The sequence below is a fragment of the Microcebus murinus genome, chromosome 11, assembly GCF_040939455.1.
Source record: "Microcebus murinus isolate Inina chromosome 11, M.murinus_Inina_mat1.0, whole genome shotgun sequence".
Lineage (NCBI taxonomy): Eukaryota > Metazoa > Chordata > Mammalia > Primates > Cheirogaleidae > Microcebus > Microcebus murinus.
The window spans coordinates 33000580-33112328 of record NC_134114.1 but is presented as its reverse complement, the minus strand read 5'-3'; the positions used below and the strand labels follow the sequence as shown (position 1 = coordinate 33112328).

Sequence of the window (111749 nt, the reverse complement as noted above, 5' to 3'; positions counted from 1 at the left end):
CAGGGAGACTACTATTATGACTATCAGGAGGATAATAGCAAGAGTTCAAAGTATATTTCTTAGTCTGGGTCCCCATGAACTAAACTAACTAAAATCAAATAGATCAAATAATGAGCCTATAAAAAGAGTCTACTCATTTTAACCAAGTAGCATGTTTGTTAATATCCTATAACTGAATCTCTATAATAGCTAATGTATTTATCTATGTATAACAAGAAGTGTCAGTAACTATATAGATTCTTCTCTGTTTAGCCAGTAAATAATATAGAACAATTCTATTATCTAGCACAACTTTAGCAAGAGAATTTAAAAAAGTCTATTGTGAAACCATAGCCTTTGTAGTAGAATCTGTTACAGAGCCTATTATGAGGGACAAATTTTTAATCATTGTCTTGTTTATGCTAAGTTATGGAAAAGGAGACCTAAAAAGGATGTTTATTTAGAAAGGTGAAGGCCCCTTGGCAGTGTTTCCTTTACCTTATGATATGGTGTAGAGAAGTGGACTATTCTGTTTCTGACTGATTATACAGCAACAAAGGGACCATTAAAATTTTTCACCAACATTCGCTCTTCATTTTTTGTCTATCAAGACATAAGGTTGTCCATATATAAAGATGGCTGTGAAATATTTTACAAATAAAAGTATTCCATGGGTGTACACAAGTCCCCCTTTTCTGATTCTATTGTTTATAGAGGCATAAGTAAGGAAAAAACTAAGGGAGGTAAGAGTTTCATGATAGAAGAGAACCCATGATCTGTGATCTTAGGAGAGCTGTCTACGATTAGGATGCCATCTGTTTCTGGGAAGAAACTTCTCTGGTTAGCTTTACCTAAGTTCTCTAATAGGTGTACAGTTTAAGAGTCTGCAGAGGCCCAATTGAATTGTAAGATTGCGGACTTAGGGTTCAAGGTCTAAAAATTTTGTTGTAGTGTGTGGCAAGAGCAGTCTTTTTTTTGATATTGGTTTAGAAGACTCAATTTCTAGGTTTTAGGTTGAAGGGTTTGATTTTTAGTCAGTGGATCATAAAAAGTTTCTTCTACTTGGTCAAAATACACTTTGGCATGTGTTAAAGCCTTGCAGCATTTAGTCATATCAGAATTTATGAATGGAATATGTATGCAATTCTATTATTAGGGCACAGGCCGTTAGTGATCGTTTTTATTTTTTTTGAGTCAGAGTCTCACTCTTTTGCCTGGGCTACAGTGCCGGGGCATCAACCTAGCTCACAGCAACCTCAAACTCCTGGGCTCAAGTGATCCTCCTGCCTCAACCTCCCAAGTAGCTGGGACTACAGGCATGTGCCACCATGCCTGGCTAATTTTCTCTATATAGTTTTAGTTGGCCAATTAATTTCTTTGTATTTTTTAGTAGAGACAGGGTCTCGCTCTTGCTCAGGCTGGTTTTGAACTCCTGACCTTGAGTGATCCTCCTGCCTTGGCCTCCCAGAGTGCTAGGATTACAGGCATGAGCCACCGCGCTTGGCCTTGTCTAGCGTCATTGTACTTACAATAACTCATTCGTTTGTAACTTGTGTAGTGAAATGAGTACCTCTGTCACTGGAGATTTCTCTAGGCATGCCCCATGAAGGAAATATATTTTTAAATAACCTTTTAGCTACTGTTATAGCATCAGCCTTCTTGTATGGGAAAATGTTTATATAACCAGAAAATAAGTATTGAAAATGGCAAGTGAAATTTCTCTATAAATGTTTAAATAGCCCAGCAGGTAGCAGAAATGTACCTGAAGTTTTGATTGTCTTTTCAGGATTATAGGTTTGACAAGCCAAATATTGGTCCTAAACCATTTTAGTAATTTAGAATAGTCACCACACTAACATACAGATAAATAGATTTTTTTTTGATCATTCTATCCCTTTTATGATGAGTCATGGAGTATAAAGGTTTTAATAATGTAGGCTATAAGGACTCAGGAATGACCAGGCAGCCATCTGTGCTCTTTATGGGTTTATGTTTAACATTGGATTTACAAGGTTGGTCCAGAAAATATCCAGCCATTTAATATGAAAAAAAGAGACATTTATTGAAGATACAAGGTACAAGCAACACTGTACATAGGACAATGAAGCCTTAGTCCCCTGAAAAGAATTTTGAAAATATGACACAGGTAGCTTCCCCTAATGTCTTTCTCAGTTGTCTTGGGTCCCTAATACCCACATGGCATCCGAGGATGGCCATGAAGATCAGGGCCCACTTGGGTGTAGAATTTATATAACAAGTGTAAAGTTCAGGACAGAGGACAGAGCTATGAAGAGATGTCTGGAGGATCTAACCCCTCCCAGCATGGCCAGAAGGCAAAGCTGGGCCAGGGAGGGAAGGACCATATTGGGCTGGAGGCGCATATGCCCCCAGGCCTCACCATGGCCACCTGTCTAGACCCCAGAATCTAGAGCAGGCATCCTCAAACTAACGGTGTTTTTGCCACCGCTGCCTGTCCTGCATAGCAGCGGTCTCGTCCTGGGCCCACAGTGCGCATGTGTGGAATGTGCGCCGCCCTCTCCAATGGCCCTCCAACAGTCTGAGGGACAGTGAACTGGCCACCTGTTTAATCAGTTTGACAGCCGAGCACGGTGGCTCACGCCTGTAATCCTAGCACTCTGGAAGGCCGAGGCGGGTGGATCGCTCAAGGTCAGGAGTTTGAAACCAGCCTGAGCGAGAGCAAGACCCCCGTCTCTACTAAAAATAGAAAGAAACTAATTAACCAACTAAAAAAAATACATACACAAAAAATTAGCCGGGCATGGTGGTGCATGCCTGTAGTCCCAGCTACTCAGGAGGCTGAGGCAGCAGGATTGCTTGAGCCCAGGAGTTTGAGGTTGCTGTGAGTGAGGCTCTGTCTCAAAAAAAAAAAAAAAGAAGAAGTTTGAGGACCCCTGATCTAGAGGATCAAAACCAAAGACATAAGCTCACAGTAAGATGTTTAAAAGGCTTCAGGGGAGTCCAGCAGTCAGTCCTTACAGCTTTAGCTCACAAACAAATCATGTAAGTATTAAAAATATTACAGAAGCAGCAATTTTATAACCTTAAAAAATTAGCAGAGAAAACCAGTAGACCCAGGATAAAGTGTCTGAATGATACCTAATTTATAATATTGAAATCATTTTTATTTTACCAGGTATTATCAGATATACACAACACATACAGACATATAGACGCATAGATAGAAACAGATCTTACAGTTTTCCAAAAGAATTTTCATTTGTCAGCTTCTAAATAGGTTTTTCTTTTCATTTAGACTATCAGCCTTATAATTATTTTTTCATTGCCCTAAGCAATTGTTAACTATGCAACCCTAAACTTGCACTTTTTAAAGGGATGACTCTTAAGTGAAACAGGTAGAAAAATGTATCTCAAAAGCACAGAGTTGGCAAGGCGGGTGTGGTGGCTCACGCCTGTAATCCTAGCACTCTAGGAGGCCAAGGCGGGAGGATCACTCAAGGTCAGGAGTTCCAAACCAGCCTGACCAAGAGCGAGACCCATCTCTACTATAAATAGAAAGAAATTAATTGGCCAACTAATATATATCGAAAAAATTAGCCAGGCATGGTGGCACATGCCTGTAGTCCCAGCTACTCAGGAGGCTGAGGCAGCAAGATTGCTTGAGCCCAAGAGTTTGAGGTTGCTGTGAACTAGGCTGACGCCATGGAACTCACTCTAGCCTGGGTAACAAAGCGAGACTCTGTCTCAAAAAACAAAAAAAAAAGCACAGAGTTGATACTTCAGGCTCAAATAAATATTGTACCATTAAAACTGCCCTTTATAAAGTAATAAAGGGCCTCAAGGTGGGAACTGTGGTAGGCTCTTCAACTCTGCAAAGGTTTGGCATAGTTCAAAAATATATATACCCCGCCACTGTTCCCTAGCTTGCTTTCCTATGATTGCTTACTACTTAGGATTCATATCACTGATGGTCATAAAGATTCTTAGCTTTCTTCATTGCTTCCATAGATAATATCCACTTGTGAAACCAAAGGATAGTTTTTGAGATATCTTCCAGCCCTGCATTCTAGTGGACCAGCTGACCCACCCAGACCAGTGGCCCATACCAAGGAACCAACTCAACTGACTTTGCAACCTGGGAACTGACTAAGCACAAAAAGATAATTTCTGTTTCCTGACCCTATGAGTTATCCCAAGCCAATCAGCAGACTCAATTCTCTAGCCCTTTTCCCCACCAAACTATCTTTCGTGAACTAAAATAAAATTTAAAGCTCACCCGGCCCACCGGCTGACTGAATGGACCCCCTTCATGGCCAAAGGAATATCCTAAAAAATTGTCTGCCAGAAGGAGGGAGCTCAGACATGCCTTATGCCCTCTTCCCTTCTGGGAAACACTCTTTGTAACCCATTAACAGACCTAAGGCTATGCAAGACAAACTTGCAGGTCCTCAATTTACACAATAAATCTAGGTCCTGTGGCTTGTCTCTGGTAAACAACTCCTTGTGTTAAAACATTCCAAGCCTTTAGACAAAGCTTCATGTCTTTAACCAATTACAAGCCAAAGAATCTTTAAACCCAGCTATAACCTGTAAGCTCTCCCCTCACCCACTCCTGCTTCGAGATGTCCCACCTTTTTGGGCCAAACCAATGTATGCCTCCCATGTATTGATTGATGACTTTACCTGTAACCCCTGTCTCCCTGAAATGTATAAAACCAAAAACCAAACTGTAACCCAGCCACATCGAATCCACTTGCTCAAGGCCTCTTGGGAGTGACTCCGGGTCATGGTCCTCAAATTTGGATCAGAATAAATCTCTTTAAAGTTATTTTACAGAGTTTGGCTTTTTTCCATTGACACTTTAAAAACTCTTTTTCCTGCCAGGTTGCAGTGGCTCATGCCACTTCTCATGCCTATAATCCTAGCATTTTGGAAGGCCAAAGCTGTAGGACTGCTTGAGGCCAGGAGTTCAGGACCAGCCTGAGCAAGAGCAAGACTCCATCTCTACCAAAATAATAATAATAATAATAGAAAAATTACCCAGACGTGATAGCACCACATCTGTAGTTCCAGTTACTTGGCAGCGGCTGAAGCAGGAGATTTGCTTGAGCCCAGGAGAGTATGAGGTGGCAGTCAGCTATGATGATGACACTGCACTCTATCCTGGGTAACAGAGCAAGACTATGTCTCAAAAAAAACCCAAAAACCTTTTCTCCCAAATTCTCAGAGAGATGGATTTGAGAACTTCCTTGCCCTATACCTGGGATATTAAACTCTTTCTCTGCTATAACCCCTGCTGTCTCAGTGTATTGGCTTCCTCTTGAGCAGAGGGCAATGAGCCTGGCAAGGCTGTAAAACCATCATTTCCTCAAACTAAGGAAAAAGGGTATATATGGGTAAAGGCCCAGGTAAGACAAGATGGTCAGAAAAAGCTACCTTAAATAAAAGTAAAACATGTGAGGTAAGTTTAAAATAATAGTAAGAGTTTACAGCAGAAACCCTTAATGTAGATTTCCTTTATATATGTAAATTTTTTACAAGAGTTTCAAAATAGCTGGCAAAGTGCCAGAAAGGGGTATTTTGGAATCCAATTTAGTTCAATAAGTGATCTTTTTAACTTAGCTACTGTTTCTTAGTTAAAATTACTGAGTTTACATTGGAGCCCATTAAGGCAAAAAAAAAAAAAAAAAAAAGCATTCTGTATGTCTGCACTCAGCATGGATAGCTCTGAAAAAGAAACAAGCCTACTTTATCTGAGACCGACCTTTCATAAACACTTTATTTGGATAGCTTTCTTTTAGCCTTTAGAGCTGTATAGTAACCAAGCCAAAAGGTTACCAGATTTTATTTTTTATCAGTTACTCACCTAAGATTTGATTTGCTTTTTGTAAAAGGTCTTTTAAAGGAGGCAACAAAAATATTGAAATCTTTTTAGAAGCTTCTGCACATCAATAGACATCTCTGGATAAGCCTAATATGGGAGCCCTCATTTTTAAATGCACTTCTGAAAGTGCAATATTGTTCATTTGGAACATTCTACTGTAATTTATTTATCTTTAGCAAGATTTTGTCATTTTTGTAAGTGTTTGCTGCTTCTGGGGCCTAATACTTATACATGTAAATGTAGGAGTAGCCAGAAGGTGGAGTACTCAGTCCTTCAGAAAGTAACAATTTCATTTTTACCTTGAATCGTGGCTGTGGCTCTTTGATCCCCTTGATCAACTTAGCCAATGATTTTTTCCGTACCTAAGCACACAAGAAAAAGAAACTAAGGAGATAGAGTACAAAAAATACCTGCAGATTTCTAGAAGCTGGGGTTCACACCCCCTCCAGTATTGCCATTTACTGCCTACTTCTCTCTGACCCAGTCAGATATCCAACTATTCTAAAAGAATCTAATCCAGTTAATTATCGGAGCGAATCTGATCTTGGACCCAATTCAGTTTCTGTTGCAACTTTCAAACCCCAACTCGGCTCAAAACACAAATATGTGGAGCTTCAGAATCCAAGAGAAAACTTGTCCAGGATCCCCAATTGCTGCAAGAGAGCAATGGATACAATGGGCCTGGTGGGTACTTTGCTTGGTCACTTGATGCTCCTGGGGGTTGCTGGAAGCTCAACTTTGAATCCGACTTTTGGTACCATCCATTAGAAGAAAAACTTTTGACAAATTAAACAGAGTTTGAGCAAAGAACAATTCTCCGATCAGGCAACAGCAGTACCCCCTCCCCTTGCACCTTCCCTGCACCCCCCCAAACAGAATACGTTCAGAGCAACTTTGATGCTGCTGCTCAGAGATTTATAAACAGTAAAAAGAAAAGTGACTGTACACAAAATGGAAATGAAGTACAAAAACAGCTAGATTGGTTATAGGTTGGTATTTGTCATATTTGAACACATTTTAAACACTTGGTCACCTTTGATAAGCCAAAGCTCTGTGATTAGCACAAATGTACACATCTAGTTAAGTTGTAGTTTACTATGCATAGAGAAACCGTTAGGCCTAATTTAAAATATATAAAGAGGCAGCTTTAGGCTTAACTTAATTTTTTTTTTTTTTTTTTAGACAGTCTCACTTTGTTGCCCAGGCTAGAGTGAGTGCCATGGCGTCAGCCTAGCTCACAGCAACCTCAAACTCCTGGGCTCAAGCAATCCTCCTGCCTCAGCCTCCCAAGTAGCTGGGACTACAGGCATGTGCCACCATGCCCGGCTAATTTTTTCTATATATGTATTAGTTGGCCAATTAATTTCTTCCTATTTATAGTAGAGACGGGGTCTCACTCTTGCTCAGGCTGGTTTCGAACTCCTGACCTCGAGCAATCTGCCCGCCTCGGCCTCCCAGAGTGCTAGGATTACAGGCGTGAGCCACCGCACCCGGCCAGGCTTAACTTAATTTAACAGTAGTGAAAAATATAACTCAAGGAGAATGGAATGTTTGCATCAGTGTGATCCATTTATTCTGGAGACAAAATGAAGCATATTGTTTAAGCTTGTGGACTCGAGACTTAGAACATGATTGCTCACTAATTATGCAATCTTTGGAACGTTAATTAACCTCTCTGAACCTCAATATTTTACATATATATATAAAATGGTATAAGTAATAGTACCTACCTCACAGAGTTGTTTTGAAGATTAAATGAGATAAATAAATGAGACAGTCCACAAAAAGTATTTGGAACATAATAAGTGCTAAATATTAGCTATTATTATTGTTCCTTTCAATATGCAAAACTGGACAGATTCTAAAATTATAATGATAAGATTGCTTAGTGAATGTACACTAGATTCCCAGAGTGGTTGTTCTTTAGTTATTTAATGAACTCAGGCAGAACATACTCACTATGATGACTAGAGTGCTCAATTTCAGGTAAGGGTGCACTTTCATGGATTCTTTAGAATCCTATTATTATTTGACATTCCTCAACTGCAGATTTTCAAAAAACAATACTCCAAAATGAAGACCTCAGAAGCAGCTCTCTCTGGTCTTCTACCCTCTTGTCTATGGCCCTTCATTCTTTCCTGAAGCTAGTCACAGAAAGTAGAATCCCTATTCCCCACAGTGGGTCACAGAAAACAGAACTCCTTTTCCCCAAAACCAACCACAAAAACTTAAAAATATTACTTTAACTACCCTTACCCTTTTTATGTAAGAATTGGCCATAAAGAAATTGCTTGACCTATGTTGTTTGATTACAAGTCATAATAATTCCATTCTAGAGATGTTCCTGCCCCATACCCAGAAGGAAGGAATGCACACTTAGAGAAGCAAGAACAGACAGGCCTTGCTGGGTTTCCCTACTAATCCTAATCTAATCCATTAGCATTAGATCATACCCTTTTTGTCCAATCATATTTGTACACAGCTGTGCATACTTTGTTGAACCTAAGCGTAAAAACAGTTTTCCCTATATTTTTGAGTCTTCATTATGAAGCCTCCTTCCTGTATCATGTAAAACTATGACGTTTTTCCCCTATTAATCTGCCTTTTGTCAGTGATTTTCTTTTCCTTTCTTTTCTTTTTTGAGACAGAGTCTCGCTCTGTTGCCCAGGCTAGAGTGCCATGGCATCAGCGCAGCTCACAGCAACCTCAAACTCCTGGGCTCAAGCAGTCCTTCTGCCTCAGCCTTCCGAGTAGCTGGGACTATAGTCATGCACCACCATGCCTGGCTAATTTTTTCTATACATATTTTTAGTTGTCCAGATACTTTCTTTCCATTTTTAGTAGAGACGGGGTCTCGTTCTTGCTCAGGCTGGTCTTGAACTCCTGACCTTGAGCGGTCCTTCCCCTTCGGCCGCCCAGAGTGCTAGGATACATGTCAGTGATTTTCAATGAACCTTCAGAGGGCAAAGGAGAAGTTTGCCCACAATATTTGACACTCTTGGGCTCTTCTTTAAACTTCTATTTTCCACTGGCTTCTCTTCATTTTAGTCCTATGTAAAATAGAAAGCAGATTTCCCTTCTTCAACCCACCCATTATATTTGATGTTTCTTTCTCTTCTTCTGCCTCACTTTTCCTAAGTAATCTAATTTCTTCTTGTGGCTTCAACTATCAAATTTCTAACTCAAGCAACGTTCCTCTGAACTCCAACACCATAAACTTTATCCACTGACCAATTGTACTTGGATGTTCCAGGTACCAAATGTCCAAAAAGAATTAGAATCCTCCTTTTATTTCCCAAACCTGCTCCCTTCTGGTATTCCCAGTCTTACAGGATGAGGCACCAAAGCCAGAATCCTGAAAGTCATCCTTATCTCTGGCCTCTCATTAATGCCTTATACACAGTCTGTCAACTTCTTTTTCCTAAACATCTCTTGAATTTGGCTCTTCTCTCCAATCTCATTACCACTACCTTAGTAGCCTTCATCATTTCTCATCAGAATTCCTGTAACAGCCACTGCACAGTCTTCCTTCAAGTCTCATATGCCTCATATCTACTAATCTCACACTCATGCATATCTTCAGCACCTGGAACAGTGTCTGGCACAAAGTAGACAAAATCAACATTTGTTGAATGAATGAACAAGTGAATGAATGAATCCCTATCGTAGGGACCAAGGGAAAACTTCCCCTTTGCCCCTGAAATTTTGCTGAAAAATCAACAGACAGAAGGTGGCTTGAAAGGAGAAGTGACATACAAACTTATTAATGTACACAGGAGAGAATTACAAAGTGATTACCCCAACCCCCTAACGGGGTAAAGAAGCTAATATACTATCTTGAGGTTACAGAAAGAAAGGGAGCTCTGAGCATGGCCAAAAACAGATTATGGGGGTAAATCAGGTTATAGTAGCAAGACAGGTTATGGGATAGAGAGAAGAGGAGGCATGAGTAGCAAAGGTGGGCTTATTATGTAGATGAAACCTCACAGGTAGCAGCCCTCACAGAGAATAGATGATGAATGTTTCTTTCAGATCTCTAAAGGTGTTAGACTCTGGCCTGGCACGCATGCCTGTAATCTTAGCACTCTGGGAGGCTGAAGCAGGTGGAATACTCAAGGTCAGGAGTTTGAAACCAGCCTGAGCAAGAGCAAGACCCCATCTCTACTAAAAATAGAAAGAAATTAATTAGCCAAATAAAAATATATAGAAAAAATTAGCTGGGCATGGTGGTACATGCCTGTAGTCCCAGCTACTGGGGAGACTGAGGCAGAAGGATTGCTTGAGCCCAGGAGTTTGAGGTTGCTGTGAGCTAAGCTGATGCCATGGCACTCTAGTCTGGGCAACAAAGTGAGACTCTGTCTCAAATAAATAAATAAAAATAAAGATGTCAGACTCTCAGTTAATTTTCCTAAATCAAACAAGGGAGAGCAGCAGAGAAAGCCTGGCTGCATCAATACAGATTTTCTCTACAGATACAAATCTCCACCACAAAAGACAGCTTTTTATAAAAGCTATGCTTATACTTCTAGCCCTTCTGAATAGCCATCTTGAATTATGTCAAGGAATATAGTTTAGGTTGAAATATTTGGGTTTCCTTCACTATTCTTAGGGAGTTTACAGTACAGCTAAGAGATCAACATTAAACGAGTATCACTAGCTAGTGGGGAGATCCCAAGCGGTATCCTTGGCTATCTCAGACTCTAAGATGACTTGGAGCCCTAACCCAGATGGGACTCTCAAAGGCTGACTGGCTGGGGTGACATTTCATAGTGGGCCCAAGAGACTAGAAGAGGAAGGTAATTTATATAGATGAGACTCATGAGAACAAACATAGCAGCTAATTTTTCTCTCTCTTAATGATGCCACTACTCATTTATAATGGCATGTAAATTGCCACAATGATTAGGATGGGGAGTTGTGAACTGAACTACCTAGGAAAGAATTACGAGTGATGGAATACAATGGAATAAATTCATTTATATGTGTTAGGTTTCAAAAACTTTTTATTTAGAGATAATTGTAGGTTCACATGCAGTTGTAAGAAATAATACAGAGAGATTTTGTTTACCCTTTATCTAGTTTCCTCCAATGGTGACATCTTGCATAACTATAATACAATATAAATCCAGGAAGTTGACAATGATGTAATCCACCTAATCTTAGTTTTTACATGCACTTGTGTGTTTTCAGTTCTATGCAATTTTATCACATGTGTAGATTCATGTGATCACCACTACAGACAATAACAAAATAGTTCCATCAGAAGATGTTCTCATACTACTTACTATTTTAATAATCACACCTACTTCCCTTCAAACCTCACTTCCTCCTTAATACCTGGCAATCTGTTCTCTATCCTCATAATTTTGTCATTTCAAGGTTACATAGATGAAAGCATTAAATAATCTTTTGTAATTGGCTTTTCTTCACTTAGTGTAATTCCTTTGAGATCTATTAAAGTTGTTGTATCAGTAGGTATTCCTTTTTCTTGCTGAGTAGTATTGTGTGATATGAGTGTTCCACACAGTTTAACTATTTATTCATTAAAGAACATTGGGTTGTTTCCAGTTCCAGATAGTATTAATGCTACGGCTGTAAACATTGGGATGGATTTTTGTGTAAACATAAATCTTCATTTCTCTGTGAGAAATACCCACGGATGCAATTTCTGGGTTGTATAGTAGTTACACGTACAATTTTTTTAAGAAACTGCCAATTGGCCGGGTACAGTGAATCATGCCTGTAATCCTAGCACTCTGGGAGGCCGAGGTGGGAGGATCACCTGGGCTCAAGAGTTCAAGGCCAGCCTGAGCAAGAGCAAAACCCTGTCTCTACTAAAAATAGAAAAAATTAGCTGGACGTGGTGGTGCATGTCTGTAGTCCCAGCTACTTGTACAAGTTCTGAGCATGGCCAAAAGCAGATTATGGGGATAAATCAGGCAATAGTAGCAAGGCAGGTTATGGGAGACAGAGAAGGCATGACTAGAAAAGGTGGGTTTGTTATGTAGATGAAACCTCACAGGTAGCAGCCCTACCTGTGATGAATATTAGAGTCAGATGATGAATATTAGAGTCTGAGATAGCTACACCTCCTGGGAAGCTGGGGCTAGCTCGCACAGCCTTCCCAGCTCAAGAGTTCTTTACATAGTCTAGATACAAGTCTTTTGTTGAACATGTGCTGTCTTAATTCATTTATGTTGCTATAAAGGAATGCCTGATGCTGAGTAATTTATAAATAAAGAGGTTAATTGGCTCACAGTTTTGCAGGCTATACATGAAGCATGGTACCTGCTTCTAGTGAGGGCTACAGGCTGCTTCCTCCCATGGTGGACAGAGAGAGTGAGTCTGAGTGCAGAGATCACAAGGCAAGAGAGGAAACCAGAGAAAGCGGGAAGATGCCAAGCTCTTTTTAACAACCAGCTATGGGGGTACTCTCTTAGGAACTAATGGAATAAAACTCATTCATTACCTAGGACAGCACCAAGACATTAATGAGAGATTCAAACCCATGACACAAACACCTCTCATTAGGCCCCACCTCCAACACTGGGGGTCAAATATTCAAACTATAGCATGTGGTATGCAAATATTTCTTCCCCCATATTTATGAAACTTTTCTCTTGTTAGCTGGACTTGAAAGGCTGCACTGTCTACTCCTATAAGGTCTAATAATGATCTCAAAGTCAGTAAGTTCTGAAAATCAGCCTTCTTTACCGCAAGTATACTGGTGAGCCACAGAAAGGCAGGATGTTGCAGGTGAGTCCTATTACTGTTAAGAGCTTATTATGGACTAAGTACTTGGCTAGAATCTACAGCAGGTGTCCTCAAACTATGGCCCGCTGGCCACATGCAGCCTGCTGGGTGTTTTTGCCGCTACCTGTCCTGCTAAGCAGCCAACTTGTCAGGGGCCCACAGTGCGCGTGTGTGGAATGTGCGCCGCACTCTCTAACGGCCCTCCCAATGGTCTGAGGGACAGTGAACTGGCCCCCTGTTTAAAAAGTTTGAGGACCCCTGATCTAGAGGATTAAAAGGCATCCTCTGCCTTCAGTAGGCTAGTTTAGTGTAGGAGACAGTTAAATAAACTAAGTACTAACAATCTGGCATGCTAAGTACCAAGACAGAGTTCTCCCAGGATGCAGCCAATGAAAGGGAGGAAATCTAAGATTTGGCAGTTTGGGGATGTCTTCCTGGAGAAGGCCTTTCAAGTACAGTTTAAGGAAATATATCTCCTCCACAGTTCACAGGAGGTCCTTTTCTCATATTATAACATATTTTCAAACATCTCCAAATTTAGTCCTCCTACTCTCCGTTCACCATAAATTATTAAGAAGTGCATAAATGTGGAGGAAGAGTTTTTTTGATGATTTTCTTTAGGGAGTCCCATATGGTGCTCATATTTGTGTGTGTGTGTGTGTGTGTGTGTGTTGCCTCTTGCCATTTTGTAATACCTAGCACCTGCTAGGTTAGCTCTCCAACAGTCTCCAGATAGATCTGAGCCCTCGTGACATCTTGGCACCTTTTCTGTAAAAATGGGGTTTTTAGAATGTCTATCTCACAGGGAGTGAGGATTAAATAAAATGATAAAGGCTCTTGGAATCCTAGCTGGCACATAACAAAACACTCAATAAATATTAGCTGTTGTTATTATGATGATGCTAAATCTATTCATGCTATCCCCAAGTCCACCTTTCACATATTCTAAGAATATGGCTACAGTTACACAATAGCAAATGGAAGGCAAAGGATATCTCAATTATTTAACTTATCTAACAAAATGAGGGTGTGTAGATACCATGACATCACTGTGTATGCCTTATCTTCACATAAGTGCCAGGTGTTAGAAAAGGTGCTATCATAAAAATTTTAAGGGGAAAGGAAAGGATGGTGAATGCAAAAATAAAACACCCAGGACAGAATTTGGGCATCTACTTCCGTGAAACATCCAGGATAACTTATTCACAGTTTTTGAGCATAGTTTATGGGTCTTTCCTCTATAACAAAGAAGGCCAGGCAAGAGGTGACTAGGAGACCACATACAATAATGCATTTTAGTGTTATCAGCATCACTTCATCTAATTTTTAAATTGTAATCTTTGTAATATATGCTTCATGCTGCAACACAGTGATTATGATCAAACTGAGGCTCAGAAAAGCTAAACTCATTACTTACCCAAGATTATAGACAATATTGGTCAATGCTGGAATCCCAACTAAACTCTGGCAGACTTTGAATCCTATGTTCTTTCCCTACACCAAAGAACCACACTTGCTGCCGGCTTACTTCTCTGACTCCATTATTTTTGCCTAATATCGACAGCATGAATTATTTATTCACGATTGCCCTCATTAAAGCCATTTTCCCCATTCATTTAGGTGAAGATGTTATGTTTTCTTTATTATTGAGAAGAGAACATAGTCAATAGTTTTTGTCTCTAATTGAAATGATTCTTAATATGAAAATATTGAAAAACATTAAAACTTGCCTAAAACACAGGGCTAAAATAAGAATATGTGGAGAAGGACCAATCCAACAGTAAAGAAATCCATTTTTTTTCCTCATCATTATTTATGTTCACCCTTCATTTGGCATTACAACACTTTCCGTATAATGTTTAGAACTGCACTGTACAATGCGGTAGCCACTACCACATGTGGCTCTCCTGTGGCTCTGGAGCACTTGAAAAGTGCCTAATCCCAATTCAGCTGTGCCATAGTGTAAAATATGCACTGGCTTTCAACTAGTATAAAAAAGAAAATATTTCCTTACTATTTTTACATTACATATTAAAATGATATCACTTTGAACATACTGGGTTAAATAAAATGTTAAAATTAATTCCACCTTTTACTCAATGTGGCCTTCTATCAAATTTATAATTACGTAAGTGACTTGCATTTGCAACCCCGCATTATATTTTTATTGGACAGCACTGGTAGAAGATGAAAAAGTGGGGAGAGCTGTATTGAAAGTGCGTTTTCTTAAAATTTCTGGAAGGGAAGAGATTGAAACTTGGGAAACGTAGGCGTGATCTACTGTGATAAATACATGGTGTGAATTGAAAGGTGGGGGAGCGAAGTATTTTGATTCTGTTTCTAGTCCCTTCCCCTGCCGCTAACGGAGCAGGTGGCAGAGCTTCTTCCAGGGTCCCCTTCCGCACCATTCCGCGCGCCGGCGCCGGGTCATTGAACGCACCTGGGCGCCCACGGAGGTGTGCGTCCGCGATCCGCCGCGCAGGGTCCACGCCCCCTCCCCCCGTATTTTTATTTTCCTGGCATCAACCGTCAGTCTCGCACTTCTCTCCTGAGAACCATCGAGTAGGTCGGGCTCACCTGGGGTAAGCATCTCCGTCATCCCCCCAGCCTGGCCCCGGGAGCCCAGAAGCCCCTGCCCAAACCCCGCTGAGGGCAGGGCCGCCCTGTGGCCGAGACGCCGTTCGTCGGCGGCCTGTGAGGCTGCAGAGGCCCGCCAGCCACAAACCGGCCGAACCGCGGCGGGCGCGCCCGGGGCCTCCGGGCCGCGGGGGGCCGCTGTGACCCGCCTTCGCCCTGCCGCACCGAAGGCGGGGAGCCGGGTTTTAAGGGAGAATCGGAAAGCGGAGGGTAGCCGTGGGAGGCGGGCGCTCGGCAGCGGCGGGTGCTCAGGCTGCCGTCCGCTCCGCCTGAAGCACCGAGCAGCCGAGCCGGGGCCCGCCACCCTCCTCCTCCATGAGGCCCGAGTGAGGCGCAGCGGTTAGAGCCGGCCCGCGGCGCCTTACCTCCGCGTCCTATCCCGAGCGCAGCTGCAGCGGCCCCTGGAGGAGGAGGAGGCGGAGGAGGAGCATGTCGGACGGTTTCGATCGGGCCCCAGGTGCTGGTCGGGGCCGGAGCCGGGGCCTGGGCCGCGGAGGGGGCGGGCCTGAGGGCGGCGGTTTCCCGAACGGAGCGGGGCCTGCTGAGCGGGCGCGGCACCAGCCGCCGCCACAGCCCAAAGCCCCGGGCTTCCTGCAGCCGCCGCCGCTGCGCCAGCCCAGGACGGCCCCGCCGCCAGGGGCCCAGTGCGAGCTCCCCGCCAGCCCCCAGCGGCCTTCCCGGCCCGGGGCGCTCCCAGGTACGGAGCAGCTCTAGGGGACCCTGTCCTCCTGGGCCAACGCTTTCCCACGGCCCTCCGCGCGTGCCGCGGCCCGGCGCGCTGTCTCCTCACCCCCGGTTCCCCGAAAGCGGTCCCCGAGGGACCCGCGTGTTACAGGGTAGGGACGGGCCTGGAACCGGGTTTGGAAGGTGGCTGCTGGAATCCTTTGTGCGCCCCGGCTGGGGGAGGGGCCGGGTGCGTGGTCTCGGAGTTCTGCTGTCCGGGGAGGAAGTAAAATCGCCTTCCCCTCCGCAGCCCTCTAAAGCGAGACTTCTTTAGGTGAGCAACCACCTCTTTTTCACCGACTCCTTAAATAGAGAGAGGGACAAAAGCTCTCAAGCGCTCATTTGAGAGGCAGGTATGTTCATAAATGAGCTAAAGCAAGTCTATTGTTCCTTTTTACAGGTTCTCTTTATGTTTCCTGGCGACACTTTAATTTCGCGATGGTTCCTATTTAACTCTTAAAAACCAGCGTTTCTCAGATGGTTTTTCAGCATATAGCAAGTTGCTATACAAAAAAATGAATGCAACTGACACCGCTTTTTTTTTCTTTTGCAGAGCAAACGAGGCCCCTGAGAGCTCCATCTAGTTCACAGGATAAAATCCCACAGCAGAACTCGGAGTCAGCAATGGCTAAACCCCAGGTGGTTGTAGCTCCTGTATTGATGTCTAAGCTGTCTGTGAATGCCCCCGAATTTTACCCATCAGGATATTCTTCTAATTATACAGTAAGTACATCTTTTTCCTACAACTCTGGGTTTAAGACTATTGGCCTAACGTGGTTATTGCTTCATTAATCAGTTTTGTTGGTGCTTTCTTTAATACACGTAAAACATTATGGATTCACTGAACTCATTAGGAAACAAAGCTGATTCAGAAACATATTTTGTAGTTATATTCACAGTATCAGAATGTAGGCTTGAAAGTAGAAATTCTTGTCTATTTTGTTCAGTGCTGTTATTCCCACCATCTATAGAGTATCTATAGGCTGATAAACCTGATGTAGTCGAGGATATCTTCAATTTATAAAACTAAAATCTGTTCCCAGACTATGGACAACCTATAGAATAGTGGCCAGGCAAAGTTGATTTTTAATTTGATTTTTAGTAAGATAACAATAAAACAGTGATTTTGCTGTAAACTAATTATGAGGTAGCTGTTTGAATGCCGAGAAGTGCACATCCGGGCTCTTGTTTCTAGTGACTGTTATTCCATTATGTTAAAGTAGAAATATTTTTCATGCTAATTATCTATTATATGCAGAAACATTGTGAGAGATTTTGATAAAGTGTTTTATGTAAGTGTAAAGAACTTCTGAACTTTCAGATTCATCTTTGTCAATTATATAACTAAAAATTGGTCACATTTTTCTTAAATAGCAGAAAGCACAGTTGGAATATGTAGAAAAGAATTTGTTGTGCTGGCTAAACTCAGATGAGTAAATGCATAAGGATTAATTGCAGATAAGTGGGAAGTAACCATTCTAGGTTGAAGAAATGATAATACTTTAGCATAAGTCCCATCTTTTCTATCTTTAATTGAACTATAGCATGGATTGGTGTACATGAGGGTTAGCTGAAAGGTTCACAAAGAGAACACTCAGGTAACTAGCATTCCAGTCAAGAAATGGAACATCATCAGTATCCCTAAAGCCCCCTTTGCTCCCTTCTAATCATTACTTATGTCCACAGGGAACCACTGTTTTGACTTAACAATAGTTTTGGCTATGTTCTTAGTTTATTCTCAAACAGAATATATCCTTTCTCACTTTCACTCGACCACAAAATTAATCGGTGTTGTAGCATGTAATTAAAGGTGATTTATTCTCATAGCATCCCATTGCATATATCACAGTCCCATTTGAACATTGGGTAGCTTCTACTTTAAGGCTATTTTGAATAAAACTGCTGTTCCTGTCTATGACTTCGTGGATATGTGCTTTTATTTCTGTTTGGTATATAACAAGGAGTAGAATTTCTGGGACATAGAGTAGCCAACTTTAGTAGAGGTTTGCCAAGTAGTTTTCCAAAGAGATTATTCCACTATACACTCTGAGCACTCTGAGCAATTCTGCTTCCTGGCCAGGAGTTGGTATTTTTTTGCTTAAGGTTATCCTTTCTGGTGGGTATATGATATCTGGTTGTGGTTTTAGTTTGTATTTCCCTTATAACGGATCATGGCACACCTTTGGTTACCTTTTTTTGGCTCACCTTCCATATTGGATAGTAAAAGTATGGAAAAGCTATATTCCATGTTTTAGATACTCCCCACATCTTAGACTATAGAATATAAAGCTTTTGGATTGGAAAAGGACAGGTATAAGCATAGCAGGAAGAGCAGTTAATTTGGATTGAAAAGGGCCATCTATTGTAAAATAGAAATGAAAGCATCTTGGGTTCTTGCCAGAAGATTGTGTTGAGCTCAGAGAGGAAAAGAACCAATGGAAAGCTTTTAGTAGTTGAATAAACTGTTGAGGATGCTTGCCTTCTAGCAGCCACAGTTTTCCATTTGTTTTCCTCCCTATTGGGCTATTTTTGATGGATACGATAGTTCTTTTTGCAATCCTGTATCAGCTATTTTTGTGTAATTCAAGTGACTCCTGGGATATAGAGCAGTGTGTTAAGTCATGTTAGTCACCTTATTTTGAGCCACTGTCATCTTTCAGGCATTCTTTACTATCATCTGGTAGATCAGTTCCTCCTACGCTCAATTCACCAGACCAGATTATGGCTAGGAAGCTTGTGAGGCCTGCAGGTGTGTCATCTTTGGCCCTGTGTGGGTTTTTTAAAGTTGTTTTAATTAATTACCAATACTGAAATCTTGTTAGGTCTTTTCTGGTTTCTTTAAGTCATAAGATCTGGTCATAGTGGACTGGTATTTTAATAGAGCAAAAATTGGCTGAAGCTGAGAAGAGGCAGTCCCTTTAGATGGAGTGTGTGAGTTCTAAGTTGCTCCTTGGCTTATTACTTCATTCATTTGTAACCCACCTGGATTCTATAGGCATTCAGGCTTGCTACCCCTGCTCTGGAATGATCTCAAGCCTTACTTGTTTAGTATTTACCCTCTGTCAAGGCTAAGGTTTTTCTCAACCTACTTGGAGAACAGCATCCTTAATTTTCCCCCTACTCTTAAGATCTTGTTGTGAGGCAGACTTTTCATTATAGTAACCGTAATCCAAAGTTAGCTACATTCACTAATTCAACAAATACTTGAACACTTATGAATCAAGCACTGGGGATACAGCCAGCAGCAAACAAAATGGACAAAAATTTGTTTTCATGGAGTCTCTATTCTGGCAGTGTCCTGGCTCAGCTTCCACAAGTTTCTTGAGTCTGCTTTTGTTCAACACATGAAAATCTATTGCCTGGGATCCATGAGCTAGGTCTGCTCTTAAGAATGCATTCTTTCTCCCAGCCTTTATGGTAGTCTTTTTCTGTGGTTACTTATTCAAAGCCCCAAGACCTTTTATCTCTGGTCCTTCTAATCCTACTAACAAAATTTCCTACTTTTCATGCCTTCTTACCAGTGAGTTGCTATATCCATCTATTCCTGGTTGTTGCTACTTCTCAGACAAACCATTACACCTTGTATGTTTAATCACAGTCCACTTACCAGAACTAAAAAAAATTCACATAGGAATTCATAAAACATTGATTAAGAGAAAGTCCCCCCGACCCCATTTTTAAAAACTTTTTTTCTAAGAACCTACCCTTTCAAGTTACTGCTCAGTTTTTCTTCCATTTAGTACTAACATTCTCCATTACTTTACTTCTCACTTATTATTCATACCTCCACAATCTGATCCCCCAACTATATTAATATTATTTTTACAACAGTTACTGGTGTTTTTCCAATTTTTAAATCTATCATCCTCTTAACCTTCATCCTAATACTGTAAAAACAGTATGATCTATTCAGTTTAGAAGTCCTGATGTGCCAGGTCCTATGCTGAGTGCCAGGGATACCTTGTTAGTCTGTCAAAACCTCTTCTTGTTTTATAAGAACTAAGCATTTAAGATTCTAATATTCCAAAAAAAAAAAAAAAAAAAAATTCTAATATTCTAATTCTTTTCTCTGCGTAATCTCTTTCCCTCCCAAGACTCCGCGACCGTCATTCTCTTCCAGATTTCAATATACATATTTATTCTGTAGCATTTGATATTATGAGCACCTCTCACCTCTTCATTTGGCTTCTATGGTAGTACTCCAGCACATCATTCCTTCTCCCTTCACAGCTCTCCTTGAGACTCTCTTTTTTTTCCATTTTATTACCTCCTTTGCTAATTCTGCCTATTGCCTGGAAACTGACCATCACTTTCCTATATGCTGGTAACCCTGACATTTATTTTTTCCTCTGAACTCCAAACTTGTGTTTCCATTTGTTTGACACTTCTTGAGGATCTTTTGTTCAAGTGCTAGTATAAAATGTATGCACGTACAAGAATTTATCTTTCGTAAATCTCTTCTTAGCTTAAGTAGCTAATTAGAAAGAACTTGATGTATTATTGACTTACCTCTCTTCTTCACACCCTTACCCTAAGTTGAGTCCAACTAACTAGTCTTGACTATTCCACCATCTAAGTGATCAGTCTCCTTTTATTCCCACTGTTTTGGATTAGATTATCATCTCTTGACAGTGTATACAAAGTATCTACCCTGAAAAGTGCATTTTCTAATTGATGTTCCTACTAATCTCATACAGAATTCAAAGAAAAATAAAGCTTAAATATTCCTCGGTTTGGGAACCATTTGACCCCACATTGAAGACTGAAGAAATCTGTACCAGATTTTTTTTTCCCAATCTGTATGCATTTTATTTTATTGTATTATTTTTTTTTATTTTAGCATATTATGGGGGTATAAGTGTTTATGTAACATATATTGCCCATGCCCTCCTCCTCCATCAGGTCAGAGCTTCAAGCGTGACCATTCCCCAAAGATTGCACATCTCACTCATTGTGTTAGTATATACCCATCCCCTCCTCCCCCCTCCCACCTGCCCGACATCTGATAAATGTTATTCCTATATGTCCACTGAGGTGTTGATCCGTTAATACCAATTTGCTGGTAAGTACATGTGGTGCTGGTTTTTCCATTCTTGAGATACTTCACTTAGTAGAATGGGTTCCAGCTCTAGCCAGGAAAATACAAGAGGTGCTATATCACCATTGTTTCTTAAAGCTGAATAGTACTCCATGGTATACATCTACCACATTTTATTAATCCACTCATGAATTGATGGGCACTTGGGTTGTTTCCACAACTTTGCAATTGTGAATTGTGCTGCTATAAACATTCGAGTGTAGGTGTCTTTTTCATACAGTAACTTTTGATCTTTTGGATAGATGCCCAGTAGTGGAATTGCTATATCAAATGGTAGATCTACTTGTGTCACTTTAAGGTATCTCCATATTGCCTTCCACAGAGGTTGCACTAGTTTGCAGTTCCACCAGCAGTATAGGAGTGTTCGTATCTCTCCGCATCCATGCCAACATTTATTGTTTGGGAACTTTTTGATAGAGGCCATTCTCACCAGAGTTAAATGATATCTCATTTTGGTTTTGATTTGCATTTCCCTGATGATTAGAGGTGTTGAGCATTTTTTCATATGTTTGTTGGCCATTCTGTCATCTTTTGAGAAGTTTCTGTTCATGTCCTTTGCCCATTTTTTGATAGGGTTGTTTGATTTTTTTTCTTGCAGATTTTCCTGAGTTCTGAATAGATTCTAGTTATCAGCCCTTTATCGAATGTGTAGCTTGCGAAAATTTTCTCCCATTCTGTGGGTTGTCTGTTTGCCCTCTTGACAGTTCTTTGGCTGTGCAGAAGCTTTTAAATTTGATCAGGTCCCATTTATTTATTTTTGTTGCTGCTGTGATTGCCTTTGGGGTCTTCTTCATAAATTCTTTGCTTAGGCCAATGTCTAGAAGAATATTTCCAACATTTTCCTCTAGAATTCTAATAGCTTCACCCTTAATGTTCAAGTCTTTTACCCAGTGTGAGTTGATTTTTGTGAGAGGTGAAAGGTGTGGGTCTTGTTTCAGTCTTGTACATGTGGGTGTCCAGTTTTCCCAGCACCATTTATTGAATAAGGATTCTTTTCCCCAGTGTATGTTTTTGTCTGCTTTGTTGAAGATTAGTTGGCTATATGAGGATGGTTTTATATCTGGGTTCTTGGTTCTGCTCCACTGGTCAATGTCCCTGTTCTTGTGGCAGTCCCAAGCTGTTTTAATGATTATAGCCTTGTTGTATAGTTTGATGTCTGGTGAATTGATACCTCCTGTTTTTTTGCCTAGGATTGATTTTGCTATACGGGGTCTTCTCTGGTTCCATACGAAGTGTAAAATTATTTTTTCTATAACTGAAAAAGTATGATGGTATTTTAATAGGGATTGCGTTGACTCTGTAGGTCACTTTGGGTAGTATAGACATTTTAACAATGTTGATTCCACTGACCCATGAGCTTGGTATATTCTTCCACCTGTTTACATCCTCTGCTATGTCCTTCTTCAGTGTTTCATAGTTCTCCGTATAGAGGTCTTTTACCTCCTTAGTTAAATATATTCCTAGGTACTTTATTTTCTTTGTTGCTATTTTGAAGGGAATTGAGTCTTTGATTTGTGTACCAGATTTTTTAAAGTATGAGAGAACTAATGCAGGCTTTGATTCAAACACGTTGGAGTGCCTGTCTGTTTAGAAGACTGCCTCCTTTTTTGCTTAAAATGGCAGGCTCTGGATCTTCTGTTCTGCTATATTCAGAGCAGTTCTACTTTCCTCTTTTACTTACCAGACTTCAATTTTAAGAGTTCTGTTGGCCAGGCATGGTGGGTGGCTCATGCCTGTAATCCTAGCATTCTGGGAGGCCAAGGCGGGAGGATTGCTTGAGGTCAGGAGTTCGAGACCAGCCTGTACGAGAGCAAGACTCCATCTCTACTAAAAATAGAAAAATTAGATGGGTGTGGTGGTGTGCGCCTGTAGTCCTAGCTACTCCGGGGGGTGAGGCAGGAGAATTGCTTGAGCCCAGGAGTTTGATGTTGCTGTAAGCTAGGCTAACACCACAGCACTCTAGTCCAGGTGACAGAATGAGACTCCTTCTCCCAAAAAAAAAGAGTTCTGTTGACCTTAAAAGACTGAAAACTAGTATACTAAACATTTTTGCCACAATGAATGGTATTTGATAGAAACAGGAAATTAGTACCTGCAGCTGAGACCTGTAGTTTTACTTTCCTGCTTTTCATTATCATTCATGGTGGGGTAGGATACTACAAGTCTATAAAACTATCAACTGTATATCAGAAACTTAAACTAGGCGTGGTGGATCATCCCTGTAATCCTAGCACTCTGGGAGGCCGAGGCAGGAGGATCGCTCAAGGTCAGGAGTTCAGAACCACTCTGAGCAAGAGCGAGACTCCGTCTCTACTAAAAATACAAAGAGATTAATTGGCCAACTAAAAATATATATACAAAAAATTAGCAGGGCATGGTGGCGCATGACTGTAGTCCCAGCTACTCGGGAGGCTGAGGCAGGAGGATTGCTTGAGCTCAGGAGGTTGAGGTTGCTGTGAGCTAGGTTGATGCCACGGCATTCTAACCCAGGTAACAGAGTGAGATTCTATCTTAAAAAAAAACAAAAAAAACCTTAAACTAGTTTTTAGTCATAAAATTCATATATATATACTGAAAATTAAAGATATGAATGTATACATTTGTTATGCTTAACTGCTTTCACAATTTTCTAATAAAAGGTTAATATTAGGAACATTTCCTCAATCCAGAAGTTAAGTACTGTTGTCTCTTGTCTTTCCAGAAATTTTCTCTGCCTATACAAGTAAACATTTTTTAAAAGTTGTACTGAAATCTGATTCTGTACTCTTTTATTTAACATGCTATCTTGGAGATACTTCCCTAATGATACATGTAAATATATCTTGTTAAGTATCTATATGACATTCCGTTATACAGATTAATAATGTATTTAACCAGTTCGTTGTTAAAGGATTGTTAGATGTTTTGGCAGTGAACATACTTGTACATAATGTCAAAGTTGGATTTTAAGCCTTTGTTAGTTCTTTTTTTTTTTTTTTTTTTTTTTTTTGAGACAGAGTCTCGCTTGTTGCCCAGGCTAGAGTGAGTGCCGTGGCGTCAGCCTAGCTCACAGCAACCTCAAACTCCTGGGCTCAAGCAATCCTACTGCCTCAGCCTCCCGAGTAGCTGGGACTACAGGCATGCGCCACCATGCCCGGCTAATTTTATATATATATATTAGTTGGCCAATTAATTTCTTTCTATTTTTTATAGTAGAGACAGGGTCTCGCTCAGGCTGGTTTTGAACTCCTGACCTTGAGCAATCCGCCTGCCTCGGCCTCCCAGAGTGCTAGGATTACAAGCGTGAGCCACCACGCCCGGCCCCTTTGTTAGTTCTTTTGAATATAGTATAGAGGTTATAAGTATAGGCTTGCTTTCTTTTTTTTTTTTTTTTTTTTTTTTTTACAGTCTCCCTTTGTTGCCCAGGCTAGAGTGAGTGCCATAGCGTCAGCCTAGCTCACAGCAACCTCAAACTCCTGGGCTCCAAGCAATCCTACTACCTCAGCCTCCCGAGTAGCTGGGACTACAGGCATGCGACACCATACCCGGCTAATTTTTTCTATATATATTACTTGGCCAATTAATTTCTTTCTATTTTTAGCAGAGACGGGGTCTCGCTCTTGCTCAGGCTGGTTGCGAACTCCTGACCTTGAGCAATCTGCCCGCCTTGGCCTCCCAAAGTGCTAGCATTACAGGCGTGAGCCACCGTGCCCAGCCAGTATAGGCTTTCTTAAACTATTATTGAGGCCAGGAAAAAAAAGAAAATTATAGGCTTTCTGTGGCCAGTTTCTCAGTTCTTCTAACTAGCTGTGTGACCATGTACATCTTACGCTGGTTCATGGTCTTTCTTGCTCAAACCCTCCCTCACTCCTGTTTTCACACTGCCTTAAGATCTAGCCTCCCTAGTGTGGCCCTGAAGGCCCTACACGATCTCCTTATCTGCCGCATTGACCTCATAGCTACTGCTCATCCTTGGTTTCTGTGTTCTGGTTCTTCTTTCTCAAAGATATTAAGCCACGTATCTACCTTCTCAGGGCCTATAAGTTGCTTGTGCCTACTACATAGAATTTCTTTCCTCAGATACTTGTATTGTCGGATCTTTTTTCCCCTTTATCTCTGTTTAGATGTTACCTCTTGAGAATCTTTCCCTGACTGCTTTTTTTTTTTTTTCATGGTTTATTTCAAAGTCTGAATGTGTCTTCTATCAGAGTATGAACTTCATGAGGACTTTGTCTGCTTTATTTATCCCCCAATTCCTAAAACAGTGTTTGGTACTTAGTAGGCACTAAACACTTACACAGTCTTGAATGAATAACCAGATTGACTTAACTTGCTCCATGCCTGTTTCTTCTCTGCAGGGGGAATAGCAATGTTTACTTCAAAGTTTTCTAGGCTTAAATGGCATGCATGCAAAACTATTACATTGTTGGTCATATTATATATGCAACTTGTGGCTGTTAGCTTATTAGAGTACCATCTTAGGTGCCAAGAAGTATAGCTTTTTATCATTCTATTTTTGGATGCTATTTATACTTTAGCCCCTTTATGAGTGAATGCATGGCTCTTTCATGTGGAATATGTTCCAGTATTCTAGAAATTTGTGTTACTAATTTGAATACTTAGCACTTTTACTATGTGTTAGTCAACAGTCTAGGAAGATTTATTCACTAATTTAATCCTCAGTCACAGCTGTGATGTTTATAATTAACAAATAATTTCAAATTTAACCCTTTTTTTTGAGACAAGGACTTGTTATATTGTGCAGATTGGATTACAGTGGCATGATCATAGCTCACTATAACCTCAAATTCCTGGCTCAAGTGCTCCTCCTGCCTCAGCTTCCCAAGTAGCTGAGACTGTAGCTGCACACCACCACACACAGTTTTTGTTTTTGTTTTTACATTTTGTGGAGATGGGGTCTCACTAAATCACCCAGGCTGTACTCTTCATTTGACTCTCTTTGGAGAAGAGTAAATTTCATTAAGTAATACAGTTATTCGATCATAACTGTTAGTTAATGCTTTGGGTATTAAAAATGTGTAAGTTCTGGTCTGATATCTTTTGTAAAACATGTCTGCCCAGCCCCCTGCCATTAATTAAAAGGTTAGGAACTATCAAAAGTGATGGTGACAGTGGTGGAAACATTAATTGGAAACTACTGCTACTATCAAGGTTGGTGAGAAACCTGGATGTAGCAGCCAAAAAGTCTATTTGTACCACAATGAAATCTTCCAGTTCCTCTAGCAGCCTCATGCATTCTCCTGTCCTTGGGGGTTAACAGATGACAAACATAACTAGGTATTTTCTTTTTGATATAGAAGTTGTCAAACATCTACAAAAATACAGAGAATGGTATGATGAATCCCCGTGGCCCCAACAGTAAGTTACATGTGGCCATTCTTGTGTCTATATCCCTGGTCCATTCTTCTCCTTATTTTGAAGCAAATCCTAGATCTTATTTAATCCATAAATAGATCAGATGCATAGTTTTGATATTGGTATTACAGTAAAATATTGGTTTAAATTTTATTCCTTGGCCATCTTATAAATCTGCCAGGAGTGAAGCCAGGCGCAGTGTTCATGCCTGTAATCCCTGCTATGTGAGAGGGTTGCCTGAGCTCAGGAATTCAAGACCAGCCTGGGCAACATAGCAAGACCCCATGTCTAAAACAACAAAAATATCAGCTAGATAAATGGGTCCAAAGAAAAAATAAAAAAAAAAAAAATAAATAAAAATAAAATAAAACAACAAAAATATATAGTTGGGTGTGGTGGTGCACAACTATAGTCCTAGCTGCTCTCAGGAGGCTGAAGCAGGAGAATCACTTGACCCCAGGAGTTCGAGGCTGCAGTGAGCTGTGATCATACCACAACACCCAAGCCTGGGGGACAGAGAGAGACCCTGTCTCTTAAAAAAAAAAATAAAGTCTGCCAAGAATGAGAAGACAATTCACTGTCTAGCTATATGGAGCCCTTCTGTTATAACACCTCATCTATAAGGCAAGTAAAAAAGATGGTTCAATGAACTTAATTTTATTGAAGAACAACACATTTTATCATGTGAAGCATCCTTAAATAATTTGTGCTAGAGGCAGGCCACCTCATGTTTGTTTTAGAGAGTTGCATGGATTAAGAAAATTTTTAATTTTTGATCCTTAGGAATCCTATGAGGATGGTTGTGAGGATTATCCCACTCTATCAGAATATGTTCAAGATTTTTTGAATCATCTTACAGAGCAGCCTGGCAGCTTTGAAACTGAAATTGAACAGTTTGCAGAGACCCTGAATGGTTGGGTTGCAACAGATGATGCTTTGCAAGAACTTGTGGAACTCATCTATCAACAGGTAGGTTGGCTGATAGCATGGAATGATCTTGGGATAGTTTCCTTGAGCCCAAGGATGGTGGCTATTCAAGAGGAGGCCAGGTTTCATGTTCACCTGCCTTCATGTTTAACTTTTTATTATTCACAGGCGTTCTAAGTTCGTCTTATATAAAACCCCTATAGTTAGGGATCCAAGGCTAGTGCCAGGCTGGACTGCAGATTCACCTCTGTGGCCAAGGCTCTATACAGACAGTATTCACCGGTATAGCCAAGGCTACACAGGCAATATAGTATAGAAGGGGATTTGGGCACTTAAGAGGAAGGCTACAAAAATATTGTACCTGCCCCCTAACCTACCCTCCATTTTATAGGATCTTTAACAGTACACAAAAAAGACTGCAATTCTTTTCTCTTATGTGTTGAATTATGTAGCATTATTGGAGTAGGGGAGGAAAAAAATGATGAGAGAATTTACTTGTCTCATAAATAGGTCTTTTAAAAAAAAGCTAGACCACAGAACATCCTGTCTGGAGTCTTAACATTTCTACATCACTTTCTCTTAAAATTTAAGGTTTTACATTTTTTTCCTTGAAAGTCTAAAATTTAGTCAGTTGAGGTTGTTTCATCATACACCATTTAGTTTTAATCCCAACATATCGATCATTGACATATTAATAACTATTTTAAAGGTGAAAAATGCAGTAGACAACACAAGTGTTTTAAGACAAAATTTACGGTCAGTTCGAGACTGGTCAATAACAGGCAGTAAATGAAAATAAAAACTTTAGTGTTAAGTCATTAAAAGAGCAACTAAAATTTGGAAAATATATGGAAGAGTGACTATGATGCAAGTTGATAATTTTGGCATAACTAATATTTCATTTGGCTACTTTTCCAAGCCATTCTGGACTGTTACTGGACCCTGAGATTACATGGCCAACTCTCAGGTTTTAGGAAATGCCTGAGAGTTGGAGAAGATAGAACTGGTCTATTTGTGCTCATTCCTACTTTCTGCTTCTAAATGGATTGAAAAGAAGTATGAAATAAGAAAATGGAAGAAATATTTGTTGTTGCTTTTCTGGTTTCTCCTCTATAGTTTCAGTTATTTAACAGGTTCTACGTAATTATGGTTCTTCAGGGATGGGCAGGGGGTCTATAACCTGACAAACTGTGACTATTTCTGTGATTATCTCAAAACCAATTCTGCAAATATGTACTCAGTATTCTTTAAAGTTTTATTACTCTGTAATCAATGACATATAGGTTTAACAACAACTGGTAAATTTTGTTGAGGTCATTTATGGAAATTTACTCATAGCAACTAACAAAAGAGGACTTATTGTAAAAGATGGGAGATTAAACATACACATTCCACTTTGTTCCCTCCCCAAACACCACTAAAATGACAGTGTGGGGGATTTTAAAAAGGCAGAAAGAAGCCCATAAGGACAGAAGAGGAAAGGCACCATTTTGAAGACTAGAAAGCGGGTGGGTGAGTGGTAACTGACTTTGGCAGACCTACTACAGTTGAATTCCAAGCCAGTGGGAAAGCTGAGAATCGCCCTGATTTAAAATGTGGCATCTCTGAAAGGCTCCAGGATAAAGATGGAATGACGCTAAGAAGATTGTATGATCTAAAAAATTATACCCTCTAAATCTTGCACTGAGCAGCCAGTTTGGAGTTTTATTGTAAACTTCTTGATGTTAACAAAGGAGGTACTCCACGAAAAGAATTAAGCCACGGATGAGGACATGGAAACCAGAAGATGGAATTCTACAAGATAGGCTAAGAGAATTATCCAGATCTGCAGTCCCCAACCCTTGACCATGGACCAGCATGGGCGCCTGCCCTGGACTGGGCCTGGGCTGCACAGCAGGATACGGGCGAGCAAGAAGCCCCACTTGTACCCATAGCTGCTCCTCATCACTGTCATCACTACCTGAGGGCCCCACCACCACCAACCACCACATCAGACCCATGCAGGCATGCAAACCCCACTGTGCATGCCAGGGATCCAGGTTGTACACTCCTCTTGAGAATCCAACACCTAATGATCTGAGGTGGAGCCAAGGCACCCCCCTCACCCCCTGTTGGTGGCAAAACTGTCTTTCACGAAACTGGTCCCTGGTGTCAAAACGATTGGGGACTGCTGATGGTTGAAAAGAGATCCCAAGACAATAGCTGCATATATAGCAGGTCTGCAGCTGCCAGGCTTCACTGGAATAGGTAGGAAGGCTCCTAGAAGGCCTTCTCTGTTAAGATGAACACACACCTGTTATGTTTGAATTATTGAGAAGAAATTTACAAATTAGGAATCAATCAATGAGAAATGTACGAAAAACAGTAGAAAAAATTGTCTAGGGAAAACAAAGTTGTACGCAAAAGTAAAATCAGTGTAATACATAGTCCAGCTATAAATGGAAACACAACTAATAAAATGGTATAACCATATAAGTAGATGGAGGGAGGAGGGAATAGGAAATAGTGGAATGGGGTGGAGTTAAGCATGGTGAAAGCTCAAAGTTCATCTTCTCTGGTGGGAAACTACAGGTTGAGTATCCCTTATTGAAATACTTGGGACCAGAAGAGTTTCAGATTTTGGATTATCTTCAGATTTTGAAATATCTGCATATATAGTACATAACAAAATCTCTCAGGGCTGAGACTCAAGTCTATTGAAGCTGAAGAGGGTTGGGAGGCTCTTTTTCCCTTGGTTTTGCTGAATAAATTCTTGTGTGCCCAATTTTTGAATGACCTGTCACATGAAGTCAGGTGTAGAATTTTCTACTTGTGATGTCATGTTAGCACTCAGAAGTTTTCGGATTTGGGGACATTCTGAATTTTCAGATTCAGATTCAGTATGGTCAACTTTGGTAAGAAATAACATCTAAGCTGAAAAATCATGTAACGTGGAAATACAGAGGTTAAAATCTTTTTAGTTGAAAAGCCAAAATGGTTGTCTGGGGCTTAGGTAGGGAAGTAGGAAACTGTTGAATAACAAGCTTCAAGAATTTAAGTCTTTAAATTGTATGTGATAACTTTAAAAAGAAACTAAAAGAAAATGGGCAGTGCCAATAATGGGGAAAGTATAAGTTTGAGTTTCAAGTCATTTGTGGTACCAGCTAATGTCAGGAAAAATCAGTCTTTCTCCCTTGATGTGAAATGTGTGGGATCCCATGTAAGCAAGGAAATAATTAGAAATAAAAAGGTCTAATAACTATCGAGCACTTACTATATGCCAGGCAGTGCTAAGCACTTCACATGTAGTTAACTCATCTAATCAACAGTTGCAAGGTATTGCTTATTCCCATTCTGTATATATATCTTAAGAGAAGTGACTTGTCTAAGGTTACCAGACTTAGCTAAGTGACCCAACATGGGGTTAGAGTGGTATCAGGCTATTTGTTAGATCTAGATTCTGTGGTTGATTACCTTTGTGACGTTGGCCACGTCCCTTAACCTCTTAATATGTATTTTATTGCCTAATCTTAGGTGGCAAACTATGTTTTCTACGATTTAAAAACTCTGACTAACCTTCCTGAGTACTGCTTTGGCTACATCACCATATTCTTTGAGATGTAGTGTTTTCTCACTTTTTTTTTAATAGCTTAGCTGTTTTAATTTTCTGTGTATGCCAAGTGCTTTTGGGATGTTCTTTAAGTGTTAGTCTCATTCCAAGTATCCTTAATCACCTTTTTAGGTGATCAGACTGAAGCTCAGGGAAGTTTAGTGACTTCCAAAGTCAAGAAGCAGAATGCCAGGGAATCTTGTTCTGGACTGCTAGATGCAAACTCTGTGGCTGTCCTAACCCTGAGAAGCACCACTGGTCGATAGTTTGACAGATATTCTTGTTCATAATTGTCACTTCGCAACTAGGTTTATGTACAGATTTTCTACAGAAATGGGTTAACATCAAGAGAGACATTGTCTATTTGCTTTCTGGTAACCTCAGGTAAATGGTGGGGAGGGGAAGAATTTGTCTTAAACATTTCTTTGTATATGTGATTCTTGGTATAATGTTGGGAGGGAGGGTAAACCTAATTACCTTATGCCAATTATAAAAGATTTGTATATGATCAGTTTTGGGAGTGAAAACAATTTTTCCTCTTTAGAATGTTGCTATTCTTAAGTGTTTGCATTAATAACAATGTATCTTTGTCATATAAACTTTTCTTTTTAAAAGGCCACATCTATCCCAAATTTCTCTTACATGGGAGCTCGCCTGTGTAATTACCTGTCCCATCATCTGACAATTAGTCCACAGAGTGGCAACTTCCGCCAATTGCTACTTCAAAGGTTAGTGTGTTTATGAAGTTAAAGGAAAACTACTTGTAAATGTACTAGAATTTGACTATTCCTCTTTTCTAAAGACGATATGTTACAGAAAGTTGCAGGGGAGAATAGGGTGGCCTGTTCTTATTTGCTAGTGTTAAAAGTTTATTGTCAAATATCAGTCCTTTTTTTTTTTTTCCTGTAATGGTCTCTGTGTTTACAAGGCCTTTCCTTTTCTAAGATCTTAAAAATGATACGTATTTCTTAGCATTTCTATAGTTTTGGTTTGAGTAAAGATCTAATTATACTTAGAATAAAAGTGAATAATCCTTATTGATTAGAACTGCTATCTTTATCACACTGCATTTTTATGTTTGAGTTTTGATTCTGGACTTTCATTATATTCCATTTATCACTTATTGTGTTCCTTTTTATTACCATGCAATAGCTATTAAAAAGCTCTAATTTTTAAAACCTCTAGTTAATTCTACATTCTTTTTTAGAGTGTGTGGAAATCTTTGCTATGCTTGTTTTCTCCAATAAACTTCAGAATCAGTATTTGAAATTACCTTGTTGATATTTGTTAGATACTTTGGGGATGATATTGAACTTGTAAGCTAATTTAGGGAAAACTAATCTTCTTAAAATTTGAGTTGTCCTCAATAATGAGGTTGTCTTCAAGTTTATTATAGTTAGTCCATTAGTTCTTTTTTTTTTTTTGAGACAGAGTCTCGCTTTGTTGCCTAGGCTAGAGTGAGTGCCATGGCGTCAGCCTAGCTCACAGCAACCTCAAACTCCTGGGCTCAAGCAATCCTTCTGTCTCAGCCTCCCATGTAGCTGGGACTACAGGCATGAGCCACCATGCCCGGCTAATTTTTTCTATATATATTAGTTGGCCAATTAGTTTCTTTCTATTTATAGTAGAGACGGGGTCTCGCTCTTGCTCAGGCTGGTTTCGAACTCCCGACCTCGAGCAATCCGCCCGCCTCAGCCTTCCAGAGAGCTAGGATTACAGGCGTGAGCCACCGCGCCCGGCCAGTCCATTAGTTCTTTAAAGATACAGTTAATGGCTGCAAAAGTATTCTATTGTGTGGTTAAACTGCAGTGGAACAGACTGACTCTAAAAGTAGATCCCAGAAACACTAGAAATTAAGCTTTTGATGAAAAGATAGATTGTGCTGGTAGCATAATTGGATAGTCATTCAGGAAAAAAACAAAGATGAATTCCTATCTTATTCTTTACGCCAAAATAAATTCCAAATATATCAAAAAACTTAAAAGTGAAATAGTAAATACTAAGGGGGAAAGCTGACAATTTAAACAAAAATCTTGAGTTGGTAAAGGCCTTTTAAGCAAGACATCATACTCATAGGCCCTAAAATAAGAAACTAACAAATTTAGTTACATATAGATTATAACATTTGGGGAGGAAGGCATAGATTTACAAAGTGAAAATTGAAAGATTTATAACACATGCCAATGAGTTCATTTACTTAATACAAAAAGAGACCTCTTAGGAATGAGTAAGAAAAAGATCAATATCTTAATAGAAATACTTGGAATGGCCTTGATTGGTATAGTTGGAAAACTATAACTGACAAAGTTATAAAAATATCTAACCTTACCTATAATTAAAGAAATGCAAATTATAGCTTCTAGAAAGATACAAAATGGGTGCTTCTAGGAGGTAGGTGCCAGAAAGGTTCATGTATCTTCTTATTCCCCAGTGCTTCTCACCCTGGTTTTGCCTTAGAGGTTTTAATGCTTAAAGACTAAAATAGGGCTGAGACCCTGCCTCCACCCTGGGAAATTCTGGAGTAATTAGAGCATGGTTTTTTAAACCTCCCCAAGTGATTCTACTGTGTGGCAATGATTGAGAACAACTCTTCCAATTTTGAGTCTTTACCTGCGTGTGCTTCTATAGTACTATAATACTGTCAAAGATACGAATGTGGAGAGTTGCTAAGGATATAACAAGCAACAAGCAGAGCATAATTCTACTACATAAAGTCTTTGGGGAAAAAAAAAAACAATGGAAGTTACCCTCACAAAAGTTATCTCATGGTCGCAGTAGTATTATAGGTGACTATTCTTTTTTTTTTTTCTTTTTTTTTTTTTTTTTTTTGAGACAGTCTTGCTTTGTTGCCCAGGCTAGAGTGAGTGCCATGGCATCAGCCTAGCTCACAGCAACCTCAAACTCCTGGGCTCAAGCAATCCTTCTGCCTCAGCCTCCCGAGTAGCTGGGACTACAGGCATGCGCCACCATGCCCAGCTAATTTTTTCTATATATATTAGTTGGCCAATTAATTTCTTTCTATTTATAGTAGAGACGGGGTCTCGCTCTTGGTCAGGCTGGTTTTGAACTCCTGACCTCGAGCAATCCACCCGCCTTGGCCTCCCAGAGTACTAGGATTACAGGCGTGAGCCACTGCGCCCAGCCTATAGGTGACTATTCTTTATATTTTTCTGTTTTAACTTTTCTGAAATAAATATGTATTGCTTTCATAATTAAGTCTTCAGCTTAAAAAGATTTAGTCTTTAACCTAGTCAGCCATGCACAACCATGTTACTTTTACACATATTCATGTCCTTATGTACAGTCTAATAGTTGTAGCAATTTGTAAAACAAAAGTTTCGTCTAAATTTTTATCCCTGAAGTTGTAGCAGAAAGAAAAGCTTCCAAACAAGATGTTTTTGGATGACTGAGTTGGCAATAACTGATCTCTGGGCCGGGCATGGTGGCTCATGCCTGTAATCCTGGCACTTTGGGAGGCCAAGGTGGGAGGATCGCTTGAGGCCAGGAGTTTGAGCCCAGCCTGAGCTAAAGTAAGTCCCTATCTCTATAAAAAGTACAAAAATTAGCTGGGCGTGGTGGTATGTGCCTGTAGTCCTAGCTACTCAGGATGCTGAAGTAGGAGAATCACTTGAGCCCAGGAATTTTAGGTTACAGTGAGCTATGATGATACCACTGCACTCTAGCCAGGGCAACAGAGTGAGATTCTGTCTCAAAAAAAACCCCAAAAAACAAAACACTGATCTCTTCCAGTATTAGCTAGAGTGTTCTATCCATAAATATCCTAGCTTTTTTTTTTGATAAAGAATTTAATATGTACAAGAAAGTAACAAATATCTTACTACATCTGAGGAATGGTACTCAGTTAATACATCTTGTAAGCATTGGAATTGGCTACATAGGCACCATAAGTTATACTGGGTTTATGGCTGGCTCACAAACTGACCCAAGGTAGAGTCTTGAGCAAGAAGTGATTTCTTTTTTCTTCATTACAAATTTTTTACAAAGCCAACCTAAATTGGCTATATGGGGAAGCCATTTGGTCCCAATAGCTCTTCCCTTTTTCTTTAAAAGAAAAATTGTCAACCATTTTATATAAAATGACTTTCCTAGAGTTTTCTCACCACCTTATCAATGAAGATTAAAAATACTTAACACCAAAACAATAACTTTTGCAGTCCACATTTGGACTGCAAAAATCCACCTTAGTGACAGCAGCCAACATCATAATTATACTGAATGAAGGCAGTGACAGGCATCTTGTGATTAATTTAGGTACTCCGTAAGAACTATGACAGTAACCTCCAGGAGAATTTATTTCTGTTATCTCTGAGGCAAATGGGCCAAGTCGGGGGAAAATTAAGCAAGGAAAATTGTTGTTTAAAGCCATTAGCCTCCATTGGAAATAGAGACCAAATCAATTGCTTTCTGTGTTGTGGTTTTAATTAGGAAATTATTTCCTCACATTAATATTTCTCTGATCTGTGTACTGGAAGTTATAAGGGTAATGGATTTGACTTAAGGATTAATTTTATTTTCAGTTTAGTTGGAGGCCATCAATATATATTTAAGGATCTGTTTCAAAGTTCTAATATTCAAAAAAATTTTTACAGGGACAATTTAGGTAAATTCAGTGATTATCAAGAAGCCTATAAAACAAATAAGGTGAGGCTTTTTCCTCCCACTTTTTGGTCCTGGTAAGCCATGAACCTCATGACATTATGTTGCTTAAACATATTACCAATTTGATCTGATAAGAATAGTTGAAAATAAAACTATTAGTTCCTTGAAACGGGAGTCTTAGTATGAAAAGATGCTGTATATTCTAGCCTCTACAATAGACAGAAACACTTTCTTTATTCTAGAAAGTCAGGTTGTTGGGACACTGTAATTGCCTCTATTGCTGTGAACAACCAAACTGACAAGTGGTCATCTTGTTTGACTATGTAAAAAATGTGAGATTACAAAAGATATGTCTTTATTAGATGTCGGACTGAATATGAAGTTAAAGATCAAGCTGCAAAAGGGGATGAAGTTACTCGAAAACGATTTCATGCATTTGTGCTCTTTCTGGGAGAGCTTTATCTTAACCTCGAGGTAAGCAGTTTTTCTTTTAAATACTAACACAGCCTGAGAACATAAGTTGATCTCAGTGAGGAATTTGTGTGCACATTGTACTTATACAATATTAAGAGTAAAATGAAAGGGGGGAGTGGGAGAGAAAGAACATGTTTCAGTATCTACTCACAGTAGTATCTGTAATCTAAAGGACATCTGTAACATTTATTTCTCCTACTCATGGGCAGGATGTTGTAAAGTAATTACTGAGCTTTTTAAAGTCTTTATGTACTTTTAGGAAGCTGTGTTTTAAGTTTAAGCTTTTGAGGTTATCAACAGTGATACTTTTTGAGTCCTTGCATCATAATATTTCAGATGGTGACTCAAAGCAACTTTTACTCTGTAGAACACAATCTTTTGAGTGAAGAGAAGAGAGACTAGAGTTTCTGGCTTTTTACCCTAATTCACCTAGAATAGTTCTTTTAAAATATTTTTTACTTATTTCTTTAAATGACAAAATTACATCTGTAATGTACAACATATTTTGATATATGTATTCAATGAAATGGTTAAATCAAGCTGCTTAACATGTATCACCTCACATACGTATTTTTTTGTGGGATGAGCACTTAACCTAATTTCAATTTTCAAGTATATAGCATATTAACTATAGTCATCATGATGTACAACAGATCCTTGAACTTATTCCTCCTCTTTAACTGAAATTTTGTGTCCTTTGACCAACATCTCCCTAATCTCCCTACCCCCCTAAAATAGTTCTTTTGTCTTATATATTAATCTTTCACATAAAATGCATTTGTACAGAGTCTATAGCTAAACGTGTTTGTAAATTTAGGTGGGATACTTTATTCAAGCATATGCTTGTTAGTAGGTAACATAAGTGCTGAATAATTATAATACTATGTAATGCACTTGTTTGGATTCTTTTTTTTTTTTTGGTTAGTGAATCCCATATATAGATATATACCTTCTTAAACCCTGACTTAAACTTAATTCTATAAACACCATAATATCAGAAATATAAGATGTGAATCCACCATCAAATGTGCATCCCACCCAGTGTATCTAAAAGGTCTATGTCCAATCCAGTGTCTAACTTACTATCCCTTTTTATTACAGGTCTACTTAATTTTTTTAAAAAATCTCATCCCTTATGCTTTTTCAGTCTATGTTTTGTATAAGCCAAAATAAGAACACTAAAATGTGGCTTAAATGAAGAGTCATTTTGAAAATGCTGTTGAGCATTTCTTATATGGAAGTAATGATGCTAAGTTTGTGGGGAGTATAAAGATTAAGGCATCATTCCTGCACCTAAAATTTCTTGGCCTGATGAAATAAGATATATATACCACTCTAAAATAGAATATGCTAATTTAGTGTAAAAAGCAGAATAAAATGCTATGTGTTCAAAGAAGGTAGTTAGCTTAAACTAGAGTATGCTTTATGAAACGGTAGCATCAAAGTGGGCGTAAGTTATCTGACCATATGTGTGATAAATGGTAGGTAAATTTTACTCATGGTTTACTGGTTTTATTAGAGGTTTTAGTTACATATAAAGTAATTCTAACTAATTCTGTAAAGATATTGGGGTGTGTTCCTGTGATTTTTGTATTTAACTAAAACACTTATTTTGCCAACACCTTGTTAGACCATTTATATGTCTGTACATATTTTGGCATCCTTGCTTTTAATTTTCTTTTGTCCTGAAAGATCAAGGGAACAAATGGACAGGTTACAAGAGCAGACATTCTTCAGGTTGGTCTTCGAGAGTTGCTGAATGCCCTCTTTTCTAATCCTATGGATGACAACTTAATTTGTGCAGTAAAATTACTGAAGGTAGGTTTTTTAAAAAATTTAACCATTTTACCCATTTAATTTATAATTACAGGAAGAAAAGTATATAGTACACAAATGAATTCAAGATTATTTAAGTTAAATATTGACATTTTACTTTGCTGTCAAATATATTAGAAAAGCAATATATACTTAATGTTTATATAAGAAGCAAAACATGGAAGTCCTTCACCCCATCTCTATCTATAAATTGCCTCTTCTTCCTTTCTATATATGTGCTCTTATAAAATCTTATTCTTTTGTGACTTTTTTTCCTTGCCACCTAATGAAAGAACTTAGTTTTTTTCCTCATGGCATACAGGTTTTACTCATTGAGTAACGTCCTAGTATTACATTATATGCATATATGTTTATCCATTTCACAAATCTGTAAGTATTTATTGAGGAACATGTACTTTCAGCTTAGCCACCACACTGCTAATAATCTTTTCTCATGTGTTTATATGTGCATATATAAAGGTTAATTTTTTTTTTTTTTTTTTTTTTTTTGAGATAGAGTCTCACTTTGTTGCCCCAGCTAGAGTGCTATGGCGTCAGCCTAGCTCACAGCAACCTCAAACTCCTGGGCTCAAGCCATCCTTCTGCCTCATCCTCCTGAGTAGCTGGGACTACAGGCATGTGCCACCATGCCTGGCTCATTTTTTCTATATATTTTTAGTTGGCCAATTAATTTGTTTCCATTTTTAGTAGAGACGGGGTCTCGCTCTTGCTCAGGCTGGTTTTGAACTCCTGACCTCGAGCGATCAGCCCACCTCAGCCTCCCAGAATGCTAGGATTACAGGCATGAGCCACTGCGCCTGGCCTGTAGGTTAAATTCTTAAACATAGATTTGGTGAGTCAGTGAGAATGTGTTCTTCATAGGGACAAGTTACAGCAAATTTTCTTTCCAAGTACTGAACCCTAGAGTCTACTTACATCTATGGTGAATGAGTACATCTCTTTCTCTACATCCTTATAGTGATGGATATAATCAGTCTTGTTTTTTTTTTTGTTATAGATGAGTAAAAACTAAACGCTCATTCTACTTTGCATTTCTTGATTAGTAGTGAATTTAAGCATTTCTTCATGCTTTTTAGCCATTTTTGTTAGTTTCTATGAGTTGCCTATTTAAATCCTTTAACTCATTTTTTTTTTCTGGTGGAGTTTGTTGTATATGTTTTAATGCCAAGCTTCTATATTTGTTGCATGTTGCGTATTTCAAAAAGTGATATGTTCATTCAAACCTAATAGACTATCTTTGTCATACAAGGAATATAACATTTATTATATATGTTATTGATAACCGATGATTAAAGTTTTATGGTTCATTCCTTTAGTTTCTTGCAGTCAAAGAAAACATAAGAGAGTATAGTGATCTCTTAATATTAGAGGTAGAGAATAATTGAAAATAGTTATAACTTGCTAAATTCATCTTACTTAGTGAATTCTTGAACTACTGCTAATCTCTTTTTAGAATTTCTGTATTCTGTCAATTTCTTATTTTACCAACACATGCTTTTTTAGTTGACAGGGTCAGTTTTGGAAGATGCCTGGAAAGAAAAAGGAAAGACTGATATGCAAGAAATTATTCAGAGAATTGAAAATGTTGTCCTAGATGCAAACTGCAGCAGGTAGGAAAAGAAGTCATGTAGATAGCCAGTAGCTCTCAATTTCTTGGTTTTCCTTACAGGTTGTCTTCATAATCTGCTATAATTCATCAGGGTAATTGAAATCTTACAGATCTACAAAAATATTTTGTTTAAAGGAATAATTTACCCATGGTTTCTGCTCAATAGCCATTTTTGTTCAGTTACATTGAAAAAGTTAAAATGTTTTTGTGTTAAGGTATAAGTCCAATGAAAAATAAAATGATTCAGACGTATTAAACAAATGTTTGGATAAAGTACTACTAAAAGTATAGTAGAATACACAAAAATGTTTGAAAGGTAGCTACTGCCTTTAAGGACCATATAGTCAGTTATGTGAAACAAATTTCAAGACTTCTTAAAAGCGAATTTATGTCATTTAGGAAATGTCAGAAAACCAAAGCACTAGATGTATATGTTGGCCAGGCGCTGTGGCTCACGCCTGTAATCCTAGCACTTTGGGAGGCCAAGGCCGGCAGATCACTCAAGGTCAGGAGTTCGAAACCAGTCTGAGCAAGAGCAAGACCCCATCTCTACTATAAATAGAAAGAAATTAATTGGTCAACTAATATATATAGAAAAAATTAGCTGGGTATGGTGGTGCATGCCTGTAGTCCCAGCTACTCGGGAGGCTGAGGCAGTAGGATGTCTTGAGCCCAGGAGTTTGAGGTTGCTGTGAGCTAGGCTGCCGCCACGGCACTCACTCTAGCCTGGGCAACAAAGCGAGACGAAAGACAGAAATAAATGTACATGTTAAATTTAGGACATAAAGTTTTAAGAGTCTGGGGTGTTTCAGAGTCTGACACTTAATACTTTAACTCATTTTTTTATTTTTGTCTGCAGAGATGTAAAACAGATGCTCCTGAAGCTTGTAGAACTCCGGTCTAGTAACTGGGGTAGAGTTCATGCTACGTCAACATACAGAGAAGCAACACCTGAAAATGATCCCAACTACTTTATGGTATGCCAGTGTTTTGCTTGTTGTTTGAATTCAACTTTGCAAGTTAGATGAGTTATGCAAAGCTATTTTCAGAGATGAATGCCTAATATCTCTCTTCATTAGCTCAGGTTGGCATGGCATTTAGCAAACCAGGTAAATTAAGAGAAGAGACCTGGAATTCTCCAGTGCTACGGTGGACTGGAGAAAAATTCATCCAAGGAGAAATTGATAAGGATGGGACTTGAGTGAGCACAGGGATGCCAGGAAACCGTTTTTCCAGAGAATTCATAACTAAGGACCTGCATCTCAGGCTGACTTTGCATGTTGTAGTAAAGTAAAATAAGAAAATAAAAAATGGTTACCAGGCCAGTGATGCCCTGAAGCTCCTGACATGACCAGACATAAAGCAACTATGGAGAAATGCTCCTCCAACCCCCGTCTTGGAAATTTTTCAAGAAATGAGAATTCTTCAAGTGGCTAGGGGGAAACCACAGCTAAAAATGAGCTGACACTAAATCACAATGTACAATAGAACAGTTCACCATGAATGTGACAGACAGTAAGACAGCACAGTTAGAACCACAGAGCTTGAGATAATAGAATGGAAATCTGAAAACCATAGACTTTCTCAGTGGATTGAAATTGGCAGCTTAGGAAGTTAGCTTTTTTTGCTTTTTCTTGCGTTATCAGGTGCAGACGAGTGACATCAGCCATGCTGCATTAATTAATATACTTTAAAAAAATCAATTCTAAAATGATTACATATTTTTATCACTTTGATTCATCCTAGAATGAACCAACATTTTATACATCTGATGGTGTTCCTTTCACTGCAGCTGATCCAGGTATGTTGTCTCACAGTCATTTCTTCCCACCCCCATTTTTTTGTTGAGTACTTAATCACAGAAAACCACATCCTCACCAGCACAAAATTGTCGCTTTTTGACTTGTTCACATCATTCTAAAATACTAAGGTAAAGGTTTGTCTTATACAGGATGTTTTTCATAGTGACCACTTGACATTTCAAATGAAAGTCTTAACTCCATATATAGTGTCTTGTCACTTTAATAGCAGAGAATTGGAAGAATTCCTCAATTAAGCAACCATTTTTATATTTTCTGTTAGGTTTTTGTACTCTTAAACTTTCAGGTAATTTTAGAATGGAGAGGAAAGGTGCTTCTAGTTCAATATAGTCAGCAACAGATATTAATATGGGTGAATGCTTGTCAATACCAAGAATTACAGATTTCATTAATATATGGTGGGTCAGAGTTAATTTAAAACCTAAATCTCTGCACACTTCCTCTTCAAGAAGAGAGTGATTTATAGAAAGATCCCTTTGTGATAAATGGGACTATTGGGTGAAGAAGAAATTTTTCCCATTTGGTATAAACTACAACTAGCTTGTGGTTGGATTTTTTCCATTTGTTTCCTCTGGATTGCAGGCATTGTTTAAGCTGTGCCTCTAGCACAAAGAAGTTTCTTTAGGATGAGGAAGTAGAATTATGTTATAGGCCATGAGCATCTTCAGTCCAACTAAATGTTACTAAATTGTTTCCCAATATGATTGTGCCACTTAGTATTCCCACCAGCAGCATATGAGGGTTCCTGCCCCTCACCACTGGCAATAATTCTTATTAGACTTAATGTGTCAGTCTGATTGTATTAAATTGTCTTGCTGTCATTTTATTTCCCTGACTACTAGTGATAATGAATTTCTTTTTCTGTTGACTTTCTGATTTCTTCCTTTGAGAATTGCCTGTTTGTACTATTTGCCCACATATCTGTTGGATCATTTGTCTGTCTTAGTGATTTGTAATTCCTTATGTAGTCTAGAAAAAAGTGATCCTTAGTCAGCTGATGGTTTCAGTTAACTTTTCCCAGTATGTGGCTGTCTTTCCTTTTAGTTTAAAATATCTTATATAGAACCTTTGTGTTTTAATGTAAACACAATTTATTTTTAAGAAAGTTTTTATTTATAAAATAAACTTATTTATTTTATAAATAAAATAAAAGTTTTTATTTTAAGAAAGTTTTCTTAACACTATCAAATTCCATTTTATTCTGAAAATCTTTGCTTTTCATATTTAGGTCTGTAATCCACCTGACTTTTTTTTTTTTTTTTTTTTTTTGAGACAGAATCTCACTCTTTTGCCTGGGCTAGAGTGCCATGGCGTCAGCCTAGCTCACAGCAACCTCAAACTCCTGGGCTCAAGCCATCCTTCTGCCTCAGCTTCCCAAGTAGCTGGGACTACAAACATGCGCCACCATGCCTGGCTAATTTTTTCTATATGTTTTTAGTTGGCCAATTAATTTCTTTTTATTTTTAGTAGAGATAGGGTCTGGTTCTTGCTGAGGCTGGTTTTGAACTCCTGACCTTGAGCAATCCTCCTGCCTCGGCCTCCCAGAGTGCTAGGATTACAGGCATGAGCCACTGTGCCCAGCCCTACCTGACTTTTATATATGGGATGTAGTAGGAATTAGACATCTTTTCCATAGTCTGTAGTCTCAGCAACAGGTATTAGGTCATCCAATTATAATAAGCCCCTTCTATTGTGTACCACATAACTCCTCTGTAAACTTGTCTTACTCCTGTGTTTATTCATGTACATGTTTTGTCTATCTCTCTATACCAAAGTCACTCTTTTTTTTTTTCTTTTTTTCTTTTTTTTTTTTCTTTTTTTCTTTTTTTTGAGATAGAGTCTCTGTTGCCTCGGCTAGAGTGCTGTGGCATCAGCCTAGCTCACAGCAACCTCAAACTCCTGGGTTCAAGCCATCCTCCTGCCTCAGCCTCCAAAGTAGCTGGGACTACAGGCATGTGCCACCATGCCTGGCTAATTTTTTCCATATATTTTTAGTTGCCTAGCTAATTTCCTACAGTTTTTAGTAGAGACAGGGTCTTGCTCTTGCTCTGGCTGGTCTTGAATTCCTGAGCTCAGTCCACCCTGCCTCGGCCTCCCAAAGTGCTAGGATTACAGGCGTGAGCCACCCGGCCACCATTCTTAATTATTATTACCTTACTGTAAATCTTGCTATATCTGGTAAGATGCATCTTTCTTACTCAAACTTACCTTGATTTACTTTGATTCTTAGGATAAACTAAAGATGAAAAACAATCTATTTCTAATGACTCCTTTGTTTATAGAAATTCAGTCTTTTTTCAGTTTCTTTTCAAGGAAAAGAAGTAATATAGACAGCCAATAGATCTTAATTTCATGCTTTTTCTTTGTGGGTTGTGTTTTAATCTGCTATACTTCAGAGTAATTAAAATCTTAGAGAGCTACAGAAAAACCAAACTGAATTTTGTTCAAATTATCTTGACCTTTTCTCAAAGTTCAATTCTTTTCTCATCCTTCTATTTTTTTTTTCTCTTTTTAGACTTAAGCCAGTTTATAGATCTCATCCTTCTAAGCATGCTTATTTTTGTTTTGTTTTATTATCTCTTTTAATTCTAACCCTGCTGTTATTTCTGATTATCATATATAGAAAATTATTTCCTTAACTCTCCAAAACTTTTACTCAGAAATGATTTCAAACTTACAGAAAAGTTGCAAAAGTAAAAATCATACAAAGAATATCTATTTGCCTTTTACCCAGATGTGCTTTTTGTTAACAGTTATTTGCTTTGTCATTTGTGCTCTCTCCACACGCTTTCTTCTAAACCATTAGAAGTTACATATATTATGATCCTGTATGAATGCTTTCGTGCTTTAACTGTTTTTTTTTTTTCCTTCATGAAAATGATTTGTGGCTTGGATTGTGGGAACTTCCATCCAAAATGGTGTTACATTTGCTTCTGCCATGAGCCATAGGGAGTATCACTGACTTGGAACAAGTTTTTATTTTCATATCATAGGGGTTATTTATGTAGGTAGTAGAAATTTGAGGTATAGGGCCATTGTTAAAAATTCTCTGGGGAACCAGTTTCTCCAGAGTGCTCTGTTTGCACTCTTTAAACCCAGGCAAAGGCAACTAAGCTTCTGTCCTAACAAATACCACTGTGGTATTTGTTTTTTCCTGTTCACCTTTGGCTTAAGATACGGGCCCTTTGAAGGTCCCAGATTTGTGCTGGATGAGGTGGGCATGGAGCATGGATTCCATCTTTCTGTTTAACATAGGCCTAAGACCTTGCTTTCTGACCTGTGGGTTTTAAATCTAAGCCCCTTAGTTACAGAGACCAACACCATCAATCAGCCTCCTAGCTGCAACAGCTGTAGTAGTTTATCTATGGCTTTCAGTTCCTTTTTTGCCATCTGATGAGTTGAATTTTCTTTTTTGTGAATTCATCCATACATTTAAAAGAATGTCTGTCTTAACTAGCACCTGAAAGCATTTGTAGCAGGAAAATTTTATGGTTAAAATTGTCTCTAAATTGTCAAAATTGGATATCGAAATATCACCAACCCTTGAAGCTGGAGTTAATTTGATAGAGACAGTCTTGGAAACACATGGTCTTTACCCAGTCTAATGTAATTATAATATTCTTTTAAAATTCGAGTTATTTTCCGTTCATAAGAAACTAATTTTAAGGTAACTGATTTTATTGATAGTCTTAATATTACTATTTAGATTTATACTAATCTTAAAAGATATTCAGTAACTGTAAGACAATTGGCAGATGGAGAATTATATCACCTGTATTACCTTGGAAGACCCAACAAAGGGAAAGTTGGTGGAGTTGAAACATACCAGGTAGTTGCCCTCCTAGTCTCTAAGGGAAGGAAAGAAAAGGAAGTCCCCTATGCTCAGAACCTTTATCTCGGTTAACCTCATCTGAAAAACAGGGACCAATTGCTGTTACCTGCTAGCCAGATACCTTATTTTACTTCCTGTGGAGGAGGAATGGGTGAGCTGGAAAACAGGAGTGTTAGATTAAAATCCTTCTTTACGGAAGGAGTGTTCTTGCCCAACAGTCTTATCACCAGAATTTTGTCTGACGGCGAGCAGCAGTAGAGAATGTAAACAGCACACATTAGCTGTGAAATGTACTATGGTATATTTGTGGCTTTGAATTCCAACTTATATTTAGAGTATTATATATAATTTTAAGAATTATAAGCATGTAGGGGAGCAAAAGCAAGCCAGTTAGAGTATAAGTCTTATAAAAGCTGTTTCTTTACATAATTGGGAGTTTACTGCTATTTAAACATTGAATCTACTTAAGTGAAAAGTCATAATAATTTTAGGAGTAACTGGTCACTTCTTACGCATTTTTTTAGCATTTCATTTTTCTCCTATGTTGTTTCATAGATTACCAAGAGAAATATCAAGAATTACTTGAAAGAGAGGACTTTTTTCCAGATTATGAAGAAAATGGAACAGATTTATCAGGGGCTGGTGATCCGTAAGTTTTCCTTAGTTACTAACTTTCTATGTCTCATTTGTAAGTAGAGATCAGACTAGAAAAAAGTAGCTCATCAAAGAATGGCATTTTGATTTGATGGTATCATGGTATATTATATAGTATGTTATATACTAAAAATTTTCAGAAAATCATATTAAACTAAGTCTGGTTCTGAAAATCTATAGTCAAGGAAACTAACTATATTAAAACATAACTTAAACATGCTTAAGTTATTTTTTAAGTTTATTTTTTTAAAATATTCTGTTCTACCTAGACTTTAAAATAAGAAGCTTTAATACTTTAAGACCCTAGGCAGCTTCTATGCTTGTTTCTATAAAATAGGAATAGTCATACCCCTGAGGTCTTTTTTTTGAGATCTGAATGAGAATACATAAAAAATACTTGATAGCCTTTTGGCACATAGTATAAGGTTCAAATCTTAGCTGTGAAAACATAATTTAAGAGCAAAGAAAACAGATTACTATGTAGAAATATTTAGCCTGATAGATGTAAGTTATCCTATTTATGTATCTGTTTCTTCACTTATAAGTAAAGACACCCTTAATGTATTACTCACCATCAGATTTCATTTCTCTTTTCTGATAGTAGGAACAATAACTTTTGAGAGGTTTAGTCCCAGATCTATTAACAACTTGCATGTATTTGGACAAACTTCTTAGGTTCTTTTCTTCCTAATTGGGTGGGAGGTGGGGAGGAAAATAAATTACCCCTGTGACTTCCTTTTTTAACATCCCATCTTGTGTGTTATAGGTTTCAAAAAGTAAACCATCTTTATTCTAGTGACATTTTAATTATGGGTCAGTTTAAGATCTACAAATACAAAGTACAGGGATAATATAAGGACTCAGGCAGAAGTAGGAAGGTTCAGTCTTGCTTGGGTATCACCATGGAAGTTTAAAGTTGTTCTTGGCATTGAACTTCAGGTTATCCTCTTAAGATTTTGTTCAGTAAACAGTATATTCTCTTTAATGAGCTCGTGGTTGTTTCAACACATAGCCTTGTGCTGGAAATGGGGAAGAAACAGAAAAAGACACATCAGTAATTTAGTAGGATTGGTAAGATAGTTTTGTCACACTTCTCAGTAGAAAGGATCACTGCGGGCGAGGGGGACTCTGTAGATAGCATCATGTAGAGGGAAAAGTATAAAAAAGGGAAAAGATTTGGAGTTGAACAAATTCTGGCCCTGCCACATACTTATCCAAATTTTATATTATTTAACCTCCTAGAATCTTCCATCTCTAAAATGAAGATAATAATTCTATATTTTAAGATGACTATAGGAATTCAATGAGAATATATATTAAATCCTTAATTAACATGTTAAATTTTTCCCCCAAATATAACTATGATAAGCCTTGCTTTATACCCTTTTAAAACTCTTCCATAGTTGGAAGAAATCTGGAATAAATGATGTCTGAAAGTACTTTTAGCAGGGCAAGGTGGCTCACACCTGTAATCCTAGCACTCTAGGAGGCCAAGGTGGGACAATCACTTGAGGTCACAAGTTCGGGACCAGCCTCAGCAAGAGTGAGGCCCTGACTCTATTAAAAATAGAAAGAAATTAGCCAGAAAACTAAAAGTAGAAAAAATATTAGCCGGGCATGATGGCACCTGCCTATAGTGCCCGCTACCCGGGACGCTAAGGCAGGAGAATTGCTTGAGCCCAGGAGTTTAAGGTTGCTGTGAGCTAGGCTGACACCATGGCACTGTAATCCCCACAACGGAGCAAGACTGGGGAAAAAAAAGAAAAAAAAACTTCCTATGAATGTCTTCTTCCAAATAAGTGGGAGTGTGACTAAACTGTTACTGTGGTAATAACCTAGCAAGAATAACACTTAAATAGACATAAAGCATCATAAAGTATCACTAAAGGCATAAAGGTATGTTCTAGTTATAGTATAATTATTTATTGATAAGGTGAATTTATTAATATCAATCTTGAGCCCCAAAGTTTGTATGCCAAACCTTTGATTTAACTTCTAGGTTACAGAATTTAACATACCTAAAAGTACAGCAGAATCTTTAGACACCACGGACTTAGTATAAAATTTCAGTCATTAAATTAAGCATTTGGTTATCTGAAGACTGCCATTTATGTAATCTAAAGTTAGGCTCAAGTTCTGTTGTAACTCAGTCTAGGAAAGTTATGTTACATTTTTTTCCTGGCTTAGCATCTTAGACATCTTCTGAATTGAAAAACTTATTGGGGAGGAGGGGGTGAGCAAAAACCTCCCTAATAGGTACAGTGAACACTATTTGGGTGATGGGCACACTTACAGCTGTGACTCAAGTATTACAAAAGCAATTCATGTAACCAAAAATGTTTGTACCCCTTTAATATTTTGAAATTTAAAAAATATAAAAACATTTTGTTTCTTTTACAGATACTTGGATGATATTGATGATGAGATGGACCCAGAGATAGAAGAAGCTTATGAAAAATTTTGTTTGGAATCAGAGCGTAAGCGAAAACAGTAAAGTTAAATTTCAGCATATCAGTTTTATAAAGCAGTTTAGGTACCAGTGATTTAGCAGAACACAGGAAAGCAAGAAAATGTTGTCACACTTATACCAAATTAAGGATGTTGAGTTATGTTACTAATGTATGCAACTTTAATTTTGTTTTAACACTATCTGCCAAAATAAACTTTATTCCCTATAACTTAATGTGTATATATATATAATAGTTTATTATGTACAGTTAATTCCACTGTTTTGGCTGCAATAAAATCGATTTTGAAATAAATGAAATGTTGAATTTTGCTAGCTGGTTAGATGCTTATCCTTTAAATTCTACTTTTGAAGGGGAAAAGTCTTAGTCTGGAAATACATATTATTGCAAAAATGTAGCATCTCTTTAAGGTTAAGAGTATTATAGCTTTCCTTTTAGTTTGACATGTAATGTCTCAATAAATTAAATTTCAGAATCATGAAAGTCTAGCACTAAAGTCTTGGAATATATCATTAACAACTGATTTACATATGCAGATGCTATTTGATACCAAGGGCTTTTAAAATGTCATTTAAAGAAAGACTTAGAGAACTCCCAGCTAAACAACCAAGACTCTTCACTGAGAATTTATTCCAATTCTAGAATTGCTTTTTTTTTTTACTTGACTAATTTCATTACCCTAAGGTGTAGAACATTATCTGCTTTATTTATATGGCTTTCTCATTTTTATTTTGTAGCATGGGTTGCATTGACTTTTTTACTAGAAAATTTTACTAGATATTTGTCATTCAAGTTTTCATCTGCTTTATAATTGATACACCTTGAAGATCACTTTTCTAATACTTTTATTATGTGGTACCACCTCAACCCTATTTAATATTTTTACCTAATGTCAAATCTTTTTCCAACTAACTAAAAAATAAAACTTATGTACAAAAGTATTGCTTGTAAATATGCATGTAAATAGTCTGTTAATAACCCGTTGTTTTACATTTGGTACATCTGTGTCTGCTAATACAGTTAGGTTTCTCACTTTTCAGCTTGTTTGTTCAGTCTGAATTAAAATTAGACTTTGAAAATAAAACTTAAATAGTTCTGTTTCCTCTAAGTTTGAAGTGGCATTCTGGTATTTTAAAGAATTCACTATTGAATTTGTTTATAAGACATAAAGGTTTGACATCAGAGAAACCATATTAAGATAGAAGATATTCTATTCAATGTCTGAATAAGAATTCAATAACAAATCTATCCAGGAAAAACTAGCAAATATAAAACATTAAAACTCTAAGATTTCATATTATAAAGGGGAGTGTATATATGTAATTGGGATTTTTCAAGTTATAATGTTGGAATTCTTTTTCAAAATGTCTCCTGTAATCTGGTGGCTATTATCATAACCTGCAGTTTTCTGAACGCAGCACCTTAGACTGCTCGGCCATCCTAACAGTGGCCCATAACCTGTAGTTTTCTAAAGATAGAGCTTACTATAAATGTTGGAGTGGGAGGAGGTGTAGGAAAGGGGGCAGTACAGTAGACCAGGGACCAAGTAATACTAACTACATATACTTCAACCTTCTAACAGTTGCTCTGTGAATAACCAACCATTTGTCCACTAGCTCATTGTCACCAACTGCTGCTCAGTGGCTACCAACAGGATTGATATTCCAGTTATTACTGCTGCTTAAACTACCCATAAGGTTATAAAATAACCATTTTATTATGCACATGGGTTCTGTGGTTTAGGGCACAATGGGGATGGCTTTTCTGTATTCCATAACATCTGAGGCCTAGGCTAGGAAAACTAAGGACTTAGGGGATGTGGTTTGAACAGCAGTGGGCTGTAATCATCTGGAGTTGTCTTCTCAAATGGCTGGTGACTAGATTGAGGTGACTTGAAGGCAAGACTAGGTCTGAATTGTTGACCAGACCATCTATACTTGTCTTCTCATGGTATGGGCTGGGACGTCTCACAGCCTGTCCTCTGGATTCTTAGAAGGGAGTTCAAAGAAACCTAGAACGAAGCTGCTTATGCAGTCATGCAGCATTACTTCCACTACATTCTCTTGGTACTAAGCAAGTCACTAAAGCCATATGAGATAGGAGGCCCTCAAGGAGTATGTGGACATGTTTTAAGACTGCACTGGTACAAAATGAAAGGAAGAGTTGGCCCTATGCCACAATCCATTGGCCTTTAAGATTGCCACATCTTCAGCAGAAGTATGTGAATAAGTCTTTAGTACAGATTATTAGTACAGATCTTCAATGAGCAAGGACACAGTAAATGTCATAGTCTTGTGCTCTGGCAACAAAACATAAATGGGTCATAACCTGGCAGTCACATAATCAATTCATACTGTTACGTTATTAGTGCTCTCCAGCCAAAGGCACCAGAAACATACCTATACTTGAACATATTGAGTTTATTGTTGCAGTGAGAGAGGACATACACCTTGGAACTATGAGTGTATCAGTAAGACAGTGTTGGAAAGCTATGATAGGATTTGGGTTTTGGTTGGATAATTTTGGGGACAATCTAAGACACGAGGTTAACTCTAGACAGCATTGTCAGCACAGGTAATTCTACAATTAGGTATTTCATTAAATCTTTAGGGAAGACAGATGAATATGAATTAAGTTTAGAAAAAAAATCAGTCACATTTGTTGAGAGGAGGATGTTTAGTATGAAAGTAAAAACTGCAGTGCTGAAAGTCAGCTCAAACTGAAAATAAGGCAGCTCTACAATTAGGTGAAGCCAGCTGCAAAGTTAACAGGAAATGTTTCTTCCAAGGTACAAGGGGGGATATCCAGTTGCTAAACCACCCTTATCTCACACCACCTTATCTCACTCACCTTATTCACAGCATTGAATCCCTAGTTAATTCTCACTTCTAATCTGGCTGCAGAAACAGCATCCAACCCAGAAACCGGTCTTCCTTCCCCATAGAGTTTGCGGCGCGGAATCCAGCAGGAACCCAAACCTTACCAAAGATAGAGTCCTTCGCCCCCTTGTGGAATATACCATCTTCAGTTCTTCTGGTTCCTTTGTTTGCAAGTCAATAAATGATTTTAGGCCGAGCATGGTGGCTCACGCCTATAATCCTAGCACTCTGGGAGGCCGAGGCTGGAGGATTGCTGGAGGTCAGGAGTTGGAAACCAGCCTGAGCAAGAGCGAGACCCCTGTCTCTACCATAAATAGAAAGAAATTAATTGGCCAACTAATATATATATTAAAAAAAAATTAGCTGGGCATGGTGACGCATGCCTGTAGTCTCAGCTACTCGGGAGGCTGAGGCAGTAGGATCACTTGAGCCCAGGAGTTTGAGGTTGCTGTGAGCGAGGCTGCCGCCACGGCACTCACTGTAGCCTGGGCAACAAAGCAGGACTCTGTCTCAAAAATAAATAAATAAATAAATGATTTTGTCAGAAGACAGGCTTTAACCTGGTGGTCTTTGGTTGACTAGATGTTAGCAGGCATAAATAAGCTCATCTGTGCTGCTGCCCTATTGTGTCAGCCTGGCAAGACACCAAACCTGAATGAGCCCAACACTGCCTCTGCGTCCTCGCAGCTGGAGGTCATGTTTCTGCTATGTTTGTACCACTATAAATTAATGGTCAACTTTCAGTTAGGCTGTCCGTGCTGCCAACAATCCCTCTGTGTTTCTCTCTTTTATGTGTTTCTAAACCCTCTCCATTCCAACAGTCCTTTTAACCCCGATTGCTTCATGGGAGGGGGGGATCATGAGATAAATGTGCACAAACGCAGCTGTGTTCACTTCATCCCTCTTCTTCCTATACAGTAAGAATCCCTCCTATTAGAGGCCAGTTATTCAACATGGGCTGAAATTCTCTTTCATAAACTCTATTGTTACTTGGCCTGCAATTTTATTTTTCTCCATTGGCTCTTTGCATGAGCTGTTGAACATGCCATTCCTCTCATCAAAAGAAATTCAGTGGCTGGGCATGGTGACTCACAACTGTAATCTCAGCACTTTGGGAGGCCGAGGTGGGAAAATCACTTGAGACCAGAGGAGTTTGAGACCAGCCTGAGCAAAATAGCAAAACCCTGTCTTTACAAAAATTTTTTTAAAAAATTAGCCAGGTGCAGTGGCATGTGCCTATAGTACTAGCTGCTTGAAAGGCTGAGGCAGGAGGGTTGCTTGAGCCCAGGATTTGAAGCAGCAGGTGAGCTATGATGACACCACTGCACTCCAACTTGGGTGACAGAGACCTTGTGTCAAAAAAAAAATAGGCCAGGCACAGTGGCTCACGCCTGTAATCCTAGCACTCTGGCAGACCGAGGCGGGAGGGTCGCTCAAGGTCAGGAGTTTGAAACCAGCCTCAACAAGAGCGAGACCCCGTCTCTACTAAAAAAAAAAAGAAATTAATTGGCCAACTAAAAAATATATATGTGTGTGTGTGTGTGTGTGTATAATTAGCCAGGCTTGGTGGTGCATGCCTGTAGTCCCAGCTACTCAGGAGGCTGAGGCAGAAGGATTGCTTGAGCCCAGGAGTTTGAGGTTGCTGGGAGCTAGGCTGATGTGATGTCACAGCACTCTAGCCCAGGTAACAGACTATCTCAAAAGAAAAAAAAATATGGCCCTCTTTTCTCTCCAACTACAGTCCCATGTCTGCTTCATAATCAGACTTCTCAGGTGTTGTCTCATTTTTTCCATTTCCTTATCTCCTATTTGTTCTTCAAACCTACTAAGGCTTCTGCCCTCACTGTGGCCTTCACTAGAGTCACCAGTGACCTCTATGTCACTAAATCCAGTGAATACTTTTAGTTTGTCCTCTGGCAATATGTGACATTATCAGTGACACCAAAATTGAAAGCCTCTAGACATCTAAGACACAATAACTTGCTTTATGTCTTTATGCCATTCCTCCTCAATGCTGTTGTGGGCTTCTCTACCAATATGTAGTCTGTACATATTGATGTGCTTCCACATTCAACCCTACGCATTCTTCTTATGTCACAATACTCTTGTACTATTTCATCTTCTGTAGCTTCAGTTAGCAGCTATCAGTCAGTCACCTCTATATTTGTTTCTATCTCCTAGTTTCAGACCTTTACTAACTTGCCATTTCCCCCAGGTGGACTTAACAAAATTTAAACCATGTCATCCCTAAATTTGCTCTTCCTTGTGCATCCCCTTCTCATTCATAATGCTGCCACCCATCCTCTTGCCCCAACCAGAACCCCTAGCACTGTTTTTGACTTCAATCTCTCCCTCAACACCCAGATTCAATTATCACCAAGAATAGAGTCAATCTCCCAAATATTTCTTGGAGATGTGTTCTCTATCTTTACTGCCCAGGTCCTGAGTCCTAAGCTGCCATTATCTCCCCTGTTGCATTTTTCAAAAGCCTTCTACTGAGCTCTCCACATGAGCTCTTACATCCTACAATCCATTCTCCACTCAGCAGTTCCAGGAGTCTTTCTAAAGTACAAATAGTATCACAAAACCCCTCTGCAGTAGACAGAATTTCTATATAGGAATTTCTCAAAGATTGGAGGGGGAAAGATAGGTACCTAAGTTAGCACTGTGTAATACAAAATGATGCCATAGATCAATGAAAACAGTTGTCTAAGGTTGCTTTTACTTACACTTCATGTAATATTGATCAATTTGCACATCAGCCATTTTATTTTTTATTTTTTGAGACAGGGTCTCACTCTATTGCCTGGGCTAGAGTGCAGTGGCATCATCGTAGCTCATTGCAGCCTCCAGCTCCTGGCTCAAGCAATCTTGCCTCACCTTCCCAAGTGGCTGGGACTACAGGTGTGTGGCATGCCTGGTTAATTTTTTTAAAAAGTTTCTGTAGAGACCAGTCTTGTATTGCCCAGGCTGGTCTTGAGCTCCTGGCCTGAAGCAATCCTCCCATGTCTGCCTCCCAAAGTGCTGGGATTAAGCCTTTTCTTAAACATAACTAAATTTAGGGATTTTAGATTTGTTTCCATCCATTGGTGCTGTTTTCTTTGCTTAAAGACCTTGTAGTAAACAATTATACCCCAGTAGAGCTGTTTAAAAAACAACTTAGTCAAAGATAGGAACCTTTTCCTAATTTGGTATCAGAAAATATAAATCTTGGCCGGGCATGGTGGCTCACGCCTATAATCCTAGCACTCTGGGGGGCAAGGCGGGCGGATCGCTCAAGGTCAGGAGTTTGAAACCAGCCTGATTGAGAGCGAAACCCCGTCTCTACTATAAATAGAAAGAAATTAATTTTCCAACTATATATATAGAAAAAATTAGCCGGGCATAGGTGGTGCATGCCTATAGTCCCAGCTACTTGGGAGGCTGAGGCAGAAGGATCGCTTGAGCCCAGGAGTTTGAGGTTGCTGTGAGCCAGGCTGATGTCACGGCACTCACTCTAGCCTGGGCAACAAAGTGAGACTCTGTCTCAAAAAAAAAAAAAAAGAAAATATAAATCTTAAGATAAAGTTCATAAATGCATAATGGTCAGGTCCCTGCCTACCTCTATAGCCCCACTGTAGGCTTCTTTCCCCTTAAGGCTTCTCTCTCCCCTCTAATCATGCTTAAACTACACTCTCTTTCTGCCCTTTCAAGGAAAAATATCTTTCCCTTGGGCTTCAGGGCCTCAACGCAGGGACCTTACTCTGCTTAAAACATTTCCCCTACTTTACTTAGCTAACATGTACTGAAACTTCAGATTTCAGTGGAAATATTGCCTCAGCCTAGATTAAATCTGCTTACTGCAGGCATACCTCGGAGATATTGTGGGTTTGGTTACAGGTAACCACAATAAGCAAATATCACAAAGTGAGCTGGGAATTTTTTGGTTTCCCAATGCATGTAAAAGTTATTTTTATACTGTACTGTATTCTATTAAGTGTGCAATAGCATTATGTCTTTTTTAAAAAGTACAGACCTTAATTTAAAAATACTTTATTGCTTAAAAAAAAAGTCAGTCTTTTTTACTGGTGAAGGGATTTGCTGTGTTGATTGTGCTGACTGATCAGGATGTTGGTTACTGAAGGTTGGGGTGACTGTGGCAGTTTCTTAAAATAAGACAAGTCTTCCACATCAACTAACTCTTCCTTTCACAAGGGATTTCTCGGTACCATGTGATGCTGTTTGATAGCATTTTACCCACAGTGGAACTTCTTCCAAAATTGGAGTCCATCCTCTTAAATCCTGCTGCTACTTTATCAATGAAATTTATGTAATATGCTAAATCTCTGTTGTCATTTCAACAATGTTTACAGCATTTTCACTAGGAGTAGATTCCATCTCAAGAAAACACTTTCATTGATTGCCCAAACTTAAGGAGCAACTCCTCATCCATTCACATTTTATCATGAGATTGCAGCAATTCAGGCACCTCTTCAGGCTCCACTTCTAATTCTAGTTCTCTTGCTGTTTCCACCATATTTGTAGTTACTTCCTCCACTGAAGGCTTGAGCCCCTAAAAGTCATCCATGAAAGTTAGAGTCAACTTCTTCCAAATTCCTGTTAATGTTGATATTTTGACCTCCTGTTATGAATCACAGATGTTCTTACTGGCATCCAGAATGGTGAATCCTGTCCAGAAGGTTTTCAATTTACTTTTCCCAGATCCATCACAGGAATCACTATCTATAGCAGCTATAACCTTACAAAGTGTATTTCTTAAATTCTAAGACTTAAAAGTCAAAATTATTCCCTGACCTGTACACTGCAGAATGGCTGTTGTGTTCAGAAGCCTGAAAACAACATTCATTTCCTGTACATTTCCATCAAAGCTTTCAGGTGTCCAGGTACATTGTCAATGAGCAGTAATATTTTAAAAGGAATCTTTTTCTGAGCAGTAGGTCTCAACAGTGGGCTTAAAATATTGAGTAAACCATGCCATAAACAGACGTGCTATCATTCAGGCTTTTCTAGATGACATTTGGCCATTTCTAGAGCACAGGCAGAGTCAATTTAGCATAATTTTTAAGGGCCCTAGGATTTTCAGAATAGTAAATAAGCATTGGCTTCAACTTAAAAGTCACCAGCTACATTAGCCCCTAACAAGAGAGTCAGCTTGTCCTTTGAAGTTTTGAAGCTAGGCATTCACTTCTCATTTTTAGTTATGAAAGTCCTAGATGCATCTTTCCATGGAAGGCTGTTTCATTTATGGTGAAAATCTGTTTAGTGTAGCCACCTTCATCAGTGATCTTAACTAGATCTTCTGGATAACTTGCTACAGCTTCTCCATCAGCACTTACTGATTCATCGTGCACTTTTATGTTTTGGAGAGGGCTTCTTTCCTTAAACCTCAGGAACCAACCTCTGCCAGCTTCCAACTTTTCTTCTGCAGCTTCCTCACCTCTCTCAGCTTTCATAGAATTGAAGAGAGTTAGGGCCTTGCTCTGGACTAGGTTTTGACCTAAGGGAACGTTGTGGCTGGTTTGATCTAGCCAGACTTTTCTCCAGATCAGCAGTAAGACTGTTTTGCTTTCTTACCATGCCTGTGTTCACTGGAGTAACACTTTTAATTTCCTTCAAGGACTTTTACTTTGCATTCACATCTTAGCTGTTTGGCACAAGAGGCCTGAATTTCAGTCTATTTCAACATGCCTTCCTCCATAGGCTTATTCATTTCTAGCTTTTGATTTAAAGTGAGAGACATGTGACTCTTCCTTTCAACTGAACACTTAGAGGCCATTGGTCTCTTGGTAAAGTTGATTGGTAAAGTTGGTCTAATTTGAATATTGTTGGGTCTCAGGTAATATGGAAGTACTAAAAGAGGGGAGAAGATGGGAATTGCCAGTCAGTGGAGCAGACACACACAATGTTTATCAATTCAGTTCACCCTGTTATATAAGTGTGGTTTGTGGTGTCCCAAAACAATTACAATAGTAACATCAAAAATCACTTATCACAGATCACCACAACAGATATAATAATGAAAAAGTTTAAAGCATTGTGAGAATTACCAAAACGTAATACAGAGACATGAAGCGAGCACATGCTATTGGAAAAATGGCACTGTGATAGACTTGCTCCAAACCAGGTTGCTACAGACCTTCATTTGTAGTAAGCACTGTCTCTGCAAAGCACAATTATGCAAAGCACAATAAAATGAGGTATGCCTGTGTATGCTCTCACAAACCTCCGTATTTTATCTTGGGAACACTTACCACAGCTGTGATCAAATGCTTAGTCTTTTAATCTTTATCCCCCATCATCACCCCTAAGGAACTGGGCCTCCTTCCTTGCTTTATCCGCACCATGCCTAGCACAGACTCGACTCTCCATAAATACGTATTTAGTGGCAATAAATATAGCAGACATGTTTACTTGCCATTTTAGAAAAAATAGTGCAGATACAGAGTTAGAAACCCAGTTTCTGTTACCAAATTAGGAAAAAAAGAGGTGTCCATCTTTGGCCAAGTTTTTTAACAATTTTATGGAGGTATAATTGTTGTTTAGATCTTTTAAGTAATTATCACTCCACCAAAATCCACCCTGTGGTTAGTTCTTTGCTGGACCACTCAAGAGGTCAGTCCTCACCAGCCTTTATTATTATACAATCAGGTCGTACTTCCGTGAGATACCGGAAATAAAGACCAAAGAGCGGGCGGCGGACCTGATTCCCAACTGGGAACCACACCACCTACCTTCCTTTCCCCTCCGCTTCCTGTCCCGCCCTTCGCAGGGAGCGCAGTGGGGCGTGGCCCCCGGAGCGGAGGGGCGGGACTTCCGGCCTGCCTGGTTCTGGAGAGGTAAAGTGGCTTCCGGGGGCGGGGGCAGTTTGAATCGCGGCTGAGCTGCCTTTGCTTTCTCTTCGTGGTTGCTGTTGGTGGTGTCTTTGTTCTCCTGCTACTTTACCTTGGCAGGTGAGTCGGCCAAAAGCCTCTTCCTGTGACCTTTTTCCTCTGCGGTTGTGATTATTTTCTATTCTCAAGAAACACCACTTGTTGGTAATTTGTCAAATTCAGGAAACATCCCCGGAGAAGCAGTCGCGGGCAACCACAGACGCAGCATTTTGGCCAGTTAAAACCCGGGGCCGTTGGTTGGCTTTCTTTCCACCACTTTTCAGCTTCGAACCGCTCTGTGAGTGTAATACGTTTGGTTGTTTTGATGAGACTTTTTCTGTACCTAGATACTATCACATTTTCAAAAACGAGGCTCTCGTTGATGTCAAGAACAGACTTGTGGCTTTTTGATGGTTAAACATAGTCATATAATGTGCTGGGTGGTGAGAACACAAACAGGAATAAGACTTTAGCAATGAGGCTGAAAATGTGGGTTGGAGCCGGATTATGGTTTCCTGTGATATGCCAGGAACTTTAAACATTACACTGTTTCTTTTATATTCTTGATTATTTAAATAATGTTTAAAAAAATTATAGCTCAATAAAACATATGTCTTTCAACTATGTATCATCACCTGTTTTTTTTTCCTGAAATGCGAAGTAGACATAATCTGATATACATATTGCTGTAACATAAATGTATTGCCATCTAACAAGTATGAAAACAAGTGATGTAAAGCATTTGATATGATCTGACTTGTAGAAAGTTACGTGTAACAACAATACTAGGGATGGATTGGAGAGAGAAGAAATTGTAAAAAGGTCCCAAAAGTTGCAGGAGTTGAGGGCAGAGTTGATGACCTGAAATAGAAAAGGAGGAAAAGAGAGCCAGGTTCAAGAGAGAGACTTAGGAAATCAAAAGGACTTGGTACAGGTTTATGGAGGAAATCAAAGTGATAAGTCAAATATTGCTAATATTGGCTAACACTGAGATGCCATTAACTTAAATTGCAAATTCAAGAGGAGCAAGAATTTTAAAATTCAGTTATTCTTTCATCGGACAATGACTATTAGCACCCTAATTATTTGTCCAGTACTGTTTTAGATGCCAGAGATATAAATGTGAATAAAACATAAGGTCTCTGCTTTGGTTGAGTTTATATCCTAGTGGGAGAAGACAAAAGTAAATACAATGGTAATGTGTTTTGCTTATGTTCTAAGAAAATGCATCCATTTATTTTGATAGAATTTTTATACATAAGAATACTATTTGTGCTATTGTGTTTCCTAGTTTGTTCAGTCTTTGACTTGGAAGGATATCTTATCCTGTCTTCATAATGCCAGCTGAAGTGCGAATGGTACTTTATGAAGATGACTCAGTGCAAGTACAATATGCTGATGGTTCCAAATTGCAACTTTCTCCCTGTGGCTCTGAATTTTTATTTGAAAAGTCACCTCCTGTTTCAGCCCATCCTTTAGAACAACCAGAAAGAATTCGCCAAAGGACACACTTTGTTATTAGCACTTACCGAGTAAGTAAAGATGTCACAAAAACTACTGTCTTTAATTCCAAAATATTGTCAAGGTGGGCTGGAATATGAAAAGTGATTAGTATTGTGGGTTACACTGTACTGTCATTTTACATTGATTTTTTCAAATTGTTTTACATTTTATATTTCTGTTTATAGGAACAACTACAGCGAGCTCTAGATTTTCGAAACTCTTCGGCTATTCGCCCTTTTTTATCTGAAAACATCATACCTTCTGAAAGAAAAAAGGTGATTTTGTTAAAACTTCATTTTTATAAGTAATATTGGAGGACAAGTAATTACAAACAGGTAGTTTAATGTTTAGTCTTTTTTCCCCCAGGACATTTGAGAATAAACACATTGCTACAGAATGGATAAGCCTGTATATTCATCAGACTGAAGAACATAGAAGTTACATAGTTCATCTCCCTGCCATTTTCCTTATAGTCAAGAATTATAATCAGAATTTTTCAAATTGGTTACTTTTCAGTCTCAGAGGTCTCAAAATTAAGAAGTTATGTGGACAGGCTCATGCCTATAATCCTAGCACTCTGGGAGGCCGAGGCCAGCGGATTGCTGGAGGTCAGGAGTTCGAAACCAGCCTGAGCAAGAGTGAGACCCCGTCTCTACTATAAATAGAAAGAAATTAATTGGCCAACTAATATATATAGAAAAAATTAGCTGGGCATGGTGGCACATGCCTGTTCCAGCTACTCAGGAGGCTGAGGCAGCAGGATTGCTTAAGCCCAGGAGTTTGAGGTTACTGTAAGCTAGGCTGACACCATGGCACTCACTCTAGCCTGGGCAACAAATTGAGACTCTGTCTCAAAAAAAAAAAGTTATGTGGCCCTTTTTAGTAACCTACATGTAGTTAATTTGTTAATGTGTAGTAGAGATGTGTAATTACATATGGGTGTAAAAATTCTTTTGCTTATATTTTATTTTGGACTTTTAAGAATAATAACTCATTTATCAAGAGTTTACTATATCCAAGAACCAGGAATAATATTAGAAACATTTAATAACACCAGTGTGGCATGGGTAACTACTGATCAAAATGGATGTCCAACCAATCAGAACAGGTATATTGACTAGATATCAGCTCCTTTTTATAGGTAGTAAAACTATGTCTTAGAGAGTTTACCTAATTTATCTATGGAAGTTTTCTTAGAGTCAAAGTCAGGATTTGAACCCAGTCTGTCTGATTCTGAAGACTGTCATTTAAATACTTTTTGATACCTTCCTATGCTGTCAATGATGCTTGCCTGCCTACTGAGTAATTTTCTATTATCTTACGGGAAAGGAGCCATAAAAAGTTATAAGCTATAACTTAGCTTAGAAGGCTCTTTTTCCATTGTTTCTTTTGCGTAACTTTGTTCATTGAAACTGCATAGCTTACTGCTGATGCTGCAGTAGCATTATTTGACAGTCCAATTTTAGAAGAGAGAACTTTCTTAACTGACCATCCTTACAAACCAGTTTTGCCATTAATTAATACTACCCTTAATTTTAACATCCTGACGTTTGTACATATAGGTAGTACTATAAATTTAATAAATTTAAGAGGTCTTCTTGACAATATTTTTTGTAAATTTAAGGTTTTACATAAATGGAAGTTGAAATGTTAAACTCTTGGCAAAATTGATTGATTAAAAGACTATTAATAACAGCAGTACCTACTATTTATATTTTATATGAAAAGACACAACCGACAGTGTTACTTGCTATGAGTCTGTTATTGGTCAGGACTAATTTTCCTTTTAGTAATTCAGCTTTGTAAAATGTTACTCTTTAAGCCACCTAGAATTTATTTTAGTGTATGGAGTGCCAGGGACTGTCTAGGATAGGTACTTTATACATGCTATCTTATTTAGTCCATGTGATAACCCTCTGAGATAGCATTTCCCAAATGCTGTTCAATAATTGTAGTACTATCTATTAAATCATTCTCTCTTGTGCCTCTTACTTGCAAAATCTTATGTTATCACGTATAACATTTTAAGATACGTTGACTCTGTTTTTGTATTTTCTGAGTGGTTCTGTCAATGAGTTTTATACTAGTCCCATACTATTTAAGCTATGACTGCTTTTTTTAAAAAGATAAATTTATTTATTTAATTTTTATTTTTTTAGCTGTGATTGCTTTTTTTTTTTTTTTTTTTTTTTTTTTTTGAGACAGAGTCTCACTTGTTGACCAGGCTAGAGTGAGTGCCATGGCGCCAGCCTAGCTCATAGCAACCTCAAACTCCTGGGCTCAAGCAGTCCTCCTGCCTCAGCCTCCCGAGTAGCTGGGACTACAGACATGCGCCACCATGCCCGGCTAATTTTCTATATATATTAATTGGCCAATTAATTTCTTTGTATTTATAGTAGAGACGGGGTCTTGCTCTTGCTCAGGCTGGTTTCGAACTCCTGACCTCGAGCAATCCGCCTGCCTCAGCCTCCCAGAGTGCTAGGATTACAGGTGTGAGCCACCGCGCCCGGCTTGATTGCTTTTAATATAGCATATCATAGGGCTGCTTCATCCTCACTTCTGTTCTTTTTCAGAGTAGGTTTCTGGGGTAGGGGAGTGCAAATTTATTTATCTCTGATTCAGTATATTTTAAACCAGAATATGTTTAACACTAAATATAATCAAGGTATTTCTTTTTCTTCTTTTCTGTATTTTGTGTGTGTATGTGCATGTATGTGTGTGTTTTATGTCTCTTATAAGACATAATATCAAATATAATCTGGAAAACCATATATAGGCTGACATCTGGCTTTCCATTTATCATTCTCTCTAGGTAGTGAAAATACAAATACTTAAGAGCTTTCTTACACAATATTTAAGTATCAAATGTATGGAAAAATTGGACTATTAACAGAAAATACCATCTTTTTTCCCCCTTCAATTTAGCATATATTCATTGACATCTCAGAAGTGAGATGGCCCAGTCTTGATGCAGATGATAGCATGATATGTCTGGAAAGTGGCACCGTGAAGATAACATCTTTAGATGGTCATGCATACCTTTGCCTGCCAAGATCTCAGCATGAATTTACAGTGCATTTTTTGTGTAAAGTTAGCCAGAAGCCAGAGTTATCTGTAGTATTGTCAGCCCAAAAAGACAAACTAGTTGAAAAAACTGGCAAAACCTATACATTTGGAAATTTATCAAGACAGAGACTGAAGAATAAAGAAAATGAACTCTATTGCCACATCATGAAATCCAAAGAACCTTTAAAGAGGATGAGTTATGTAAATGGAACTGAAGGGAAGGAAAAGCTGCCTTCACCTGGTACAAAATACACATGTGTATATACATGGATAAAGCAACACTGGTCTGTGGCAGCCTGTCCAGAGGAATGGAAATATCCTTTGTCTTTAGCTCTTCGTTTTCATACTAAAGTTAGCAATATGTCTAAAATTGATGCACATATCACCCAGAGTAGAATTTTAACTTCTGTTTCAGAGGAAAGAGGAAAAGAGGTTTCTGTTCTTCCTAGGGCCTTGTCACTCAGCTGTCCTGTCCCGCACCTGCACAGGTAATAGAAGAATGTCTTTTGTTCATAAAGCTTTTGTCATAAACTCTTCTTTAAGAATAATGGGAAAGTTCATTTAGTTGATCCAAAACTTTGTTTTTAGCTGATAGTAAGTAATTTTCCTAGCAAATGTGTTGCTTATGTTTCCTACTCTGTGTCCGTACATTCCATGTTCATGGAAGGCTGACTCTATACGAAATACTTTGTTCAGCCCAGTGACTATAGAAATGACTAAGAAACAGTCCCTGCTTTCTGGTAACTTAGAGTCTAGTGAAGGTCATTGTCCCTAAAAGGATTATTAAAGTGTGGTAAGTGATGGGACAGGAGTCTGCACAGGGCTCTGTGGGAGCGAGCACAGAGGAGCACCTGCCGCTGCTCACTGGAGCCCATGCCTTTTTTTTTTTTTTTTTTTTTTTGAGACAGAGTCTCGCTTTCTTGCCTAGGCTAGAGTGAGTGCCGTGGCTGACCTACAGGCACGAGCCACCATGCCCGGCTGATTTTTATATTATATATATTAGTTGGCCAATTAATTTCTTTCTATTTTTATGGTAGAGACGGGGTCTCGCTCAGGCTGGTTTTGAACTCCTGACCTTGAGCAATCCGCCCGCCTCGGCCTCCCAGAGTGCTAGGATTACAGGCGTGAGCCACCTACATGGAGCCCATGCCTTTGCTTGCTGGTGCTTTTGTTTATACACAGTCTCAGGGGCTACCCTGTCTTTGGTTAACTATAAATATTTCCATTTTCAAAAGGGATAAACATGGAGAGGCTTCTGGATGCCCCAGTATAAACTTTTTACCTCCACTAAGAGATGAATAACCTAATATTAAATAGTTATAGATTTGTAACATGAACTTGGTGTAAATAGGGCAGTAATAATGATAATAGCTAACAGTTACAGAACACTTATATGCCAGGCGCTGTTGGACTTCATCTGTTTGATTCTTATAGAAACACCATAAATTAAGAAGTATCATTCCCCTTTTTTAGAGGAACTTGAGACATGGAAATGTTAAATAAACTTCAGCAAAGGCACACAGCTAGTACCTGTAAAACTGGGATTTGATCTCAGGCAGTCTTTCCATATACATTTGTTATTTTAAAAAATATATGGAAATGACTTTCAGCTTTGCCATTATGTGATTAAAATTGGAAAATCCATTGTTATGAGTACATATCAAAAGAGATTTATGGTTCTAAATTAACAGGTTTTTGATAACCTACCACCAGCTTTAGGTTGAAATCCATTATCCTTAACATAGCATAACAGGTCTTTCATGACTTGGGTTTCTACTGTATCCTCAAATCTTTCACCACTCTTGCCCTTGCTTTCTCTACTCTTGTTAACATGGACTTCTAGCAATCCCAAGAATGCTTGCTCAAACTCACTTTCTCTACTACACCTGCTCTTTACTCTGCAGGAGATTTCTGTTAGGAAAGAGGAAATTTCTGTCAAGAAACCACAGATTTCTGTGAAGAAAGAGACCGATTTCTGTCAGGAAACAGGAGCTATCTGTCTGGAAAGAGACAGATTTCTGTCAGGAAGTAGGAGGTTTTTGTCAGGAAAGAGAAAGATTTCTGTGAGGAAAGAGACATTTCTGTCAGGAAAGAGACATTTCTGTCAGGATAGAGAAACATTTCTGTTGGGAAAGAGAGATTTCTGTAAGGAAAGAGAGATCTCTGTCAGGAGAGGCGATGACTGTCAGGAAAGAGACAGATTTCTGTCAGGAAAGAGATAGATTACTATGAGGAAAGAGAGATTTCTGTCAGGGGAAAGAAAGATTTCTGTCAGGAAAGACATTTCTGTCAGGAAAGAGAAAGATTTGTGTCGGGAAAGAGAGATTTCTGTCCGGAGAGAAGAGATTTCTGTCCAGAGAGAGGAAATTTCTGTCAAGAGAGAGATTTCTGTCAGCAAAGAGATAGATTACTATGAGGAAAGAGAGATTTCTGTCACAAAAGAAAACGATTTCTGTGAGAAAAGAGGAGATTTCTGTCAGAAAAGAGGGAGATTACTGTCAGGAAAGTTTTCTGTCAGGAAAGAGAGATTTCTGTCAAGAAAGAAAAAGATTGCTGTCAGGAAAGAGAAAGATTTCTGTAAGGAAAGAGACATTTCTGTCAGGAAAGGGAGATTTCTGTCGAGAAAGAGAAAGATTTCTGTCGGGAAAGAGAGATTTCTGTCCAGAGAGAAGAGATTTCTGTCCAGAGAAAGGAGATTTCTGTCAGCAAAGAGATAGGTTAATATGAGGAAAGAGAGATTTCTGTCAAGAAAGAAGAGATTTCTGTCACAAAAGAGAGCAATTTCTGTGAGAAAAGAGAGAGATTACTGTCAGGAAAGAAAGAGTTTTCTGTCAGTAAAGAAAGATTTCTGTCAGGAGAGGAGAGATTTCTGTCAGGAAAGAGATAGATTACTATGAGGAAAGAGAGATTTCTGTCAGGGGAAAGAAAGATTTCTGTCAGGAAAGACATTTCTGTCAGGAAAGAGAAAGATTTGTGTCGGGAAAGAGAGATTTCTGTCCGGAGAGAAGAGATTTCTGTCCAGAGAGAGGAAATTTCTGTCAAGAGAGAGATTTCTGTCAGCAAAGAGATAGATTACTATGAGGAAAGAGAGATTTCTGTCACAAAAGAAAACGATTTCTGTGAGAAAAGAGGAGATTTCTGTCAGAAAAGAGGGAGATTACTGTCAGGAAAGTTTTCTGTCAGGAAAGAGAGATTTCTGTCAAGAAAGAAAAAGATTGCTGTCAGGAAAGAGAAAGATTTCTGTAAGGAAAGAGACATTTCTGTCAGGAAAGGGAGATTTCTGTCGAGAAAGAGAAAGATTTCTGTCGGGAAAGAGAGATTTCTGTCCAGAGAGAAGAGATTTCTGTCCAGAGAAAGGAGATTTCTGTCAGCAAAGAGATAGGTTAATATGAGGAAAGAGAGATTTCTGTCAAGAAAGAAGAGATTTCTGTCACAAAAGAGAGCAATTTCTGTGAGAAAAGAGAGAGATTACTGTCAGGAAAGAAAGAGTTTTCTGTCAGTAAAGAAAGATTTCTGTCAGGAGAGGAGAGATTTCTGTCAGGAGAGTAGAGATTACTGTCAGGAAAGAAAGACATTTCTGTTGGGAAAGAGAGAGATCTCTGTCCAGAGAGAAGAGATTTCTGTCAGGAGAGAGGAGATTTCTGTGTGGAAAGAGATTTCTGTAAGCAAAGAGGAGATTTCTGTCAGGAGAGAGAAAGATTTCTGTCAGGAAAGATATTTGTGTCAAGAAAAAGGAGATTTCCATCAGGAGGAGAGAGATTTCTGTCAGAAAAGCAGGACATGTCTGTCAGGAAAGAGAGAGATTTGTGTCAGGAAAGAGGACATTTCTGTCAGGCAGGAAAGAGATTTCAGGAGAGAACATATTTCTGTCATGAGAGAGATTTCTGTGAGCAAAGAGGAGATTTCTGTCAGGAAGATAGAGATTTCTGTCCAGAAAGAGGAGATTCTGTCAAGAAAGAGATTTCTGCAGGAAAGAGAGAGATTTCTCTCAGGAAAAAAATTTCTGTCAGAAAACAGGAGATTTCTGTCAAGAAAGAAAAGATTTCTGCAGGAAAGAGATTTCTCTCAGGAAAGACAGATTTCTGTCAAGAAAAAGATTTTTGTCAGGAAAGAGACAGATTTCTGTCAGAATGATACATAAAATGATAGGCACCAGGATTCGGCTGCTTGCCACCTCCCCGTTGCTCTGCATCTCCGCAGGCCAGTGCTGCGCGTGGCCAGTTGGAGGGCACGCTGCTGGGGCCAGGCCCCACAGCAGAGAGCCGCCCAGGGCCCTGTGTGCCACTGGGACCCAGTGTGCCGGAATCCCCCCAGGCCCAGGTGCTGCTGCCTGTTTCCACGCTGCTTGCGTGATCCTGATTGGGTAATTTTTCAATCCCACTGTCTTTGATTGGATGTTAAAGCTTGTTGTTGATTGGACACTTTTTGAGCTCTACCAAGGGTATAAAAGCAGGAGGAGAACAAGGAAGGGGGAGCAGAAGGGTCAGAAGATTGAAAGACGCAAAGAGAGCCGGAACACCAGGTGTGCTGAGCCTGCTGTAGGAGAATAAAGGCTGTTCTCAAACTCTTCGTGTGCTACTAGGTTCTTTCCCTGGTCAAATGAATAAGAGCTGTGACAAGAGCTGTAACGCTAGCTATGCACACTGCTGCAACAAGAAAACAGGAAATTTCCATCAGAAAAGAGATTTCTGTCAAGAAACAGGGAGATTTCTGTCAAAAGGATAGAGATCTGTTAGAAAAGAGAAGATTTCTGTAAGAAAAGAGTAGATTTCTGTCAGAGGGAGATTTCCATCAAGAAAGTGAGATTTCTGTCAAGAAAAAGATTTCTGTCAGGAATGAGATTTCTGTTAAGAAAAAGATTTCTGTCAGAAAAGAGAGATTTCTGTTAAGAAAAAGAGATTTCTGTCAGGAAAGAGGATATTTCTGTCAGGAAAGAAATCTGACTTTTTTAGGGTTATTTTCCTGAAGACCCTAGAAAAGTTAGGTCTGTGTTGTACCATCCCACAACATCCAGTATGTCCTCTCTCTTTACACTCAATGTTTGCCATGTTTCCCCAAAAATAAGACAGAGTCTTATATTTATTTTTCCTCAAGAAGACACCCGAGGGCTTATTTTTTCAGGGGATGTGTTATTTTCCCCTCAAAGCTTCAGCTTGCAGCACGCATAGGATGGCTGGTACCTGATGGGGGAGCTGACCTTGTTGGTGGCGCTGCCCGCACCTTTCTGGTCACCCTTGGGATAGTAGCTGTCGTGATGGGGCAGATGAGAAGGGCTGCTTGTTGTCTTTACCACTCCACGATGAAATGCATGGGTTGTGCAGATATGCTGCGTAGCCACGCCCATCACTAGGTCTTATTTTCAGGGTAAGGCTTATCTTGCGCCAATGCTTAGAAATCCTGGTAGGGCTTATTTTATGGATAGGTCTTATTTTGGGGGAAACACGGTACTACTTAATGTCCCTGCCATAGGAATTTCCATTGAGGACAGAGACTGTCTCCTTTTGTGGGTGTAATATACCCCGTTTGTATAGCATAGTACTCTGCTTACCATAGATATCTTACTAAATATTTGTTGTTTGAATCCAGGCCAAATTTTAAATGTTTATAAAACTGTTAATTTATGTATTAAGAATTATGCTAAGATTCTATAATGAGATTATCGAAAATACTTAAAAAATGTATGGGAAAAGGACTTGTTTTTAGATTTGATTAATATATTTTCATATTTTTTTTTCTCTTTGAGCTAATGAGTTACACAAAGAAATCTTGTTACAGTAGTTCTATTTTGTTGACTTTTAAAGGTAATTATGTTGGCTGGGCATGGTGGCTCACGCCTATAATCCTAGTGCTCTGGGAGGCTGAGGCGGGTGGATCACTCAAGGCCTAGAGTTTGAGACCAGCCTGAGCAAGAATGAGACCCAGCTCTACTGAAAAAATAGAAAGGAATTATCTGGACAACTAAAATATATATATATATATAGAAAAAATTATCCGGGCATGGTGGCGCATACCTGTACTCCCAGGTGCTCGGGAGGCAGAAGGATTGGTTGAGCCCAGGTGTTTGAGGTTGCTGTAAGCTAGGCTGACTCCACGGCACTCTAGCCCGGGCAACAGAGCCAGACTGTCTCAAAAAAAAAAAAAAAAAAGGTAGTTATGTTGAGTAACCAACAGTAATGGCTTGTATTTTATCCTTCACAGGTGGAATTTTTGTAATTCACTTTTACAGAAACAATCTGATGAAGAAGAATATTCCTACCCTGAACTAGTGAAAGTGGTTTGGTACAAGGGTGTTACATATAGGTAAAGCACCTATGTTAGAATTGGAGTCATTATTGATGTCACACAGAGGATGGGACTAGCCTTGCAGACAGATTTTCACAAGAGGACACAGTTCTACTGGGCTGACTGTCCCTCCTGTGTTTGGTCCTGGGTATTACAGGTCTCAAAACTAATTAGTGCACACAGGGGTCTTGTGACTCAATCACATTAACCATGTTTACAAGACTTCTATAGCAACTCCAAGGACAGAGATCAGTTGTGCTAGTGAATGTAATATTCATATCACTTATTTAGGATACCCCTTCTAAGCATCAGAGGATCTAGTGTTTTGAATTAGTCAAAATAATAGTTTGCCTATTGAGCATGGAATTAGAGAAGTTAGATACCTAAGAGAAATTTTGGCCTTATTCAGAAAGCAAATATTCATTGATGGCTGCTCTGTGCCAGTGTTATGGCATTGAATTATCTGTACCCCATAACAAAGGACACCTCCCCTAGTGACCAGAATGGTAATGTTGGCCAGATTGTAAGCTTTACTTTCATGAATAATGCTAGAAGAGCACTGTTAAAGTTTTTTTTAGGGGGGCAACCCTCTGCTTTTCATGGGTGAAGACCCATCCCTTCTCACAAGATATTCTAATATAGATATTAATAAAATTAACTTGGCTTATGTTTTTATATGTTATAAAATAAGGCCTTTATTATTTTTTGGTTGCTGCAGGTACAGTCAGTCCCCTTTCTTAAGGTGGCTCCTTGCACAAATGGCTAATCTCATCCAAAAATTATTAATTTTACCCGTTTCATTATTAACACATCAACTGCCATGTGAGTTGTTTTCAAGTTTTGAGCCCAGGGCCTGATGAAGCATATGTAACTACATTTGGTTCATGAAAATCTTACTTATTGAGTTCTTCTTGTTACAGTTAATATTGACAGTTTCATTGCGTATAACTCACACACAGAAAATGATAAAATATAAACAAATTTTTCATTAAATTTCAATTTCATTAAAATTCAATTAAATTAGAAAGGATAGTTTTGTTTGCGAAGTTTTCATTCTATTTTGTAATAAAAACACCATGGCCCCAGGGAAAAATTGTTTTTTCTAATGTGGCAGTCAATGTGTTAAAGAATATTTTATTTTCAGGTTCTGGAAGTGGTGTATTTAACTCCAGTGTGATAGATATTGATGTGGTGACTATTATGTGCCAGCCCTGTGATTGGCAATGGGAGTATAAGAAGGATAATAAGACAAGATGCTTGAATTCCAGAAGGTCTGAGTTTAGTTGTTAAAATAAATACATAAACCAATTCTACATGTTCTGTTTATCTTTGTAAACAAGTTAATTTAGCTGGTAGAGTTCCAAATATGAAATTATCCACTACTCTGGATAGGCCAAGAAAACTATATTTCTTTGGTTTTTTTTTTTTTTAATGACTGCCTTCATGGATGTTTTAATCTCAATAAGAAAAAAATTTTAATGATTATTTCTCTTCCTTAGACTTACTCATCAAAATATGAACTCAATAGAGATTTATCCTGGAGATGGATCTATTTTCAAATCAGAAGGAGCTCATTTGGGGAACTATTTTACGTATTGCTCCATTCAGGAAGGAGCAGAAGAGGTAAGCCAACAACAAACTCAAGAAGAGTTTTGGTATATAGGTCTTCCTAAATAATTCCGAATATATACAGGAAATTTGGTCTTTATATAACATTGCTTCCTACTCCCCAGTCTGCAGAATTAATATAATCTCACTGCCAACATTGGCACAGTAATTATTAACTATGTTGCAGGGCGTGGTGGCTCATGCCTGTAATCCCAGCACATTGGGAAGCCGGGGTGAGAGGATCACTTGAGCCCAGGAGTTTGAGGATAGCCTGGCCAACATAGCAAGACCCCTGTCTCTGAAAAAAATTTAAAAATTAGCCAGGCATGGTGGTGTGTGCCTGTAGTCCTATCTAGCTGGTGGGCTAAAACAAGAAGATTGCTTGAACCCATGGATTTGAAGTTGTGTTGAGCTATGATTGGGCCATTGCACTTATAGCCAGGGTGATGGAGCAAGACCCTAAAAAAACAAAACAAAGCAAAACCACCTTATTTTTACTATTTTCTTACCTACTATATCCATTTACCTAAGCAATTTGTGTTTAAATCAAAAGCAAAATTTCTTGTCATAGAATTTATCAGTAGAAAATGCTGAAACTAAAAGCATTACTTTGAAAAGCACTCTTTTTTCCTCCAATATGCAATTGTTTGTATATTTTTAGTTTTTTAATTAAACTTTAATTTTTAAATTTTTTTTTTAAGACAGAGTCTCACTCTGTCACCCAGGCTGGAGTGCAGTGGTCCAATCATTGGTCACTGTAAGCTTGAATTCCTGGCCTCAAGCAATCCTCCTGCATCAGCCTCCCAAGTAGCTATGACTACAAGTGTGTGCCACCACACCCAGCCAATTTTTTAAAAAATTTTTGCAGAGATAGGGTCTTGTTATGTTGTCCAGGTTGGTTTAGAACTCCTGGCCTCAAGCAATCCACCCTTCCTGGCCTCCCAGAGTGCTGGGATTACAGGCAGGAATGAGCCACCACACCTAGCCTATTTGTAGATTTTAAGCAACTCCCTTTTTTTTTTTTTTTTTTTTGAGATAGAGTCTCTCTTGCCTAGGCTAGAGTGCTGTGGTACCAGTCTAGCTCACAGCAACCTCAAACTCCTTGGCTCAAGCAATCCTCCTGCCTCAGCCTCCCAAGTAGCTGGGACTACAGGCATGCGCCACCATGCCCAGCTAATTTTTTTTCTATATATATTTATATAGAAAATTTTTTTCTATATATATTATATATCTATAATTTTTTTTCTATGTATATTTTTAGTTGGGCAATTAATTTCTTTCTATCTTTAGTAGAAACGGGGTCTCACTGTTGCTCAGGCTGGTTTTGAACTCCTGACCTTGAGCGATCTGCCCATCCTGGCCTTGCAGAGAGCTAGGATTACAGGCGTGAGCCACCACACCGGGCCTGATTTTAAGCAATTCTTAACTTCTAAATCTTTATGTACAACTAAAAAGTTGAACAAGACTGTTGTCTACCATTGAAAACAATGAAACATATTTATCAGACCATAGTCTAATAATATGGATATTTTATTAATGAGTTTTAATTTGGGTATTCCTAGTCTGACATTTGACATCCACACTTTTATAGTGATCACCATAATATCACACTACTTTCCTTTGCCGATTAAAACAGAATAAATATATTTTCTCTCTCCATTACAAAATGGAATTTGTTTGTTTGTTTATTTTTTGAGACAGAGTCTCGCTTGTTGCCCAGGCTAGAGTGAGTGCCGTGGCATCAGCCTACGTCACAGCTACCTCAAATTCCTGGACTCAAGCAATCCTGCTGCCTCAGTCTCCCTAGTAGCTGGGACTCCAGGCATGTGCCACCATGCCCAGCTAATTTTTTCTATATATATTAGTTGGCCAATTAATTTCTTTGTATTTATAGTAGAGGCGGGGTCTCACTCTTGCTCAGGCTGGTTTCCAACTCCTGACCTCGAGCAATCCGCCCACCTTGGCCTTCCAGAGTGCTAGGATTACAGGCGTGAGCCACTGCGCCCAGCCCAAAATGGAGTATTTAAGTTATAAGATTATTAGAGTCACTAAGAAGAACAGTTAAAAATGGAGGTTTTTTTTAACTGGAAAATTTTAAACCTATACAAAAGTAGAGAGAGAGATAAGCATAACAGACCCCCACATATCCATCACCCAGCTTGTTCATCTATACTTTCCCCCACTCCCTATTTATTTTTAAGTAAATCCCAAATATCATTTCATTCATAAGTACTTTAGTATATATTGGAGCATATTCTTTACTGGGGCCTATTTCTAGGAAAGTATTAATTTATTCAATAAATATTAACTAAACACTTACTTTTTGGAAGATACTCTGATAAGCACTAGGAGTGATGAAAGAGTTCCTGCCCTCAAGGATTCACAGTCTAGTAGTCAGAAAGGCAAACAAGCAAATGAGATAAAAGTGTAACCAGTTTTTTATATATATATATATATGCATGTATGTCTATATGTATATGTAGAGCATGAGACAAGTAAACAGGCAAATAGAGCGGCTATGCATAGTCACACTGCTGTATATTAGGGGTTTGCAAGATTGCGAGATAAGCATAGTACATCTTCCTCGAGCTTCAGTTTTACATAAAGGTATTGGGGAGGGGTGATGATTTTTATACTGAAGCAAACATACCATGGAGTAGAGTATGAGCTTTTGGGATAAAGCACAAAATTTCCAAACAAGTTTTATATTTGTGGTGGATATAAATGGTGTTGAAGCTTTGTGATTTACTCTCAGACTTTTGTCTGCAACATATTCACTTTTCTCTGCTTTAGTGGAAAGATTTAGAAACAAGTGACTCTCTTTTGGGGATAAAGTTGTTTGTTCCTTACTTTATTCCATATTCCAAAATAAATTTCAGATGAATTAAAGAGCTAAATGTAAGAAACCAAACTTATAATTGTTAGAAGACAGTATGGAAGAATGATAGAATGATGTCTATAATCTTTCATTAGGGGTGGCCTTCTTAAGTGCAATACAGAAAATCCCAAGGCATAAGAAACGTTTGACAAGCTTGACATTTTCAAACTTATGTTAAATTTTAAATATTTAAAATTTCTATTGAATTTAGATAAGTAAAAAAGGCAAGCAAAGGCCTGGAAGAAAATATTCTATACTATAAATCAGTGATAAAAAGACAAAAAATATCCAGAAAAATTGTATGTTTATTAAAAAAAAACAAAACAAAACCCTAAACCATAAAAAGGCAATATAAAGTTTAAAAAACCCCGTAACATTTGAAAACATGTTACTTTACTACTTGCATCAGGGAAATGCAAATTAAAATAACAATGACAGAACATTGTTCACTTATCAAATTGTCAGAAACTAAAATTATTGATGACATCTATTGCTGGAAAGAGTGTGGGAAAAGGGGTGCTTTCATAATGTTGGTTGGAGGATAAATTGGTTCTATCTTCATGAGGGACAAATTCATATCAAGTAAAGGGAATCAGAAATTCTGCTTCTAAGTATCTAGCCTAGAAAAACATTTGCTCAGATGTACAAAGATGAATGGCCAAGGATGTGGATTACAGCACTGTCTATAGTAGCAAAAAACTCAGAGCAACCTTCAATAGAGAAATGGTGAAAGAAATTATAGTGATCAAATTATAGGAATGTGCAGCAGTTGAAAAGAATTAGGAAGATGTAGATCATAGATAGATGGATACAGGAAAATTTCCAAGATACTGTTGAGTAAAAAAAGAAAGTTGCATCGGAACATCTACAGTGGTATTTTTTATGTAAAGAACAAACTCTACACTCAAAACCTATAAATTATTGTCTATAATGTACATGTAAATAATGTACAAGAAAAGATTTGAGCAGATATAAACTAAACTGGTGTAGTTACTTTTTGAGAGGAGTCAGGAAGATGTAAGGAAGATTCTTGTATTTTTTTTTTTTTTTTTTTTTTTTTTTTGAGACAGAGTCTCACTCTGTCACCCTGGCTAGAGTTCAGTAGCATCATCATAGCTCACGGCAATCTCAAACTCCTGGGCTCAAGTGATCCTCCTGCCTTTACTTCCCAGAGTGCTAGTATTACAGGCCTGAGCCACCTTGCCTGGCCAATGCTAGTATTTTTTGTTGTGATTTTTTTTACAAAAACATAGTAATGTTTTATTACTTGTGTAACTAGAAATTTAAATAGGAATGCTTGACAAGTACTCACAATGTAAGTGCTTCCAAAGAGGTAAGAACTTGTACCTTTGGGACCACATAAGGAGTAGCACCTGACCCAGTGTTTAAGGCTCCAGAAATGCTTCCTGAAGGAAGACATGGCTAAGCTAGGATCTGTGATTCTAAAGGAGGGGTTGCACGAAAGATGGATGGAGGTGGGGGCATATAGCTAAGGGAACAATTTACTTTCTCAACAACTCCTTGCATGGCTGGCTTCTTGTCATACAAATTTCTACCTAAATGTAACTCCTCAAAGAGGCTTTTCCTCACTATCCAAATTAAAGAAGCTACCCATGACACTCTCTATCATGCTACCCTCATCTTTTTTCTTTTAATATGAGATGACATTTTCTTATTGATGTATGTTTGTTTACTGTCAGCCACACTAGAGATAAGCTCTGTTACAAGACAGGGCTTGTTCAATATACTGTTATTGTTAGTGTTTAGAACAGTGGCTAAATGACACCTAACTGGATATAAGAGACTGGAGAGAGCATGGAATGTTGAAGGAAATGAAAATACTGCAGTTTGGAAGACCAAAACAGAAACAGAATCTTGGTAGGAATGTCTGGAGAAGAGGCTAGATCACTAAGTTGGGCCAGTGCATAAATTGAGCATGAGAAACCTTACTGCTATGGGGAATCACTGAAGGATTTTTAAGTAGGGAAATGACATCAGATTTTTGTTAGATCGTTTTAGAGGAAGATGGACTGGGTAGGGAAGAGGTAAAACTTCAAGCTGTAGAACTAATTAGATAAATATTAAGGGACAGAATTGATGACTGACTGGATATTGGGGATGAGGAAGGAATTGAAAGGGATGCCAAATTATGAATAAATTGATGAATGGTGGTGCCAGGCACTGTATGAAACCAAAATTTTTGTCAAATCTAAATTGTTTTGATGATGGCTGCTTTTTGATCTTAACCAGGAGGTATCAATAGGAGATCTAAATTGAAGTATATCTCAACTCCACCTGCCTAATAGACTGTCAGACACTCTTAATTATAAAATGTGTCCAGATCTCAGAGAGATTAAATTTATAGAAAATATGCATTTTAGAACTGATGAAATAGGGTAGTGGAAAAGATGAGATCCCTTAGGGAACTCAGTGTCCAGTAGAACTCAGTATACAATAAAACTCGCTATCCAAAATAAATTGTGATATTTTGAGTGCCTACCATGTGCTAGGAACTGTGCTAATACATGCTGGGGCTACAGAGGTGAGCAAAACAGATACAGCCCCTACCTTCATGGAGCTCCATTCTAGCAGGGAAGACAAACATTAAGTAAAAAACTATTTAATTGAAATTGTGATAAAGATCAAGCAGCAGGAGTAGAAGGAACTGTGCTTGTGGACATAATTAGGGGATTTCTCCTAGTTGAAGAGTCCTCTGTGATGGCTCCCCTGAGAATGAAGGAGAAATAGATGTTAGACAAAGGGAAGTGCTCAAGGAGGGAATTGAGTTCCAGGTAGGGAGAACAACATGTGATGATTGACACACCAGAGATAAATACAGAGTAGAGAATGTGAAAATGCAAATTTTGAAGTGAAGATAATTTTATTTTTACGTGTTGAAGTTGAGATGTCTATTGTGATATCCAGAAGAGAAATCCAGTAGAGACTTAGATATTCAAATCTACATGCTAGATTAAAAGAAGAGAGACTTTTTTTTTTTTGTGCATACCTACTATGCACGAAATTCTGTCCCAGGTGCTTTATATTTGTATTATATCGTTAATCCTCAGGACAATCTGGATGTTTAGTAGTATCCCCATTTCATGAGTTTTAGGCACTGAGGCTTACAAAAGGTTGTATGGCCTGCCCATTATTATCATAAGAGGCAGCAGACTTGCTATTTGAATCCAGATCTGACTGGCTGCAAATTCAAAGCCCATCTTCTTTCCCTGATGGTAGAGAACATAAGCTACACTGTCTTGTGGTTCAAATCAGATCTCTGCTGCTTCTTACACTTCAACCTCAGTTTCCTTATCTAAAAAACAGGCATCAATAGTTCTTATCTCAGTATTATTTTGAGGAGTGAGATAATCCATGTAAAGTACATAGCATAATGCCTAGCACATAGTATCTGCTCCATAAATGTTAGCTGTTGCTATTATGATATTTATTGTGAACACAGCTTTAGACATTGTGGGGATTACCTAAAAAGAAATTAGGAAGTCAGAAGAGAAGGCTGGAGACAGAGTCCTGGGAAACACTAGCAACTCTGAGAAAGAGGAAATTCAGAAGGAATAACAAAATAAAATGTTTTTCTTTTTATTACAAGAACCTGAGCCTGTAAATAATGTTGTCTTCCACAAACTGTAGCAATAGTTCTTCTGTTCATAAAATATAACAAAATGATATATTCATTCAATTAAAATTGTTTTTTTTTTTTTTTTTTTTTTGAGACAGAGTCTCGCTTTCTTGCCTAGGCTAGAGTGAGTGCCGTGGCGTCAGCCTAGCTCACAGCAACCTCAAACTCCTGGGCTTAAGCAATCCTACTGCCTCAGCCTCCCGAGTTGCTGGGACTACAGGCATGAGCCACCATGCCCGGCTAATTTTTTTTATATATATATATTAGTTGGCCAATTAATTTCTTTCTATTTTTATAGTAGAGACGGGGTCTCGCTCAGGCTGGTTTTGAACTCCTGACCTTGAGCAATCCGCCCGCCTCGGCCTCCCAGAGTGCTAGGATTACAAGCGTGAGCCACCGCGCCCGGCCTAAAATTGTTTTTTTAAACCTATGTAGTCTTTTTTTTTTTCCTCTTAAGAGAGAAGAATGGCTTATGTGATAAATTTCCAGCTAATGTGTAGGAAAATTAGTTTGGTTACTATGTTAATTTAAGTATAGCCAATATTTAACTTGGGCAGTAAGTTACATGCTATTAGAATGTAATTTTTGAGCGGATATGAGGAATGGAGGAATTCTATACTTTTAAAAAATGGAAAATGGATAAACATCATAAAATACCTTTAAATACATACAGATTTTATAGGCATTAGATTGTTAAAATAGTCTATGGCCATACTACCCTGAATGTGCCTGATCTCGTCTGATCTCAGAAGCTAAGCAGGGTCAGACCTGGTTAGTACTTGGATGGGATTCGGTTAAAATAACTGCTTGCTTGTCATTATGTAAATACATATTTAAAAAAAAATAGCTAAGTAATAAGGGCCAAAATTTATTATTAATGAGGTTTTCATTTTAAACTAATTTTCAGAGAGAAGAGAAAACTTATTCAGTAAATAACCTTCCTCCAGATAGACCAGGAAGTCTGTTCTCTGTGTGTTCTCTAATTAAGCAGGCAACCAGGTAAGTTCTTCATGTTCAACTGCATCAGGTGTTACTTGTCTGAAAACCATGACACATTCTTGTGATTAAGAATAAGATTAAGAATTGGCAGGTACAACGGAAATACATGTCTTTGGCAAAATTTGTCAACTTTTCTGGTCTCATAATTTATAAAATAGACTATATTATTATTATTATAAGAGTAGTTCTGGCTTTGAAATCTGAATATGGAGAAACATTTATATTGGGTGAGCAGGAGCTAAAAGGAAATAAGTGCCTTTCCTCTGGGTAAGTGTGGCATCATTATTTCTTGAAATCGGGTTGGGGATTTGATGATGTATTTGAAATTTTCATACTTCTTTATCATCCTCAAAGTAATAAAGATTTCTGAGAGTGTACTAAAGATGAAGTGTAGTGTCATTCTTTGGTTCATATGTTTTAAAAATTCTCTCAGTCTGTGGCACCCAGAAGAATGAAAGTGGATTGTTGAATTAAATTAGTTCTTTTTATAAATTTGTGTCTAAGCTTCTTTGAAAATAGGTTTAAAGGAACGTATTTTGTAATTTGACTTCCTAGGGGTACTTCCTTCACATCCCCACCACTTTCAGGCTAAGTTAAACCTTCTAGGCACTGTGAATCACCTCTTCTCTCATTCCCTCTCTTTTCACTGCTAAAAGAGGAATGGCCTTATGCAGGTAAGATTAGGAAAGCAACAATAGTTCCCTTCTAGGAGCTTAAAGATTTCTGGAAACAAGGAGTTCCCAAAATATTTCACTGGAAATGAGTTACTTGCCATCTAAAATGTTGTTTCGCATTGAGAATGAGTTGCTAGAATTGGAAAATGTCATTATTTGCAAGTGTTTAAGTAGTCTTATTCATGTTCACAGAATTCTTCAACATTGTGCGAAGATGAGACTTTCTTTAAGCCATAACTATTGTGTATGCTGCTGGAAAATGGTATGTTAAAATTATTTTAAAAACATGATATTTTCAATTGTTTTATTATTTGTATCTATACTTCTAAATTCAATCTGCTTTCATCTAAGTTATGTGAGAAGTTCTTTGTAACATTTATATTGGTTTATTCAGAAAAATACCCAACTAATAGACACTGAAAAATCAGGCTTATAAGTTATACCTTTGTTGAATATAGTTTGTTTTTGTTTTTAATGGAGGGGTAAGGACAGAAGAATTGATTGAATTTTAGTATGTAAAAACATAGTTATTATAAACTATGATACTACAGTATTCTGTATTTTCATAACTATGAAAATAAATTCTTTAATGCTGACTTGGAGGAAGTGGTTCTCATACTTTGATTTCTGTATCTATACTAATTTAACTGTAAACCTGTATGTTGCTGTAGATCCTAACTTTTGTCTACATTCTATGTGAAGTTCAGAGTAGAACAGTGACTTTTCAAAGATATTAGAATTTAAATCTGCTTATAAATAGACTAGGGTATCAACTTATGGAAAAATTCAAGCATACATAAGTATTCTACAAATATTCAGCTTCTGAATAAGAATCTGAAGTTGCCTTAGAGTTGATTAATAGTCATTTAAATTTTATTAATGGGTAACTCTATTTCCTGCTATTTTTATTTACTTGGTTTTAGGTTTCTGGGATAAATGAGAGCAATATATTGCCTTTGCGTTTGAAAGAATCACTCATACCCAACGTGGGAAGATTTCTTGCCTACTCTGATGACAAAGTACATGTTATCTTTTTAGATGGCATTAGTCTAACTCTAAATTGGAATTTCAGCTCTTCCATTGAAAAGAGACAGGTTGGGTATACTTCAGATTGAAATCTATTTGTTATTGGTTATTTGTGGAAAACAGAACAAAGAAAATAAAGTACCACACTCTCTCAATTTATTTATTTATTTTTTTGAGACAGGGTCTCGCTTTGTTGTCCAGGCTAGAGTGAGTGCCGTGGCGTCAGCCTAGCTCACAGCAACCTCAAACTCCTGGGCTCAAGCCATCCTACTGCCTCAGCCTCCCAAGTAGCTGGGACTACAGGCATGTGCCACCATGCCCGGCTAATTTTTTATATATATATCAGTTGGCCAATTAATTTCTTTGTATTTATAGTAGAGACGGGGTCTCACTCTTGCTCAGGCTGGTTTTAAACTCCTGACCTCGAGCAATCAGCCTGCCTCGGCGTCCCAGAGAGCTAGGATTACAGGCGTGAGCCACCGCGCCTGGCCTCAATTTATTTATTTAATTATTATTTTTTGGAGACAGAATCTTGCTCTGTCACTTAGGCTAGAGTGCCATGGCATCAGCCTATCTCACAACAACCTCAAACTCCTGGGCTCAAGCAATTCTCCTGCCTCAGCCTCCCCTATAGCTGGGATTACAGACAGGCACATGCCACCACGCCCAGCTTATTTTTCTATTTTTAGTAGAGATGGGGTCTTGTTCTTGCTCAGGCTGGTCTTGAACTTATGACCTCAAGCAATACTCCCACCTCGGCTTCCCAGAGTGCTAGTATTACAGGCATGAGCCACTGTTCCCAGCCTTAATTTATGTTTTGAAGCATAAAATCTATCAAGAGACTTTACTGATCTCATTGGATTTCCTAGCAAAAATTGGAATTGCATGACAAATAACTATTTTTATAACGATAACTCATTACAGAAAGGATTAGTATTTTTACTCTTTGATATTTATATGAGCAGTAGTTAAATAATACCTATATCCCATGTAAAATATGTTTAAATTATCAAATTTTTAATGATTACTCTTATTTTTTAAGTTGCTAGTGAAGTTAGGGTTGTTTATGTTTTTATTTTCAGGTTTAGAATGATAAAACCTACCTTTCCTTTTTGCTTCTTAAGGTAAATCAAGGTCTTACCTTAGGTTTGTGTAAGTTAACTTTTCCTGATGGACAAGATCAGTTAATTCAAATTGAACACCCTGGACCATATGAAAGGTACTGACAGGCAATTTGAAAAATTATTTTTATGTTTTACTTTTATTTGATGGAGACATATAAACATTATTTAAATGTTATAATGGTATTTAGCATAACTAAATAGGATCAAGTCAGCTTCAGTCATTTCCATTTATATTCAAGTGATTTTTCATAATGGAATGTGTTATAGACACACTGACCTGCTGTGGACGTTGGACCGTGTGTGGTCAGCTATGTTAGGCAATGAACCAATTCTCTGATTTGACATGAGGTTTACAACCACAAGTAACTAAAATTGTGTATATTTCTTTTTTTTGAGACAGAGTCTCGCTTTGTTGCCCAGGCTAGAGTGAGTGCCGTGGCGGCAGTCTAGCTCCCAGCAACCTCAAACTCCTGGGCTCAAGCAATCCTGCTGCCTCAGCCTCCCAAGGAGCTGGGACTGCAGGCATGTGCCACCATGCCCAGCTAATTTTTTCTATATATATTAGTTGGCCAATTAATTTCTTTCTATTTATAGTAGAGACAGGGTCTGGCTCTTGCTCAGGCTGGTTTTGAACTCCTGACACGATCAATCCACCTGCTAGGAGCAATCTGCCCACATCGGCCTCCCAGAGTGTTAGGATTACAGGCATGAGCCACCATGCCCAGCCATAAAATTGTGTATATTTCTATATAGTTGATAAAATTAAATTACCTGATGATTGTTCTTAAAATGGGGATGATTCTTCAGCATTTTGTCTTTTGACTTATGTAATTTGTTTTTTTTGTTTTGTTTTGTTTTGGAGACAGAGTCACACTCTGTTGCTCTGGCTAGAGTGCTGTGGCATCAGCCTAGCTCACAGCAACCTCAAATTCCTGAGCTCAAGCAATCCTTCTGCCTCAGCCTCCCAAGTAACTGGGACTACAGGCTTGTGCCACCATGCCCAGCTAGTTTTTTCTATATATATTTTTAGTTGGCTAATTAATTTCTTTCCATTTTTAGTAGAGACGGGGTCTCACTCTTGCTCAGGCTGGTCTCGAACTTCTGAGCTCAAATGATCCGCCCACCTCGGCCTCCCAGAATGCTAGGATTACATGCATAAGTCACCGCAACTGGCCATATTATTAGTTATAATAGTTCTACTTGTAATAGTCTTGACATTTTAGTGATTTTATTTGAGAATGTTCATACAGTTGCTTTTTTTTTTTAACCTCTTGAATTTATTTTTTGTTGGGTTTTATTGCTTTTTGGACTAAACTCTCCAACAGTCATTGCTCTTTTGAATAATTTGCCTGAAAAAGATAGTGTCTTGGCCAGGCGCGGTGGCTCACGCCTGTAATCCTAGCAATCTGGAAGGCCGATGTGGGCAGATTGCTCGAGGTCAGGAGTTCAAAACCAGCCTGAGCAAGAGGGAGACCCCGTCTCTACTATAATTAGAAAGAGAAATTAATTGGTCAACTAATACATAGAAAAAATTAGTCGGACATGGTGGTGCATGCCTGTAGTCCCAGCTACTCGGGAGGCTGAGGCAGCAGGATTGCTTGAGCCCAGGAGTTTGAGGTTGCTGGGAGCTAGGCTGATGCCACCGCACTCACTCTAGCCTGGGCAACAAAGCGAGACTCTGTCTCAAAAAAAAAAAAAAAAGATAGTGTCTTTAACAAACATTATATTTGGTTCAGCCAATCACTTCAGATCATTCATTTCATTAAACTTGGTACCTGTTTTGTGTATTCAGTGAGTTATGTGTATGTACTTATGTGTATGTATGTGTATGTATGTATGCATTAATGGGTGCTTTCTGATTTAAATTTTAATAAGCAAATGCTCAATGTAGGCTTATTATGTATAAAGGCATTTTATGATAAAACAATGAAACTCATTTTAATTTAAAAACTAAAAGAATTTAAACATTTGAATTTGAACTTCAAATTAAATCCAGGTTTCATCTTTATTTTGATTCTTAAATGTCATTTTTTTTTTTTTTTTTTTGAGACAGAGTCTCACTTTGTTGCCCGTGCCGTGGCGTCAGCCTGGCTCACAGCAACCTCAATCTCCGGGGCTCAGCGATCCTACTGCCTCAGCCTCCCGAGTAGCTGGGACTACAGGCATGCGCCACCATGCCCGGCTAATTTTTTGTATATATATTTTTAGTTGGTCAATTAATTTATTTCTATTTTTGGTAGAGACGGGGTCTCGCTCAGGCTGGTTTCGAACTCCTGACCTTGAGCAATCCGCCCGCCTCGGCCTCCCAAAGTGCTAGGATTACAGGCGTGAGCCACCGCGCCCGGCCTTAAATGTCATTTTTATTACTCACAAATGTTAGTAAAAAATTTTATTTTTGTTGAATAATGGAAAAAACTTGCCCTTTCTATGACCAGTGAAAAAAATTTAGAAAACTCTCCAGTAAGTGCCTCACTTTAACATTTTTGATCTATTGTTTTTTCCCAAATTGTCTTAATGATTTTTCCATTTTTTTATACTTTTATAATGTATATAAGTTATTTTTTAACTATTTCTTTTAATATGTTCATTCTAGATATGTGACAACAGTAATATCATGGTGCAGAAGGCTGACCCAGACCAATCCCAGAGAGATGCCTACACATCCTTCATCTTCTGTTGAAGAAAATTGGTATTTATATTTCTTTTAAACTTAATCTGTGTAGAAGACCAAACTAATACTTAAAAATTAAAGTGTCAACTGGTAAACTGTTAGGCTTTTTTCCCCCAAAATACTATCTTTGTTTTAGACATTTTTAACTCCTATATTTTTTTATACCTTAAGCTTGAAAATAATTTATTTCTAATCAGACATCTAATTTATTATATTACATTTCATCATATTTTATCTGAAGGTCAGAAAACCTTGCATGGAAAACTTCACATGAAAATAAGTGGCTCTTTTTGAAACTCCTGACCTTGAGCAATCCGCCCACCTCGGCCTCACAAGAGTGCTAGGATTACAGGCGTGAGCCACCGCACCTGGCCTGAGTGGCTCTTTTTATGAGATAAATTTATTCTGAAAATTTTAGGGAAAATTTTAAAGGGAAGTCTTAAATTTTAGTAATATTAAAGGAAATAAATGTGGACTAACATAAAAAGCTTTCAGAAAAAGTTGCTTTTTAAATAATTTTTATCATATTAGTTATCTCCCCCAAATTAATTGGCAAATCAACCAAATAAAGCAAGCATTTTAGTCTTTCTTGTGTGCTTTTCAGTTTGCAAGGTACTAGAACTGGGCTTCAAAGGAATATTTTGGGAAAATAAGACATTTTAGGGAAGAAGCAAGGACAGAAGTAAGGAAGATACTTTGGCCTGTGGAGTCAGTAAGAAGATAGTTTTAATGGAGCAGATGCTATCTGTTAGGGTATAGTATGAGTTTTGATGGCTAGGAATGGATCTTGTAATAAGTAGAGGAGTTCATACTTGATAGAATTACAGGTTCCTAAATGGAAAAATGATAGGAAGAAAGGTCATTAGGAAGATTAGTATCACTGAGAGTATAACCTAAATATATATTGGAAGAGAAGGATGCCAGGGGGAATTTAGGAAGTTTTTTAAAATAAATTGTGAGGTGACCTAGCAGAGTATAGAGAAGCTAAATATAAACATTAAGCCTGATTTTTATCACCTTTTCCTGAGTCACTTCTTAGAACAGCTCAAATCAAATCCGTAGATGTTATTTGAATATCTCCGGTATCTAAGGATCCAGCTTTCCAGATCCCTCATCCATCAGCTAAAGCCTGTTTAGGAGCAGAAAAGTTGCTTAAGTAGCTAGCAAAAAACATTTGGGAAGAACGGGAAATTACACATAGCTTTAAAACTGATCATTTCACCACTGCTCAACTGGCAAAGTTTATAAAATGCCAGACTTTTTATATGAAAGCTGAGAAGAAGATAATTGTCAAGACATACTCAAAAGTGAAAGGACAGGTTGGTGATAGCAGCTAATAGTACAAGCAACTAGGAGCAGAAGGGACAAGATAAAGGAATTGAGGAGTAGCAGCTCCATTTCCCTAGCAAAGCCTAAGACATCTCCACTGTGATTGTTTTCTTGTCAAAGAGGCTAGGCTGAAGGAAGAGAAGAGATTGTACAATAAAAAGATGCCTAAATTGTATTTCAGTGGTTTTTTTTTCCACCTTACCCTCAATTAACTTACTGATTCAACTTTTTAATAGGGATGCTAGTCAAAAAATAGTACAGAAGATATTGGTTCATCATGTGAGCAACAGCATTAAGGATTGTATTGTTGTTTATACCCAGAATAATGTGTTTTGTGTAAAAAAATAAAAAAAAGATGTTTTGCAATGATGAAGAATCAGCAGGCTTAGAGTAAGTCATATCCAAGTTCTTTACCACAGATGCTTAATATGATGAAATATCTCTCATTCTCCATCCATAGAGAATGGAGTACATAGGAAAGTAGAGTACATAGGGTGGAGCACAAGGAAAAAAAAGAATGCAAGCTGACAAGGGCATGCATGTGGTCCATTTTAGTAAAGCCAATAAAGCAGACAAGTGACATAGCCTATTATGAACATGAAGAAGACTTTTCTAGTGACTTGAATAAAGAGATGTTTTAGACTAATGTCCTCATTAATTTTGTAGAGAGCTAGTCAAGTTACGCTATTTGTAGTGGCATGCCACTGCTCATATTTCGATTTAGCTTGATGAGAAAAAGGACAAAGAACACACACATAGGGGTTCTACTAGAGTTGTATGCATTCAGCCCTCTATCCCATACCAGTTACCCCAATATCTCATTCTGTAGAACATGGTAAAAGCTAATGTTCATCACGTTAACCTTTTGTGCTTAAGAAAACAATTACATGAATAGGTAGTCTATCCAAGAAGGAATTTAATAAAAAATAGTTATGATGTTTTGATACCTAATTCAACTATGTAAAAACTTGGATTTCCCAAACCACCCATTCCTTAAGAGTTCCATATAAATGAGATCTTAATATATGCACAAAGTACAGAAAAATAAGATTCTTCCTTCTGAGAAAGACAATCTAGGTAGGAATATCAGAAAGTTAAATAGTTCAAGAGAAGACATTACAAAGAAGTATGTGATTAAATAACATAATGCTATAGAAATTCAAGGATAACATCCTTATTCACTGAAGGGATGGGATTTCAGTAGGTTTTTAAAGTTTGAGTAAACTGCAGGGAAGAAAGTAGAGTGTATGCCAGATTAGTACTAAGAAGTAGCAGGAAGGCCCATTCCCTTCAAACATCAATATTCAGTTACAAAGTCCTTGAGGTGGGAACTTTTATGCACTCAATAAATACCAGTTGAGTCTCAAAAAAAAAGTATGCTTAGTTGAAATTCCACAAATATGAAAAACCAGACATCTGGCATGAACTTACTTTTTTTTTTTCTTGCACAGGTGTGTTGCTTCTGAACTTGAAAAAATACAGAAGTTTAACTGTATCCTTTAAACAGGATGCATTGTCCTGCATAATTATTAAATACTTCCTTTCCATTCTAGGCTTAATTCAAGATGGAATACTTTGTGAATATTAATCCATACTTATATATTGCAGAGCTTTGAGTCAGCAAATATTTAAGATATATCCTACCTATGGAAGGTACATTATGTTGACATTTATACTTTTCTTTAGGTTTAAATTGGGCAAGGAACAGTAAAAACTAGGGTTAAGGTCTCCTTTGGGCACTTTTTCATATGACTGTATTCTAAATTACAACTGTTTAAGACCATATCTCTGACATCCTTTTCTTACAAAACCTTTTGTTCTGTGCGTGGTTTTGTTGTTTTGTAGACAATCTTGTTCTGTTGCTCTGGCTAGTGTGCAGTGGTATCATAGCTCACTACAATCTCAAACTCCTGGGCTTGGCTAGGCTTGGTGGCTCAGGCCTATAATCCTAGCACTCTGGGATGCCAAGGCAAGAGGATCTCTTGAGATCAGGAGTTTAAGACCAGCCTGAGCAAGAGCGAGACGCTGTCTCTACAAAATATGGAAAAAATTAGCCAGGCATGATGGCATGCACCTATAGTCCCAGCTAGTCGGGAGGCTGAGGCGTGAGCATCACTTGAGCCCAGGAGTTTGAGTTACAGTGAGCAACTCTGTCTCAAAAAAAAAAAACCTTTTGGAGTCAAGCAGTCCTTCTGCCTCAGCCTCCCAAGTAGCTAGGACTACAGGCACTTGGCCCCATGCCCGGCTAATTTTTCTATTTTGTTGTAGAGATGGAGTCTCACTCTTGCTCAGGCTGGGCTCAAGCTCCCACCTCAGCCTCCCAGAGTGCTAGGATTACAAGCATGAGCCCCTGCACACAACCTCTTTTGTACATTCTCACTCCATTCATTTAAATTTGTCTTCTGATTTTTCTTTAATCTTATTCAAATAATATAGTAGTCCTATAAGAGAAGACAGGTTTCTTTTCACTCTAGATCTTTTTAAATTAAAAATACACCACACAGATTGTTTATAATCCTATCATCCCTACCTTTTTTTAATTCCTATGACATTTCTTCACTTAAATGTAACTTCTTTAATAGATTTTAATTTCTAATAGATTTCAATTTTTATTTCCTCCTCACCACCAAATTTCCACCCAAACACACACATACATGCTTTCTTTTCCTTCCCCCTTTACTATAACTAATTTCTTTATCTATAAAGGGTAGACTTTGATAAGCTCTGAAGTCCTAACTCTGTTATGAATCCAAGAGATCTTACTTTCAAATGAGAAATAATATTTTAATATGAAGCCTAGTTTTTCTGAAAATAAAGATATTTATACACTGAATATGTGGAGAAAAGCTTAACTAAATAATTCAGTGCTCCTGGAGAACAGTGGTGTCCTAAACCAGATTTCTAATAAAAAAAATGAACTGTCTTCTGATCATTATAAACCAAGATCTACAGAAACCTTGCTAGAAGAAGTTAATGAAAAGGGAGTATCAGTAGCATTGAAAAAAACCTCTGAAATCCTTCAGGATATTGACTGTCTTTTATCAAACTCCAAAAAGTGAAAAATGGAATTATTACAATATGTTATTAAATCTTAAGACTGTTGTTTCAAGTGACTGGTATAAAATTACTAGTAAGCCAAGAAATTGTTTATATTACTTCTGCACGACTGTATGAGAATTGACATTTAATTTTGGAAGTGTTTTACCTAGTTTGTAAAGTTTTTAAAATATGTTTGTAATATATTGTTTTAATAAAGAACTATTTGGAAATTTTGAATTATTTCATTTGATTATTCAGATTTATGAGAAAAAACAAAGTTATAAAGTTGTTTTTATCTTGTGGAGCATTCACTATTAATCTTAAGGTTTTTTTCCTTTTTTTAATATGCAAAATTGTACATTTGGTCATTTGCTATTTAGTCTGTCTACCTCAAGTATTTTTCAATAGAACTATAAGAACTAGATCTCAAGAAAGCAAACAAAAACTGATCTAAGCAATACTGAAGAATCAAGCACTTCAGCAAAGACTAGATTTTATCTAAACTGATGAACTGGATACTTTCATTTCTTTTGAACATATGAAAAAATGTATGCTGCAAAGTGTATGAAATAAGAGAAATTATCTCACCAAAAGTGCTGTTTATTACAGCCTTGTTTATTAGGAAAGAGAGCAAGACCACACATCTAAAACTTCAAGATTACACCAAATACAAATGTTCTAATTTTCTGATTTCTATGAAAGACCAGGCTCTTCACATAAAAGGGGAACAGCAACAGAGGGAACAAAAAGAAAAAATGTATAGAAAAGAAAGTATAGTTGATCAGGAGTGATAATAGTGCATTGAATAGGCACAATGCCTCTTTTTTATTTTCAGCTTATCTCACGCTGGATTTCATCACATTTCAGGTCTCAGCACAGGTATCATTTCCTGAGAGGGGCCACCCTGACTACCTGACTAAAGTTAGCCTCTCCCAACTCTGTTACATCACCCTATTTATTCCCTTTTTAGTACTTACTACAATTTATCCAGCTTGTTTGTAACTTTGTGATCTATATCCTTCACTAGAACTTGAGTTCCACAAAGTCATTCTGTAGCCTACACAGAGCACTCAGTATCTGTTGCATCAATCAAGTGGTGCCCTTAGGCCATAGACTGACTACAGAGAAAAGAACTTTTAACAGTTTTGTTCTGTTTTGGTTTGTAGGAAGCCATCCATTCCTTGATAGCTCCAGAAGGCCTAGATGATGGTAAGATTTGGTACCATGCTGCCATAAAGGTAATGACAAATTGTCATTAATCTGCATTTAGAAAAAATTTGCCCTTAACATAGCTAAAAGCACTCAAACTTGTAAATATATAATATTTGGCAAAATTTTTGATTAGTTTTTAAGTTATATGGGGGTTAAAATGTGTATAATTCCCCCCCTCAGTTGAGTCTTTTCCATTGGCTAAGAACCAAGAGTAACAAGCTATGAAAAAGTCTATGATTGAGAAATTGTGAAGTTCTCTGAGTGGCTGGGGTTTGCTTGAAATTGAAGATAATTGAAGATTCTCCCCGCCTTTTTTTTTTTTTGGTCTCTGTCAACTATATAACCCCACTGCTGCCCTTGTTTTCCGTCTGACACTTGTTTCAATAAACTGTAGGTAGGACGGGGAAGAATCTTCCTCCTTGGGCCTCTTTGGGCCAGTGCTTCCTAAAGCCAAATATCAAGCTAGATGTCTCCTTGCTGCTAAGACAGCTGCCACCTCTCCCAGGCACAGACGGGATGGGACCTGGCCACAGTCCCAGTAAACAAACTATCTTGTGAGTTCAGTTAATTGGGTCAAACTGCCCTGCATGCAGTTGCTTTTTCAATTCCTGAAATTTAATAGTCATGACTAAATGTTCTAGCCCTGTTACCGCTGTCCACAAAGAAGAGCAGGCCAGCAACATCCGCCCGCATGGTGGCAAAAAATTATCAAAAAATCCCCAAGGGGGGGCGAAGCGCTACCTAGCGGCTTCATGTCCGTGGGGTCGCGTGATCTCTCTGTCTCGTGAAAAACTCTCCATCGCCCCCACTGAAGGATTCACGAAGGGAGTCGCCGAGGCCCCCGACGGCCCGTGGCTCCCAGCTCCAGCGCCAGGGAGTAAGGCCCCTGCGTCCAACAATCGGTGAGGCCACTTCTGGGTCTGCAGCTTCCTGACCGCCACTTGAGTGTGCCGTGGGATGCCAGGGCTCCCGTTTGTTGCACGACGCCACTAAGCCGAGAAATGAATCCTCAGGTTTGACAGAAGTAAACTAACCACGCACTTTCTCTTCTCACCCCGACGTCGCAAAGGTCTCCTTTGCAGAGGGGAGCTCGAGGTACCTACCCACTCAACCAAAGGGCACTCCGGCATCGTTCGCTTTCCACTCGGGAGGGAGACACGTATCCCGGCGTCCTCTGGGCCGGCGCTGCTCTGGCCGGCGCCCGGCGTCTCTATGGTGCTGACCGAGTGAAGCGGAGAGAGGCGGGGCCGCTGTTCGCGCCGCTGCTGGCTTCCGCCGTGAGAACCGAGGGTGGGTACGGCTGAGTGCTGCGAGGGGCGGGAGAGGACACGGTAGACATCACGAAACTGCGTCCCGAGGTGGCTGGCCGGAGGCGGGGACCACCTGGATATGGTGTCCGGATGCCCGGGTTGCGGGCGGGGAGGGCACGCTGGAAGGGCAGGGCGCGGGAGCAGGAGCGAGGCGCCGTGGGTGACTTGTGGGCTGGCGCTGTCAAGCGGCCCCCGGGTCTGCGAGGAGCCCTGGCGCAGCCTTCTGGCTTCGCCTTCCTTCTGGAGCCCCTTGATACCCAGCTCTCGCCTAGGCTCCGCGCCCCTGGCGTTTCTCTGGCCCAGGCAGGGTGCCGAGGGTCATGCCCGTGGAGCCCATTGCCATCCCTAACAGATAAAAGAACCCTTCGGGGCCCGGCTGCCTAGAGGCTTGACTGCTGTAAGTGTGACGTGGTCTCTTCCCTGCTGATATCAGCACTTTCTGCCCCCTTTCTTAAAATGACATTTTAAAAATTATTGCATCACACCAGCCTCAGAAAAGGATGTCTTTGGAAATTTGCTGAGACTTGAAACATGTAGAATTCAGAATTGTATGTTTTGTTAGAATGGTTGTACAGGAAGTGAACATTTTTATATACAGAGATCTGCTGGCTATAAAAAGTTTCAGTGAAAAGGAACAAGATTTGTGCTTCCTTTGTCAGTTAGTTGCATTATATTTGGCATTTACTTTTGGTATTTTACCATTAAAGAAATTAAATATGTTAAGTTTCACAGCAACTACGGTTCAGTGAAAAGGACTTATTGGTAAAGCATAATAAAGGCAGTTTTGGGTTTGGGACCGAGCTTTACCTCAGGTTTTTGTAAGTAATTTACGGGGAAGCGGGAAGGTTGAAGCAAAAGATGAAATTTGCATTGGGAATTTGTCAGCTCTTGTTTTGACAGAAATAATGTCTAAAAGATTATTAGCAAACAATACGTGATAGCATATAATTAAAGTAACTAGCTAATTATGTGTTTGTGGAGTATAGGAAAGGGAGAATTACTGCTGTGTATACCTTGCAGGCCCCATAGTTAATGGCATTGGCTATAATGGGGATGAGTGTGACAGGAAGTGGCTCCTACACGTCATAGAAACATTATATAGCTGTTACATCCGAGAAATCATCCCAAATATCTTTAGTTTATAGGCTGAGGATTGCTTATGTTCTTACCCCCCATATTATTATAATGAAATATTTAATAAACACTTTAAGCACATTAGATTTTATGCATGACAAGTTTAAAAGAAAGCTATAATTATTAGTCTTAAAGAAACATACCAACAAAAGTGAATTTGTAAAATAAACTTAAAGATTAGAGTTTAGGAGGTTCAAGAGTCTATTTCATTTGTAGGAGGAGGAACAGGAAGTGGAAAAGGAAAGAAAAAGGTTTAAGAAGAAAAATGGGTACACTTAGGTGTCCTAATCAGAGGACAATTAATAATAGAGGAAGAATGTTTAGTAAGTTTCTCTTTCTCATACTCAAAATCTAAGCCAGAGATGTTTAATATCTGCAGGAATAGTTAGAGTGAAATAGATGCCAGAAATGTGTATTTCTGGAACCACAATTATGCCTTTCTCAAAAACATAAACAGTACTGTTCTAGATATCTATTGCTGTGTAACAAATTACTCCCAAACTTAGAGGCTTAAAACAGTGAACAATTATTATTTCATTGTTTTTGTGAGTCAGGACTTTGGAAGAGGCTTGCCTGGGTGGTTCTGGCCCAGGGTCTCATGAAGTTGTAGTCCAGATATTGGTGGGGCTGCAGGCATCTGAAGGCTTGACTGAGGCTGAAGGATCTGCTTCCTAGTTTACTCGTGAGCTTTTCATTTCTCTCTCATCAAGCAAGCTGTTTTATGCTTTTCATTTATAAAATCCATTTGTATCACCCCCATTATGTATATGTATTTCTATTCATCAACCATGATACAATTATTTGTAAACAATTTAAGTGTTTATTTTTCAGATCTTTAACTTTGGGGATCATCATGTACATAGTTGAAGTAATCTTTTGATTTTTCACTTTGCTCATAACACTTTATTAGCTACCCAATCCTTTTAGAATCTAAATTCATCACGTAAAATGTAAGGTCATTAACATTTAAATATATATATTGTAATTATAAACATTGCTTCATGAGTGAAAGAAGTTGTAATATTGCTTCATGAGTGAAGAAGATGTAATATGTCACTCGTACCAATCAATGGCTTACTAGTGACATCATGAAATTTACTGTGAAGTAGATTTTTGTCTGCCTTCTGGAATGAGATTTGAAAATAAATTTGTAAAATTAAATACACATATATACAAACGGTTTGAGTGACAGCAGAGCTTTTGTGTTAGGTCCGTATGTAATCTGTGCCCAGCCTAGGTTCTTCTCACACTCATCCACCTGGGTGGCCTTCTTTCTCCTTAGGGCTAACTTGCAGGCCACAGCTTCTTAAAGGAGGGGAATATTGCTGCTGTTGCTGCTGCTGCCACCATGCCTTTCTGGTTTGGCCATTAATTCAAGCTTTCTGTGCCCCAATTCCCATCCAGCTAAGTGGTTAATGGCATTTATTTTTGGTTCAAAGGGATAGTTTATAAACTTTAAAGTTATATGCACTAACACTAAGCCCATAAACACATTGATTTCTTTATCCATTCAAGTGTTGAATGTTTATTTTCTAAAGTAGAGACAGTGACCCATAATTTGTGACATTATAAATCCTGAGGTTTATAGAAAGGATTTATGACCTTGTAATAGAGGTATCTCTTTTTGCATTTTGATCACATCTCTTGGTTGAAAGTATCTGAAAATCATTATTTCCTCATCCTAGAGGAGTCTGTAGAAAAAAACCCAATCTTAGTGCGTTAGAGAACAATTTTCATCATTGCAAATGACCAAGAATTTGATGATTGTTGTAGACTCCATTATCATTAACAAAGTAGTTGTTCTCTGCAGAGTAAGTATTCATCACATAAGTTATCTACTTAGCTTATTTCATGTGAAGATGCAGAAATCTTTCATGTAGTCTTTATGTGTCAACCAATATTAATACATAACAATGAGCAAATTATTTTTATACTACAAATTTGACTTACTAGAGTAATGCTAATTAATGTTACATATTTTAATGTCTTTATTGAGATATATAGTGTTAAAATATGTTTCTACATTTTTTAAATTATGCTTTTAAGAGACTGACTTTAGCATCATTGTTTAAGTTGTTTAATTGCTTCTGGCTTTAACTTTTCAAAGTAGCTTTATTGGTTCTAGGGCCATAATAGTAGGACAATGAAAATTTTTAGAAAATCAAAAAGGAAAAAAAAGTAGGTGTGCAACCTCCGGGCAATAAAAAAAAAAAAAAAAAAGGAAAAAAGGAAAAAAAAGGAATGATCACATTTGTAAGCCCACCAGTGAGAGATAAACCAAATGAATAGCCCTCCAGATTTTTTAATGTGTCTGTGTGTATTTTTAAACAAAAATATAATATTTTACATATTTTAATAGGCTGCCTTTTAAAATTTAATATCTATTGAGTATCTTTCTATGTCAGTAAATATGGGAATAAGTATTTTTTTAATGGCTGTATAATGTGTGGAATTTATTTCACTAGTCCCATAAAATGGACCTATATATTATTTTTAATATTTTCTTTAAATAATGCCATACTGAACATTCACGTGTAGCTCTTTGTATTTGTCTAATTATTTTCTTATTTTCCTAGAATTGAAAATGGTGAGTCAAAAGTGTTTGCTTACTTTTTTATGGTTTTTGGTACATAGTCAAATTACTAAAAAAGTGACACCAATTTATACTCTTGCTGATAATCTTTGAGAGTGTCATTTCTTTACTGCTACTAACAGAGTATTAGTAATCTTTTGTATGTTACAGTGAAATCTCATTTTAATTTGAATTCAATTAATTACTAATAAAGTTAAAACCTTTTCAAAAATTTTTTGACCATTTGTATTTCTTCCTTTTCCAAATTGTCTTTTCATGTACATTGCCCATGTTATTATTGGGATACTTTTTTTCTTATTAGTTTTAAGAGCTTGTAATAAATCAGGGCTACTAATCTTTCTTTGTAATAAATGTTCTAAATTTCTTCCTTTTATTTGTCTTTAATTTTGCTATGTAAAAGCTTTACATTTTTATTAAATTTTTAAAGATAATTTTGAGCTCCTCTAGCCAGCTGAACTATGTAGAATTCTGTTTATAAATTCATATAAATATCCTAAATTTGATAACCAAACTGATTACAAAAGTTATCTAACCATGAAAATTTTCCAGCAACTAGTCAACGAAACTGATTCCTTTTTTTAATTTAAACAGAGAAATGGTCTATATTATAAAACCCTAATCCATGTGGATGTGACGTTTTAACATCTAAAGTTGTTTATATAAAACTGTGCATTATACAGATTGGAAGTCAATGATCCAATCTAGGTATCATCTGATGATTGACTTTCTCCAGTATTATTTAGTAATTGTAGCCTTTTCTAATCTACTGATTACTAGTGTGGACTGGTTGTTTCCTGTTCTGTATAGTATATTTGGGAGATTCCTCTTCTAATGCATCTTGAAGGAAGATACAGCCCACCTTCTCCTATACAGATGCTTCTTGACCCATCATGGGGTTACATCTAGATAAATGCATTGTAAGCTGAAAATATTATAATTTGAAAATGTATTTAATACCCCAATGGGCCCATCATAAAGTTGAAAATGGTAAATTAAACCATCATAAGTTGGACCATCTGTATATGCTGGAAAGCCCACATACTGTAGTATCTTTCCCAACCTTGCAGCAAGGGTGTGAGTACATGACCTAAACTTATCTTGCCTCACTTGGAATTTTGCATTAAGAGCAAGGAAACAAATACTGCTAAGAATCTTTTACAACAGAAGCAGGCAGGGCAGTACTGGCAGCAATGCCAGTGGTAATGTCTGGTGACAGGAGTTTGGGCAGTACAAGCTATGGCAGGAAGGGCTTTGCCAGACCAGTTGTCTGGTGTGATTTCGACTGGTTCTTGAGGGCATACTTTTAAAACCTGGCTCTTGAAACCTGGCAAGTCTATATTTTCCCAGTTTTTGTTTCATAAATTTGGTTTTTTTGGTTGTATAGCGTATTTTTGCTGAGTGTTTCTCTTTAATGCATTTAAGAACTCTGATAACAAGATCTCGGTTAAATAATATTATCATTCCTCTACCAATTTGGAGTTATACACATATTATTCCCCCTTTCTCCACTGTTCACATGCTTGGTTTGGTTCTGGACTACGTATTCACCTTTGGTAGTCACATTACTCTGCTTTATTCAAAAGTTTATTAGTATTCTTTCAAATGAAATTTAGAATCATTTTGTGAAGTTCTAAAAGAAAATCCCTTTATGATTTTAAGTAGAATTGCATTAAATTTATAGTTTAATTTAAACAGAACAACACTATCAATGTTTCCTCTTACGCAATAAAATGGTCTGACTTGTGGATCAATTAGGTTCCATCAAAGAAGCAGAACTACTTTATGTGCTAAAGATTAAGGGATTTATTACAGAGGTTAGACCTTATAGAATTGTGGGAACTGGTAGAGCAGTCTATGCAGGCCGTTGCCTTTGAGTCTATTGTTAAGCCTGAAATTTCTGCAGATCAGCTAGACTAGCAGGCAGGGGAAGTGTATGTGGATGAGAACAAGGACAAACTGAAACCTCTAGGGACAAAATGGAACCTGCATTTGCCTCTCACCAACTCCAGTTTTGATGCTGTGGGTGACCTGCAAGAGAGGCTGACGCTTTTGACTTTGGAACTGCACATGCAGACCTAGTATTTGGAGAAGTTAAAAGATCTGATGGGAGCTAACGGAGCTACAAGTCTAGCTGCTCCCCCCTGCCAACAAGATGAGCTAACAGATCAGCAACAATGCAAGCATGCTCTACAGTGTGCCCTCCACTGACCTTCAGAGTGTAAAAATTTTGGCTGCTGCTTCATTTCTGACTTCTAAATCTCATGCAAAAAGTCTCCGATAGCCAACACTAGCCAGAAGTATATAAGGAAGGGAATTCTGGGAAATTAAGTCCTACTTAGCTGAATTGACATATTATAAAGCCATCAGAGTTCTAGTTAATTGATCTTTTTCATCCTTTAATAAAGTTGTATAGTTTTCTTCATATACATTTCTTGTTTAGTTTATTCCTCTTTCTCTTTTGAGTTGTTGCTGTTGTGAATGCTGATTTTCCCATCTTTTTTCTTTACGATTATTGCTGGCATATTGAAAAATTATTTAAGTACTTGTGTATAATTAACCACATTTTCAACTTAAATCCCAACAGTTTTCTATTGATTCTCTTAGATAGGCAGTCATTTAACCTGCAAACTAATGTGATTATCTTTTCTTCCTGGTAATGTAATGATATGTTTTCTTTCCTCTATCCCACCCTCTTTCTATTCCTCATTGTATTGATTAAAACTGCCAGAACAATGTTACAACAGTTATACTGTTTCTGACTTTTAAGGTAATGTTTTTGGATTTTCATTATTTTGGTTTTTAAACCAAATGGTTTCATCATTTTTGGTAAATTATTGGTTCTCAACATTTAGTGAACATAAGAATTTGCTGGTATGCATACATGCTAAAAATGCAGATTCCCAGGAATGGATGTTACATTTTACTAAATGCCTTTTAAGTATTCAATATACCTGGTGCATAACAGATACAATGTATGATAACTTTTCATTGATTCATTCAACAATATTCAACACCTACTATCTACTGAGGATATAGTGGTGAACAAAGTCCTTGCTCTCTGAGCTTTTATTAACATTTTTTTCCTGAGATGTTTGAGAGCACACACACTTGAAAGATAGGCAAGTCTTTTTTTTTTTTTTTTTTTTTTTTTTTTTTTTTTTGAGACAGAGTCTCACTTTGTTCCCCAGGCTAGAGTGCCATGGCGTCAGCTTAGCTCACAGCAACCTCAAAATCCTGGGCTCGGCCGGGCGCTGTGGCTCACGCCTGTAATCCTAGCTCTTGGGAGGCCGAGGCGGGCGGATTGCTCAAGGTCAGGAGTTCGAAACCAGCCTGAGCAAGAGCGAGACCCCGTCTCTACTATAAATAGAAAGAAATTAATTGGCCAACTGATATATATATATAAAAAAAAATTAGCCGGGCATAGTGGCGCATGCCTGTAGTCCCAGCTACTCGGGAGGCTGAGGCAGAAGGATCACTGGAGCCCAGGAGTTTGAGGTTGCTGTGAGCTAGGCTGACGCCACGGCACTCACTCTAGCCTGGACAACAAAGCGAGACTCTGTCTCAAAAAAAAAAAAAAAAAAAAATCCTGGGCTCAAGCAATCCTACTGTCTCAGCCTCCCGAGTAGCTGGGACTACAGGCATGCGCCACCATGCCAGGCTAATTTTTTCTATATATTTTTAGTTGGCCAATTAATTTCTTTCTATTTTTAGTAGAGACGAGGTCTTGCTCTTGCTCAGGTTAGTTTCGAACTCCTAACCTTGAACGATCTTCCTGCCTCCCAGAGTGCTAGGATTATAGGCGTGAGCCACCACACCCAGCCAGCAAGTATTTTGAATCTAAAATTATTACTTGCACCACCATTTAAGCATAGTTTTTTTTAGCTAACCAGGACACTGTATTTTTCTTTTTAACCTGGTAAAAAGTGATAAATTGCATTGAATTATGGTCAGAGAATTTAGCTTGAATATTTCTACTTTTTAGATTTTATTAAAGTTTTTCTTGTGGGTGAGGAAATGTGTGGTTAAGTTTTACACCAGGTCCATGGACATTTGAAAAAAATGCATATTTTTTGTAGTATACAAACTTCTATACATGAGTATGAAATCAAATTTGTAATTATATTATTCAAATTATCTACACCTTTTTTTGATTACTTGATTTAATTTATATATTTTACTGCTATGTTACTATATAGCTTTACTGTGATATGACTAATTTATCCTTTTTAGTTCTACTTAACTGTTTTACCTTGGATTCTGTTTGATATTAATATTACCATTGCTGTTTTATTTTGTTTTTATTTTCTCATCTTTTAATTTTCTGTATTGTTACGATTTTTTGTTTGGGGTGTTCTGTTATAAACAATAACTTATGGCAGCGGTTTCCAACCTTTTTGGCATGTGAGACCATTTTCATGGAAGACAATTTTTCCATGGAACAGGGATGGTTTTGGGATGATTCAAGTGCATTACATTTATTGTGCACTTAATTTCTATTATTATTACATTGTAATATATAGTGAAATAATTATATCACTCACCATAGGTTGGAAACTGCTGACTTATTGGATGTTTCCTTTTGTCCCGACCTGATTATGTTTGCCTCTTTATCTCTTTATAGAGAAACTTAACATATTCATATTTATTGTGGTATTTGATATCATCGGTCCCTATTAGCTTTAGGGGGAGAGGGAAGGGAAAGTAAGGTTTTTCTCCTTTTGTTTTTTTTTCTTTTCTGTCTTGTGTTGATCAAGTTTTCTTTATTTGTCCTCCCCAACTGAGATTTAACAGTTCTACTCCTAAATTTCCCCCCCGCTCCCAGAAATCATATGTGGGTATATAATTTCCAAGGCAAAACTCTTATAATTAATGATTGTCACATAGATGCCATAATTTAGCTATGTTTAGAATCCTAGAGTTGTGATCCCTTTCTCTCAGAGTTCTGTAAATATTATCTCACATTATTTTGGCACTTAGGTTTGGTGATAATCACATTCTTTTTTTTTTTTTTGCAGATAACTTTTTTTTAGACTTGGAAACACTAAGGGTTTTCTCTTTATTTTTTGGAATTTATTTTTTCTTTCAATGCCCAACTTTTTGTCCTTTATTTTCCCCCCTAAACTTTGGAAAAATTCTTTAAAGTGGTCTTATTTACTAATTTTGTTTTTTGAAGCATTGATTCTACTATGCTTTGTTTCTATGGACTTTTTAGTTGGGCAATTAAGTTTTTTATCTCCATAATCTCTTGTTTCCAGATTTCTCATTTTTCATGAAAGCCTGCTGCTTTTATTATCAATAAAGTATATTTTCCTAACTTTTTAACATCTTGTTGGAGTATAATTTGATATGTAATGAACTGTATATGTTTAAAATATAGTTTGATGTTTTGACATATGTATGAAACTGTGAACCATGAAACTGTCACCACAATCAAGATAATCAAGAAGGTTTAAAAAAGAAATGTTTTCCTTATGCTCCTTTTTTTCCTTATGCTTCCTGCTTCTCCTGTCCCCAGGAAAGCATGGATCTCCTTTCTGTCACTATAAATTAGTTCATATTTTCTAGAATTTTATATAAATGGAATCATACTATGTACTGTTTATAAAAACATATTTCTAAATGAAAATTTCAAATATACAGAAAAGTAGAAAATAATATAAAGAACTACAATACATCTATTACTTAGATTTAGCAATTACAGTATTTTTCCATATTTGCTTCATTTAATTTAAAAATTGATAGACCTTATTTTTTAATTTTTAAAAATAATAAACTTTATAAACCTAAACAGCAGTTTCAGATTTACAGAAAGATTGCAAAAATATTACTGATAGTTCTCGTATACTTCCTTTGCCTCTGCAAACATTTCCCCCATTATTAACATTTGCATTAGTGTGGTACGTTTGTTACAATTAATGAACCAATTTTGATAGGTTATTATTGACTGAAGTCCATAGTTTACATTAGAGTTCACCATTTGTGTTGTACAGTACTATAGGTTTTAACTATGTACTTTTTTTTTTTTTTTTTTTGGTTTGGCTTCTTTGACTTAGTATAATTATTTTTGAGATTCATTCATGTTTTTGTATCGCTTATTTCTCTTTATTCCACATTTTGTTTATCCATACACATGTTGATAAATATTTGGAACTAATGCAGGTAAAGTTGCTAGGAACATTCACATGTAAGTCTTTGTATACACGTATGCTTTAATTTGTCTTGGGAAAATACCTAGGAGTGGAATGACTGGGTTTAACAGTAGGAATATGTTTAACTTTTTGAGAAACTGGAAAACTATTTTTCCAAAGTGCTCATACTGTTTTTTATTTCCACCAGCAGTGTATAAGAGTTCTGTTTGCTCCACATCTTTGCTAACATTTGGGATTGTCAGTCTTTAATTTTAACCATCTTTTCTTTTTAATTTTTAACTTTAAAAATTTTAATTTTTCCTTATTTTTTGCTTTCCAAGGTAACATTTCCTATGCGTAATTTTAGCCATCTTAATAAAGTGTGTTTGGTAGCTCACTGTTGTTTTAATGTACATTTCCCTAATGGTGAAATTAGGTGATGGTGAGCACATTTTATGTACTTACTGGCTATGTGTATATTATCTTTGGTAAATTACCTTTTCAAATCTTTTGTCCATTTTTTTGTTGGTTTTTCTATTACTGTGTTTTGGGAATTTATATATTCTGGATACAAATCCTGTATCAGATATGAGATTTGCATATATATCCTCCCAGTTTATGGCTTGTTTTTTAATTTTTTTAACATTATCTTTCAAAGAGCACAAGTTTTTTAATTTTGATGAAGTTTGGTTTATCAACTTTTTTAATGGATCAACCTTTTGATATTGTATCTAAGAACTCTTTGCATAACCCAGGAATACAAAAATATTTTGTTTTCTTCCAGAAATTTTATAATTTTATGTTTCATATTTAGGTTTATGATCTATTTTGAGATAATATTTGCATATGGAGTAAGGTATGGATTAAGGTTCATTATTTTTGCACATGGATACCCCATTGTTCTATCACCATTTGTTTTTCTTTTTTTTTTTTTTTTTTTTTTATTTTTATTTTAAATTTTATTTGCGGACAAGGTTCTGGGGCCCCAAGAGCGGGGCCCCGGAAGTCGCCCAATCACCATTTGTTGAAAAGAATATTCTTCCTCCATTGATTTGTCTTTCCACCTTCGTCAAAAATGAATTGACCATGTATCTGTGGGTCTATTTCTGATCTCACTCTCTATTCTGTTTTGTTGATCTACTTGTCTGTCTGTACACTGAGATCACATACTGTCTTGATTGAAATCAGGTGGTGTTAAGTTCTCCACCTTAGTTCTTTTTCAGAGTTGTTTTCCTATTCTAGGTCCTCTGAATTTTTATTTCAATTTTAGAATATGTGTAATGCGCTATGGACAGTTTTATTGCAGAATGGAAATTGAGTCATTTTCAATAAATCATTAAGTTATTCTTTAGTTTCAGAATTAAAACATTAATATAAAACAGAAAACTTCAAGTATCACATAATATTGATAACTGTAACTGGATAAATAATTTCAGTATTCTGTATCAGGTAGAAACCTATCACAGAATTATGATTGCCTTTGAGTATCAGTTAAGGTACTCTGGTTAGAGGCAACAGAAATAAAAAGGGGATTTATTAGGAAATGCTGGGGTATTTTATAGAAGTGAATGGTGAGTTTAGATGTCTAAGGCAGCTCTGAGAACCTCAGAGACTGGACCTAAGGACTCAATGAGGAGCTTTCTCCACCAGCTCCACTAAGGAAAGTTTTGGAAAGATGTCGGATTGGTCCGGCCTGAGTAACCCTCACGTGGCTAGATTAATCAGTGTTAGTAGGAAGACAGGAAACTGGTCAGCTCTGAAGTTTAGATATTGCGATAAACAGTTTTCCCAAAGGAAGGGGAAACTTGTCAGAAGAATGTAGAAGGTAGTTGCTGAGTATACAGACACAATAGATATTCACTACCATGTAGTACATACAGCTGAGAGAACTCTTTGACCACCTCAAAGCAATAGATTATAGTCAGTGGGCATTCTGAAGTTCTCCTTGATACGTACTACCCTGTAAATTATTGTTCCTCCAAAGTTAATCTATTATCCTTGGGCTATATGTCATTTGGGCTATATGGCATATGGCTATATGGCGTATATCACATGTAAGAAAGAGATGCCAGTTTTTACAACTTGGTTTTATATTTCTGAAATTAGTGCTGATACTATTTTGTTTAAATATAATATGACAATCAATAATCATCATTATATCATCATTAATATTTGTCTCTGCTTTCTATTTTAGGGTGCTGGGAATGTAAACAAGAACAGACTATTCATTCCTGATGGCTGTTAGTATATACTGAGATATGGCATCTGAGACTGAGAAAACCCATGCTCTTCTCCAGTCTTGTAGCACTGAATCCCTTATTTCCAGCCTTGGTCTGGGGATATTTTGTCTTGTAGCTGACAGACTTCTTCAGTTTTCCACAGTTCAGCAGAATGACTGGCTTCGAGCCTTCTCAGATAATGCAGTACATTGTGTGATTGGCATGTGGTCATGGGCAATAGTCACTGGAATCAAGAAGAAGACTGATTTTGGAGAAATTATTTTAGCTGGATTTTTAGCCTCTGTTATTGATGTAGACCACTTTTTTCTAGCTGGATCCCTGTCTTTGAAGGTAAGAAGCATATATATTTAATTTTTCTGATCTTTCTTTAATTTCTGTAGCATCATTATACTAATCTTTTTAGAGCTAGATAGGATTAGTCTTAAAATAAGAAAGCCCACTCATTCAACTTTTTGATTACTTAGTACTTCCCTAAAGACATACACAGACTTGTTGCTAATCAAATTACTTACTATCACAAAGTACAATGGATGCGCATAGAACAAGGACCCACTAACTATACCTGAGGAGTTCGGTGCTGGCTTATAGAGGATGTATTTAGCCAAGTCTTGAAGGAGGTATTAGCATACTGGTTGAAATTAGTAGGGATTGTTTTCAGGCTGTCCTAGTTGTTTTTGTATCAGTGTTCTTTTTTCAGGATCATGCTTAACATTTTCCCCCTTATTCCTTATGTTTTATAGTTAGTATGCAACTCCTAAGTACTCCGCAAAAGGTGAATAGCATCAAGATGATTCCCAGTCCTGGGGAATGACTTGAATGGATTCATTCCCCCAGTCACTCTTAGGGCCAAAGGCATGCATTTCAATGGGCAGACTAGAACACAGTCCCAGACAGAGAAATTGAGGAATTTCATGGAGGCATTCAGGGGTTTAGCTATACAGTGATTTGTCTCACAAATGAACTCAACTTAAAGATAACATTTTATGAATGTCAAAACATTTGCCTGCCTTTTGCGTATTTATGACCTATAAACATTTCAGGAAAGAAATATAAACTCACAGAGCAAGAACTTTGTCTCCTTCATTCACCACTGGCCTAGAATGATGCCTGGCTCACCTACTGGGTGACAGTAAATATTTGTTGAGCAAAAGGGAAATATTCACCTCCTCCTATTATATGTCCAGTACCAGGTATTTCTCAGAAGTTGTATTACTTTTTTAGAAACTTAATCAGTAAAGAATCAGTAATTGCTGATTAAAGACAAATTTAGATATTTTGCCGAAAGTAGAGGTAACAGTACATTTTTGCTCAAGATTAGAACCGAAAGACTTGAGTTTGAATCCATGTTGTATGGTGTTAGAGGAGCACTTTTCTTCTTTAAGTTTCAATTCTTCATCTGTAATACGTGGATTATAACATTACTTACCTTGTAGAGTTGTTGTGATGGTTAAGTGAGCATGGTAAGTGACAAGGCCCGGTAAATAGTTAACAATGAATATTAGTAGAGATTGGGATAAGCTATGAAGCATTATAAAAAATGTGATTCATAAATGCATTCATATAGAATTTAACTCTCATTGTAATTTTAAAAATCATTTAGGCTGTTTAGTGTATTTATCCTTTAATTCAGCAGTCCTCAACCTTTTGGCACCAGGGACTGGTTTCATAAAAGACAATTTTTCCACAGGTAGGGGGTGGGGAGCAATGGGGAGCGGATGTAGACAGAGATGAAGTGCAGATGAAGCTTCACTTGCTCACTTGCCACTTACCTGTCCACCACCCCAACCCCAGACCCCACCCAAGTTTCATGGAAGACAAGTTTTCCACAGACCGGGGAAGACAGTGGGTTGCAGAGCTCTGTGGCCTGGTCCCTAACAGTCCACAGATCAGTACGAGTCCCCAAACTGGGTGTTGGGGACCACAGCTTTAATTCATTTAAAAGCACCAGTGTTAAAAATATAAGCTATAGATAGAGTCAGACCCAGTATCAGATCTCAGGTCTGCCACTTACGAAAGGCACAACAGGGGGAAGTGACTAGCCTAGCTAACTCTCAGTTTCCTCTGCTATAAAATACTACCTACCTCATAGGGTTGTTATAAAGATTTAATGAGATAGTGCACATAAAGTTCAACATAGTGGTTGTATTGATCCTTACTTTTGAATGAAGTATTAAAATTGTTTTTACTTTTATCATAAGGTGGTATGTGATTAACAGTAATAAATATCAAAACTGAATAAGTATTTATGACAGTGACCTATTTTTACTTCTATAATTCTATGATGATGCCATCTTCGTCTTTCATAATTATTTTTCTCTTAATAAAAAAATCTACATTGACATTTTAGAAATAAGCCAAGCAACAAGAATTTTTTGTTTCTTTTTTAGCATCTATTAATATAAATAGATATTGATTAACAAATGAAAGTGTAAAGAATCAGTATCCCTCAAACATATCCAGGGCATAAATGCTAATTATCTTAGCATTAGGTTATTGCTTTCTTACAGGTAGTCATTACCATAGGCTCCTTGATCCCACCCTAGTATTGAAAATCTTATACTTCCTATTGAAAGTGTTGTCAGTCTTTGCAATCAGTTCTATGATTTATCTTTTACTCACATAGATTACAAACTAAAGCTTTCTTATTATGGTATATGAAAGTGCTCTGTGGTAGAAGGAAATGAATCAATTTAGACATAGAAGATATCTATACAGGTTATCTTAAACTCATTAGAAACTGAATTGTTGACGACCTGAAATTCATTTATTCAAAAATTAGGTGCTGGCAATGATTGTGCCTTGTTCTAAGTAGTATAATTGATTCTTCACATCAGAAAGATTACAGCTTATCTATTTGAAATAATCCTACTATCATAATATCTAGAGTTTGTCCTGTGTGTATTGCTTTTAATCCAAGTTCTAGAATGCTAATTTATTAGATAACTGTCTGCATACCATTATTTTTGTCTGGTTCTTAAAGCATAAAAGAAAAGTTATATCTTTCACAATACAAAAATATATATGCACAGGTTATTCACTGCAGCATTTTTTGTCATTGCCAAGAATTGGAAATGATATGGCTCTAACACAGTATCTTAACATCTTCACTATTTCATTTACTGTGCTTTTTTATTTTACTTTTTTTGGTGGCGGGGGGAGACAGAGTCTTGCTCTGTCGCCCAGTCTAGAGTGCTGTGGCATCAGCCTAGCTCACAGCAACCTCAAATTCCTGGACTCAAGCAATCCTTCTGCCTCAGCCTCCTGAGTAGCTGGGACTATAGGCATGTGCCACCATGCCTGGCTAAGTTTTTCTATATATATTAGTTGGCCAATTAATTTCTTTCTATTTTTAGTAGAGATGGGGTCTCGCTCTTGCTCAAGCTGGTTTCGAACTCCTGACCTCGAGCAATCCGCCCGCCTCGGCCTCCCAGAGTGCTAGGATTGCAAACGTGAGCCACTGCGCCCGGACTTTTTCCAATTTTTTAAATTGCTTGTTTCCTCATTTTTCAGATCATACAGTATTTATGTATTATATCTACGCCCTTTTCCCTAACTTTGTTTTTAGTCTTTTATTTATTTGCATTTAAATATATCAAATGGGGGGAGGGTGCAAGGGCAATATACATAACCTTAACATTTGTACCCCCACAATATGCTGAAAAAATAAAAAATAAAGAAAGAAAGGAATATATCAAATGCCCCTCATCACTTCTTTTGCTCATGTTTTCTCAGTCATTTATTGGTTGGATGAAACTTAACCTCTTATAGATTCCTCAAGAATGTGCATGGGGGCCAGTCATGGTGGCTCACGCCTGTAATCCTAGCTCTCTGGGAGTCCTAGGTGGGAGAATCACTCAAGGTCGGGAGTTCGAAACCAGCCTGAGCAAGAGCGTGACCCTGTCTCTACTATAAATAGAAAGAAATTAATTGGCCAACTAAAAAAAAAAAAATATATATATATATATATATAAAATTAGCCGAGCATGGTTGCACATGCCTGTAGTCCCAGCTACTGGGGAGGCTGAAGCAGTAGGATTGCTTGAGCCCAGAAGTTTGAGGTTGCTGTGAGCTAGGCTGATGCAACAGCACTCTAGCCCAGGCAACACAGTGAGACTTTGTCTCAAAAAAAAAAAAAAAAAAATGTGCATGGGTACAAAATTTTCTGTGAGCTCTTACATGTTTAATACTATTTTTCTTAGCTTTGATATTTAAAGGAGGGCTTGGCTGGATATAAAATCCTCAGCTTGTGTTTTCTTTCCTTGAACATTTTGAAAATGCTGCTCCTTTGTTTACTTACTTTCCTTTTTTAAAAAAAAAAAAAAAGTCTGATGTCAGTCTGATATTCTGGCCTTCGTAAGTTATTTGATCTTTTTACTCGAAGGCCTTACGGATTTTGCCTTTATTTTTAGGGTAATAGTTTTACTAAACTGTCTTAAAGTTTATCATTGAGTCAATGTTTTAATATGGGCTCTTTTAATACATAGATTCAGGTTTTTTTATTTTCAGAATTTTCTTGGACTATAGCTTTAGATTCTAATGCCATTTCATTCTTTTGTTTTTCTTCTTTATACATATGTTATTTCTGTTTTGGCCTGTCTTCCATTTCAACCAGTTTTCTCTCTGTTTTAGCTTTTTTCCTCATATCATTTTCATTCTTTTGGTTGATTTTCTGCATGTTTTCAGTATGCCTCATTAAACTTTCACTTGACCTATTCACCTTTGGAAACATTGTAGGATAGTCATTTATTAGGTTGTTTTTGTCTTTTTTTCCTATACTGAATTTAATGAACTGTTATTTCAACCTACGTGTTTTTGTTTCATTTTTGAATTCTGATTTAAGATGTTTTTTCATATTCCCATATGGTTGTTAGAGGATATTTAATTTAGTTTGGAGTCTTAGGATACAATTTTTATACGCTTTGTTTTATTTTTTGTTTTGTTTTTTGCATTTGTTTGTAGGAAAAGAATTCAAGAGCTGAGGTGTTTTTATTCTGCTTTCCTCCAATACTGACTTTTTATAGATTTAGTCTGTTTTGTTACTTTATTTCATGATATTACATGAGTCCTTGTTCTAAAGTAGTCTTGGTAGCCGGACGCGGTGGCTTACGCCTGTAATCCTAGCACTCTGGGAGGCTGAGGTGGGAGGATTCCTTGAGCTCAGGAGTTCGAGACCAGCCTGAGCAAGAGTGAGACCCCATCTCTGCTAAAAATAGAAAGAAATTAATTGGTCAACAAATATATATAGAAAAAATTAGCCGGGTATGGTGGCGCATGCCTGTAGTCCCAGCTACTCAGGAGGCTGAGGCAGGAGGATCGCTTGAACCCAGGAGTTTGAGGTTGCTGTGAGCTAGGCTGACGCCATGGCACTCTAGCCCAGGCAACACAGTGAGATTCTGTCTCAAAAAATAAATAAATAAAGTAGTCTTGGTTAAGATAGTGTTACCAAAAGGACTAATGATGAACTTAATGTATTGTAGATATAGAATTTAAAAACAAAGGAGGAGACAAAAGTGGAATAATGCAGAAATGTTACATGTTCTGATGAAGTAGAAGTAAAACAACTTAAAATGTGGAGAAGAGAGGAAAGGACGAGCATAGAATAAACTCTTTGATGTTCAGTCAGTGGGCAGAAAGTAAAGAATACTAATTTAAGGGTTATGTTTTTAAGATTCCTAATTTAAGGGTGGTCTGATTTGACACTGTGACAAAGGTACAGACAGTCTCTTTAATGTGATGGAAAGATTGTGTGTCCTCTTTTTTTTGGACAAGAACCTAAATTTTTTCCTTCCTTCCCTCTTCTACTTCTTTCCCCTTTCATCACCGAAGCTCCAAACGGTGCCTTTCCCTTCCTTTTTTACCATCTTCTCCCCCAGAATCAAATGTCTTTCAAAACCTTGAATCTTGAATGCCTTTAATTCTTTTCCCTGTAGTCAGTGCTCTGATCTACCAGAACCCTCTTCAGGATTTTCACACTTACACTGAACTTTCTCTTTCTAGTGGTAATTTTAGATCAATCTTAGGTTTCCCCTCTTTTCAACACAGTTTTTCCTGGCTTGTGGTGGGAATATGAGAGAGAGAGCCCACTGATTGGTGTTGATTTTATTAATAATACTTACAGGTAATTTGAAGTGTCTAGCTTTGCTGAGAGTTTGGGGGTTTGTATAGTTTTATTTGTCATTCTTGTTTTATGTGTTTGGAGGATATGTGGGGAGATTTAGATTTAGACATTCATCATTATCTTCAGCTTTTTTGTTGTTGTTAGGGATGATCTAGCTGCAAGTTATCCTTTAAAGTAGGTGGGGGGGAAAAACCTTACTCATGGATTTAGAGGTCAAGCCTAAAATTTTTATTTGTTCAAATAGTGATTACATTTTTTTTGCAGTGTTTTAGAAATTTTACTAAAGCTCATTTAAGTAAATTTTAGAATATTTATTTAAAATAATAAAATCTTTCTAAATGTAAATAAATTGTGAAGGTATTTACAGCTAGTAAAAAATGGTTATGACAAAAATATTCCCCTTTTTTAATCTTTATTAATTAAAACATATTTTATGTGGTTGTAAGATTTTTTTCAATGCTCTTAGAGGCCTCATACAATTCTATAAAAATCCAAATTACATAAACCATACATTTAAGATATAAATTATGTTCCTATTTTGACTTTTCTAAGCGAATAATGGGAAACTTTTTTAAAAATTACCATATTCTGCCGGGCTCACGCCTGTAATCCTAGCTCTTGGGAGGCCGAGGCGGGCGGATTGCTCAAGGTCAGGAGTTCAAAACCAGCCTGAGCAAGATATCAGGATATCTTGACCCCGTCTCTACTATAAATAGAAAGAAATTAATTGGCCAACTGATATATATATAAAAAATTAGCCGGGCATGGTGGCGCATGCCTGTAGTCCCAGCTACCCGGGAGGCTGAGGCAGAAGGATCACTCGAGCCCAGGAGTTTGAGGTTGCTGTGAGCTAGGCTGACGCCACGGCACTCACTCTAGCCTGGACAACAAAGCGAGACTCTGTCTCAAAAAAAAAAAAAAAAAAAAATTACCATATTCTTGAGACCTTGATTTTATTTTTAATGCAAAGGATATCCTCACACTTTTACCTTCTTTGCTTTATACATAATTTTGATATATGTATTCTGAGGTGATATAGAAAATGTTTCCCTTGCATGTCTAATAGACTCTGGAAAATATTTTAAAATCTAAAAAAGCATTTATAAAATTTTATTTCACCAAGAAGGAAATGATACTAGCTACTACTTTGCCCCCTCAGGCTGCTTTGACACTTCCAAGAAGACCTTTCCTTCACTGTTCTACTGTGATACCCATCGTGGTTCTGACCCTGAAATTTACTATGCACCTTTTCAAGCTCAAAGACTCATGGTGCTTTCTTCCCTGGATGTTGTTTATATCCTGGACCTCACACCATATCCGAGATGGGATTCGTCATGGCTTATGGATATGCCCGTTTGGAAAAACTTCTCCTTTGCCTTTCTGGCTTTATGTAATAATCACATCATCTTTACCTCACATCTGTTCATTTGTTATGTATTTAACAGGGACCAGACAAATGATGTCTTCAAAACATGGAATTCATATTGATGTCTGAGGTAGCCATATGGCTGTCTTAGAGAAGCAAATGGTTTAGATGATGATAATTTAGGATAGCCAACATTAAAGTGAATTTTTAAAAAGTAGATATTTATATTGTTTAATTATTTAATATTATAATTCCTGAATCCTCTTATTCAGAAGGCATGTACAAGTTTTTTAAAAATTATGTTTGGCCGGGCGCGGTGGCTCACGCCTGTAATCCTAGCTCTCTGGGAGGCCGAGGCGGGCGGATTGCTCGAGGTCGGGAGTTCAAAACCAGCCTGAGCAAGAGCGAGACCCCGTCTCTACTATAAATAGAAAGAAACTAATTGGCCAACTAATATATATAGAAAAAATTAGCCGGGCATGGTGGCGCATGCCTGTAGTCCCAGCTACTTGGGAGGCTGAGACAGAAGGATCACTCGAGCCCAGGAGTCTGAGGTTGCTGTGAGCTAGGCTGACGCCACGGCACTCACTCTAGCCTAGGCAACAAAGTGAGACTCTGTCTCAAAAAAATAAATAAATAAATAAATAAAAATAAAAAAATAAAAATTATGTTTGTTATAATTCTCTCTTCTGTAACACTCTAGTATAATATTAGAGTTTCATTTATTCTATGACATATTTTTATTGCTTCTGTTTATTGATTTTTATTTTTTATTTCAGCATATTACAGGGGTACAAATGTTTAGGTTACATTGCTGCTTCTGTTTTTCTGGCTTTACTAGTAGTTCTTTTAGATTAACATCCAATTCATTTTCTGGAGGTATTCCTTTAATTTAGTACATTTTCTTATGAAAAACAGTTCAAATTTCAGGGTGACTAATTTGTGGAAAGTTAGTATTATATTTAGGTCCACATTTTCTTGAGACACTGAAACAGTGAGATAGCCAAAATAAATATCATGAGTAAGATGTATAGTGAACACTAACATGTATTTATTTCATATATGTTGATCTTGACTGAAATTTAATTTACAAAGTGTTTTATGAGTTATGATTATTGGAAAAATCTGTGTCAAATATTATCTTAATGATATCCTTAAAAGACAGCAACTAACATTACGTCTAGGTTATTATTTCAGAAATAAATTTAGGAAATAATTTTTTTCAGCTGCCTTTGAAAAAAGCAAGGAAATAATTATTAAAACATGTTGGCTATAGTAATATTTTGCTGAAATAGTTTTTTTTAGTATACTTAACCAAGAATCTCATATGTTAGTGTTTGTTTTGAAAAACATAACTTAATTTAACAAAATATTTATTAAAAAATAACATTAACAAAATATTGATACTTGGATCATAAACATAGCATTTGAATTCACTCACAGAAAAGTAATGACCATCAGGTACAAAAGGAACTTGTAAAAAATAAAAAGTAAAAAATAATTATAATTTAAAAAAAGAGAAATAATAAATATAAAATGTAATAAAAAAATTTTTTTAAAAAGTAATGACCAGTAATGTCATTTCAAAAGTAAATTCCTGAATAAATGTGCCATTGTGTTTTCGTTGCTATCAGTCTTTTTATATACTATTCTAAAATATTATCCTAATTAAATAATTTTTAAAAATCTGCCTGATATTGAGACAAAACATTTTTTTCAAAATAAAGTAGTTTTAGGAACTTTGCCTTTTCCTTTGTTCTTTCAGGTTGATCTTCTGTTAAGATGACCTTTATTAGAGAAGAGAAATTTAGTTGCTATACATTTCAC

At 37.7% G+C, this 111749-nt stretch overlaps 3 protein-coding genes and 2 long non-coding RNA genes across 12 annotated transcripts; 3 read left to right on the top strand and 2 right to left on the bottom strand.

The window, feature by feature from the left end:
* The first annotated feature begins 14831 nt into the window (after nucleotides 1-14831).
* PAIP1 (poly(A) binding protein interacting protein 1) lies at nucleotides 14832-48545 on the top strand. 3 transcript variants are annotated; one of them, XM_012740396.3, is made up of 11 exons: nucleotides 14832-15177; nucleotides 16509-16678; nucleotides 27192-27377; nucleotides 31540-31652; nucleotides 35907-36018; nucleotides 37711-37836; nucleotides 39358-39464; nucleotides 40323-40440; nucleotides 41210-41264; nucleotides 45671-45764; nucleotides 48170-48545. In XM_012740396.3, the coding sequence occupies exons 2-11, from the start codon at nucleotides 16580-16582 to the stop codon at nucleotides 48261-48263; spliced, it is 1104 nt and encodes a 367-aa protein (XP_012595850.2). In that variant the 5' UTR covers nucleotides 14832-15177; nucleotides 16509-16579; the 3' UTR covers nucleotides 48264-48545. The 3 variants fall into 3 exon arrangements, with proteins under 3 accessions (XP_012595850.2, XP_012595848.2, XP_012595849.2); XM_012740394.3 differs by lacking the exon at nucleotides 14832-15177 and adding an exon at nucleotides 15428-15929; XM_012740395.3 differs by lacking the exon at nucleotides 14832-15177 and adding an exon at nucleotides 15430-15689.
* Nucleotides 48546-55346: 6801 nt separating this feature from the next.
* Nucleotides 55347-57892, bottom strand: LOC142873724 (uncharacterized). Its single transcript, XR_012921679.1, has 2 exons — nucleotides 57848-57892; nucleotides 55347-56966 (listed from the first exon to the last, which is right to left on the bottom strand). It is a non-coding gene; the product is annotated as an uncharacterized LOC142873724 (long non-coding RNA).
* Nucleotides 57820-88061, top strand: C11H5orf34 (chromosome 11 C5orf34 homolog). 5 transcript variants are annotated; one of them, XM_076008004.1, is made up of 14 exons: nucleotides 57824-58066; nucleotides 58169-58283; nucleotides 59277-59517; nucleotides 59674-59763; nucleotides 62414-63042; nucleotides 68753-68854; nucleotides 70336-70459; nucleotides 77867-77958; nucleotides 78825-78894; nucleotides 79556-79726; nucleotides 80783-80877; nucleotides 83376-83471; nucleotides 86234-86274; nucleotides 87648-88059. In XM_076008004.1, exons 3-14 carry the CDS (start codon nucleotides 59323-59325, stop codon nucleotides 87839-87841), a joined length of 1899 nt encoding a protein of 632 aa, XP_075864119.1. In that variant the 5' UTR covers nucleotides 57824-58066; nucleotides 58169-58283; nucleotides 59277-59322; the 3' UTR covers nucleotides 87842-88059. The 5 variants fall into 5 exon arrangements, 4 of the variants coding, with proteins under 4 accessions (XP_075864123.1, XP_075864120.1, XP_075864119.1 ...); XR_012921677.1 differs by lacking the exon at nucleotides 80783-80877 and having other exon boundaries at nucleotides 57822-58066; nucleotides 87648-87744; XM_076008005.1 differs by lacking the exon at nucleotides 58169-58283 and having other exon boundaries at nucleotides 57822-58066; nucleotides 87648-88061.
* On the bottom strand, nucleotides 62947-90184 carry LOC142873723 (uncharacterized). Its single transcript, XR_012921678.1, has 4 exons — nucleotides 90137-90184; nucleotides 84471-84582; nucleotides 72765-72831; nucleotides 62947-63034 (listed from the first exon to the last, which is right to left on the bottom strand). It is a non-coding gene; the product is annotated as an uncharacterized LOC142873723 (long non-coding RNA).
* TMEM267 (transmembrane protein 267) lies at nucleotides 89372-111488 on the top strand. 2 transcript variants are annotated; one of them, XM_012740399.3, is made up of 3 exons: nucleotides 89372-90323; nucleotides 102393-102768; nucleotides 109716-111488. In XM_012740399.3, the coding sequence occupies exons 2-3, from the start codon at nucleotides 102457-102459 to the stop codon at nucleotides 110049-110051; spliced, it is 648 nt and encodes a 215-aa protein (XP_012595853.1). In that variant the 5' UTR covers nucleotides 89372-90323; nucleotides 102393-102456; the 3' UTR covers nucleotides 110052-111488. The 2 variants fall into 2 exon arrangements, with proteins under 2 accessions (XP_012595853.1, XP_012595854.1); XM_012740400.2 differs by having other exon boundaries at nucleotides 90311-90740.
* Nucleotides 111489-111749: the final 261 nt, after the last annotated feature.

Bases quoted from the DNA above. Each gene is read 5' to 3' on its own strand.
- TMEM267 (XM_012740399.3), top strand. From the start codon at position 102,457: ATGGCATCTGAGACTGAGAAAACCCATGCTCTTCTCCAGTCTTGTAGC. The intron at 102,769-109,715 runs GTAAGAAGCATA...TTGCCCCCTCAG, and splicing joins CTGGATCCCTGTCTTTGAAG to GCTGCTTTGACACTTCCAAG.
- PAIP1 (XM_012740394.3), top strand. From the start codon at position 15,662: ATGTCGGACGGTTTCGATCGGGCCCCAGGTGCTGGTCGGGGCCGGAGC. The intron at 15,930-16,508 runs GTACGGAGCAGC...TTTCTTTTGCAG, and splicing joins CCGGCCCGGGGCGCTCCCAG to AGCAAACGAGGCCCCTGAGA. The intron at 41,265-45,670 runs GTATGTTGTCTC...GTTGTTTCATAG, and splicing joins TTTCACTGCAGCTGATCCAG to ATTACCAAGAGAAATATCAA.
- C11H5orf34 (XM_076008005.1), top strand. From the start codon at position 59,323: ATGCCAGCTGAAGTGCGAATGGTACTTTATGAAGATGACTCAGTGCAA. The intron at 68,855-70,335 runs GTAAAGCACCTA...TCTCTTCCTTAG, and splicing joins TACAAGGGTGTTACATATAG to ACTTACTCATCAAAATATGA. The intron at 86,275-87,647 runs GTATCCTTTAAA...TAAATAATTCAG, and splicing joins AAAAATACAGAAGTTTAACT to TGCTCCTGGAGAACAGTGGT.